The 144,179-nt window shown below is 39.5% G+C and overlaps 1 pseudogene; it reads right to left on the bottom strand.

Annotated features, from left to right (window-relative positions):
- Positions 1 to 69,968: 69,968 nt before the first annotated feature.
- Positions 69,969 to 70,918, bottom strand: LOC113900850 (annotated as a pseudogene).
- Positions 70,919 to 144,179: the final 73,261 nt, after the last annotated feature.

The raw sequence follows: 144,179 nt of genomic DNA, 5'->3' as shown, positions 1-144,179 counted from the left end.
GATGATGCATTTCTGGCTCTTGTCCTGCAACGTCAATTCAGGCTGGCTGTGTTCCTTAACTAGTGGTCACTGTTCCTTTCCAGATGGCCAAGTTGGACACGATTGAGTGACTTTCACTTCACTTAACTTCACTTAACAATGTACGGTGTCTCTTTCTGGATTTTGGTAATTGCACATTCTTTCCAGGTCGGGGTTGGAAAGAATGCAGCCTTTACCTGTCCTGGGTTACTGTACTCTTCCCAGGGTTACTGTGGTTTCTCTCACCCATACCTTCAAAATAGCCCCTTCGGGGGGAAAAAAAAAACTCTCCTGAAACTATCCCATTTTGAGAGTATCATCTGCTTCCTGTTGGGATTCTGATTGATAAACATGCCCTTCCACTTCTTCCCTTACTGATGGACTACACCAAGTATTTAAAGTTCTAATTCAAACTGATCCTTTCTTTCTAGACCACTTCCTACCACTGCAACTCAACATCACACACAGAATCATTCACCCAACATTCTGATAACCCACAACATCTATGCTCTCCTCCGTTTGGTTCTTAGGTTCTACAGGGGTTATTTGTTGCATGTTTGGGTTATCCCTCCCTATCCACCCCAGACTGTGAGTTCTTCAGGGTAGGATTGTTTCTTACTCAACCTGTTCCTTTTGTGAGTGCACTAAAGCCAACCATGGGAAGCTGGCAAGGGCCAGTGTAATATTTATAGAATGTGTCATCTTCTTCCTAGAATTGCTGCTGGTGACATTCATTTTCTATAAGGCCCCATGTGTGGGTTTTTCTAACTTGGTTGAGACTCTTGACGTGTTGATATCTACATAATCAGGGATCCAAAGGAGGTGAGTTGGTTTCCTGGGACTTGAGCAAAAACTTCTGCCCCAATTTGCATTGTGATTAGTGAACCTAATCAGATCATGCCATGCCAGCCCCTGTGCATTAAGAATCTACGGGGTGTTAGGAATTCATTCATCCTGGTAGGATGCCATGACCTTCAGATCAGAGTTTTAGACAGTTTACAAAGAGCTTTGGAGAAAATGTGAGCTGAGGAAAAACAGAGATTCCTCTTATTTTGAAGCTTACATTCAGTATGTGCTGTTCCCTCACAGGCTTGGGCAATACTACCAGTATTCTGGCCTGGAGAATTCCATGGACTGTATCCATGGGGTTGCAAAGAGTTAGACATGACTGAGCGACTTTCACTTCACTTCACAAGAAGTCACATAATCTCCCTGTCTTCTTCCTTCACTTCCTTTATCTTCCCTGGCTGCAGATGTCTGTAGTCCCCTAACGCCAAAGTTTTGTAGTAAATAGAAGTCTTCTTCCTCAGAATTTTCTCATGATAAGCAGAAATGTGGGAAACCAAGCATGACTCATATTAAGTTTCTGTGCATGCTCAGTCATGTCTGACTCTTTGTGACCCCATGGACTGTAGCCCACCAGGCTCCTCTGTCCATGGAATTTTTCAGGCAAGAGTACTGGAATGAGTTGCCATTTCCTCCTCCAGGGATGGAACCTGTATTACTATTAATTTTCTCAACAGTGATTTACCTTAGTTATGATTGGGAATCCAGGACTTGTGTGATTCTCCATAGTATTAAAGGCACCTGAGGAATCAGGGTGGCAGTTCCAGGTCCAGCACTTCTTGGTCACTGTCCCCTTCTGACTTCACACTTTTTTTGACCGACAAGTCCACTCAGTTGGAATCTTCCTGGTGACAGTACATGTCCCAAGGGACCCTGGTGCTGCTTGGGTCACTATCCACGAACTCAGAGTAATTGGTCCGATGACAGGGCTGTGAGCCTCCAGGGCAGAAGCATAAGGCTCTGCTGACTCTTCACCTACAGAAGTGCAGTGAATGTCTTCATTTATTTTCTCTCGGTGTTTCTTTGTAAATTCCACTCATCTTTCTTTGGAGTTTTTGATTAAAATGCTGTCAGCCAAGCAGTTTGATGTCTGAGTGAAGATGCTGTTTGTGAGGCATTTTTCTTCTCGGAGCAGTTGGAGTAGAAAATTCTTTTATGCTTGAGAACGTTTCTATTGTTGTTTTCACTGTGAATGTAAAGTGGGAGCTGACAGAATGTGTTAACCTTTCTGTTTTGTGCTATTTCATCTGCATCGCTCCTGGTCCCTGCACACAGCTTTGGATTCCTCAAGCTCAACGAAGCAGCTGCAGCCAAGAGCGCTCCAGGCACAGGGTAGCAGGGACCCCAGGTGAGGGATGCCCTGCTCTCATTGCCCAAGGATGCCTGCTCTGCACACGGTAACTCTAAGGCTTGAAACACGGCACAAAGCACTTTCAATGAGGCTACTTGGATGCGGGACAGACGACTCGTATCCCCCAGTCCCTTTTATTAGCACTTGTCTCCATAGCAGTCTCACTCTAAGATAAGTTAAATACTTGAATATTCTTAGTGGATTTGAAAGTCATTTGCTGTGCTGTGAGCTTACTATGTGTCTGGCACCATATTAAGCACCAAAGAATTCATAATTATGGTCCTCAAGAAGCTCAAGTCTGGTGGGGAGAGACACGCACATGCTGAGTAGCACAGGGTGTGACAGGAGCAAAGATGCAGAGTCTTCTGTGTCTGGGTTTAAACGATGCTCCAGTCTAAATTCTACCCACTGAGCAAAGGGCCACTGAGGCAGTGGTGGTTTAGTCACTGTGTTGTGTCCAACTCTTTTGTGACCCCACAGACTGTAGCCTGCCAGGCTCCTCTGTCCATGGGATTCTCCAGGCAAGAAAACTGGAGTGGGTTGCCATTTCCTCATCCAGGGGATCATCCTGACCCAAGGACTGAACCCCAGTCTCCTGTATTGCAGGTGGATTCCTTACCAACTGAGCTGCCAAACTTGGGAGAACAACATAGAGGTAGGCGGTGAAATGTGTTTTGTTTTCTTGCTCAGGGCATCAACTGATTAGCTTAGTAAAATGACATTCACCTTTTAATTCAATGATATTGTCCTCTGAGACTGACGAAATGAAGAGTCTCCTGAAGCTTCTTAAGTGCAGTGAGGTGTGAGGTCTGCTTGAAGACAAATATCTTAAACGGTGGCTGTCTGCATCTGAGTTTCAAGGAAGAGACAGTGGGGTGCCCAGACTTCTAGAGTGCAAGGACTGTGCGTTTGTATTCAAGGAACCCAGTGTGGTGCGTAGCACAGAGTAGAAACCAGTAGCTTAATGAATTACTTAATGGTTTAATGAGTTAGGAGTTGGGTGATCTGTGTTCTGTCTGGGTGCCTTTTGAGCTCCTGCTATATCCTCATTTTGGTTTTCTCGCCTATGAAATGTAGGTTCATGTTTGAAGGCTCTTGCTTTGATACTTTCTCAGTTAATAAAATTACAAAAATCCACCATCTCAGAAAGGAAAGGGCCCAGGGTGAGTGACTATGCCCAGGAGGGAAGAGAAAGTCTCTGAAGTATATATGACATCAGTTCATACAGCAAAATGAAATCAAATAAGGTCCAAAGCAAGTGCATTTCAAGTGGAGAGTCTGAGGTTGACCGAACAGTTCAGAGATTAAATATTCAAGGTTAAAGCTACATTTCCATTAAGAGAATCTATATCTCTGTTCCACTCAAAAGAACTTTTTTTTTTTTTTCCCAGTGCTTTTTGTCTACAGAGTTCTTTGGAACACTAAAACTTCAGGAAGAGAAAAGATGAAAGAAACTGAGGCCAGAAGTCTTGACATATTTATGAAATTAATTGTTTCAGTTGATTTAAAGAGGTCAAGGCTGCCTAGAGGGATGGGATGTGAGGTTGGAGGGAGACTCAGGAGAGAGGAGCTTTATGCATACTTATAGTTGGTACTTGGGCTTCCCTGATGGCTCAGTCGTAAAGAATCCACTTACAATACAGGAGACACACGTTTGATCCCTGGGTCAGGAAGATCCCCTGGAGAAGGAAAGGGCAACCCACTCCACTATTCTTGACTGGGAAATCCCATGGACAGAGGAACCTGATAGGTTATAGTCCATGGGATCTCAAGAGTCGGACATGACTTAGCAACTATACCACCACCATAGCTGATTCACACTGTTGTACAGCAGAAACTAAAACATTATAAAGCAAATATACTTCAATTAAAAATAAATTAAAAAAATACAATAAAATCCTAATTCATTTTTCATTTTAACCTAAAGCCCAGTTCATGTATCTGTATATCAATAATAAATATAATGAATATCAAAAAAAGGGGTCAAGGATGGAAATGTTATGTTGCATATCTATTTCATCTAATACTTGACAGAATAAATAATTCATGGCAATACATGAGTTACCTGGGAAAAGGTGGGACTTTTCCCACTCAGTCACTCAGTTCCTAGCCATGTTTCTGGTTCACTGTGAAGGACCACTTGGTTGAGATAACAGGCACTGGAATCTCTAAACGCAGGTGTTATTATTTTCTAATGTTCCTCCTTTAAATTCTCACCTAAAATTCAGCCCAGAATTTTCACTTGAATCTTTGTTGATATTTGAGGAGCTTTGGAAGAGAAAGAGAGCCATATCTCGGAGGCCGTCTTCTTTTGTCTAGATTCAGGCATGTAGGGACATACATTGGAGTTTTATTTCAAATTAGGTGATGGCCGTGCTGAGGAAAAGAGAGGTAGGATGCTGAACAAAGTAAAAAAAAAAAAAATCACTAATTAGGACTTTGCAAAGGTTGTACTGGATGGTTATAGATATAGGCAATGTGGTCATAAAGTTGTGTTTTTTAGGAAGAGAAAACATCATCTTTGGATAGAAAGGGCTGGTAGGTAAGTCAGGGAACGGTTTTGGGAGGAATTTGAGTTCAGGACTGAATTTTAATCATGAAGGAATGTGAAGGTCGAGGCAGAGTCTAGCCTTTGCATGCATTGATTTGGAGCAGAGTAAAGAAGATGGTTGAAAGAGCTGAACAAATGAGCTATTTCTGTTGCACTTCAGAGCAAATACCATTGCACTTTCTTGACTCTGTATCTCTTCCCTGCTTGCCTCCAGTATTGATCCCAGAATCCAGGTCAGGCTGAAGTGGAAACCAGCTAGTTTCAGCTTCTAAGGATTTGATGTCAAGGATCCTAGTAGGTCATTGCAATACCAGTCTACTTAGGAAAGTGCTATTTCCAAATGCTTCTTGTTCTAGAGGTTTTCAGAAATTTGAGTGTTTGAAATTCTTTAGAAAGGCATGAGAGAAGTCAGTGGTAAGTATAAGTCCACTGAAAGTGCTGCTTCTGAAAGAGTTAGCTGTGTATGGGCTCAGTGGTGTCCAACTCTCTGCAACCCCCTGGACTGTAGCTCTCCATGCTTCTCTTCCATGGAATTTTCCAGGCAAGAATACTGAAGTGGGTTTGCATTTCCTACTCCAGGGAATCTTCCCAACCCAGGGATCAAACCCGAGTCTCTTGAGTCTCCTGCAGTGGCAAATAGGTTCTTTACCACTCTACCACCTGGGAAGCCTGGAAGAGTTAGCTACTTGGCATTAATGACAGCAGTGGATATGACACCTGTCATGTTCACTAGTATGAAACTGTCATCTGATCAGAATGTTCCCTTTCCCTCCAGTTCTCTTGAAGTATCACAACTTTCAGGCTGTGGTCCACTCTTTGCTGGAAGACTGGGGGGAAATGTGTGGAAATCTCTAGCTTATCTCTCAGGGTCTGCCACAGTTAAATCCATTCCAATTTCAAGCAAAATAATTCCTTATGGTGGGAGGAAGGTTTTAGTTCTCAGATCAGGTAGTCATTAGCTAAGCTATTGTCCATCTGCTAACTTCAAACTTACTGACTTCTTTTGGGAAATGAAAATAAAACCCAGAAATTTAAAAAAGAGACCTGAATAAGTTTCATGTGCTGCCAACCATAAAAGATACCATTTGAATTTATGAATAACGAATAAAAGGGCTTTCAATTGGACTCAATTTTCTTGGCTGCTACCAAACTTCCCTATGAAACAAATATCCATTAACTGATATGCTGGTCATCTCTCAGGACACATTAAATATGACTGGAATGCTAGATGAGGTCAGAAATCATTTGTAGTGTGAAATGAGTCTTAAAATTCATTACTTCTTTAGTTTCTTACCCTTATAAAAGTTTCCAAGCTTAGAGAAATACTGAAATTCTTCCCAAAGGAGAGCATGAACTGATTCAGATGAGCTAAATTAACAGAGAAACCTGAAAGCTCCCTAAAGTAATTGCCCACATGGGGATTTTACACAGAATAATAAAGGACACGTGGTGGACTAAAGAGTGAGCGACCAATCCTGGTTCTGGTGATGCTCTTTGTAGCTGTTATACCTTACACAAATCTTCAAATCTTCTTTCTCATTAGCAATACGATGAAACCTACTTATAAATTGTTTTGAAAATCTGTACCACAGTTTCTAGCATATATACTCAGATTTATAAATATGTGTCTTTATATGCGGAGTACATCATAAGAAACTCTGGGCTAGAAGAAGCACAAGCTGGAATCAAGATTGCCAGGAGAAATATCAATAACCTCAGATATGCAAATGACACCACCCTTTTGGCAGAAAATGAAGAGGAACTAAAAAGCCTCTTGAAAGTGAAAGAGGAGAGTGAAAAAGTTGGCTTAAAGCTCAACATTCAGAAAACTAAGATCATGGCATCTAGTCCCATCACTTCATGGGAAATAGATGGGAAACAGTGGAAACAGTGTCAGACTTTATTTTTGGGGGCTCCAAAATCACTGCAGATGGTGACTGCAGCCATGAAATTAAAAGACGCTTACTCCTTGGAAGGAAAGTTATGACCAACCTAGATAGCATATTGAAAAGCAGAGACATTACTTTGCCAACAATGGTCCGTCTAGTCAAGGCTATGGTTTTTCCTGTGGTCATGTATGGATGTGAGAGTTGGACTGTGAAGAAAGCTGAGCACTGAAGAATTGATGCTTTTGAACTGTGGTGTTGGAGAAGACTCTTGAGAGTCCCTTGGACTGAAAGGAGATCCAACCAGTCCACCCTAAAGGAGATCAGTCCTGGGTGTTCTTTGGAAGGAATGATGCTAAAGCTGAAGCTCCAGTACTTTGGCCACCTGATGCAAAGAGTTGACTCATTGGAAAAGACTCTGATGCTGGGAGGGATTGTGGGCAGGAGGAGAAGGGGACGACAGAGGATGAGATGGCTGGATGGCATCACTGACTCGATGGATGTGAGTTAGGGTGAACTCTGGGAGTTGGTGATGGGCAGGGAGGCCTGGTGTGCTGTGATTCATGGGGTCGCAAATAGTCGGACATAACTGAGCGACTGAAAGACTACTATACTTGAAAACTTGAACAACATTTAGAAACATGTTTTAAACTTGATTATGCTTAATTGTGCTCCTTTTATTTGAGAGAGGGACTATTCTAAAGAAAAGAATGCTCTTCATCTTGAACTTTTCTCTGGTGCTATCCTTCTCAGGAGTACAACCCACCTTACTGACAATACCTCATTATTCATCACACACAAAAAAGATGTCTCCTGTAACAGTCTTTCTCTCAGAAGTCTCCTAGAAGAAATGAGATTGGGACTATTTGTGAAGAATTGAAGAATTCAAAGAATTTTCAAGATCAGAATGAAATCAAGGTCTTTCAGTTTACAGACAAGAAGAAAAAACACTCACCAAAGTCTCTTGAGAATCAGAATCTACTGTTCACCTTTCTCTATGAGACACATATTTGATGAACCAAGATATCAGATGCATACATTTCAAGGACTCTCTTGAAACTGAACCTAGGCACATTTCAAATGTTGGTTTCTGATGTATGCATATTGTTAGAGTCTGAAAATGATGGGCAACCAGTGTTCTTGTTTGCTAAATGAAATGCTCTTAAATCAATGTAGTAAAAGTGTCACATAAATTTATATGGGAGAGAGTTAATATGGGAATTGCCATCATTTAGGCATGAGCAATATTTTTATCATTCCCATAATTCTCAAAGATAGAAAATTATATGATCTTCAAGATTGACTAACATTTGCAAATGACCTGTGATATAGTCCAACTTTCTTCTTAAGATTACCCCTAAAAGAGGTTATTCCACTTCAGCATGAACAAACACAATGATTGTATATCCATCTCATTACTTTGCAGCTTCTGGGTTAGAAACATCTTATATTGAGCTAAATTTGGTTCAATATAATTTCCATCCACTGGTCTCAAATTCCACCTTACCAAGATACAAATTTTTTCCCTCATGCAAATTAGGACCTCTCAAGAATTTGAAGTTAGCATTTTTTTCCTTTCTTTGTAAGTCTTTGGAGAAATCTGAAAAGAAATTACATGTTGCTTCCTCCAATGATTCAGGTATGTTTGCAGACGTCTAAAAGCCTGATTCATCTTGTGGATAGTTCTACCTTACTCTTTGTCCTGAATAGGGTAGGCTCTTAGAACTGGACAAATGGATATTTCTCGGTCAACAGAGATACTGATATGACTCATCCAAAAATATAAAAGTAGAATTGATCTTTCCTCCTGGTTATTCATTTTATAATGATGATATATATAATTTCAGCCTTCTGGTATCTCCCTATTACCTATTATTAGAATGACCGTGAAGTGTGCAACCCCAGTAACTGACTTCTGATTTTCTCTGACACCTGAAGTCCAGCAACATTGAGCTTTACCATACTTTCTTAGGTGATTGAAATAGAAAGTGCCAGCAGAGCAGCTGATGATCCCATTGATCAGCTTGGACTGATCAATTCAAAAGTAGCAGGGTTTGATTTTCCTGTTAGCTTTATAGTTTCTGAGCAAAAAAATAAAACTGTTGTTAATAAAGACACTGATTGGAGAAGCTGAGATCAGAAACTTAAGGTTTATGTGTTGTTCAACAGCACACCACCAGTCTCAGTGTGGCCTTGCTCACTTTTAAGGGTTGGAAATATGCTCTGTGGTAGCTGTGCAGAGGGGCTAATGGTTTTCACATTGCATTTCTTTGTTTGGTATAAATATTTACAGTACTCCTTCTGTAAGATTTCTACTGGGATAAACCTCTTGCTATTTAAGTGATGAGTAGTTTGGGATACTTTTTTTCACATTCAGATATTTTTGTAAAAAGAAAAAAGTTAACCCATGATCTGAAAGGAGCAGAAAAGCAGAATTCTAAATTCATTACATAACCTCCCCCTTTCATTTATTTTCTGGAAGCAAATTATCTCAGATTTTGTCACCAAAGTCTTTACTTTGCCTGCATTGTGTAAGGCATTTTCACGATGAATAGAACCTTAGTTCTTCTGCTAGGGTATGACACTCCAGTCTCTCCTGAATGTCCTGGGTGATCAATGAGGACTTTCCTTCCTGGCTGGTCAGAGATTGATTAGCTTCTCACCTTGGGCATCAATCATTCGGAAATCACTCAACTTATAGCTTCTCTGTCACACTTTCTTGACTGCATGCATTTGTAGTCCTTCATGCTCAGTCGCATCCAACTCTTTTCGATCCTCCGGACCACAGCCTGCCAGGTGCCTCTGTCCATGGGATTCTCCAGGCAAGAATAGTGAAGTGGATTACCATGCCCTCCTCCATGCTCTTTCTGACCCCGGGGATCAAACCTGCATCTCAGGTCTCCTGCTTTGGCAGGAGGTAGTTTACCACTAGCACCGCCTGGGAAGCCCCAGCTGTAGTCCTACATAAGCACAACTCAGTATTCTACGAAGACTCAAGGAGACTTCAATTAGATTTCTGGAATTATTTTTCATAACACACTCCTCTCTAAACTCTTTCCTGCACCTTCCAGCTGCTTCATCTTCCCTAGACCCTAATCTAACTTCTGTCTCCTCAGCTCAGAAAGATCGCCATGCTCTGCTTGGAGTCCCCTTCTCGGCACTGTGGTCCAGAATATGCTTTCAGATAGAAATCTGGGGTGATCAAAGGGTTCACTTTGCTATTTTCACTTTGTGGGTCACAGAAGGGTCTGTATTCAAAGTTATATGATGACTCTACTAGGGTCTGGAAAGACATTCCTGCCATACACAACTGAAAAACTGGAAAAAATATTTAAAAAATTGTTTACTGACATTGGAAAAGAGATAACAGAGGACTGTGGTCCCAGAGAAATGAGAAATGATACTGTTGCCACTAAATCATAATATTTTTCCAGAATTCTTTCTCTCATCATCTTTCGGTATACATTCATCAAATCTGTAAGGAGTGTGGGGAAAAAAAAAACAAACAACACCAAGATTTCTTAACTTTCTATCCTTTGCAAGTGTTTGCATGCTTGTTTTTTGGGTCAATATTTTATATTAAAAACTTTCAATAGATTAATGGTTAAATTCAAGTTTTGAAACCTGAAGATTGAATATTCATACTGTATTTAAAGTAAATAGTGTGCAAGAAATAGAGTTGGGAAAAGTCATCGAAGTCAAAATGAGGGATTCTCTGGGCTAGATATTAGATTTCACACTCTTTTCAGAGTGCCTTTGGTGAATGCACCCATTATTTTTCTTCTGTCTCTGAATCTGTCAGAGAATGTAAATAAGCACTTATTATTTTTTAATCCTGAAGGACAGCAGTTTTAAAAATAACATTGCCACTGGAAGTTTAAAATTGAATAATTGCTTATAAAAAAATTAACAAGTAAACACTTTTTTGAGGGTGCCATTTCCCTGCTTGTTTCAGGCTCCTGACATTTAACTTTTTCTGACTACATGTATGGTAAACATTAGAAATGGGAAGGACAATACATCATAAACTTCTGAGCATATTAAGGAAGTTAGGTCTCTGTGAACATACCAGCCCTTCTTCGTTACTTTATTTCACTGTAGATTTTGAAAGAAATCATGGTGTGAAATGACCATTTGAGTTTTTTCACTTCCCTTTATCTGCATGTGGTTAACATAATCAAGTTATGCATCGATTTTCATTTTTATGGATTTCTAGAAATTGTTTAAACTGAAAGAAAACAAGTTCATGTGGGATGTATAATTGGGTAATAGTTAAGGAAAGGTATTTCAGTCCTTTCCTTAACTGGGATTACAGTTAAAGGGGATTACAGTCCTATCCCCTCTCCAAACAAAGCATAATGCAGTGTTTTCTCTTCCTGGAATGCCCTCTACTCTGTCCATCAGGAAAATGTCACACATGTTTAAATCTCATTTTAAATTCTTCTTTATCAAATCTTCTCTTCCTTTATCAAGACAATATATCTGCCACATTTCCCATGCTTCCTATGAATTCAATACAACAGCAGTTTTACTGTATGTGGTTATATAATCCGTTGAATTATTGAGACTAAATATACAGTATTTATTTGCGCAGTCACAATAGTCTTCCCATGTTACAGAAATCATAGAGAATGTGATGCTTTGTTCATTTAAGATTTTCTTTGGTTTGAGTTGCAGTATCTTAAATGTTGAAGGGGGTCATTGAGAGAACGTAACAACCAGTTGGGGCTTATCTGGTGGCTCAGATGGTAAAGAATCTGCCTGCAGTGCAGGAGACCTGGTTCAATCTCTGGGTCAGGAAGATCCCCTGGAGAAGGGCATGGCTACTCACTCCAGTGTTCTTACCTGGAGAATCCCAGGGACAGAGGAACCTGGTGGGCTACAGTCCATGGGGTCGCAAAGAGTCAGACACTACTGAGTCACTAATACTTTCACTTTCAACCACCAATTGACCCAAGAGCCGGACCTTGGCAGTCAGAGGCTACTCACCCTCTCCCCTGTCCTTACAACGTGCTCTCTGTTCACTGTTCCCTCAGTGAGATACATTTTCAAAGATACTCAGGACTCCTAATTGAACTCTACAACTCTTTCTTCTTCATGATTATGCTCTTCCTGACCCCTTACTGTGGCCAGAGTCAAAATGTGGGCTGCCGTCCACTCCTACCTTTATCTGGATGAGAAGTAGGGAGAAACAGGGGTCTGCTTAGTTCATGCATGTAACAGAGCTAGAGCTCTTAGGATGGTCAAACAAGAAGAGATCTAAGAGATTTACTGCCCCCCTCAATTAAAGATGGAGAAACTGAGGCCAAGAAACGGAATCGATTTTCTAGAAATCAGCAGCTATACTTTTACCTTGGTGATTCTTTTTTTTTTAACCTTTCTGGATTGCAGTGAAGTCCAAGTATTTATGGATTTGTCTGTTCTGCCTTGCTGGTCTCATATGCAAAGAGCAATATTTGGCACAGAAGGAAAGTAAAGCCCAGTTCTGGCTGTCTGCTGCAGCTGGCACAGTTATAATGTTAATGGAAATTTAATGGTGGTTTTATGACTCCAGGTCTGCAGCAGGTTGGCTTCTCCTGCCTGTTGTTAATGAAATGTAGTACGCTGGTTCATCATGGATAGAATAGGTCAACAAATACTGTAGTACTTTGAAGGGAATGAAGCAGTACTTCATGGTCAAAGGCTTTGTATGAAATGTCATTGGTCTTATTAGTATCTATACCTTGGTTCTTGAAATTCTCAGCATTCCACAGCTTCATAATCAGAATTATACATTGAAGCATCATTTTTGTTCACCAGTAAGAAAATTAGCTTTTTTTTTTTTTTTTTTTTGGCTGCACTGGGTCTTCGTTGCTGTGTGTGCATTTCTCATTGCAGTGGCTTCTCTGGTGTGGGGGCTCAGTACTTGTGGTGCACAGGCTTAGCTGCGCCACAGTATGTGCGATCTTCCTGGACCAGGGATCAAAACAGTGTTCCCTGCATTGCCTATTTGTACATATCTTTTGTTTGTTTGGACCAGCCTGCATGCCCTGCAATGGAAGAACTGGAATCTTAGAGCCCCAACCGTCGTCACCCCTAGAGAAGCCCCCTAGATTCACTTCTACTAGCTCTTTTGACATTTGAATCAACCCTGTGACCTAATTTTTCTTTCAGTCCTCGTTTTACATATGAGGAAACTTAGAAACTGCCCAGATTTCTATTTCTAGAAGAGGTAGAGCTGGGATTTAAATCTAGATCTCTCTGGCCTTGGGGCTCCTCAGGTGGCTCAGCAGTAAAGAATCCACCTGCCATGCAGGAGATGCAGGAGACATGAGTTCAATCCCTGGGTTGGGAAGATTCCCTGGAGAAGGAAATGGCAATGCCCTCCAGTATCTTGGCTGGAAAGCTCCATGGACAGAGAAGCCTGCTAGGCTACAGTCCAAAGGATTACAGAGTGAAACTCGACTGATTGACTGAGCACACATGCCCTCTGGCATTAGAAAGAAAAAATGTATGGGTTTTGAACTAGCTTGATATTGTAATGACTTGGAATTGCCAGGAAAACAAGCATCGTGCCTGGATCACAGCCATGGGTTTCTGAGGCAGACAAACTCACAGGGAACTATGGAAAAAAGAAGTGAATGGGCACATTATTATCAGCTGGGGGGAGAGAATTCTGACAAACTCATTTGATCTCTGTGGAGCGCTCTTTTTTTGTGTATGCATTTTCTGACTTTTTTATTTCTTAAATTTTAATTGAAATATAGTTGATTTACAATATTGTGTTAGTTTCGAGTACAGTAAAGTGATTCAGCTATACATATATACAGTACTCGGGCCTCAGCCTACAGCAGACCATAAGGCCAGCTGCTCTGTTTCACTGCCTTGCTCACAGGGCATCTTGAACTTTCCCCCATTATAGTCCTTTGAAAGGAAAGAGCAGCAAAAGAGAATCAAAGCGCTGCAACCAATTCTGACTTTTAATGCACATGCGTGTGTGTTCAGTCACCAGTTGTGTCCAACTCCTTGTGACCTGAGGGACTGTAGCCCAAGGCTCCTATGTCCATGGAATTCTACAGGAAAGAATGTTGGAGTAGTTGCCATTTATTTCTCCTCTTTTATGCACACCAATCCACTATTATTACGAGTAGTTTCTACCTGGGTGGAAAAAGAAACACAGGAAGAAAATTAGGAAACAATGTGTTTTCCCTTCATTCATATCTGTCTTTGAAGAGCAACTGCCATATTCCCCCTTTCTACTTTAAATGCCCAAATCTGTTGGATTTGAACCCTTGCCTACCTTTCCTTTTTAAATGAGGCCTTTCCCTAATATGTCAGATTACCTGGACTCCTCATTTTCTCCTACTCATCTGTTGAATTTTTGTTAAAAAATTTCACAATACCAGAAATCTCAGTTGCTACCCCCAACCTCCTAGACTTGACTGTTTATCCCTTCATTCTTTTCAGGGCCACAGTTCTTTATTATTAATAAGTGATACAAAATACCCATCCATTCATCCATCTATCCAATTACTTAGTCCTAAAGTGAAAATGTAGACTAACTTCTAGATGTCTGATTTTGCCAGTGTAAGAGTGACACGATATATTGGTGAAATCAAATGAAGAATACTTTCTGGGGAAATTGATGGGTGTGGGATTAATCTCAATATCAGAATCAATACTGAAGTGGTCCCAGGGAGTTATTATATAATTTATGTAAGTGACTACCAGACTTCAACTCAGTCCAGACGCTATCATCAGACATATATCTATATTTATTTCATTATGCAAATGAAATTATTGGTGGTCAGGTTCTGTTGTAATTCAGCTCTGCTAACTAGACGTGTAAGATGAATATTTAAACAGGACATTAAGCAGGGTCATGATGTTCAGTGAGGGTTGATGAGAAAGCAGATGAATTCTGCATGGGAGTCAAGTTGACTGAATTTTCAGCTTGGACTTGCCACTAACTAACATTGTGAGCCTACAATAATTCCCTTCTTGAGCTCAGTCTTCCAATGGGAAGATGGAGAGGAGGGCACTCTTAAACACTGTAGATCTAGAATTTTGTGGTGTAGGGGTTATCTCTAGAAGTCTGATCTCAGTTCCTTTCCAAGATCTAATTTAGATAGCATTTCTTCATGAAGCCTGATCTCATTTCCCTGATACAGTAACTTCTTCTTTCAACTCCCAGTGCATTTTAATGAATGAAGTTTTAACACTCCATCAGTGCAGTTCAGTTCAGTCACTCAGTCGTGTCCGACTCTTTGCAACCCCATGAATCGCAGCACGCCAGGCCTCCCTGTCCATCACCAACTCCCGGGGTTCACACAAACTCATGTCCATCGAGTTGGTGATGTCATCCAGCCATCTCATTCTCTGTCGTCTCCTTCTCCTCCTGCCCCCAATCCCTCCCAGCATCAGAGTCTTTTCCAATGAGTCAACTCTTTGCATCACGTGGCCAAAGTATTGGAGTTTCAGCTTTAGCATCATTCCTTCCAAAGAACACCCAGGACTGATCTCCTTTAGAATGGACTGGTTGGATCTCCTTGCAGTCCAAGGGACTCTCAAGACTCTTCAACACCACAGTTCAAAAAGCATCAATTCTTTGGTGCTCAGCTTTCTTCACAGTCCAACTTTAACATCCATACATGACCATTAGAAAAACCATAGCCTTGACTAGATGGACCTTTGTTGGCAAAGTAATGTCTCTGCTTTTGAATATGCTATCTAGGTTGGTCATAACTTTCCTTCCAAGGAGTAAGTGTCTCTTAATTTCATGCTGCAATCACCATCTGCAGTGATTTTGGATCCCCCATAAATAAAGTCTGACACTGTTTCCACTGTTTCCCCATCTATTTCCCATGAAGTGATGGGACCAGATGCCATGATCTTTGTTTTCTGAATGTTGAGCTTTAAGCCAACTTTTTTACTCTCCTCTTTCACTTTCATCAAGAGGCTTTTCAGTTCCTCTTCACTTTTTTCCATAAGGGTGTTGTCATCTGCATATCTGAGGTTATTGATATTTCTCCTGGCATGCTTTGCATTATTATTTTGGGGGACCACTTTCTAGTCTTCTACTAAGTCTTCTGTAGAAATTTTTCATAGCAGTTTAGATCTAAATGTAAAACACAGAACTCTAAAACTCTTAGAAGATAACAAGGGAAAAAATCTAGATGACCTTGGCTATGGCAGTGACTTTATAGATTCAGCACTAAGGGCACAGTCCATGAAAGCAATAATTGATTAACCATATTTCATTAAAATAAAAACCTATGCTCTGCAACATATACTAATAAGAGAATAAGAAGAGAAGTTGCAGACTGGGAGCAAATAATTGCAAAAAAAGTATCTAATAAAGAACTGCTCTCCAAAATATAAGAACTCTTGAAACATAACAGTAATAAAATTAAGATCTCAATTAAAAAATGGCAGAAGACTTGCCAGATACATCTCATCAGAGATGTAAAAATGGCAAGGAAGCATATGAAAAGATGCTTCACATCATATGTTATTAGAGAAATGCAAATTAAAACAAAGAAATATCACTATATACCTTTTAGAGTGACCAAAATTTGCAACAACATCAAACACGAGATGCTGGCAAGGATGTACCGCAAGAGGAACTCTTTCATTGCTGGTGAGAAAGCGAAATGGTACAGCCACTTTGAAAAACACTTTGGCAGTTTCTTAACTTTTCTCTTTTGGCCTGTTGATGTGATTGATTTTCAAGTGTTGCACCAGTTTTGCCTACCTGAGACAAATCCCACGTGGTTGTGGTATATAATTCTTTTTTACATACTGTTGGCTTTGATTTGCTAATATTTTGTTGTGGATTTTGCATCTCACCATTTACCATATTGCATCAATTATCCTGTAATTCAAATTAACTCAAACATATTCCATTGTTGAGTTCAATGAAAATACCACAAAATAACATTTTTATATAGGAGTTCAGGATGCTGAAAACAAATTATTAATAGTATTCACTAATTATCCTAAGTATATTACTTAATTCAATTGTCACATGTAATATGGAAATCAGTGTTATTACTTCCATCCTTCAGATGAGAAAATGATTTATTCTTCATTTAATTACCAATGCATTTTGTGTGAATACAGCATAAATTGTGGAAAGGAATTAAATTCAGCTCCTAATCTCATTTAGTAAACAGCAGAGACAAAGTGGACCTGATTACAAAATCCATGTTCTTTCTATTATAATATTTGGAAGCCAGCTTACTTTAGGCTGATGAATGCCATTACCCTCGGAAGTAATAGTTAAGTGGGAGAAAGCTGGGAAGATTTAAAATTCTTCAAACAACAGACGTAAGGCTCTGGAGGCTTTGGGCCTTCTTTAAAGTCTCAGGGCTTCCTAGAAGGAGGCTGCCTAAGAGCAGTGCCTTGAAACCCAACCAACTCCCCATCTAGAAGCAAGAGCTTGCAATATGGCAATCACTGGGCCAGAGGACAATCATAAATAGAACCTCTCATGTGAACTCAAGGAAGCCTTTTTAATTTTAATTGGACTCTGGGGATGTGTCTTATTGTTTCAAAAATGAACCACGGACACTCAACCAGTCTCATCACGTATCTGTAGATGGCCTAGATCCCTGTCCATTAGGCTGGTTATCTGCCTCAGTCTCCTTTCTTAGTTATAAGTAGATACCAGCAGGCTTCCCTGGTACCTCAGCTGGTAAAGAATCCACCTACAATACAGGAGACCCCAATTCGATTCCTAGGTTGGGAGGATCCCCTGGAGAAGAGATAGGCTACTCACTCCAGTATTCTTGGGCTTCCTTGGTGGCTCAAATGGTAAAGAATCTGCTTGCAATGTGGGAGACCTGGGTTCGATCCCTGGGTTGGGAAGGTTGCTTGGAGAAGGGCATGGTAACCCACTCTAGTATTCTTGCCCAGGGAATCACCGTGGACAGAGGAGCCTGGAGGGCTGCAGTCCATAGGGTCACAAACAGTCGGACATGCCTGAGTGACTAAGCACAGCACAGCATAGCTCAGTCACACTGGACCCACAGTATCCAGCCAAGTTCTTGTCAGTCCTTTCTCCCTGGTCCGGTTCCCATTCAATATCCATTTGTTTCTACTCAGAGCCACGTTGCAAATGGAAAGACTCCCCCAGAATCGTGGGCAACTGTGGTCCAACTCTGAAGCATGGGCCCAATGTCCTTATTTCCTGCTGCTATTTTCAGCCAACTCGAGCTGAAGAATAATGGATCCTGTGATTACTTCTCTTCCCACACTCTCGATTCCTATCTGAACCTCCCAGCTGCCCTTTGCAGAACAGCATTTGTGGTAAACTATTCCTTAGTTTTAGTGCTCTGCACATTCCTGAAGCCTCATCTTGCATCAAACTCATGTCAGGATGTTATGAATGTCTATGCAGATTGTACTGTGGAGTCCAGTTCTGTGATACAGCCTCTTTTCTTCACAACTGCAAAAAACCAGCCATGGCTGAGATGTCCTGAACTAGAGGTCAGTCAGTCCCATGACAATTTCCTTATTAATACTTTGCAATATGACTGTTTCAGCTTGGGAAGGCTAAAGTTTCAGATAAGCTTAGATACGCTGCATTTAAATGATTGCATAAACAGTTTTGATGGATGATGACTACTTACAAGGCAGCTAGACCCATGCAACCTCAAAAGCATTTCAGCACCACTGCCAAATTTGTCCAGGCTGATCCGAAGACCAGACAGTCCTTTGCTGTGAGTAACTCATGCAGCTGTACAAACAGGCTTCAGATCTATTTGTTTCTTTAATCCAATTGGATTCTACTGGGACATGATTCATTCTGATACTTCTATGATTTATGATTGTAATGATAAGCCTTCTATAATCCTGAAGCTTAAAGGGCTTCGGCACCCTGGCCTGGGGAAGTCATCAGATTTAGTGGAAACAAAGTTGGTCTTAGCATTAGAAACCTTATCCTGAAATCACATGAAAGACAAAAAGTAAAGTTGCTCTGTTCCTCCTCTCTTCCCCCACCTCTGTCCATATTCTTTTTGGCAAATTGATGAACACATAACCAATTGAATTAAAACTAGTTTTAGTTCCAAAGCCATTAGGAAACAAGGTCCTGGGGGGGATTTTAAGTAATTTCATTTCAGTTGATTAAGATGTTTAGATATGATGCATCCCATTTAATGCTTGGAAACACTGTCGAAGTCAAAAGCACACTAAGTATGCAATCTCTTATGAGCTGGCAAATTGGTGGTGGTACCTCCTTAAAACTTCTGTTAATTCAGTAAAAATTCCCTGAAAGCTTTCCTGATTCCCTACTCATAAGGCAAAGGTCTAAGGTCTCCAGGCATCTGTGAGATGAATTCCCAACCATCAAAAATATGTTCACATTTGCTTATTTTTAGTTTGCTTAGCTTACTTAGATCTAGTCTTGTTTTGGAGCCTGTTCTTGTCCCCGTTTTGATATTTTAGTCTTATTTAATGATTTGGATTCCATACATTTCAAGAATGATCTAGACTGGTATGGAGAGTTCATCACCAGCTAATCCCATTTGACAGGAAGTAAAGAGGCCTCAAGAAAAGAGGCCTTAAGTTTTCTATGGAACAATAATATGATGTCACATCCAGAAATACATAATCAGGCACTTTACAAGTCATCACTGGCTACTTTTTTGTCCCATGCCTATACAGAGAATATCAGATCAGTGCTGCTGTCCTTAGAATGCTTACAGTCTTGTGAGATACAAAATAACGACAGGTAATATTTCTTTAAGGCTTTCCTGGTGGCTCATTAGTAAAGAATTCACCTTCCAATGCAGGAGATACAAGTTCAATCCTTGGATCAGAAAGATTCCTTGGAATAAGAAATGTCAACCCAGTATTCTTGCTTGGGAAATCCTATGGCCAGAGAAGCCTGGTGGGCTATCGTCCATGGGGTCACAGAAGAGTCGGATGTGACTTAGTGCCTAGATGAAACATTTCTTTAGTTCCTCACATGTGCTAGACATTTCACTAAGTGCTTCACATGGGCTATTTCATTTAATCCTATGAATTGTCCTATGAATAGGCACTGTGATTACTCCTATTTTAAAGATTAGAAAACTAAGGCAATTAAAGGCATTAAGTAACTTGTCCAAGATAATACATCTAGGTTATTTTGGAATTGGGATTTGAACCAAGTTACTGTAACTGTAGGGCTCTGGCATGTAACCATCACCCAACCCTGCTTTACGGAAGGATGATGTGCAATTTTACATGAGGATTGTACAATATTCTTTAGGATAACAAAGGAGACATTATTTGCCTTTGATTAGCTAGGGGAGCTGATGGAAAGAATTCGCTCATGTACCAACTATGTCAAAGCCCCGTTCCATGGATGCTAGTCATTATGGAAATGAGGCAAGGAGGAATGTCCAGATTCAGAGCCACTCTGGGTGGCAATGCGAATCGGGGAGGCTCTGTTCAGAGCCACAGCTTCTCATTCCTAAAATATTTCCTCTTTATTGGTGATATTCTTTAAGGTAATGGTTTTGTCACTAGAGTGCAGTGTAATGGACAGAGAATTTGCTGTCAGAAAGATACAAAGTTCAAATGTCTACTGCATAAGTTACTAGTTTTACTGCATGTGTGCTAAGTCGCTTCAGTTGTGTCTGACTCTTTGCGACCCTATGGACCGTAGCCTGCCAAGCTCCTCTGTGAATGGGATTCTCCAGGCAAGAATACTGGAGTGGGTTGCCATGCCCTCCTCCACTTTCCCTGGAGGAGGGCATGGCAACTAGCTTTATTACCTTGAGCATATTTCTCCAAGTCTTTGAATTTTGTCATGTGCAAAATGAAGACATTAATACTTTCCTCAGAAGCCTATTATGAGCATAAAAGACTAAAGGGAGAAATGACCAAGAAATGACCCGCCAGCTTCATTGCCTGCAATGTGCTGTGCCAACTCAGGGGCAGTTTCTCCCTTTCAGAGTCGGCTCTCAGGGAAAGTTTTCATATCTTTGTTGTGTACTTCAGTGGAATCACATTCCGAACTAGATTTTCTTTCTCAAAAGGGCAGCTGAACACCAGGACTGACCTTTCACTGGCTTCTTCCTGTCAAGAGATATCAAATGTCAGAGATTTTACTGATGATGTTTTCTTGGGGGAATATTTTAATGGTGTGAAATTCAGCTGCCGAGCAGGCAGTTTTTCTGTTAATTATTCAAGTCTTGGGGGGCGGGGGTCTTCTCATCTGTGAAATAGTCCTAAACTCTAAGGGTTAAAGGGAAGGAACAGCTGAATCCTGAGAGATGTTGGGAGGAAAGCAAAACCCAACAGCGCAGCCTAATCTCTGATCTGTAATGAAAATGTGAGGGTCTGTGGTTACCTCAACTCTGATGTGAAGTTTCCATCTCTCCAGACAGCAATACAAGGCAGGGTGTTGCTCTGCAAAAATGGGCTGAAGTCACACAATTTCCAAATAGCCTCCTTCCTGTCAGCAAGTGAACAATCTTGGTTGTAATCAGTACGTTGAATTAAGGAATCAGTATGCAGGGACCCCATACCATGCCACTCATAGATCTTTGCCAAGCATATGGAAAGTATTTTGAGCATCATTCTAGTTACTTGAACAGGTGTACCTAGTGCTAACTTCTACTTCCCCAAACATCCAAACACTTTGGGGATACTGAATCCCCAAAATCTTCAGATGTAATTCATCCAGCTAACATATTTCCTTTCAATTTATTTTTTCATGTACCATTTTCTCCACTGTCTCCTCTTCCTCATATTTGCCCCTCTTTCCCTTTTTTCTTTTTGTTTTGAGAAAGGGTTACTGTGGATGAAAGCCATTTTCACTTCTCTATTTAGATTTCAGATCTTTGATGGCATTAAGTAAGCTATATCTAATTCATAAAATTTCAAACTGGCTTAGTTTTCCTATGTGCTAAATAAAAGTTTTTTTTCTCTTAAAAACATAAGTTGCTAAGGCTTACTCTTCAACAGTGTTTTCCATTATGTCAGATGTTGCTGAACAAAGAAAACAAAGCTTATAAATAAATTCTGCTTTATTGTTTACATAAATCAATAAGTTGGTTTGACATAAATCCTCTGAAAGTCAATTAGAAAGGTAAATGTTTCTCCTATGAGTTAAAGAAATCAGTGGTGATATGACTCAGTTCTTCGTACAGAAAAACAATTGAATGAGGCTTCTTTCAGACATCAGTTATGGAGAAATGTGCTGGGGTCTCATGTTACTTTTTAAAGAATACATAGATAAGACAATAATAAAATAGACAAATTAAAGACAAATCATAGAAAATGAATAAAAGGTAAAACAAATAATTTACAAACCCAAATGCATACTTTCTCTCAGAAAAGATGTTCAGATTCACTAGTAGTTACAGAAATACAAATTAATATAGTGTTGTATCACTTTTACCTATAAGTCTGGGAATATTAAAATGAACTATATCACCTGATATGGGCTGAGATGTGAATAAATATCATATATTGCTGAAAGAAATACTAAGTGTTACAGACTTATTTGAAGGCAATATGAACATTCATTAAAAAGTTAAAAATCCATATACCCTTCTACTTAGCAATCCCAGCTCCAATCTCAATTCTGGGATTCTAGTCTTTAGAAATAAATATATAAGGTATACATATGTTCAAGGATGTTTATTTTTGACACAATGAAATATAATATGGTCATTAAGAATAATGAAGTAGAGCTTTATCAGATGACTTACAATTTCCAGAAGGTAACTGCTGAGTAAGAAAAGAGGCATATTGGAAACTGTGACTAATTTGATTGCATTTTTATAAAATATTTTTAAAAGTTCTGTTTATGTACCAGTCATTCTCAGATTGTATTAGTATTGAGAAAAACATGGAAGGATATAACCTAAGGATAAAATTAGTGATGGATATGAAAATAAGTCTCAAGATCTGACACTTCTATCCACCTAGATTTCAGTCACATTATGCATGGTCTTGTGGAGTCCTGGCTGGTTGGTGGGTTGATCTATTTATGTCTCTATGTCTCTATCTCTCTGTCTATTTATTTACTTCTCTATTTTCCCAGCTTTTTAATGTGTTGACAATGAGAGGCTTTTCTAGGCTCTTCAATTTTTCACATGTTCAGAAATAGTAGTCTCTCTGGGCTCTTTTTAAATAATAATGTTTGTAGTTGCAGAAGTCTGATAGTTAGGCTCATGTTTAGGTTCAGTGATTCAACATAGCCAGAGTCTAAATCTCTCTTAACACCTGACAACTAAGACTAGGGATGGGAAACCAAGGCCTGATCTGCCATGTTGACAACAATGTATTTTTCCATAAAGATATTTGAAAAGGCAGCCAAATCTGTGGGGTCAGGCACATTTGGGTTTCCCAGTTTTTCTAAGAGTGGGAGTCTTCTCATGATATTTCAGTTCCTTGAGCTTGTGATGATCTATAAAGTGGGTATAATCATACCTACCTATTGTTCCTGTGATAATTATTTGCAGCTGAAAATATAAAGTACTTCTCACTGTGTCAGTACAAAGTAGCCCCTCAGAATGGTAACTTAGAAGTATGGGTCTGTCCATCGTCATGTCTCCAAGGTGATCTATTCTGTATATTCATGACAGATAAAGTTGTACAGTGAGGTGAGTGTCCATACTTTCCTGCTGAAGAGGGGATACTTTGGATTTACATTTAAAAAAATTGTTTGTTAAAATTTTTTATTGGAGTATAGTTGATTTACTAGACTGTTGTGTTACTTTCTGCTGTACAGGAAAGTGAATCAGTTAAACTGACCACTCTTTTTTAGGTTCTTTTCCATAGGTTTACAATAGCCAGGACGTGGAAGCAACCCAAATGCCCATCAATAGAGGAATAAATAGAGAAGATATGTTACATATGTGTAATGGAATATTACTCAGCCATAAAAAGGATGGAATAATGTCATTTCCATCAACATGGATCCACATTTTGAGATTAATGTAGAAGAACCCTTCAGCAATACTCAGCTCTTTGTGAAAGTTTGGGTAGGAATTTGTGCAATGTTTGTTGCAACCAGTCTAGACCCTCTGACTTTCATTGCCCCCATATTGATGGACACCTATCTACAGGCCTCATCACTGGGTTCTGATCCTCAAACTAGTATGACCATTGGCAATAGCCTTTCCATGTGGTTTAACATGAAAAATCAATGGTTCTTTGTCTCTCTTTTGAAATGGCTATGAAAATAAGTTATATTTACTTGCTACATTTCTGAGAAAGATCTTCTTAAAACCTGAGCTGCAATGAGGAGGATAAATAACTTTGTGGTATAATAACTTCTTTCATATCAAAGAATCTGAAGGCATTTTCCAAAGGTATTTCAATGTGGTTTATCTACATCAAAGTGACTAAAGAAGTAAGGTGCTGTAACAGTAGGCCAATGCAGCAAATCTCCATTCTTTATGCTATAGCTTTCAGAGGAAAAAAGATCTGGATTAAGCATAAACAAATGAATTGGAAAATGCTTTCCTCAGGAAATTGCTTTTCATCTTTCACTTTAAATAAAACTTATTTTTCACCAATCAAAGGAATTTTTCAAGTGGAAAGATTGTATTTATGAAATGCAGGGTAAGGTAATAACCTCTTCTTGTGCTGCTTAGAAAGTGATTAAAAACACTCAAAATATAATTATAGTTTCATATTATAGGTTACAATATTATATGTATGCTGATCTGCAAGTAATTTCCTTTTCTTTGCCATTATGTTGGATTAGTAGAGTCCCCCCTCAACCCAACCCAGACTTTTTAAAAATGATAATTACTGAGAAACTAGTATATGCCAAATCTTGGAGACTGGAATGGAGAAGACCTTGTCCTTTCTCTGAAGGAGGTTCTCTGAAGGGCAAGGAGCCTAATGAATAATTCAAAGCTGGAAGAGACTAAACTTAGAGAAGGAAAATGGTCACGATTTCACAGGGTGGTGGTATTTAAGCTAACCTTAAGGAGCAACAAAGGCAAAAGCAAGCGGAACTTCATTTTAAGAAGGATTGTCAGGCACCAAAGCAAAGGTGACTATGAGACCTTCATGAGTTTAGGAATTTAGACCAAATTTAGTTCAACTTGCTTAGAATTAGGGGACATATAGCTCAAAAACAACCCTAAATGACAAGCTTAGCATTTAGGAGCCAGCAGGAAAGTGACATGATCAGATTAGTATTTTAGAAAGACTCTTACAGCAGTGTGACAGACTGCTTGGAGGATAAGGGCTTTCAATAAGATTTAAGAATTGCAAAGTACTGTACAGACATTGGTTGTAAATATTACTGTCAATGTTTTGTGTGCTGACAGAGATCAGAGATGAGAAACTTCTTAAATTCTTCTCTCTGGCAGGGGTTGGGGCTTACTAGTAAGCCCCACAGAACTGGAATGGAGACCACACAGGGCTGTTACCCAGAGAAAGATGATCAGGTTTTGTCCAAAGGCTTTCCTGAATGGACTTTGTATACCGTGCCATAGATGGAAGGTGAAAAACAAAGGCTAAACCAGGAGCCAAGACTTAGGACCAACTCATGTCCGTGAGTAAATCACAGAGATTCGTGCAAGAAATAGCACCCAAATTGGCAGAAAATAGAGGAGATAGGCAAATCCCAGAGGGGAGAGTCAGATGGCAGGACTGTTATTAGGATTAGTTTTTATCCCCATATATATCTCCTAAGCACTTCTTTACATGGGCAAGGTCACAAAAGGTAGGCCTGGGTAGAGACGATGAGGGCTTGAGTCACCAGCAGCATCACAGAAGATGAGGCGGAGAGAAGAAATTCCACAGGTATTAAGGAGACTTAAAAGCTGATTAGATACAAGTGAGGAGTTAGGATACCCCCCCCCCCCTTTTTTTAAAGCCTGAACAACCTAGACAATGCTGAAGTTGAAGCTCCAATACTTTGGTCACCTGACCTGAAGAGCTGACTCATTGAAAAATACCCTGATGCTGGGAAATATTGTGGGTAGGAGGAGAAAGGGGTGACAGAGGATGAGATGGTTGGATGGTATCATCAACTCAATGAACATGAGTTTGAGCAAATTCAGGGAGATAGTGAAGGACAGGGAAGCCTGGCATGCTGCAGTCCATGGGGTTGCAAAGAGATGGACACGAAGGATACGACTGAGCGACAGAACAACAATAAAACTGGACAAACAGGAAGAGAACCAGAACTAGGAACTGAGTAATGTATTCACCTTTGATGATGCTGAATATCTGGAAGAAACTGTCTGGGAAGGAATTGGACATATGTGGTTGAATTTCAGAGGCAAGTTAATGCTAAGTATAGGAAGGAGAAAAGAATGCCTTGTACCTTGTGACCACAGTCTGTAGTATCTTCCTCCATGTCAATCATACACTAAGTTCCCCAGCTGTGCTATGGGTTGTGCTCCAATAGATCCCTTCTTAGGGCTCAAGACAAAGGGAACCCGGAATGGAGGGAATACAAGAGGAAGAGCATGAGTAATCTCCTGCAGATGTGCACACAATTCCACATCAAAGAAGCAGTTTTGGTAGAAAATGACAAGGACAATTCAGCTGCAGCAGGTCTCTAGCAGTACTTAACAAAAGGGAGAAATCATCCTTATAATCTCTTGCGTTTGGAGAAGCTTCTGTCCCAGTCTGTGGTTCTTTGCATAGATGCTATACTTCAATCCAAAGTATTGAAACTCTAATACTTTGGCCACCTGATGTGAAGAACTGATTCACTGGAAAATACCCTGATGTTGGGAAAGATTGAAGGTGGGAGGAAAAGGGGATGACAGGGGATGAGATGGTTGGATGGTGTCATCCACTTGATGGACATGAGTTTGAGTAAGCTCTGGGAGTTGGTAATGGACAGAGAGGCCTGGCTTCCGGTAGTCCATGGATTGCAAAGTGTTGGACACAGCTGAGAGACAGAACTGACTGGCTGACTGACCAGTATTGACTCCACCCAGCCTTATGAAGGAAAGGGACAGTGCTCCCTAGGAGTACATAGATCCCCTCTGGATAATCTCATTCAGACCAAAAACATACTGAAATACAACAAAGCATCAAGCCACTTGTTTAACTATAGTTTTCCGAAGAATTGAGGCAAACTGGAAACGAAGACTTCAGTGTCTTCCTACAGGGGAAAGGCCATCAGAACAACGAGATAAAAATGTACACCCCTCCAAAAAAAATGTACACCCTTTTTATCTCACAGGGCGGTGGTGAGGATCAGTTTTCAAAATACATGTGAAAAGTTCTTGAATGTGGGAATAAGCCAAAGAAAATAATTCGCATTATTCACTGTGATCACATAGATAAAATATGGCAAGAATTTGTTTGCTAAATCAATATTTCTTTGCTTCCCACAGCTACACACTTATATTTAAAGAAGCAATATAACCAAGAACACAGAACAATAAGAAAAAATTTATTTTTTAAATAGGCAAAATTTACCTTAGGACTCAGCCCCTATGTCTAGCAATTTATCAAAAATAGCTGTTGTCATCAAGGGTAGAGGAGAAAGTATTACCAGATGGACTTCGTTCTCAAATTTTAAGATTTTAAGCTGAGTTGAGATGGATGAAGATGAGTGCATATGTGTGTGTGTGTGTTGTGCATTTGTTCAGTTCAGTTCAGTTCAGTCGTGTCCGACTCTTTGCGACCCCATGAATTGCAGCACGCCAGGCCTCCCTGTCCATCACCAACTCCCTGAGATCACTCAAACTCATGTCCATCGAGTCGGTGATGCCATCCAGCCATCTCATCCTCTGTCGTCCCTTCTCTTCTTCCTGCCTCCAATCCCTCCCAGCATCAGGGTCTTTTCCAATGAGTCAACTCTTCGCATGAGGTGGCCAAAGTACTGGAGTTTCAGCTTTAGCATCAGTCCTTCCAATGAACACCCAGGACTGATCTCCTTTAGGATGGACTGGTTCCCCATTTGTAGGGGGGTCAAAAAGAAGTTGCTTACGAGGGAGTTGGATGACTTCCCATTTGAATCAGAAAGAAGAAATGGGTATGGTTGAATAGATTTAGGGTAGGAATGCAAGCTGCCAGGTCTCAACCTCTGAAAGACCCAAACATTTATAAATTCAAGTTCCAGAGGATTAGATCTGAACTCCTGATCTAAGGTGGACAAACTGCCTTTCCTAGTTTTAGTGCTGTTTTTGAGATAGTACTGAGTTTGCACAAGAGCTAGAAAAAAAAGGTCTGTATTATTTTCCTGGGTTCTGTTTGTCCTGGATAGACCAGATGCTCTGTAATGATTTCAGAAAACAAACTTATCCATCACATTCCAAATGGTACAAATACTGTAACACTTCTGTTTGGATGTGTTGAGAGTGAGGGCATTGGGGTTGGGGAAATAAAGACAAGTTCAATAGAGCTAGATTATTGTTAATAATATGCTTTTATCCTTCTAGAGTAAAAATTAAGCAATGGAAAATTGAAACTATTATTTCAGCAGCAAAAAGATGGTTTCCTAGATGTTGGTTAAACACTTCAAAATACATATGTCAAACCTTGATGCATTCTGTTCTAGTCTACTTCCAGCCTATCTTTCAGGACCCTAGTAAATTTTGGGACTTCCAAAGCTTCCACGATTTTTTCAGTTTGTAGGCTGGAAATAATTTTTTCTCACTGAATTGCTATCACATCCCTTCCTTGTAATGTATCTGTGCTTTATTTTCCCTACCAGACTGTGAGCTCCCTGATGACAAGTACCATGTCCAACTTATCTTTGTATTATCAAATTCTGTTTTCCGTATAGTAGGAACTTTGTAAATATTTACTGAGTGAAGATAAGAAGGGCCATCTGGGTGAAATCTATGACCATGAATAACTTTAAGATTAGAGTTTGGATGTGTGTGCTTAGTCTCTCAGTCGCGTCCGACTCTTTGCGACCCCATGGACTATAGCCTGCCAGGCTCCTCTGTCCATAGGGATTTTTCAGGCAAGAATACTGGAGTGGGTTGCCATGCCCTACTCCAGGGGATCTTCCTAACCCAGGGATCAAACCCAGGTCTCCTGCATTGCAGGCAGATTCTTTACCATGTGAGTCACCAGGGAAGCCCTGGAAGTCACCAGGGAAGCCCTGGAAGCTACCAGGGAAGAGGTTAGGTAGGTGCCTGAAAGAACCATTTGTGCTATGGATTAAAGTTGTATTGTCCAGGGTGGTAGCCATATATTGCTACTTATTTTTAAACTAAGATTACATAATATTTAAAAACTAGTTTGCAGGGATTTTAGTTGGTTCAGTGGTAAAGAATCTACCAGCCAGTGTAGGAGATACAGGAGACACAGGTTCGATCCCTACATACGGAAGACCCCTAGGAAGAGGAAATGGCAACCTACTCCAGTATCTTTTCCTGGAGAATCCCATGGACACTGGAGCCCCGTGGGCTACAGTCCATGGGGTCACAGAGTCAGACATGACTGAGCACACACACACACTCTCTGCAGTGTCACTAGCACATTTGAAGTGCTCAGTGGCCATATGAGCTGCTAGCATATGGACAATTCAATCTCATAGACTTCTGTTTGACAATAATGGTCTACTGCATGGTAATTTCAGGTTTCCAAATCTCAGTTCCTGAACTAACAGCTCTTGCTTTAAAAAAAAATTTTTTTTTAAAATGGAGTGTAATTGCTTTACAATGTAATGTTAGTTTCTGCTATACAGCAACATGAATCAGTTATTTGTATACACATATCCCCTTCCTCTTGAGTCTCCCTCCCACCCCCACCATCCTACCCCTATAGGTCAACACAGAGCACTGAGCTGAGCTCCCTGTGCTATTTAGCACATTTGCACTAGCTAGCTATTTTACACATAGTCATGTATGTATGTACGTGTGTATATATGTGGACTTCCCTGGTGGCTCAGATGGTAAAGCATCTTCGTACAGTGCAGGAGACCCAGGTTCAATCCCTGGGTCGAGAAGATCCCCTGGAGAGGGGAATGGCAATCCACTCCAGTATTCTTGCCTGGAAAATCCCATGGATGGAGGAGCCTGGTGGGCTGCCGTCTATGGGGTCGCACAGAGTCGGACATGACTGAAGCAACTTAGCAGCAGAGTCTGTCATACAGAGTGAAGTAAGTCGGAAAGAGAAAAACAAATACCTTATATTCACACATATATAGAACCCTTGCTTTTATCTGTCTCAGTCCCCACATGTGTTTTTCCTGACCAGCCCCGTCTGTGATGCTGGTAGGTCATTTGCTCTGATCAGATATCTAAACTGCCACTCCTAGATAATCTAGGAAAAAAAAACATCTCCCACTCATTGTTTTTATTTACTTATTTTATCAGAATTTTTAGTTAGTTTATTTTTTGTTCATTTATAAGAACCTTTATTGAAGTGTAATCTACATACCATTGAATTTATCCATTTTTAATGTAGAATTTAATGGTTTTTAGCTTTATGGGCTTCCCTGGTGGCTCATTTACAAAGTTGCACATTTATAAAGTTGCACAACTTTTACCACAGTCTAAGTTTAGAACATTCCATCACCCTTGAAAGAGCCATTGTGCCCTTATGAAGTCACTCCACATTCATAGGCCAGACCCAGACAACCACTACTCTATTGTCTGTATTTATACATTTCTTTGTCTGGTCATTTCATATAAATGGTTGTATGTAGTATCAATAACTTCAGCTATGCAAATGACACCACCTTTATGGCAGAAAGTGAAGAAGAACTAAAGAGCCTCTTGATGAAAGTCAAAGAGGAGAGTGAAAAAGTTGGCTTAAAGCTCAACATTCAGAAAACTAGGATCATGGCATCCGGTCCCATCACTTCATGGCAAATAGATGGGGAAACACTGGAAAAAGTGGGTGACTTTATTTTTCTGGGCTCCAAAATCACTGCAGATGGTGATTGCAGCCATGAAGTTAAAAGACGCTTACTCCTTGGAAGGAAAGTTATGACCAACCTAGACAGCATATTCAAAAGCAGAGACATTACTTTGTCAACAAAGGTCCGTCTAGTCAAGGCTATGGTTTTCCCAGTAGTCATGTATGGATGTGAGAGTTGGACTGGGAAGAAGGCTGAGTGCAGAAGAACTGATGCTTTTGAACTGTGGTGTTGGAGAAGACTCTTGACAGTCCCTTGGACTGCAAGGAAATCCAACCAGTCCATCCTAAAGGAGATCAGTCCTGAGTGTTCATTGGAAAGACTGATGCTGAAGCTGAAACTCCAATACTTTGGCCATCTGATGCAAAGAGCTGACTCGTTTGAAAACACCCTGATGCTGGGAAAGATTGAGAGCAGGAGGAGAAGGGGATGACAGAGGATGAGATGGTTGGATGGCATCACCAACTCAACGGACATGAGTTTAGGTAAACTCTGGGAGTTGGTGACAGACAGGGAGGCCCAGCGTGCTGCAGTCCTTGGGGTTGCAAAGAGTCGGACATGACTGAACGACTGAACTGAACTGAGCTGAATATGTAGTCTCTTGTGTTTGGCTTCTTTAAATTAGCATAAATTTTATGAGATTCATCCATGTTTGTATCATGAATCAGTACTTCATTTCTCTTTGTTACTAAATAATATTTTGCTGTATTTGTCTTTCCATTTATTTCTTGATACATTTGGGTTGTTTTCACTTTTGGCCTTTATGAATAATGCTACAATGATTATTTGAATAACATTTGAATAGCTTGTCTGGACATATATTTTTAATTCTCTTGAGCATATATTTAACAGTGGAACTTTTGAGTCACATGGTAAACCTATTATTACTATTTTAGGAAACATACTTTGCCCTTCAAAGATAGTGCGTGATTTTACATTTCCACCAACAATATATGTCTTAATTTCTCCACATTCTTCCATTTTATTACCAATACTTATTATTGTCTCTCTTTTTATTACAGTTGCCTAGTAAAATGATATCTTATTACTTTAATTTGCATTTCTCTAATAACTAGTGATGGTGAGAATCTCTTGTGTGTTATCTGGCCATTTATATATTTTCTATTAGGTATATGTTTCTATTAGGCCTTTTTCTAATAGGTAATATGTCTATTCAAATATTTTGCCTTTTTAAAACTTAGGTCATTTATATTTGTATTTATTGATTTTTATTGAAGTATAGTTCATTGACAATTTTGTGCCAATCTCTGCTGTACAGCTGAGTGACTCAGTTTTACACATATATACATTCTTTGGTCATTTGTTTTTTTAGTATCAAACTGTGAGAGTTATTTATATGTAAGTCCATTATCAGGTATATCAAATGGAAATATTTTCTCCCAGCCTCTGGTTTGTATTTTCAATTTCTTGATGGTACGCTTTGAATTTCAGATACTTTAAATCTTGATGTACTTCAATTTATATCAAATTTGGTTTTGCTCTTGAAATAGAAAATTATGTGGGTAGAACATCAAAATAAAAAAATTGAACTCTTCCCCCATTTTAAATGCATTTCAGTTATTCAAATTAAATGGTTCAATAAAAGTCAAACTCTTTGGCTTTGTTGTAAATAGCAGTTTCATTAATAGTTAAGAAACAACTTGAGTATGGCATATCTACAGGATAAGTTCACTCACCCCCACACAGTACCTCGCAGGCGTCCCTGTCTCTGCACACCATCACTTTCTTTAAAAATCTCAAGTCAGGCAATGCCACTACAGGTCCCTGTTATCCTCAGATTTACTGTTTTCTCTGGTCGTTCACTCCATGTTTGATCAGGAAGGAATTTGTCTCATCTTTCTTGTTTCTATCTATTTTAAATTTGTTACAAAATGGCCTCAACTTCTCTGAGTTATATCACCTGTAGTTACTCTATACCAATATCTTCTCAGACTTTACATTAGGTGAAATGGTTTTAGTTTAAAAGACCACTGTGGTAAAAAAAAAAAAAAAAAAAAATTATTAATACATTATCATCTAGCTATAATACATATTTTATTAAAACTGTCTTTCATTCAATTCAGCTAATTGTTATGCAGTTATTATCCTCATCTCACAGATAAAGAACTTAAAGCATGTAAATATTAAGTAACTTTTCAGCTCTTCAATCATGGGCAAGAGGGTGTGCTGACCAAAATCTACGCTCTTTGGTGCTGCTGCTGCTGCTGCTGCTAAGTCGCTTCAGTTGTGTCCGACTCTGTGCGACCCCATAGACGGCAGCCCACCAGGCTCCCCCATCTCTGGGATTCTCCAGGCAAGAATACTGGGGTGGGTTGCCATTTCCTTCTCCAATGCATGCATGCATGCTAAGTTGCTTCAGTCGTGTCCGACTCTGGGCGACCCTATGGGTAGCAGCCCACCAGGCTCCTCTGTCCACAGGATTCCCCAGGTAAGAACACTGGAGTGGGGTGCCATTTCCTTCTCCACTCTTCGGTGCTAGTTGTTCTTATATCTATTTGGAGACTCTGAAGGAAAAAAATGCTTATATCGTAATAGACTTATTTGAATATATTGTTAGTTAATATATCAGTTTTTCCTCTGAATTTGGGAATTCAAATCATGATTCCAAGGGTACTGTGATCTTATCTGAAAACTATGGGAAGTATTTTCCATAGCAATTAAAAAATGATATACAAAGGTGCTTTGTGATTATCATCATTTAGTAATTGCATAATTTTATAAAGTAATTAAGTGGCATAATCTTGAAATACTAGTCTCATTGTGGAATTCTTTATCATTTGTGATCTTGTTGTAATGAGAGTGAAATAAAAAAAGGTGCTGACACTGTTAATAGACTTATTTTTAGAATCCCTAATAGATGGAAACTGATGGATTCATCAATCTGTTTGAGTGTCCTTGGCATTTATGGTTCTCACTGATAGATGGTATTTATAACTGTCTTAACAAGCAATTTCAGCCAAATCGGCTTTCGCATCACAAGTAAAGGGAGTCACTCATGTTGAAAATGATGTAAGAAGTGGAGCATAATTTAAAATATATAACTTGATGTTTCTTGCATTGCTTCCCATTTCATTTTTAGTATTAAAACTCTGGTACAGATATTGATCTATGGATAAGGAATATCTGCCCAATAAATACCATCTACAGGACAAGGTAAGGATTTATCTGTTTAATCCAAAGAGGGCCCTTAAAACGGTTTCTTTTTACGGAGTGTGATAGTCCATTGTGTCTTCCTTTACTACCTCTTTCAGTGGCTATCAACAGTAGTGAGTTATGAATAAGTACTTTCTCAATTCATATAATGGTCTAGAAATTTAACACTAATTAATGGACCCGCCCAGGTAAACTTGCCTCTTTCCTTTAACAAAGTAGCAAAAATAATGTGGACAAAATCCTCAGGCTAAACTTACAGAAAATGTCCAAGTCCTTGTGGCTCTGATGTTGATAAATCAGCTCTGGTTGGAACACAGTGCCCTCTTTTCAATATTTTGATTTTGTCCTTTTGAAAGCTGTCTCTAAACACATTTATATCAGTGTTTTCATTTTAAATCACTGCTATCAAAAAACTTCCACAAATCTCAATAGGGTTGACCATCCAAGTTTTGAAAACTGAACAATCAAATTAAAATAAGTAAAAAAAAAACTTTCTTGGCTTTGGAGACAGCTTCTCTTAGAAGGTCTTGCTGTGTATTTACTCTAAGTCCCCAGGCTGATTACACTCTTCAATGTATAAAGGGTGGTATGTCATATTTGTTCAGCTAGCTAACGGCTCAGATGGTAAAGCGTCTGCCTACAATGCGGGAGACCCGGGTTCGATCCCTGGGTCGGGAAGATCCTCTGGGGAAGGAAATGGCAACCCACTCCAGTACTCTTGGCTGGAAAATGCTATGGATGGAGGAGGGTGGTAGGCTACATTCCATGGGGTCGCAAAGAGTCGGACATGATTGAGAGATTTCACTTCACTTTACTTCAACATCAACAGGTAGCTAATTTAATGGGATAATTTTTTATTTTTTATTTTTGCTCTAATGATCATGTAACTCTACATTTAGGATATATTATGACAAGTACAATGTCTTCCTAAAATACAATCTTGATTATAATTCTCCCCATTTCCACATTCACTAAATCATTAGTGACATTCCCCAAATATTCTCGGTTCCCCCTCATTCCAGGTAGAGTTGCTCTTCTTGGTCCTTCGTGATTGGATGGGGCCTTGTAGCTGTTTCTGGCCAGTGAGATGAGAGCAGGAGTAAACGTGTGCCCTTTCTGGGCTGAATCTTTACTTGCCAGGGCAAGAACTTTAAGAGCTCTCTGTGTCCCTGAGCATGATCTGCAGTGTTAGAGATAGTGACTACTCAGATCAACACCTTGGATATCTGCAATGAGCAACAAGTTCCCTGTCAAACCATGGAGGACATGTAGCATAAGCAGGAAATAAACCTGTATTGCTATAAGATACTAAAATTGGGGGCTTCTTATTATAGCAGCATAATCAAGCCTATTCTGATTGGTACATTTCTCTACTCTCCACCACTCATTGAAAAACATTCATTCGGTACAGAATGAAGAATGCACTCTGGCATGCAAGACTCTCTTAAATATGGGTCATTCTTTTCTTAGGAAATTTCATACACCTTGATTTCCAGTAGAACTGGACTCTGTGACCTGACTTTTGGTCTCTAAGTCTTTTGTGAGAGCCTAATTGATTCTCTATTGTATGTGAACTTTCTCCTTTTGAATTCCCATAAGTATATCTCATCGTCTGTGGCACCTCTTTATTCTATTTTTGAAATTTTATTTATCTAGAAACTTACTCTCTTTACAGATAATTAATAAATTAGTTTAATGTCAACCCTTGTGACTTAATCATATCTATATTTTTTATAGAAATTAGCTCTATTTCTAGAATATAGGAGGCAGTCAATGAGTATTCATTACATTGGATTATTTTCTTCTTAAAGGTATAGCAATAAGAATAGTAGGTTTTCATTCTTTTTTTAAATTTTGTCTTTCCTCAAGCAAAAGTGATTCATAACAAGGTTATTATAAACTGATAGAAATAAGAGACATCTATGAATTGATTCTTCATGCAGGTTTTTTTTTTCTGATTCATCTTAATTTGTCCATCTGTCTATCCTTCTTATTATTTCATTCACTCATCTGCTGTTTTATGGAAGTAATATATATACAGGAATAAATAGATATATTAGGACTTGTAGACAATGGTTTCCTGCTACATTCCTGAATGTACTTCTCAGAAATAATTATACAAAGTATTTCTATTCTGAATTATCCTGAAGCTTGTCATATTTTAAAATAATATGTGTATATAGTCATTAATTGATATATTAACTTTAGATATTAGCTATTAACTTTCTGAAGATTTTATTCATTTCAGTAATCTGAGACCCCCCATTCCTTTATATTTATAACAATATTTTTAGTTTTTCTATTGGTTGATATTGTATTTTAATACTTTAAAAATTCTTATTCTTGTTTCATCATTTGTTGATTGATGGTATCTCTTGACTGTTTACTTGGTGAAGTGAAGATATTGTTTCTTCACCTTTACTTTAAATATTTTAACTTTTAGAATATTATCTGTAACCTTAATTAAGCCTTCTGTGCTTTGTCCAGAGGGTCATTTTTAAAGTTTAAAATCAATAAAGTGCATTTATTTTATTGACTAAGTATAAGTGTTCACTGCAGAGTCTGAGTACCATGGCTTAATTTCATTCTTATACAACAGTCTGTTATCTTCCCTCTGTTGTTTTCAATGGCTTTTAAAATAAAAGTCTAGTACTGCCTGCCTTTATGACAATGTTATGCTTTCCCATAATCTCAATAGTACTCTCTAATCGAGGAACTCCTCTCTCGGCAGGAGGTTTTCTTCTGATGTTATTCTACTCTATGCTGTTGTTGTTGTTCAGTTGCTGAGTTGTGTCCGACTCTGCGAGCCTATGGACTGTAGCCTGCTGGGCTCCTTTGGCCATGTACTGATTCCTTTTTCAGTTCAGTTCAGTTCAGTTCAGTCACTCAGTTGTGTCCGATTCCTTTTTAGATCTGTCTTCTCTCTTACTACTCCAGAACCTCATTCCTGAATCTTATTCTTTCTCTTTCTTGGTTTAGCTTCTCATTTTTCTGGATTGTGTATTTAAGTAACTACCTAATAAAGAATTTATAAGATGAAAATTTTTGGAATCTTTTCACGTCTAAAGATGCCTTTTTTCCCCTGAGAGTACTATTGATTCATACATTGGGATTTAATTCTGAGTCGAATGTCATTTTCCTTTAAGGGCATGAACGAAATCACTGTTGCTGGAGATAAATTAGAGTCAACATGATGATTCTTTTTCTTCTACAAGCTATTTGCTTTCTTTCTGTGCACCCTGTTCCACACTGAGCATAGCACACGCAAAGTTTCAGAATCTTTTCTTTATTCTTAATATTATGAAATTCTACAGGCATATATGAGTGTGAATTTTGTCTTTAAAATTTTGCTGAGTACTTGATGGGCCTCTTTAATTTGTTTCCTTCATTTCTGAAAATTCTAGTCTACTAATATTTATAAATTTCCTCTCATCCATTTTCTCTGTTCTTTATTTCTTGAATATATGTGCTCTTCATTCAGACTTTGTTGTCTTTGACTTTTATTTTTCCCTAATAAGTTGGTTCCTTTGTTCTTCATTTGAGATTTTTTGGCTTTTTATATACATGCTTCTGTGGAATATTTTTTGCTTAGTAAAGATTGTATTTTTTAAATTAAAAAATGTTATTTTTCTTTCATTGATTTTTTTATTACAGCAATTTATCATTACTTTCTTATTTTATAGATACAGTGGCTTATGAAATTCATGTGCAATGATGCTCTACTGTGAAACCCAGATCCCTCTCCAATCTGGAAGCACGTGTTCATTCCCCTTCTTTCTACATTAAAAGTGTTGTTGCTGAATGGGGGTGGAGATAGGGTAGAGTTTGGTGCATAAAGAGCTGGCCTCTTGTTTAAATTCTGTGAATATCTGAAGGATCTTAAATGCTTAAGCACCCCATGGGATTGCCTAAGGTGTCTCTTACAACTGAACCACAGGTCAACTTCTTCTGCCCAATCCTGTCTTCCACCCTCCCTTATTCCCTTTATTTGGGAGCATGACAAATCTCTCTGTCTCTCAGAGTCTGTTTCTCATGGAGCCAGGCATAAGACATTATGTGAGGATACTAATTTGAAGTTGTTTTTTTTTAAAAAATTCTTGAACTTCCCTGGTGGTCCAGTGGTTGGGACTCCTCACCATCAGTGCAGGGGGTATGGGTTCAGTTCCAGGTCAGAAAACTAGGATCCTACATGCATGTGGTGGAAACAAAAGGTAAAATAAAATAATTTAAAAAATTATTTTGTTTTCTGAATTCTGATTCCCTCAGAGTTATTTATCTATTATTCATGTGTATGTCTGTGGGTATGTATGTGTATTCGTGCGGTTTATTTAAAATCTAGAGCATTATTACACATAACATTATTTATTTATTATTTTGACAAAAAAAAAACAGTTAAAAAATTTTTTTTTTGCTTTGAATTAAACATCTGACTTTTTAATTCTCTGCTTAAGGGGTTTGGAAAGGAGTCACCAACTCCTTAGAACTTCAATTTACCACTTTTCTCAGCCCCTTTTCCTTCCCTGCTCTCTGTTTCCATGCCCAGTGTTCTCTCTGCAGGACACTCGGTCTTTGCTGACAAAGTCTGTGCAGGTCTCCAGGCAATGGCTTGTGTGGCTCCATTTTGTCAGCAGGCATGCTTATGATGCCTTCTGTGTTCTAGAAATGTGCTAAAATACCTCCTTTGTCAGCGTTCCCTCCATTCTTTCAGTTGTGGTGCTGAGTCATGCCTTCTTGCTGTTTTATATCTGTTAAGTGTAGCCCTGAGAGGAACAGCACGCTCTGTGCTCTCTTGAACCCAGTGTCTTTAGACTTCTGTGACTTTTGGTAATAGTTTTGCTCCTGGTTGTCCTTCAGGGAGCTGAATTTCAACTTAGTTTGTGGTGCTGTTCATTCTCTTCTCTCCATTACCCAAAGTTTCCCCTCAAAATTAAACATACATCATTAATGGAGACCTATTTCTCTGATTTCTTTTCACTCTTAGAATCATCCATGATAAATATGACCAGCCTCTGATTATAGAAGAGAAAAAGGAGATTCAGAGATTGATGAGTTTTCCCATAATTTATCAGCCCATCAATAGTTGGAGGAAAAATTTGACCTTAAATCCCAATTTTGCCTCAAAAAAAGTCAACTTCGTTTTCTTTTTTTGCCCCAAATATCAACCTTGAGTGGCTGTTTTTCTTCTTTTTGTTCTTTTTCTTGTTTCTGAGTTTCAGCTATTACAATTCAACATTGGTTTCTTTGTAGGTGGTGATCTAGGACTCCAATGTCTTGTTCAATTTCCCTTCTGCCTCCCACACTGATAACTGATCTAAATTTTTCCTTTGAGTTTTAGCAAATGGAGGAAACCATAAGAGGGTTGTTTTACTTTACTCTCACTTTCAAAAATCCTTATGAACTATTAAAACCAAATTTTACTTTATTTTCACCTTACAAATTTCAAAACATGTAAAACATATGAAGATATACAAGAAGAGAGAGTATCAAAAAAGTTGTGTAGTTAAGTCACCCTAACCCCAAAGGGAAAGAAGTAACAATATGCATGGGAGCTTAGCACTCAGCCAGAGTGAGTCCCTATTGTACTGACACTCAATACAGGCTTTCATTTCAGTGTCTTAAATAAGCAATTACTGAAAGAAGTCATACATTCATTAGTGATATTCCTTTCTTCCTTCATTCAAGCATTATGCAAACATTTATTGAATGACAACCAAGTGCTTAATATTGTTCTGGGCATAGGGGATGCGGCAGTCAACCTGAAGGACAAGGTAATATCTTTAAAGTGCTAACAGTCTAGGGGTGGAAGACAGATTATAAATAAGTGGACAAATAAATAAATAATGTAATTTTAGGCAGTGATAAGAGAAACGAAGAAAATATAGTAGAATAGTGTTAGTTGCTCAGTTGTGTCCAACTCTTTGCGACATCACAGACTAGAACCTGCAAGGCTCTACCCATGGAATTCTCCAGGCAAGAATACTGGAGAGGGTAGCCATTCCTTTCTCCAGGGGATCTTCCCAACCCAGGGATCAAACCCAAACGTACATTGCAGACAGATTCTTTACTGTCTGAGCCACAGGGAAAGTGAAATTGAAGTCACTCAGTCGTGTCCGACTCTTTGCTACCCCATGGACTGTAGCTTACCAGGCTCCTCCGTCCATGGAATTTTCCAGGCAAGAGTACTGGAGTGGGTTGCCATTTCCTTCTCCAGGGGATCTTCATGGCCCAGGGATCGAACCAGGGTCTCTCGCATTGCAGGCAGACGCTTTACCATCTGAGCCACCAGGGAAGGGAATGTTAATTACTGGAGGAGGAGAATATTAATTGATTACCTAATTAGTCAAGGCTTCTCATGACCCCTTAGTGATCTACCTTAAGATCTTATATTCAAGGTATGGGAAGCTTTTGCAATATTCTCTTCTTGAATGTGGGCTGTTTTAGTAACTTGTTTTGCATCAAGAAACATTGATGAAGGTGATGATATATCACTGCCACCATTCAGTTCAGTTCAGTTCAGTTCTATCTCTCAGTCGTGTCTGAGTCTTTGCGATCCCATGAATCACAGCACGCCAGGCCTCCCTGTCCATCACCAACTCCTGGAGTTCACTCAGACTCACATCCATCGAGTCAGTGATGCCATCCAGCCATCTCATCCTCTGTTGTCCCCTTCTCCTCCTGCCCCCAATCCTTCCCAGCATCAGGGTCTTTTCCAATGAGTCAACTCTTTGCATCAGGTGGCCAAAGTATTAGAGTTTCAGCTTCAGCATTAGTCCTTCCAATGAACACCCAGGACTGATCTCCTTTAGGGTGGACTGGTTGGATCTCCTTGCAGTTCAAGGGGCTCTCAAGAGTCTTCCCAATACCATAGTTCAGAAGCATCAATTCTTCAACTCTCAGCTTTCTTCACAGTCCAACTCTCACATCCATACGTGACCACTGGAAAAACCATTAGGTTAAAAAATTTTGTCCTCTGTCTTGCTAGCAGCTCCTCTCTGTTGCTTTGACAAGGAAGTTGCCATGTTAGCTGGGTCTTTATGACAAGGAACAAAAAAAGGCAGCTTCTGAACCAGACAGAATGGAGGGGTTTAGTCTGACAACCTTCACAGAATGAATTCTGCCAACAACCCAAATGACACTGGAAGTAGATCCTTACCTGGAACTTTCTGATGAGAACCCAGCTCTGACCAGCAAACTGACTGCAGAAAACCCCTGAAGTACTAGTCTCAGCTAAGCATGCCCAGATTCCCGACTCACAGAAACTGTGAGATAATAACTGTGTTGTTTTAACTGCCAAGCCTGTGGTAATATTTTAATATAGCAGTGACATTATTGTTATTTATGTGCTTAAAACTTATGCTGTGCATACAGCAGTCTCTTTTAAGTTGATTACAAGAGTGCATGCCTTATTTGCCATTCATTTGTACTGGAATATAATTGAGTTTGCTGCCTCTCTGTGATAATCGTTGATTTTTTACCTTCTGGATCATTTGGATGCTCTTTTAAAAAATCCAGTTATATAATCTATTTGTACAAAATTATGCTGGTTGCTAAGAGCAGTAGCTCTGTCAGTTTCCACATTTGTTAGCTTCTCAGAGTTACAGGGTCATTCATGGCCTATTACGATTTATAATGTTTAAATGTGCTAAGGTGCAATACTTTGTCATATACCATTTTTCTTTAAGGCACTTAGAACTTCAGTTTCTTGCTCTGTAGAAAATTCCATGCTTACAGAAATTGCAAAAGTGCTCATGTATCAAAAATCATATAGGGTTTATTCTATTAGAGCCCCACGGGAGCTCACGTGAGGGGCTGTGTGTGCAGCCTGTGGCTGACAGCTAGTGGTTGGATTATAGATATTGCCATCTAAACATCTTTGGTACTGTTTCCTACAATGAGTTCAACATAACATGTTTATCTGATAGCTTCCAGGTTGAGCTCTTAGGAGAAAATCTTCAGAGGAAACTGCTGGGTCTGCATCTGTTCTATCACTTACACAGAGATCTCCCTGCAAAGCTGGCTTGCCTAAGAATGGGAAAAGTCTTCCAGGAAGATGAACAAGAGCAATAAAAACTATATATACCATGGGAGGGAAGAGAAGGGGAGAGACGGGCCAGGCAAAGGGTTAGTTAGGCCAAATGCTCTCCCTTTTATTGCCAGCTCAAGGCTTCTCTGGAGAAGGCAATGGCACTCCACTCTAGTACTCTTGCCTGGAAAATCCCATGGACGGAGGAGCCTTGTAGGCTGCAGTCCATGGGTTGTGAAGAGTCAGACACAACTGAGTGACTTCACTTTCACTTTCATGCATTGGAGAAGGAAATGACAACTCACTCCAGTGTTCTTGCCTGGAGAATCCCAGGGATGGGGGAGCCTGGTGGGCTGCCGTCTATGGGGTCGCACAGAGTTGGACACGACTACAGTGACTTAGCAGCAGCAGCAAGTCTTCTCTCCTTGGGGACCATCAGAAAGTAGAAATAGAGGTGATGCTCCCTCTTCCTGCACTCATATCTGTGGGGGATTCCTATTAAAGAACTTGCATCTCTTTTCCTGATAGGACTACACTTTCCTCTCTTATGGATTGTCTAAAGTTAAAGTCACAACTCCGATTATTCCCACTTGAATGATTTTTTTTTTTCTCTCTAGTCCTCTAGTTGCAGTGAGCAGGGGCTACTCTTCATTTTGGTGCCCGGGCTTCTCATTGCAGTGCCTTCTCTTGTTGCAGAGCACGGGCTCTAGGCATGCAGGCTTCAGTAGTTGCACCATGCAGGCTTCAGTAGCTGTGACACACAGGCTCAGTAGTTGTGGCTCATGGGCTCTAGAGTGCGGGTTCATTGGTTGTGGTGCATTGGTTGTGGGCTTAGCTGCTCTATGGCATGTGGGATCTTCCTTAAGCAGGGATCGGACCCACATCCCCTGCATTGGCAGGCTGATTCTTATCCACTCTGCCACCAGAGACATCCAGAAAGTTTGTTTTTTGAAATAAGAATGTATACTCATTAGCACAGGATTATCATGTATACATTACTTATTCCAAGGAAGGATTTTAGCTGCTATCTTGTGTCTCCATTTTGGTCACAGCTGTGTTGCCCACCTGGGTAAAGCATCTGACCCCAGAGTAGCTATAGAAGGGCAAACTATGTTGGCATTCTCTTAATGGAATGACATATGACCCATAGTGTCCTGGTCCCCAGGTCTCCACCCAGTATGTGCCAAGCTTACATTTTCTTTTTTTTGTTAATAAAAATCTAGTAATCGATACATAGTCTTTGTTATCATCCCTCCTCTAGTCACTGACAAGCAAAGATAGTTTCAAACAAGTTGTTTCCCAGTCTTAAGGCAGCATGGAAACATCAGCATTGGCTGATGTCACAGACAGGACGGAACACAGGAAATAGTCTCTTACCAGTGCAAAGGGCACGGGGTTTTTGTCATCTTTGATATTCAGAAAACGGCAGGTTTATGTGTGTGTGGTGTGTCCGTGTGTGCATGTGTGTGATGAGCTGCTGAAATAGTCCTATGGGCTGCCCCTCCTAGAGTGTAAAAGACCACCTTATGGTGACATGCGAACTTCTTGAGGGTTTAATTTTAAGTAGAGACAGCTTCAGAAGGTAGATCGTTTCTCTTCCCTTAGATTCTCCTATGTGAAGTGCACAAGCTTAATTATCTTTGTTGATAGAACAAAGATAGACATATCACAATGTCCCAGTAATAATATGTTCACCTCTATAATTCTGAAAATATATGCTTTCCCCAAATCTTAAAAGTCTCATTTTTTTAAACAGTAGGCATTATATAAGTGGAACTAGGGATGATTCAGAAGTTAAAATATCCATGTGTGTGGTATGTGTGTGTGTTTGAGAGAGAAAGAGAGAGAGGTTGACTCGACTCCATCTGTGATCAGCAGTGTGCCCTTTAGCTGGTTACAATTGCTTCAAACTTCAATTTTGATACTATACGAAGTTTCCTTATTTGCTCCATCTGTAAAATTAAAATAATAACAGCTTCTTAAAGGGATTCATAAGAATTAAAAGAGATGCTCCAAGTGAAATAGACCCATTAGAAAGAACAGTGTCTGACACTCAGTAAATACTAGCTATTAGTATAGTCTTGCAGTATTTTGATACTTAAAATTGTCTTAAGTCATCTTAAAGGTGATGTGTCAGTGAGTCATACGCTGCAAGTGGTTATATGATGCAAGTATGGTCGTAATTATGTGTATTTATTGTTTTTGATGCTAAATAATTTAATGTTTTTCTGGTTAATTATTTTGGGGAGAAGAAGTTAGATCCCTTACTCATATCATGTACAAATGTATATTCATAATGGGTTAAATATTAAAATATAAAAAATAAAAACATGAAAGAACTGGAAGGAAATATGAATATGTGTATGGTATTGAACACTGAGAGCACCTTCAGAAACATGACCAAGCAGAAACTAGACAAATAAAAATCATTCAATTACACTATAGGGAAACTGAAAACAAACACAAAAGCACCCTATGAGAGAGGATACCATAATAAAGTGCAAGACTACAATTGACCCTTTTTTATAACTGTTTTTTTTAATTAGTTCTTTTTAATTACTTTGGGCTGCACTGGGGGTCTTCTTCGCTACATGTGGTCTTGCAGGGCTCAGGGACTACTCTTTAACTGTGGTGAATGGTGGATTTCTCACTGTGATGGCTTCTCTTATTGCGAAGCATGGGCTCCAGAGCACTAGCTCAGTTGTGACTCACGGGTTTAGTTGCTCTGCAGCATGTGGGATCTTTCTGAACCAGAGAGCGAACCTGTGTCACCTGCATTGCAAGATGGATTCTGAACCACCGAACCACAGGGAAGTCCTACAATTGATCCTTAAACAACAGGGATTTAAACTATGTGGGTCCATTTATATGTGGGTTTTGTCTAATAAATATAGTACCTGTATTTTCATTTTATAGATCTTTAAATTAACTAAGCATCAGTTCAGTTCAGTTCAGTCACTCAGTTGTGTCCGACTCTTTGTGACCCCATGGACTGCAGTATGCCAGGCTTCCCTGTCCATCACCAACTCCCAGAACTTACTCCAACTCATGTCCATTGAGCCAGTGATGCCATCCAACTATCTCATCCTCTGTCGTCCCCTTCTCCTCCCACCTTCGATCTTTCCCAACACTAGGGTCTTTTCCAATGAGTTGGTTCTTTGCATCAGGTGGCCAAAGTATTGGAGTTTCAGTTTCAGCATTAGTCCTTCCAATGAATATTCAGGACTGATTTCCTTTAGGATTGACTGGCTGGGTCTCCTTGCAGTCCAAGGGATTCTCAAGAGTCTCCTCCAATACCACAGTTCAAAAGCATCAATTCTTCAGCACTCAGCTTTCTTTATGGTCCAACTCTCACATCTATATGTGACTACTAGAAAACCATAGCTTTGACTAAGTATAAGGAAAACTTTGTGTTTAGATTAGAGATCACAATGTGAGAATCAAAGGAACTAGAGTTTAAGTATTGATTCTTTTCAAACTGTTAGCTTTGTCCCCTTGGCTAAGTCATTTATCAATTCCTTTGTTTTTGAGGCAGAGATTAGCAGTACCTGCATTGTTGACTGAGTGGGGGCTTGGTGACCCTAACCCTTCCATCATGCAAGGGTCAACTCTAGTTTCAAACAGGGAAATTTTTCTAAAAATATGGATGAAGGGATAATGCACATAGTGTGCAAAATCTGTTTACAAGTCAATTAAGGAAAAATGAGTGCTCAAATAGAAAATGAGCAAAGGCTATAACCTCCATTTAATACTGTTGATGTGCTCAGTCGTGGGTGACTCTTTGAGACCCTATGGACTGTAGCCCGCCAGGTTCCTCTGTCCATGGAATTTTCCAGGCAAGAATACTGGAGTGGGTTGCCATTTCTTTCTCCATCATTTAATATTAGTAGAAACACAAAACTCAGTAATCAGAGTTTTAACTGAGTACAGGAAAACAGGCATTATGCATACTGGTAGTATCATGGTACATGATTATATCTTTCTAGAGGACAATTCGACAGTATACATTAGAATTAAAAATTTCCATTCTCTTTGATTCAACAAATCCATTTTTAGGAAATTTTTCTTAACAAATTAGTTGTTGTTAAGACCTCAGTCGTGTCTGACTCTTTCTGACCCCATGGACTGCAGCACACCAGGCTTCCCTGTCCTTCACTATCTCCTGGAATTGGCTCAAACTCATGTCCATTGGATCAGTGATGCCATCCAGCCATCTCACTCTCTGCCACTCTCTTCTCCTCCTGCCCTCAACCTTTCCCAGCATCAGGGTCTTTTCTAATGTGTTGGCTTGTAGCATCAGGTTGGCTCTTTGCATCAGTATTGGAGCTTCAGCTTCAGTATTAGTCCTTCCAATGAATATTCAGGGTTGATTTTCTTTAGGATTGACTGGTTTGATCTCCTAGAATTATTTGTACAAATTAGCAAAGATACAGTGTAGTCATAATGGTTGTTGTAGCACTGGATTTTAGTGACAGAAAATTACAGTCATTCTATACACTTAATATCTTCATTCTAGTATTGGTTACCTAGGTCAGCCTTATTCAATGTGTGAGTTGATAAAGGGTATAAAGAGATCCTTGAAAAGGCTATTTCCTTTTTGGTTCTGGTTGCAATAACACACCCTCTGTTCCCCTGGTCCTTATGGGGATATATGAACCTAAGTCTTTATTTGGGGTGTTGGGATTCTCTCAGCCCCAATCTGACCCTCTGAGCAATGGTTCTCAGGGCTGGCTTCTTATTGAAATCATGTGGCTAGGTATACTGATGCTAGGTTCCATCACTCGGTATTCTTACTTAATTGGTTTGAGCTCAGGCACTGATTTTTTCTAACGTTCCTAGCTAGTGGAATGATTCATCTTACTACATAGCTTAGGCCAAGCCTTGAGGCTGCTGCTGCTAAGTCACTTCAGTCGTGTCCAACTCTGTGTGACCCCATAGACATCAGCCCACGAGGCTCCCCCATCCCTGGGATTCTCCAGGCAAGAACACTGGAGTGGGTTGCCATTTCCTTCTCCAATGCAGGAAAGTGAAAAGTGAGAGTGAAGTCATTCAGTCGTGTCCAACTCTTAGCAACCCCGTGGACTGCAGCCCACGAGGCTCCTTCATCCATGGGATTTTCCAGGCAAGAGTACTGGAGGGTTGCCATTAAAAGGTACCTATTGAATGACAAGTATTATTATTCCTCCCACCCTTATTTCCATGTACACAACAACCCTGGTCTTCTTCACCCTGCCCAAATCCTTTCTCCTCCTAAGGGGATGACACTGCCAAACCAGGTACAATTAGAGAGGTGCTAATTTCCTGTAGTCAGAGCTACAGTGATCTTGATCGTGTCTGGAAGGCTAGGCAGCATTATTTTGTGCTAAATCTCTGATTTAGATTCATTTAATTTCATAGGCAGCAAAGCAGAAATAAAAATAGCTTCACTCCTGAATTGTGAGAGTGAGAAACTACAGAACACATCTTTTGTTTACCATAAATCTCTAAAGTGCTGATATGAAACCTGACCCTTCCTGGCTTCCTGGAAACAGCCTGACTTTATCATTCAGAAACTGGAAACTCTAGGACAAAAGGTCTATTGGCCCTAAGAACTCATCTAGAAGGTCTTAGCATACTATCTAAAAATACCTAAAATTAGTAATTTCAAAAGAACCTGGATGACAATTTGGGTATGAAAAACATGTAAGAGGTTTCAGCAGTCCTTTCCTACTTTCCAGCATTTCACACATGCTTCCTGAATGGCATTGCTAGGACAGTTTACATCACTGTGGTATTGTGGTTGATAATGCAGACTCTGAGAACAGATTGCATATTTGAATTACAATCCACCATTTTCCATCACTCTGAGCCTCAGTTTTCTCTTATTTAAATTGAGGTGGGCTATAATCATACCATATTTCATGGAATGTGTTGAGGACTAAATAAAAAGCCCTTTGAATAGTGACAACCACACAGTTAACTCTCTGTGAAGGTTAACTCTTGAAAGAGCAAAAACTTGTCTTTAGCTCAGGCTACTAATGGGGCTAGGAAAATGAACTCAGAAAAAGCTAGTTAACAGAAATCTCTTTCTCCCCAGGTCCTACAGTAGCTATAAAATCCCACAGGACCCCCTCCTTGAGTAATTATGGCTTTCTTATCTATGATTTCACAGGCCAACTTTGCTACTCCCATATATTACTGGGGATATTCAATTAGGTAATAACCTTGGACTCAGTGACCAAATTCTTAGTTAATCTCTGCTTTTCTTAATATAGCCTAGAAAAAGCAATTGAGCCAGAAATGATCTCTTCTTCCTTTCAATTTTCCTCCAAGTCCTTCATCAGAACCCAAACATTGTAAAAGATATTTCCCTTTTTCTATTTTAAAGTAGCTTGCTAAGCTGCCCTCCTTCACTGCATTGAATCAATAAATCTGGTCCAGCAGAGCCAGATTTGTGCCTACTGGTCTTTGTTTGATAAGATTTTGGCTCTGTTGTTATTATAGAGGAAATAGTAATAGTGATAGTTAGGGACCCAGAGGTGCCATTGCATATATTGCAGAGACATTTTATTGGCTTATTGTTTACTTAAGTCTAACATCGATTTTGTGTGTGTGGCAGGTAGGATCTGAGATGGAGAATTATAAATTTTTATTAATGGACATGGCTTACCTGCTACTTTGCAAAATGTATACACTGACTGCTTATTTAACTTATATGCAGAGTACATCATGAGAAACACTGGGCTGGAAGAAGCACAAGCTGGAATCAAGATTGCCAGGAGAAATATCAATAACCTCAGATATGCAGATGACACCACCCTTATGGTAGAAAGTGAAGAGGAACTAAAAAGCCTCTTGATGAAAGTGAAAGAGGAGAGTAAAAAAGTTGGCTTAAAGCTCAACATTCAGGGAAATGGATGGGGAAATAGTGGAAACAGTGTCAGACTTTCTTGGGGGGCTCCAAAGTCACTGCAGATGGTGATTGCAGCCATGAAATTAAAAGATGCTTACTCCTTGGAAGAAGTTATGACCATCCTAGATAGCATATTGAAAAGCAGAGACATTACTTTGCCAACAAAGGTCCGTCTAGTCAAGGCTATGGTTTTTCCAGTGGTCATGTACGGATGTGAGAGTTGGACTGTGAAGAAAGCTGAGCACCAAAGAATTGATGCTTTTGAACCGTGGTGTTGGAGAAGACTCTTGAGAGTCCCTTGGACTTCAAGGAGATCCAACCAGTCCATTCTGAAGGAGATCAGCCCTGGGATTTCTTTGGAAGGAATGCTGCTAAAGCTGAAACTCCAGTACTTTGGCCACCTCATGCGAAGAGTTGACTCATTGGAAAAGACTCTGATGCTGGGAGGGATTGGGGGCAGGAGGAGAAGGGGACGACAGAGGATGAGATGGCTGGATGGCATCACCGACTCGATGGACGTGAGTCTGAGTGAACTCCGGGAGATGGTGATGGACAGGGAGGCCTGGCGTGCTGTGATTTATGGGGTTGCAAAGAGTCAGATATGACTGAGTGACTGAACTGAACTGAACTGATACACTGAGAAAGAAGAAATCAGCCATTTGTGGCTTGGTAATAGGTGAGGAAATTCATTGGAGAAAACAAACCCTCTGCAGGGAGGATGAAAATCACTGAACAGGTACATTTTCTTTTTTCTTTTTAAGGGAAGAGGAGTAGAGATGAAAACTGGCTTCAGGGCAAGAAAAAGGTAGAGTTTCTGCCCTGGGCTCAGAGTTGGGGAATAGAGATGGTGTCAGAGCCATGAGGTCTGCCATGAGCATCTCATGGGATCTTGGGGAGAGGGTCCCACATCACAGAAAGCCTCCATGACTGTGAGAAAATCTCAACCATCAAGATGTAGGTCAAGGTGACCTTGAACGGAGCTATTGACAACTTTTCCCAAAAGTAATATTGACAGTCTGCCTAGAAAAATCAATGTTCCTATCTTGATGTGGAACATCACATTCATATGTCAATAGAGAGAAAAAAGAAGAGTGGGAATGAAGAAGTGGTATATAATTTCCTATTTGTAATTCCTACTACTTTTGGAAGAAACACTAGGTTACACTCTATAGATATAAATGTCCTAGCATTTTGGAAGAGAGAAAGCAATAGGGTAAGGGTTTAGGAAGAGACAGACCCTAAAATGATGCTTGAAAGATGGGTAGATTGGGGAGGGCATTCTAAGCCGGAGGAGAGTATAAAGAAGGATGTCATGAGATTGGCATGTAACAGCACTGTTTCTCTAATCAGTGGTGGTTGTTGTTGTTCAGTAGCTAAATCGTGTCTGACTTTTTACCACCCCATGGACTATAGCGCATACCAGGCTTCCCTGTCCTTCACTATCTCCCTGAGTTTGCTCAAACTCATGTTCATTGAGTTAGTGATGCCATCCAATCAGTGATTAACTTTCTTTGAAAAAGTTGGGAAAAAAGCTTAAGTGAGAAACATGTATAATAATGAAACAAATCGCCAGTCCAGGTTCGAAGCATGATACAGGATGCTTGGGGCTGGTGCACTGGCCGGGTTTTTTTTTTTTTTTTTTTAATCCACATCTGTCTTTGAATCTCTGCTTTGAATCTAAAGCAGAGTTCCATTGGAATATTCTGTGATGGAAATATTTTATATCTCTGCTGTCCAATGTGTTAACTCTCAATCTATGGTTACTGAACACTTGAAGTATGGCTAGAGTGCTAAGGAACTGAATGATGACTTTAATTTTGAATAATTCAAATCTAAGTTTCTACAAGTACATATGGTTACCATATTGGACAGCACAAAAAAGGTTAATTGACTTCTAAATTCTTTAGAATTTTGTATTTGCATACTAACAGTGTTTCTCTCATTGAAAGCAGAGTCCAGAAATAGGTCATCTTTATAAATCACGTTTAGCTTCCCAGGTGGCGCCAGTGGTAATGAACCCACCTGCCAATGCAGAGGACATAAGAGACGTGAGTTCAGTACCTGGGTCAGGAAAATCTCCTGCACACGGGCATGAAACATACTCCAGTATTCCTGCCTGAAGAATTCCACGGACAGAGGAGCCTGGTGGGCTACAGTCCATAGGGTCACAAAGAGTTGGACATGACTGAAGCGAATTAGCATGCACCCATAAATCTTTCTTACCCTTTTCACCAGGATTTAAGGACAGTCAGTTCAGTTCAGTCTCTCAGTCATGTCTGAATCTTTGCAACCCCATGGACTGCAGCAGCATGCCAGGCTTCCCTGTCCATCACCAACTTCCAGAGCGTGCTAAAACTCATGTCCATCAAGTCAGTGATACCATCCAACCATCTCATCCTCTGTCATCCCCTTCTCCTCCTGCCCTCAATGTTTCCCAGCTTTAGGATCTTTTCCAGTGAGTTGGTTCTTTGCATCAGATCGCCAAGGTATTGGAGCTTCAGCTTCAGCATCAGTCCTTCCAATGAATATTCAGGAATGATTTCCTTTTGGATAGACTGGTTTGATCTCCTTGCAGTCCAAGGAACTCTCAAGAGTCTTCTCCAATATCACAGTTCAAAAGCATCAATTCTTCAGTGCTCAGCTTTCTTTACAGTCCAACTCTCATTGGAAAAACCATAGCTTTGACTATATGGCCCTTTGTTGGTAAAGTAATGTCTCTACTTTTTAAAAAAAATATTTAATATGCTGTCTAGGTTGGTCATAGTTTTTCTTCCAAGAGCAAGCATCTTTTAATTTCATGGTTGCAGTCACCATCTGCAGTGCTTTGGAGACTCCCAAAATAAAGTCTCACTGTTTCCACTGTTTCCCCATCTATTTGCTGTGAAGTGATTGGACTGGATGCCATGATCTTCGTTTTCTGAATGTTGACTTTTAAGCCAAACTCACTTACTCAAACTCAATAACCTCTTTCACTTTCATCAAGAGGCTCCTTTGTTCTTCTTTGCTTTGTGCAGTAAGGGTGGTGTCATCTGCATATCTGAGGCTATTGATATTTCTCCTGGCAATCTTGATACCAGGTTGTGCTTCATCCAGCCTGGCATTTTGCATGATGCATTTTGCATATAAGTTAACTAAGCAGGGTAACAATATACAGCCTTGACGTACTCCTTTCCCAATTTGTAACCAGTCTGTTGTTCCATGTCCAGTTCTAACTGTTGCTTCTTGACCTGCATACAGATTTCTGATGGCAGAAATGGAGGCAGGTCAGGTGGTCTGGTATTCCCATCTCTTGAAGAATTTTCCACAGTTTGTTGCTATCCACACTGTCAAAGGCTTTAGCACAGTCAATAAAGCAAAAGTATAATTTTTCTGGAACTCTCTTGCTTTTTTGATGATCCAGTGGATATTGGCAATTTGATTTCTGGCCCCTCTGCCTTTTCTAAATCCAGCTTTCATATCTGGAAGTTCACAGTTCACATACTGTTGAAGCCTGGCTTGGAGAATTTTGAGGATTACTTTGCTAGTGTGTGAGATGAGTGCAATTGTGTGTGTGAGATGAGTGCAAGTTTGACATTCTTTGGCATTGCCTTTCTTTGGAATTTGAATGAAAATGGACATTTTCCAGTCCTGTGGCCACTGCTGAATTTTCCAAATTTGCTGGCATATAGAGTGCAGCACTTTCACAGCATCATCTTGTAGGATTTGAAATAGCTGAACTGGAATTCCATCACCTCCACTAGCTTTGTTTGTAGTGATGCTTCCTAAGGCCCACTTGACTTCACATTCCAGGATGTCTGGCTCTAGGTGAGTGATCACACCAGCGTGGTTATCTGGGTCATGAAGATCTTTTTTGTACAGTTCTTCTGTGTATTCTTGACACCTCTTCTTAATATCTTCTGCTTCTGTTAGGTCCATACTATTTCTATCCTTTATTGTGTCCATCTTTTCATGAAATGTTCCCTTGGTATCTCTAATTTTCTTGAAGAGATCTCTAGTCTTTCCCATTCTGTTGTTTTCCTCTGTTTCTTTGCATTGATCACCAAGGAAGGCTTTCTTATCTCTCCTTGCTCTTCTTTGGAACTCTGCATTCAAATGGGTATATTTTCCCTTTTCTCCTTTGTCTTTAGTTCTTCTTCTTTTCTCAGCTATTTTAAGGACTCCTCAGACAACCATTTTGCCTTTTTGCATTTCGTTTCCTTGGGGATGGTCTTGATCCCTGTCTCCTGAACAATGCCACAAACCTCCCTCCATATTTCTTCAGGCACTGTGTCTATCAGATCTAATCCCTGGAATCTATTTGTCACTTCCACTGTATAGTCATAAGGGATTTGATTTAGGTCATCCCTGAATGGTCTAGTGGTTTTCTCTACTTTCTTCAATTTAAGTCTGAATTTTGCAATAAGGAGTTTATGATCTGAGCCACAGTTAGCTGCTGGTCTTGTTTTTGCTGACTGTATAGAGGTTCTCCATCTTTGGCTGCAAAGAATATAATCAATCTGATTTTGGTATTGACCATCTGGGGATATCCATGTGTAGAGTCTTCTCTTGTGTTATGGGGAGAAGGTGTTTGCTATGACCAGTGTGTTCTCTTGGCTAAAAACTCTGTTAGCCTTTGCCCTGCTTCATTTTGTACTCCAAGGGCAAATTTGCCTGTTACTCCAGGTATCTCTTGAACTTTTGCATTCCAGTATCCTATAATGAAGGGGACATTGTTTTGGGTGTTAGTTCTAGAAGGTCTTGTAGATATTCATAGAACTGTTCAACTTCAGTTTCTTCAGCATTACTGGTAGGGACATAGACTTGGATTACTGTGATACTGAATGGTTTGCCTTGGAAACAAACAGAGTTCATTCTGTCATTTTTGAGATTGCACCCAAGTACTGTGATTCAGACTCTGTTAACTATGAGGGCTGCTCCATTTCTTCTAAGGGATTCTTGCCCACAATAGTAGATATAATGATCATCTCAGTTATATTCGCTCATTGCAGTCCATTATAGCTCACTGATTCCTAAAATGTCGATGTTCACTCTTGTCATCTCCTGTTTGACCACTTCCAATTTACCTTGATTCATGGAACTAACATTCTAAGTTTCTATGCAATATTGTTCTTTACTGCATTGGACTTTACCTGTATCACCAGTCACATCCACAACTGGGTGTTGTTTTTGCTTTGACTCTGTCTCTTCATTCTTTCTGGAGTTATTTCTCCACTGATCTCCAGTAGCATATTGGGTACCTACTGACCTGGGGAGTTCATCTTTCAGTGTCCTATCTTTTTGCCTTTTCATACTGTTCATGGGGTTCTCAAGGCAAGAATACTGAAGTGGTTTGCCATTCTCTTCTCCAGTGGACCACATTTTGTATTAAAGATAATACAAGCAGCCAAATTTGGTCTGAGTGTTTCTAAGTTCTACCTTTGCTACACAGAAGGTAATTCTTGGGAAAAACAGATGAGCAAGCAAAAAACCAAAACCAGTGAACCAACCAGAACACACTCAGAAACAGTGACTGAGTTGCTCAGTTGCTAACAGTTGATACTGGTATTCACTCAGGCATTTGTTTCTGGTTTTGAGTCTCAAGATCTAAATCCATTTTAGCAACTGAATAATTTGTTGCATGTTAGCTTTTCAGACCATTCAATAATTTAGTAATTGAAATGGTTATTGATAGGAGGATTCAAGATATGTTTTTGAAGAATCTTAATCCTCTCATAAGCTTGACTAAGTTCTTACATTCTGTTTTGTTTTAAACTGGAACGCATTTGGTATTTTCACATTTATTGAGTTGCCTAGTTTTGGGGGTATAAACTGAATCAGGTATTGTGACTGGGCCCAGCTTGGCTTGGTAGTACAAGAGTCTTTATGATTTGATATAATAAACAATCAATTGACCTGGCTTGGAAACCCATCTTCCTCTGCCTATCCTTCTCTGAGCTATGGGCTGCTATTTAGCAACCTTGTTCCTTTCTCTGTAAATATTAGACTGAATTTTAATTTCAACCCAAAACACCAGCCCAAAGCATGAGCAGAAGTGTCCACCTTTTAGCTTTTCCAAAAGGACTAGGTTTTCAGGCTAAGTTGTAATGAATAGATTGATCTAAGAGATAACTCTTATTCATACCTGGGGAATGACTCATTTCTGATTGTATTTTTTCCTAAAAAGCTCTAGTTTAGTACCTGTAAAATGTATGCTATGCCAAAATGAGCCATTATTGATTATGATCTATATTCCCTGGAAATAAAACAAGGTAGAGTTTTAGCTGGCCAAATAAGGTACTTAGCTGAAGATACTCTTAATTGGTAACTATAGAAAACCAGGGGGCTTCCCCCATGGTTCAGACAGTAAAGAAATTGCCTGCAATGAAGGAGAGGCAGGTTTGATCCCTGAGTTGGGAAGATGCCATGGAGAAGGGAATGGCCACCCACTCCAGTATTCTTCCCTGGAGAATTGCATGGACAGAAGAGCCTAGTGGGCTACAGTCCATGGGGTCGCAAAGAGTTGGACACGACTGAGAGACTAACACTATAGAAAACCAGAGGGTTTTTCAATTGCTAGGAATATTATTAAAAGCTAGGAATTATCTTTGCTGTTAGCAAAAGCAGATTTTTATTTTAAAAATTCTATTTTGTGTTCTTAAAAAAGGAGACCATCTACAACAAAGGCTTTTGTTTGTTTTATCTTTAAAGTTGTTCAGTTTCTTATGTGAAAAGTATATTAGAGATGATCTGTCCTTAGGAAATCTTTAATTTATTTGGGAATGGAAGTTTATAATGATGTTTCCTAGGTTTGCTTTCACATTCAGTTCAGTGGCTTTTCATAAAATTTTACTTTAGTATGTGTATTTTTTCCCTTGAGCTAGATTTCCCAGAGCTGTATATCTATTTTTTGTTGCTGTTATTTTCCAAAGATCAAGTTCTTTTTTTAAAAATAAACTTTATTTTAAAAATTTATTACTTTTGCTTTATTTTAATTTTTAAAAGCTCTATTTCCCTTATGACTTCCCTTATTTATTTAACTTGTTGATGATGGTGGTAGGAATTATGGCTTTTTAAAATTTAACATGCAGCCTCTTTTAACCTTCTTTTCTTTCCGCCTTCTATTCCTTCCTCCCATCCTCCTTTCTTTTTCTCTCACTCTTTCTAACAATATGTTTACCCATGAGTATAGCTTGTTCTAGCCTATAAATTTAGAATAATAATATTCTTCTCTTTTTTTGTTATTTGCTATTTTATATATATATATAGAATGTCCCCTTTGACCTAATGATAATTTATAGTAATTTATAGAAATATTTTATTTCTCAGCATTTGGATTTTTAGTTAAAAATTTGCTTGATGACACTGTTAGAATGCGGTCTCTACAATGTCTGTGCTGGAGTATTAAGGTCTCTTCCTAGTTAGTATTCAATCAATTTTTATAAATATTCCATGGACACTTGAAAAGGTTGTGTATTTTTGCAAAATACAGCATTCAATAGGTACCTATTGATTACATCTTATTATGTGCTTCAAATTATCGATTACCATGACACTCACTGTGAGTTATGGAAAAATTCTTCCTCAGTGTGCTTGAGTTAACTTTTTCTTAAAATTCTGGAAAGCTTCTTTATATATTTCAGAGATATGGTATTTATCACAGAGACTTTTATGATTCATATCTTTGTTGTAAATGGAGCGGGTAGTTAGTACTAATTTACTCTCTCTGCTCTATTGCTTTATATCATAAAGTCTATTGAAACCTGTTTACCAGTACTTGTTCTCCTTATACTCACTTTTGCGTATCTATACTTGATTTTTAACTTTCATGAATTTTAAGTGTGGCTCATAAACAATGTGATTTTTAATTAAATGTGACATATTTGATTTTTAAATAGAGTTTAAACTACTTAAATTAGTGTAATTATTGACCTGTTTGGTCTTATTTCAATCATCTTACCCTTGCTTTATGATTTTGAAGTTTTCATCCTAGTTATTATTTTTCTTGATAATTTGATCATTTTTTTGTTTCTAGTTATTCCAACAATTCGAATGGTAGAATAATATTTCAAACTCAAAAAAATTCCAAAAAATCTGGAAAATAAGTAAGTTTGTAACCAGGAAAATGGATGCTACTTCTACTTTTCACTCTAATTCTCTTTTCTTTGATTACAGGATTTTATAATTTTGGATCCAGATTATTGTTCATGAAATAAAAATGCATATGATAGAAGTATATTATACGATAAGCACACACCCAGGCAGTCCCCTCTTTGCATGTTAGTGTGGGACTGTAAAAATGTCTATATAAGCTGAAACTAAGCAAAATGATCTTAATAATCAATGAGAAAAATTATGATTCTTTCATGATCTTTAAAAATTTTGCCAAACATGAAAAACTCTTATAGTTGGTTATAAGTGTATAGGGAAGTGAAAAAAATGTAAGGCTAATATTTACTGGTTGATAATTTAAAAAAGCATCAGCTTTATTGAGACATAGTTCACACACTATAGAATTCACTCTTTTAAAATTTATAATTCAGTACTTTTTAGTCTCTTCAGAGAGTTGTGCAGTCATCAGCACTATTTAATTGCGGGACATTTCATCATTGCAAAAAAAACTCCAACCCTACTAGCAGCTACACCTTCTTCCTTCCTTCTCTCAATGAATGGCGACCACTGATGTACTGTCTGTGTAGACTTGCATACTTTGAACATTTCTTATAAATGGAATCATACAATACATCATCTTTTGTGACTGGTTTCTTTCAGATAGCATAATGTTTCCAAGGGTCATCCATGTTGTAGTATGCATCAGTACTTAATTCCTTTTTAATGTCATTGTATAGAGGTACTGCATCCTGTTATCCATTTATCAGTCGATGGGCATTTGGGTTGGTTCTGAGTCAGTGAGTGAGTTAATCACTCAATTGTGTCTGACTCTTTGCAACCTCGTGGACAGAGGAGCCCACCCAGAGATCGAACCCGAGTCTCTTATGTCTCCTTCATTGGCAGGCGGATTCTTTACCATCTGAGCTATCAGGAAAGACCCTAGGTTGGCTCTACTTTTTTGGTTATTATGAGCAATGCTGCAGTAATTAGTGTACAAGTATTTCTTAGACCTAAGTTTTCAATTCTCTGGGATATATTTATATAGGATTGAAACTGCTGGGTCATACTATAACTCTGTGTTTAACATTTTGAGGTAATTTTTTCCAAATTGTTTCACATGGCAGTACAATCCTACCTATAATGAAAGAGGGTCCTGATTTCTCCACAACCTCTCAAATACTTGTTAAGGACAGCAGTTATGTACTTCCTGGTTTTCTGCCTGCTGGATTTTTTTTTTTTGACAGAAGAATGTTGAAGTCTCCAACTATTATTTTCATCCTCTTAATTAGAGTAGATTCATCTGTTTCCCTTTGCACTTCTAAAGTTTTCGCCTTATATACTTTGATGCTCTGTTGTCTGGTACATATAGAGATGCAGATATAGGGAATAGACATGTAGACAAAGAGAGATATGTACTGGGTAAAAGGAATCACTGTAAATTGGCATTTAGATATGCTATTAAAGTATGGGGGAGGGGAAGTGTTCTATATTCCTATGATTGTTGTTGTTTAGTTGCTAAATCATGTCTGACTCTTTGTGACCCCATGAACAGTAGCCCACCAAGCTCTGTCCAGCGATTTCCTATGCAAGAAATACTGGAGATAATTGTCATTTCCTTCTCCAGGAGATCTTCCAGTCCCAGGGATTGAACCTGTGTCTCCTAATTGGCAGGTGGATTCTTTACCACTGAGCCACCAGGAAAGCCCCACTCCTATGATTAGGCTTCAGTTTTTAGTGAGGCTGCACCTCTGGATTTTGGACTTTATATGCATTTCTTGATTCTCCCTCTCATTCCTTTTTGAGTGGGACAAGATGTCGAGAGTGGGCTGGAATGGGATAGTTCTCTTCTCCAAGTGAAGGTCAGAGCCAGCTAGAGTTAACTCTTTCCCTTTCCTAAGGCAATTAAACTCTGATAAAACTCCAGCTGATTCGGCTCTGGTTAACTGGTTTCTCCTAATTAATCTCTGGCTTCCCAGTGGCTCAGTGGTAAAGAATCCGCCTGCCAGTGCAGGAGACGCAGGGTCGATCCCTGGGTCAGGAAGATCACCTGGAGAAGGAAATGGCAATCCACTCCAATATTCTTGCCTGGGGGAGCCTGGTGGACTCTAGTCCATGGGGTCACAAAAGAGTCGGACACGACTTAGAGACTAAACATCAACAATTAAGGGCAGACTTTACTAGGATGAACAGAATGCCAGTGGTATATTTCAAATGGTTCCTTTTCCTCTCCTCCTGTGGAAAGCTTGAGGGGATTTTTCTCTGACAGTCACTTTGAAAACCTAATAGAGCTCTTGAATATATATATATACTCACAAAGGTTTTGGGGCTCCCCATTATTGGAGCTGTATATATATAAAACTCCCCATTATTGGAGAGATATATGTATAAATACATAGCTCCCCAGTGGCTGACTTTATTTTGGGGGGCTCCAAAATCACTGCAGATGGTGATTGCAGCCATGAAATTAAAAGATCTTTACTCCTTGGAAGGAAAGTTATGACCAATCTAGACAGCATACTAAAAAGCAGAGACATTACTTTGTCAACAAAGGTCTGTCTAGTCAAGGCTATGGTTTTTCCAGTAGTCATGTATGGATGTGAGAGTTGGACTGGGAAGAAGGCTGAGTGCTGAAGAATTGATGCTTTTGAACTATGGTGTTGGAGAAGACTCTTGAGAGTCCCTTGGACTGCAAGGAGATCCAACCAGTCCATCCTAAAGGAGATCAGTCCTGGGTGTTTATTGGAAGGACTGATGTTGAAGCTGAAACTCTAATACTTTGGCCACCTGATGTGAAGAGCTGACTCATTTGAAAAGACCCTGATGCTAGGAAAGATTGAGGGCAGGAGGAGAAGGGGATGACAGAGGATGAGATGGTTGGATGGCATCACTGACTCAATGGACATGAGTTTGCGTAGACTGCGGGAACTGGTGATGGACAGGGAGGCCTGGCATGCTGCAGTTCATGGGATCACAAGGAGTCAGACATGACTGAACTGAACTGAACCCCATTATTGTGAGTTATATATGTATAACTCACAAAGGTGTTGGGGCACCCCATTATTGGATCCCTCTGGAGTTTTTAATCTCTCAGACTTGTCTACAATGAGTTGCCATAATTCATTGATTATAGTTCAGGTTTCCCTCTCCTGTCCAAGGTTTCGTGGAGATTTCTTCTCATGGATTTCTCAGCCAGTACGTTGTGATTCTCTGTATTTGCTTGTCCATCTCTCTAATCTTGTGAGCACCCGTTTGCTCTATGACATCACTTCTTTTAGAGGTTTAGGAGAATTGCTGATTTTTGTTTGTAAAGCTTTTTGCTTGTTCTTAGGATGGAGTGGAAACTTTCAAGCTTCTCACATGCTGGACCAGAAACTGTAAGTCTGCATAATATTTTTGAAATAGCACAACACAAATCAAACATTCAACATTTCACAAAAAATTAAGACCATCCTTCTCCAGGTCAATTTTGTTCAGATGAAGGGTTACTAATAGAAATATATATTTTAGATTGCATTTCCTTCATTCTGATATTGTGAATTACTGTGACTTGCATTATTGTCATCAACAAGTGGTTTACTTTCCTCTCTTGCCTGCTTACAGTCTATTTTATAAGCTATAGGATAGAAATTGAATCTCCAGTTTAGATGGGCAGTTCATGTATTTTTTGCAAAGAACTCTGCTGCTGCTGCTGCTGCTGCTAAGTCACTTCAGTCGTGTCCAACTCTGTGTGACCCCATAGACGGCAGCCCACCAGGCTCCCCCATCCCTGGGTACTCTTAACCATTTATACTTCAAAGAATAGTCTTATGTGGAGGATCCTAAATTAACATTGCTTAGACAATTGTCAACAGCTCCTGGAGACAAATAATATTGTCAGGACTATTTATAATCTAGGGGCTTCCTAGCTGGCTCAGTGGTAAAGATTCAGCCTGGCAATGCAGGATACCCAGGAGATGTGAGTTTGCTCCCTGGGTCAGGAAGATCCCCTGGAGGAGGAAATGGCAGTATTCTAGCCTGAAAAATCTCATGGGCAGAGGAACCTGGTGGGCTACAGTCCATGGGTTCACAAAGAGTTTGACACAACTGAGCAACTGAGCACACTTATAATCTAGAAGCAGATGATTTTATGAAAGCAGAATAAAGTTTAATCAAAACAAGTATTACTTATGCAGAACCAAATTAACTGGTAGTTCAACAGGTAAAGATCCACCTGCAATGCAGGAAACCTCGGTTCCATTCCTGGATTGGGAAGTTTTGCTAGAGAAGGATTAGGCTACCCACTCCAGTATTCTTGGGCTTTTCTGGTGGCTCAGATGGTAAGGCATCTGTCTGCAATGTGGGAGACCTGGGTTTGATCCCTGGGTTGGGAGGATCCCCTGGAGGTGGACATGGCAACTCACTGCAGTATTCTTGCCAATATTCAACCCTCTCCACTGCCAGTATTCAAGCCCGACAGAGGACCCTGGCAGGTTACAGTTCATGGGGTTACAAAGAGTCAGACACGACTGAATAACTAAGCACAGCACACAGCAAATTGATGAACTGATGAAGATGAATTGTGGTTGTTTGTCCTGGAATATTATTGGTAGGTATTATTCTGAATGTTCTATATTTTTTATGGGAATCTGAGGAATTCCTTTATATTTCTTTTTGATTTATCTTTAGTCATCAAATTACTAGTCTATACTTTTGTAACAGAAATAAAAATACCCTTTAAATGATGTGTTCTTCCTGACCAGAGAGAATTTATCAGCAATACTTTTATCGGTTTCTTTACTTTCAGTGGCAAAGTGATTATGGCCAAATAGTCAATGGGAACCTTATTTTGCAATCAGGACTATAACTGGATAATTCTGTTTGACTATAAATCTAATTCAATTAAGTATGACAAACCTACCATCAGTAATAACTTGAAGCTTAAACCGAATGCCTACAGGATCCTTCTAGGAATCTATGGTCAGCCATTTTGTGATCAACAATAACCTTTAGAGAATATTTGCTACAACTAAGTTTACGAGAAATTATTCTTGATTTGGGAATAAATCTAAAGGATGATTGCACAGCCTTTTAAAATGCTGAGCATTGTTTAACAGACCCATTCAAAGATTTTTGATTCCTTGGGGGTACATTTTTAAATTAAATTTCAAGGCAATGGCACCCCACTCCAGTACTCTTGACTGGAAAATCCCATGGACGGAGGAGCCTGGAAGGCTGCAGTCCATGGGGTCGCTGAGGGTCGGACACGACTGAGCGACTTCACTTTCACTTTTCACTTTCATGCATTGGAGAAGAAAATGGCAACCCACTCCAGTGTTCTTGCCTGGAGAATCCCAGGGAAGGGGGGAGCCTGGCGGGCTGCCATCTATGGGGTCACACAGAGTCGGACACGACTGAAGTGACTTAGTAGTAGTAGTAGTATATGATTAATTAAGGCCACACTTTTATTAAGCTACACATTGCTTTGGAGAGTTCTAGCCTGTAGAGATGCAAACATTTCTGTCCACTAGGAAGATAAATGGACATGAGTTTGAGTAAACTCCAGGAGTTGGTAATGGACAGGGAGGACTGGCGTGCTGCAGTCCATGAGGTCGCAAAGAGTCGGACACGACTGAGCGACTGAACTGAACTGAGGAAGATAAGTGCAAACATTGAGGTTTCATTGCTTGGTAAAACATTAATCAGTTATTTTTCTTAATACAGCAATTACTGTTCAACATTTTTTTCAGACATTGATATATATATATATTTCATATATGTATGTATATATGAGATATATATATTCAGTTTCTTGAATTCTCCCATGAACCAGCTTTATTGTTTTGCTACATCCCTTAATATTTATTTTATACTTTTATGAAAATTATAGGTTTAACTTTTAAAACATACATATTTGACACTATTATCTCTATTTAGCTAATTACCATGAGACATCTAAGGATCTTTTACTACCTTATTTTTCTGTCTAAATTGAAGACTCTGTTTAATAGCATGTTTTCTTTGTAAGATAAAGGAACATTTTCTTCTATTATGTTTTTGTTTTCCTTTTATGTCTTTTCAGTTTCCAATATGTCTGTTACTCATAATTTTGATCTCAGTATTCTGTGCTCTCTATTTATCATCTCTTCTCCCATTATGGTCATCTTTGCTTTTTGATCTGAATTCTTTGAAACCACTTATATTTTTGTTTCTACAAAAATTTCAATTTTAGACAACATGGATTTTACTTTGTACAAGTTTCAATCCAAATTTCAATTCCACATTTTTTAAACCACATTTTCTGTTTCTTTCTCAATCTCAACTTTTAGCCCTTTCAACTCCTTATGGTTTCTTAACCATGTTTCATAGAAGCCATGTTTCTTTCTATTTTACTGAGATGAAGAATATAACATATGTTATGTTTATTACAGAAAACCTTTTTCCCTGAAATTGACCTTTCCTCTCAGGTTTTGAGACATTTCACACCTTTTCTTATGTCACAAAATGTTTTTAAATTCTCTAGACTGGCAATGTTTCTTTGTTTTCCTGTCTATCAATGAGAGATTATCTCTTAAGACCCAATGTTTGCCAGTTTAAAAGAGGCATAGATTTCCTTTGACCTCTCTGTGTACTTGGATGCTTATAGCTGCTGGAATACCCCTAAGTTCTCTTCTTTAATTAATGTGTTAAGCCCCTAGCCAAATTTTAGTTTCTGACCATTAGTCATCTTGTGTGGCTCTGATAGACTGCCTACATGGCTTAATTTTTTTACTCTGGAAAATAATGTTTATCTCCAGGGCAGTACTTTCCAAATCGGACTGCTCATCAGAATCCCTTGAAAAATTTTAAAAATATGTGGCTTCTCAAATCCCATGTCATCTTTCCTGGAATTTAATTTCCAGAGATAGGACTTGGAACTCATATTTCTTAAAGGCTTTGCATGTCATTGTAAAGCAGCTGGTGTGTAGTCCACTACTTAAGAGTAGCTAAATATGTCTGAGACAATTTATAGCTCTGTTTTAACCTACAATTCCTGGTCCATGACTTGGTCCATGGTCCATTCTACTGTCTATGACCACACCAAATACTTTTTCTTCTACCACAAACTTTGCTGCACAGCAGAGTGGCAATCTCTAAGTGAACATAAGTGTTAATAGATTAAAGAGAGAAAGAGTAAGCTCTGTTTTTTAAAAAAGGATCTGTGGTCTAGGGGATACGCTATCTGACTTTCATTTTTATGTAAGCTAGGTCAATAAGGGAGATTTGAACTACTGCCATGTCTATTTCCTACCTGGCCAAACTGGGCTGTTTCAGAACATGGGTTTCCCTCAGTCAATTGTCTTTTGACTCCATTTCATAGACCTTCTTCCTAGACGCTAGGGTCTGTCTCTTTCCCCTAGATTGTGAACTTCCTAACAGCTTTAACTGTTTCTCTCTGATCCTTTATCACCATCATCATGCCTGATACCTAGCAGACATTCACGAATATATGTTAATACCTAAATAAATGAATTTGGTGACTGGTTGTAACTTTGTCTACAATGGGTACTTTAATAGGAAATTGAGAAAAGCATTCTGGATCTTTCTTTCAGACTGTAAAATGTTGAGATCTACATTACTTTTCACAATTTGGATGTTTTAAATGAAGTAGTCACCTTCTTACACAGTAACAGATATCAAATAATATTAATTATCAGTCCAATTATTATTTGGATGGACAGGGAAGCCTGGCATGCTGCAGTCCATGGGGTCGCAAAAAGCCAGACACAACTGAGCGACTGTACTGAACTGAATTATTATTTTCGCTTCCATGTGCAATTTTCCCGCTAAATCTAACTGTACATTCTTTTGGCTAGAAAATGGATTTTCATCAATCTTTTTAAGGATTACTGATAATTATGCTTGGACCTAAGGAGAAAATGCAGTGTGATATTTAGCAAATACTGTGGTCACTGTGGTCTACTTTTTACTGTTGGTTTTGCCATTTGAAATACAGCTTTTCTCAGCTGCAAAATTGGCATTATAGCTATCTTCCAAACGTGTTGTCATTGTATGTTAATCGTCTTCCTCTTACTTCATAATCTGAAATTCCTGAAGCTGGTTATAACTTTTCTATTAGTGACCTGTGTCTCATCCTTTTCAGAGGACAATTCGGCATGACTAGTAAAGATCTTAATCATTCCACATCAATAAGATACAGAGAACGCTTCATCTTTCCTGGAATTATTTTTATTCATCATGTTGCAATTTAAACTGTGACTCTCAGACTTGCCAGATGGATTTCTCCAACAGCACATGTTTAAATCAAAACTACAACATGTTACACGGAGAAGCTAAGAGATTAGTCAAGGTCACTCAGTTAGTTGATAGTAGAGGCGCAACTAGAATCACCTTTTTCTGACTACACTGAATGTTTGTCTTGTATCTTAAGATTTACACTTATTTAAAACTTCCAAGGCCAAAAATAGCCTCAGAAAGATGGTATGAGTTACTAAATGGCTAATTATTGCTTTAACAGATTTGGCCAGGATCAAAATAAATATCCCTGAATTCACCTTGGTGTGGTTTAGTCGCTAAGCCATTTGACCTGCTAGGCTCCTCTGTCCATGGAATTCTCCAGGCATGAATACTGGAATGGGTTGCTATTTCCTTCTCCAGGGTATCTTCCTGACCCAGGAATTGAACCCATTTTTCCTGCATTGTAGGCAGATTCTTTACTGACTGAGCTACCAGGGAAGCATAAAAGACACACATTTGTCAATAACAGATGATGGAGAATTCAGACCTGCTGAAACTTTTTTTAGGATGCACTTCTGAACATGATGTAACTGGTACAACCTTGGGATGAAAGTATGAGGAGTAAAAATACATTCTTGCCTTTTCAACCTGACTCTAGACACTGATTTTCTCTTTAGTTTTCAGAAAACCATAAACAGTCTCATAGAAATCCTGATGTTGGGGACGGGGGAATAAGAGAGAACTATATGATTTCTGTATTTTAACATTTTTGCTTTGACTCATTTTTGACTGAGACAACTCCTTTTCCTCTTGTCAAACAATACAAAACTCTAAAAATACACTTCCCCTGATACACACGGTGGTTCCCTTATAGGGAACATTGGAGGTCCTGTTTCTGGGCCATGTCTCAGCTTACTGCCAAACTGCCCATCAGGAAACCTGCCTCAACATCATAAGATAAGAATTATGGGGATTTTTGGAGAAAAGAGATCTATTTTTGTTTTGCTTTTCTTGTAAAAATATAAATGCTCTGATAAGCATTTCCCCCAGTGTATCAAAAGGCACTTCTATCCATCGATTTTTCAGAATGTCCTCACTGTCAGTTTTTCATGGTCCATAGAGAGAGCAAGTGACTGGCTCAGTGTATCACAGTGAGTTAGAGGCAGAGTTAGCATTGAATCTCGAGTCTCCTTGACAATTATTTTCAGGTTCAGATTTCCCACAGTGTACTTTATTACTTCCGTATACAACCTTTAAGTTCAAAAGCCTTTCTACAACATCTGCTGCTGCTAAGTTGCTTCAGTCGTGTCCGACTCTGTGTGACCCCATAGACGGCAGCCCACCAGACTCCCCCTTCCCTGGGATTCTCCAGGCAAGAACACTGGAGTGGGTTGCCATTTCATTCTCCAATGCAGGAAAGTGAAAAGTGCAAGTTAAGTCGCCCAGTCGTGTCCAACTCTTTGCAACCCCATGGACTGCAGCCTACCAGGCTCCTCCGTCCATGGGATTTTCCAGTCAAGAGTACTGGAGTGGGGTGCCATTGCCTTCTACACACTAGGTAAGCACTTTTAGTCCTTAAGAGTTTGGGAAGTTAGTTTTTTCTTCTTGAAATGTATACAGAAATGGCATGAAAAATTCTTACATTTCTCTTGGAATAAGCTACATTTGTGTATTTTAAATTTTCTTTGGAAAGCCACAAAATTCTCTAAATTTATAAAGTGATCACAGTAATATTGGTTTTCTTTGCCTCCTTGGGTAATAACAATAGTTTTCTTAATTAAAAACTATAAAAAACACACTTGTATATTGTCAGATATCTCCAGATGCTGTCATTCCCCCAAGATCATCTGCCATGTGGCTTTCTCATGTTGTCCTTTTGCAGACAAGCTGACCACTGGTATGAGGTATCTCAAAGTCTGATGCTTACTGATCTTAGCATGCCAATGTACATTCTTATATAGGTAACACCTTATCTGAGAGAAGAAAAGGATGAGAATCTTAGAAGTTGTATTGCCAGTCTCTTAAATACTCATTACTCTTGGGTAATTGAGGGAGAAACACTGTCAGATCTCATGTGCTTGGATATCGTGTCAAGCAACTACCTGAAGTTTTGTTTCTCAGTAGAGTGCTAAAATGTCATCTATGAGCAGCCTGGGCATCCAGTCTTTATCTATTAAGGTGATGTTGCCGTTCAGTTGCTCAGTCATGTCAGACTCTTTGTGAACCCTTAAACTGTAACACTCCAGGCTTCCCTGTCTTTCACTATCTCTCTGAGTTTGCTCAGACTCATGTCCACTGAATCAGTGATGCCATCCAACCACATCATTCCCTGTTGTCCTCTTCTCCTTCTGCCTTCAGTCTTTCCCAGCATCAGGGTGTTTTCCCAAAGGTAATAGATACTACCAATTGACATAGTAGAGTGCAAATTTTCCAATTTGTAGTTTGAGGCTTTATCTGATATATTAATTATAAACACCAACAGGCATAATCAAAATGATTTTAGGCAGTTACTTCAAGGAAGGGTTTAGAGCATAGATTGGACTAGACCTGTGTTTGTTTGTTTTTTTTTAAGCCACTTTTATCATCACCACAATAAGGGCCTCCCCACCTTTTTAAGGATGATTTCATATTTGCTGCTTTTAGTTTTTAATCCACTCTGCCAATCTCTGGGCTTTTTAATTATTATTATTTATTATTATATTGTTATTTATACCATTCATATAGAAATTCCCTGGTAGCTCAGTAGGTAAAGAATCCACCTACAATGCAGGAGATCCCGGTTCGATTCCTGGGTCAGGAAGATCTGCTAGAGAAGGGATAGGCTACCACTCCAGTATTCTTGGTCTTCCCTGGTGGCTCAGCTGGTAAAGAATCTGCCTGCAATGCAGGAGACCTGGGTTTGATTCCTGGGTTGGGAAGATCCCCTGGAGAAGGGAAAGACTATCCACTCCAGTATTCTGGCCTGGAGAATTCTATGGACTATATGTCCACAGGGTCACAAAGAGTCGGGCATGACTGAGCGACTTTCACTTCACTTCATAACATTTGAATTAATACATCGAGGCTGAAGTGTGCCATTTTAATTTTCTTTTTGTTTCCTGTATTTATTATTCTTCCATTTTTGCTTGTTTAGTTTTTGTTTGCTTTGTTTTGTTGCCTTGTTTTCCTGTGAGTTACTTGAACATTTTTTTAGGACTCCATTTTGATTTGTTTGTGGTGCTTTTGAGTACATTGCTTTGTACAGTTTACTTAATGGTTGATCTTTGTATTGCAATATACATATGTGTTGTACTACAGTCTGTTAGAATCAGTATTATATCTAAGAAACCTCACTTTCATTTAGATCCTTCCTGAGTTTCAGATGGTATTGTGGACTGAATATTTCTGATGCCCCAACGCCAAGTTTATATGTGAACCCCTAATCCCGTGTGGCTGTCTTTCAAGGCAGAATCTAAAAGGAAGTAATTAAGGTTGGTGGTCTTTCAAGATAGAGTCTATCAGGAAGTAATTAAGGTTAAATGAGGTCAAAAGTGTAGATCTCAGATCCAATAGGATGAAGAGGTATGAGAGATCTTTCCCTCTCTCCTCTCCCATCCCTTTAGCAGTCAAACACTAAGGAAAAGTTATGTGAGGACATAAGAAGGTGGAGGTCTACAAGCTAGGAAGACTTCCTTTATTTATCACTTCCTTTCTGTTTGAAGCATTTCCTTTAGTCATTTTTTAAGGGTATTTATGTTAAATGACAAATTCTCGTGGTTTTCTTTTATATGACAACATTTTTATTCTCCCTTCTCTCCTGAAGAATAGGTTTCTAAGACATGGAATTTGCAGTTAACAGTCCTTTTCTCTCAGTACTTGAAATATACTGTGCCACTGCTCCCTGTCCTGCATTGCTTCAGATGTAAATCAAATTGGTATTTCTCTATTAAGAAAGCCTTGGTTCCATCTGTTGATTTTAAGATATTGTCTTTGTTTTCAGTGTTTAGAATTGAATTCTGATGTGTCTTGACATGGATTTCTTTAAGTTTACCCTACTTGAAATTCTCCTAGTTTTTTAAATCTGTAGTTGCTCAGTTGTGTCCGACTCTTTGCAATCCCATGGACTGTAGCCCATCAGTCTCCTCTGTCCATAGAACTCTCCAGGCAAGAAGCTGAAGTGGGTTGCCATTCCCTTCTCCAAGGGTTCTTCCCAACCCAGGGATTGAACCTAGGTCTCCTTCATTGCAAGCAGATTTGAGAAGTTATCAACCATTATTTCTTCAAATATAGGACTCTGATGATATGATAGATTGTTTGTTATTGACTAGTTTATTTAGATCTGAGTTAAAATTCTATTTAAGCCATTTAGGAGCTAAATTATCTGGGTAAAATATTTCAGATTGATTGATTGATTTCTATAAAATGAAACATGAGGCCAGTCTATAGTTGACCACTGTTGCTTTAATCAGCAAACACGGCCCTCCTTCCCCACCCCCAATGAGACCTTATACACACAGGCATACATTATTTTCTTTGGAGAACTTCTTTTTCCTCACTGTATTAGGTGACGTTGCCAATTATAATACCATTGCAACCTTTACCACACTCCACAAGGATTGAATTTTGTCCATCCTAAGAAATAAGCTGCATGAGGCATCAGCATTATCATGTTTACCCATGCCTGGAACAATGCCTCATCCATGAGACTAATTATTATTCCTTGCATGTATAAATAATAATGACTCAAATCCCAGTGATATTTCTTTCCCAGTGCAGTAAGGTGACAGAACCCTTGAAGATTTGTAGTCAGTGCTGGTGAGCAACTGGCTCTGTAATGAGGAGTAGGAATTTATTGCATTAGCGATCTAATTGTTCTGCTTCTTTATTGCTTATTCTACATTTCTCCCTCTCCACTTGGCTACATCTATCTTACTCTGCATGTCTTTATCTAGACTATCTTGGTATTTTTTCCCTTAAGTCCCTAAACTTCTTTATTTCTCCATTCTCTCTCTTACGATCTCTTGCCCCCTGATATATTTTTTTAAATGTTTCTCTTTTGATTCTTATTTCTGTATTTTATTTTTCTTACTTTCTCCATTTTATTTATTTTTTTACCCAGCTTCACTGGTACCTCCATTCACTTTATTTTTCTCATATAAAGCTATGTGGTGGGCACAGCTGGAGCCTGGGTCCTCTGCACGGAAACTCAGGTGTGAGTCTTTACAAGATGGTCAGTGAATTCCTGGTACAGAGACTTGGTGAACACTGTCTCTTTCCACAGATTGGGGTGAGATATCTTTAGGTCTTGGAAAGGGGATTAAAGGTATCCTTGGCAGTGCAGCCCCTGGCACAGGTGTGTAGTTGCTGTTTAGTTGTTAAGTCATGTCTGACTCTCTGCGACCTCATGAACTGTGGCCCACCAAGCTCCTCTGTCCGTGGAATTCTCCAGGCAGAAATACTGGAGTGGGTTGCCATTTTCTTCTCCAGGGGAACTTCCTCACCCAGGGATCGAACCCAAGTCTTCTGTTTGGCAGGTTGATTCTTTACCACTGTACCACCTGGGAAGACCAGCAGAGGTGTAGCTTAATACCAGTCATCAGCAGCAGCTTTTTGGGCACAGATGACACCAGTGCTCCTGGCAGCAGGTATGAGGTGCACCAGTGCAGAACCACAGCAGCCAGTCACCTTGCAAGAAACAGTATCAGGCTTACTGATCTTGTTAATTACGCCAGTAGCCTCATTGCATGATGATGGACAGCTTGGTAAGAATGATGGCCCCATGGATAGCAGAGGCTGCCTCCCTGGAGCATTTGACACCCACACGTGGTTGTGACCCCATTGGTGACAAACGCCGAGACCCTGTTCTGCTGGCCAGCACAGGTCTGCTTTTATAAAGGGATAATCTTCAAAACCTTGTCTCTGAGAGATGCATCCAGGAAAAAGTCAATGATCACAGATTCCTTGATGGGCAGAAAGAAGACATAAACCTCCTCCAGGGACTTATCTTCATGTCCTTACCAGGCTGCCCAGCTTGGTGACTGGGAGCCACTCCTTGTCCTCTGCTCTGGCCCCAGATGTTGCCAAAGCCTCCGTGGAAGCCACAGTGGCCATCCATCCCAGGGGCACCCCTCAGCCTGTGGGGCCTTCAGGCACTCTTGCAGCATCAGTATCATCCACTATTTGGTGCTTTTGTGGAGAAGAAGCTTACCTTCCCTATTTTAATTTTTTTGCTTCTTATCTGTCTTGCCAAATCTTTCTCTCTATTCTATATCAGATCACAATAGGACTCTAACCCATATGTGTTTAATATCTTCCTGTTTCTAACTGAAAGAAGTCATTTAACATATTAAAATTAATATATGTAATTTAAAATATTATGTACAAACTAATAAAGTGTTATATATATCTAAGTTAAATACTAGAATTAAATATATTTATATAGGGAAGACAACGAGACTTTTTAATTCATCTCCAGCTCTTGATTAATTTTGCTTTTCTTATGGATTAAAGGCTGCTCATAGGAAAGAAATTGTGATCCCTCTCGTAAAAATGCATCTATGACGTCTTTTATTTAACCAGTGTTAAACTCCCAAACAGCAACTGTGATAAGCAGGTCTGATGAGAGCCGTGTTGATTAATTTCCATAAGCAAGAGCATCTGGTTTTAGGAAACTGAACAGGAAACTCTCAGCGTTAGCTCAGCATCTAGGGTATTCATTGGCTGGTGAACAGTGACTGTGCATATTAGCAGTCAGAACTATCCAAAAGGCAGAGCACACCATGGGCAGTGATCTGGCTGTGTTGTCAAACCTATTCTTTGGCTAGAGAATGATTCTTTATTCACGCCACTCTCCAGACCTCAATTCTGCCCTTGTCTGTTCTGCTGTGCTACAGAACCACCCCCAGTAGAAAAGACAAAGGGAAGTAAGAGTGCCTGTGTTTCTGTCTATGGGGTGGCCGACAACATGACTTTGCTCAGACTTTCCAGGCATCAGCTCTGTAGCTCCAGCTGATCCCTTTGGCCATGTGTCCTCCCCAAACCTCTCTGCTCTTCTGCCAACCTAACCCAAGTAGTGCTTAGTGCTCTGTTTTCCATCACAGCCTTAGCAGAAGAATGTTTTTTCTTATGGTGAATCAACACAATGATCTCTCCCAGTGGAGGATTTTCAACCTTGAACCTTGGCTCTCATTTGGGAATGAACATTGGAAATGAATCTGTTCCCTGGGGTCCTGAGATGCTCAGAGCTCTTAATTTCTGCTCACATCTCCACCCCCATGTCCTTGATAATATGTGCTCAGGGCCCACAAACATTTCATTGGAGAGCTTAGTGAAGTATTTTTCTCCTCCTTAGATTACCCTATAAATATTGAAGTTGGACAAGATCTTTCAAAGTACTTAAGTGACATTTTGTTGATGTACACATGGGGTGAATAAATTTGCATCTATTAGATAATTATTTATCAAGCTAATTGGCCCCAAACCATCAACTTCTTTTCTTTTTTTAGATAAAACCTACTGTTTGCAGAGAGAAGGTTTTTTTTTTTTCAAACTTGAGTTCTCCTGGGACTGCTTGCAAAACTGGATTCACAGACTGCAAAAGTGCTTTGTGTGCTTTTGCAGTGAGGAAGGCAAAACTGAGATCTCTAGCATTAAATAATAATTTTATGCTGCAAAACTTGTGTGTGAAGTACTGACATTCTATTCCCACGATTACTCAATTAATGAAGCCAATTAGTGCACATTGTGCTTTGTAGTCGCATCAGCAGGAACTAAATGAGCCTTTTGGGATGTTTGTGGATTTAGTTGATTTCAGGAAAAAGAGTTGACTGATCAGAGCATCTGTTGGTGGGAAACAGTTTGCACCCAAATAGGAATGAACCATAAGATTGAACAGATGCTGTTCTGTCTTCTTAGTGCCTGGATCATGGTGCGATGTTATCAGTTAGTTTCCTACCAGCAAAGCCTTAAATATAGTCAATGGAAACTGTCAGAGGCCTGCCACAGCATTCTACATCAGCAGGGCAGTGTTTATTCTCTACAAGGCTTACAGTCATTGGCTTCTCAGCTATCTCACTAATCAGTTAAAAAACAAACTACAAAATAACCAGTAATTAAAAAAACTGACTTGGAAATTAGTTTAGAGAATAACTTGAAACCCCTTTACATACATCTTGTAGTTATTTCAGTTAATTGTGGTATTGAGATGTGATGATTAGTTTTATGTATCAATCTGACTGAGCTAAGGGTGTTTACCCAGGTGGCTGGTAAACATTTTTTTCTGGATGTGTCTTTGAGGCTATTTCTGGAAGAGATTAGCAGTTGAATCAATAGACTGAGTAAAGCAGATGACTTTCACCAATACAGGTGGGCATTGTCTACTTTACTGAGGACCTGAAAAGAACAAAAAAGTGAAGGAAGAACACATTTGTTCTCTTTGCTTGGAACATCCATCTTCTGCCCTCACCCATCAGCACTTCTGAATCCTAGGCCTTTGAATTTGGCCAGAATTATACCATGAACTTTCCTGAGTCTCCAGCTTGTCATCCACTCTCTGTGGATGACAGACCATAGGACTTCTTAGCCTTCATAAATTTGTCAGTCAATTTCTATAATTTATCTTCTATCTATTTCCTATTTCTCTGGAGGACTCTGATTTATATTATACGTGGAAAAACAAAGAAAAAGGGTGGTGAACAGGAACTCTTATTTCCAGAGGATAGACCTCACAGTTGCAGTCTTTCTGGAAGAAATCTGTTCTGTGTCTCTCTCCACATTATAATGCAGGAGATCTGCAACACTTATCAGGCAAAAGTGGGTTTCAATCAGGTATGTCCCCACGTAGGCTGTGTGACCTTGGGTAGGTTACCATGAGAATAAAGCATAATATATTTTGATTTTTATTTATATAAAGTGAATATATATATATATACACACACACTTGTTTCACAGGGTTAGATAAAAATAGCATATGTTGTAATATCATTTTTGTTGTAATGCACATTTTCTATGTTCTAAGGTATCAGATTATGTAGACAATCAATTTATTGATTTGCAAGGAGATGAGGGAAACAAAAAAGGGCTTTAATTGAATAAGTTGGTTGTAAAGATGTTTTCTGATGCTGAAAATGTGAAAAGGAAAACTGTATGTTCTTGGTTTGAGATAATATCATAGTATATGCAAAAGAAATATTTACTTTCCTTTTGCTTTCACATTAAAAAGGCAGATACCAGAGAGCAACTCATCAAGCATTCAAGGAGACTGAAATTCCTTGATATCTGTTTATAAGATTTTTTTTTTCTAATCTGAACATTTAAAATCCAATGTACAATAATAATCAAAGAATCTTAGTTTGAGATGTGAGAGTATCTCAAGTGGCTTTTATTTCTTGTGTTAGGCTCTCAAATAAAAGTTAGTTTCTGTTTTATAATTCACACTTAATTAGTCCTTTTTTTGTGGAGTCAAGAAAGAAGGTATTGCAAAGATTCTATTATTTAACTACTGAAAGAACATTTCTAGCACAATAAATAAATCACAAACCCAAGACATTTTACTATGCATAATTATCATGAAGCCTATTTTTATTTTCACCCAAATGAGGCATGAAGTTTTGTATGTGCTTGTGTTGCTTTTAATTTTAGCAGAAGATGGGGCAGTAGAGAGAGCTTTGAGGGAAAAGTGTTGCTGTCTTGTAAAATTATTTTTACGTAGTTGTGGTTATTTATTTCATGTGTACTCATTGCTTGAAGCCAAAGCAATTGCCAGATAAGAGCTGGAAGAGACAGGATTTGGAAATATAGAAGACAGAAATATTGGACTTTTGAAGATAGAGAGGGGGAAATTATATATATATATATATATATATATATAATATACTATTTATAAGTGAATAGTATATGTTATGTGTATATATACACTTACACACCTACTGAAAGAAAAAAGAGATACAGATGATTCATTGTTGTTCAGTTCCTAAGTCATGTCTGACTCTGCCACCCCATGAATTGCAGCACATCAGGTTTCCCTGTCTTTCAATATTTCCCAGAGTTTGCTCAAACTCATGTGCCTCGAGTCAGTGATCCCATCCAACCATTTCATCCTCTGCTGTCCTCTTCTCTTGCCGTCAATCTTTCCCAGCATCAGGGTCTTTTCCAATGAGTTGGCTCTTTGCATCAGGTGGCCAAAATATTGGAGCTTCAGCTCCAGTGTCAGTCCTTCCAGTGAATATTCAGGGTTGATTTCCTTTAGGAATGACTGGTTTGATCTCCTTGCAGTCCAAGAGACTCTCAAGAGTCTTCTCCAGCACAATTGAAAGCATCAATTCTTTGGCGCTCAGCCTTCTTTATGGTCCAACTCTCACATCTGTACGTGACTACTGGAAAAACCATAGCTTTGACTATATGGACCATTGTTGGCAAAGTGATGTCTCTGCTTTTTAATACACTGTCAACTGATAGACAACACAAAAATATTCTCTCTGGGAAATCTAAAAATTTGACCCTTAAGGAGGTTGCTCTTATGCACTTCTCCCCCTCCACTTCCAGTGTTTCTATGCATCATAGCTCAGGAATCTTTGACATTCTGCTTGAATCTGAGCAACATGGAACCACCTGCCTCATGCATATGCATCCATAATAGGGCTGGTGGTGCTTTTGTGCCCCTCTTTTGTAATCAAAATTTTATGTCTTCAGTTCCAGAGTTCATGGCAATTTAAAGTATATCTTCTTTCAAAATCACTCAAGAAGCCTCTGCCACAACTTTTTAAAGCAAAATTTTAATTCTCTTTATCATCAATGTGTATGTATGTTCAGTCGCTGAGTCATGTCAGACTCTGTGAGCCCATGAACTGTAGCCCATCAGGCTCCTCTGTCCATGAAATTTTCCAGACAAGAATACTGGAGTGGGTTGCCATTTTCTCCTCCAGGGGATCTTTCTGTCCCAGGGATTGAAACTGCATCTCCCAAATCTCCTGCATTGGCAGGTGGATTCTCCACCACTGAGTCACGTGGGAAGCCCTTTCTTATCAACAAATAAGTGTAAATGCTAAAACCTGCCATTTTATTGAACAGTTGCTATGTTCTAGGCAGTCACCTTATTTAACTATCTAATTTAGCTCCTATTCCAGTCTTATGAGACATAGATATTGCTATAACAATATCACTTGAGCCCATGAGATTAATTGAATCATGTCACAGCCAAGGTGGTCAGTCAATGAACATTACTTTTGCTTGGTGAAGACTGAGGGAGCTGATAGAGAGAAAGATCCTTAAGGGTGGTTTAATTCACTGTTCATATTATAGAGCAGGGAAAATGAGTCCCAGAGTCAGAAAGTGATGTGACCAAGGTCTCACTGGGGTGTGTATCAGAGCTGGGAACCAAATACAGGACTTCTGACTTTCATCGTCGTCTTTTCTGTGGAACCAGGCTGCTTCGTGGAACAGAATGGCAGCAGGCTGACTGAGGTGTGGCTGGGTGTAGGTCCCCAAACTGCTAATTAGGTGTCAATGTTACTGAAGTTCCCTGGAATCTGGATCAAGAATCGGAGAATGGATTTGGGAAGCCACTCATCTCCTTTCTGGATTAGAACGTCTTGTCACTCAGGCCCCTTCACTCCCTTTGGCCCTTTTGTCAGATGTTCAACGATGATACTTAGAGTAAGGCATGATTAGATCAACTACAGGATAAGAAATAGGATAGTTGCAAAAGCCCATTAAAGAAAGGACCTAGAAAGTGGAAGCATTTTAGGAGACTAGGGACACATTTTCCTCTTCTTTGCTTGCTGTCCCTCTAAAATGACTATCATAGAGAGCAGTTACACTTTCTGAGAAAGCTTTGCTAAAGTAAGATCGTTTTTTCCCCATAGATAAATAATTTTGTCAAGCAGCTTTTTTGTTTTGCAGGAGGGTAACTGATCTCCTTAGGGGGAAAATGTTGCTTTAATATACCGTTTGGAAGATGGAAGTCCTTGGATCTATTTAACAATTACTATAAACATGTTTACAAAAGACAGGTGTTCAGAAGGATCACTTATTAATTTTTACCACATTCCATTGAGTGCAGAGATTTACATACAGTTATATTGTATTTCCTATTTCAATATCCTAACATTCTCTTTGATTCTCTTAAAATGTGTAGTCTGTGTCGGGATAAATGATCTAAGGACTTCTAATTGAACAACAAACAATGCCAAATATCTACCTTCATGGAGCTCCAAATACTTTGTCTTAAAGGGTCTTGATTCTTCTGTTGCTGGACTCAAAAATTGAGGCTTTTCTCAGGAGGACTTGCTCATAAAACTCTAGAGAGGATGTTGGTGGGGCGGCAGCCATCTTTGACTATTCCCATAGGGATGGTCAGCCTCAAAGCTATAGCATGAAGCTCTTAAATTATAAAATTATTTATGACACTAGTTAAAACAGTAAAGCAGGCTTTATTTGAGACTATTGCAACAGAAATAGGGACTATTGTGATGGGGTTGTGCAGTCTGGGAGAGATTAGGCTCAACTCTGAAGAGAGCAAGGAAAAATGGAAATTTACAACCAAGGAGTAAGATGGGAACCCATGGATAGAAAACTACAACAAGAAACATCATGGGTAAGGGTATAAATCTGGCTCAATTAACTTAATAGGATTCCCGATGAAGGTAGGACAGGGTTATCAGATACTGAGTGGGGATTCTGGTTAAATCAATTTGACAGGATTCTTGCTAATATTGAGTAATACAAAGAAGGGCATGGAAATTAAAAAGTTGAAGTCTAGTTGGGAAAATGATTCAGGGAAGTCTGATTTAAATGTGGGCAAAAAGAAACTCTGTTAGGGCCATGCCAAGAATATTGCAATTGGAAACTCTGAGTTAAAGGGGGTGTTTCAGATAATCAGGCAGTGATCTTGGAAGCTGAGATGTCAATCCTCCCTCTGTGGGCTGGTCTTGTCCCAACATGTCAGTTTTTTTAACGAAGCTCTTCCATTTATTTGAAGGGATGTCATATAGCAGAAAGGATATGCCAGTCCTAGGATATTCCAAAGAGCAAGAACATATGGAAGTGGCAAGGTAAGAACTTGTATACATGTAAATAATAGGTTATCAATGATAGTGTGGGGAAGAAGCATGTTGGTGCTCATGGGGTGTGCCGAGTCGCTCATGGTTGGGGTTTCCCAGCAAACACCAGCAGACACAGTTTCCAGCAGACTGTGTTTCCCAGCAGACACACAAACATGCCAGGTTCAAGTTGAAGCTCTCTGTCAAGTTCACTGACTAACTGGCTGCATATAATCCCTTCCTCCTGTTCAGAAACCCCATGAAGGCGGGTATGCCCTAGGGAGTTCTAGAAGTGAGTGACATGAAAGTCATTCAGTCATATCCAACTCTTTGCGACCCCATGGACTATACAGTCAACGGAATTCTCTGGGCCAGAATACTGGAGTGGGCAGCCTTTCTCTTCTCCAGGGGATCTTCCCAACCCAGGAATTGAACCGAGGTTTCCTGCATTTCAGGAAGATTCTTTACCAACTGAGCTATCAGGGAGTTCTAGAAAGGCAAGACCAAAAGCAGATATGGTCTATAATATTCCTGTAGTTTATGAAGTATAACATATTGGGTCTCAGGTTTTTCCTCACTGGTTCCCCTAAAGAAAGTTGAATCTTTTCTACTAGGGTGATGAGTTTAACTTTGGGAATCATCACATGGTGCTGCTGATGGCCAGAAATCCCTTATCTTGGTTCGTCTTGGATCTGGGGGAAGAAAATATGTTATTTATGTGTTTTCATAATTGAAAGAGAGAGAAAGAGAGGGAGAAAGAGGAGGGAGAGACCCTTTCAATGTGTACACTGACCCTTCCTGTCTTGATCCTTTACCTTGTTAGACTGTGTTCCTAGGGCCCTTCCTCACTGTGGCCTCTCCCCATCTGGCCCCTTTCCTCTCAATTCACAGTTCTTGCCCAACTTGATTCCCTTTTAACCAACTGACCTTACGGGTGTATTTAATTTTGCAGCTGGACACATACTGAATAACTCTTCTCAGTACTTACTGACTGTATATTCAACATTTTCTCCTTTTATAGATTATGTTATTTACATTCTCAAATCCTTTGTATGACTTATAAGGAATCACAAGTGTCATGGGAGAGAAGAAATAGCTCAGGTGCCATACCTTTCTGGATTTTTTTTTTTTTTTCACTTGGAACCAGTAGATTTGCGAGAACAAATATGAGTTTAACAAATAAATAGAAATACGCAATTGCTTGTAAAACAGGCAGCAGATGGGCTTTGCAAAGCATTCATTTGACTTGCAGTCCTATGGAACACGTGGTGCTTTCATGGGTACTGATTCTAATCAGGGAGTTAGGATCTTACCACTGTGAAGATGTACATCATTCTTAGTAGGACATCATTCCTGTCACAGCCTTGCCAATGATGGAAAGACAGTAATCACCAGTTATAGAAAAGCAAGCACTTATACAAGAGTCCATTACCATAAAGGGAACTAGAGGAAATAGGCTGGAGAGATGCAGGCAGATTTTTCAGTTCAGCTCCTGGAGTTCATATTTCTTCCAGTTAACTGTAAATAATCTCGCCACTGAGGATCTCATTTAGTCATGCTTTTTTTTTCTTTTAGGAAAGATATATTATTATAATTAACATACCCTCATAGAAACCTAGATGAGTACACTTAAAATGGGTCACTTATTCTGACTTTCTTGATTTAATGCCATTTCGCCTTAAAAAAAATGAATGTGCACAGTAATTTGCTGCTTCCTCTCACCATCTGTTACCATAAGCTCATACACAAAATATAGCTATAAATCATAGTCACTAAAACTTTACTCTTCTTGTCACATTAGATGTTTTCATTAGGGTGTGTGTATATGTTTGTGTTTATAAATTCACATTATCTTTACTTTCTGTGTGTTTTTCCTCTAGATAAGGAATAAGGAATAATAATATTTGCAGACTTTAATTACAAGGGCAAACCTTAGAGCACAATGCCTTTGAACTTCTAAGATAGCTAAGAATTTCTAACCATAACCAGCCCTTTTTAAGCAACTTCTCTGTGGATAAAAGTGGGTTCATTTACCTGACTTTGCTATCCTCTTTTTGGAACCGATGCTTTTGAACTGTACTGTTGGAGAAGACTCTTGAGAGTCCCTTGGACAGCAGGGAGATCCAACCAGTCCATCCTAAAGGAAATCAGTCCTGAATATTCATTGGAAGGACTGATGCTGAAGCTGAAACTCCAATATTTTGGCCACCTGATGCGAAGGACTGACTCATTTGAAAAGACCCTGATGCCGGGAATGATTGAAAGCGAGAGGAGAAGGGGATGACAAAGGATGAGATGGTTGGATGGCATCACCAACTCAGTGGACATGAGTTTGGGTAAACTCCGGGAGTTGGGATGGACAGGGAAGCCTGGTGTGCTGCAGTCCATGGGGTCGCAAAGAGTCAGACACGACTGAGCAACTGAACTAAACTGAACTGAACTGAATCATTACAGGACAGTCTTTGAATACAGTCCAAGTTAGTGCATCTGCATCTGCTTAGGGACTAAACAGAGGAGCTCTCATCACCAGCTGATTTACTTCGTTAGCACATAAATGTCTTTGCTATCAGTCTCTCCATAATGCTTTTGACCATGTGTTTGTAATACACTGTTATTGTTTAGTCGCTCAGTCATGTCCGACTCTCTATGACCCCATGGAATATAGCCTGCCAGGCTCCTCTGTCCATGAGATTTTTCCAGGCAAGGATACTGAAGTGGGTTGCCATTTCCTTCTCCAGGGTATCTTCCCAATCCAGGGATCAAACCCACATCTCCTGCATTGGCAGGTGGATTCCTTACCACTGAGCCATTGCAATATGTGGTATAATACAAAGACAAACCAAATGAACAAGACAGAAAAAAAAGTTTCCACAACTATTCTCTCAAGGGGAAAAAAAAACAAAAAATGAGTTCATCTCTTTGACTACAGTATCACCTAGATGGAACATCAAAGAAATAAACTTTGTAAACTTATCATAATGCCCTGAACTGAAACCAGTAACTTAAAAATCAAAGTAGGATAGATAATTCATCCATGAATTCATCCATTCATCCACCAAAATGATTTGTATGGTGGTAGTCAATTACCTTTAGTCTCTCTTTTGAGTTTGTTATCAGCAAGAGTTCTGTGTGTTGGATTTGGAGAACTATATAATTCAGCATGGATAATAATTTTATTTTACTTGCTGAAGGGGAACGATAAGTCCCTCAATATGCCACAGAGCTATTTTCTCACTTTCTTTCTAAATTCTGCATGGTAAAATGAATTTTTTTGCTCACACCTGTAACATTCCACTGTCACCTTGGTTGTGTTGTGCTGTTAAAAATTTAAATCGCTCTTGTGAATAGCCAATTGTGACCTTTCTTTTTATAGAAGATGTTTGCTGTTCCCAATTTTGCTTGGGCTGTAGCAGCTTCCAATGCAAGTGAATGCATGTCTTCTAAAATGTCACTAATAAACGCCCTATCATTTGATGTTAGAGTAAGATATCACATAAGAAATCACATTTATGTTTCAACAAAAATCATCAAATAAAAACCGAAATCAAATGAACCAATGTATTTTATTACATTCCCACAGTAAAGTAAAATGTGTGTGTGTGGTGATTTATTGATGGGATTTAAACTGTGGCGTCTCGAGTCATTTTATTTTCACATTGAAAAGAGGCTATTACACTAATCTTTGTTTTCCACATACAGACAAGACTAAGAAAGGTGAATTTTGGGCCAAAAAATTAGACCTCATAGTGCAAATAAATAAGTCCTATACTGGAGTAAGGAAATCTAGGTTTTAACACCATCCTGGCCTTTTGATACCTGTATGACTTTGAGGAAATCACCCTCTTTGAGCCCTTATTACTTGTCCATAACTTAGAGATATCAATTCCTATTCTATTGCCTTGGTTTTTCATGTGAGGTAATATTCTTGAATCTGTGAACTGCTACTCAAATATGAGGTGAATTTATTTTAAATTTGAACTAGATTATTTACCAAAGGCTAAGCCAATAATGAAGCCACTGTTGGTGTCAAAATATCCCTTTGTCAATGGGCCCTACCTGTTATTTGTATTTTTATTAACCATTCCACTTTAAGACTAGCAACAGCAGATAAGAATTATTCAAGGCAGATATTTTGCTGACTCTGAGGTTGGCTGCTGGTAGCAAATAAAAATAAGGACTCTTAACCACTGTCTTTGAAATGTTGAGAATTTTTCCTGGGACTTCACACATACTTCATTTCTCACCAAATCTCTGCAGGAAATTTCCACTATGCAGTTAACAGATATACAGATAGTCAATGAAGGCTCAGAGATGATACCTTGCTCAGGCCGTAGAGTTGGTTCCAAGCAGAGTCAGAATTAATTTCAGGCTAGAACAGCAGTCTTGTTAATGTGTCAAGCTTCTGACAAAGTCCTTAACAACAGAATGTTGTTGTTAAAATACTAAACATTGCTTGATCCTACAGAGATCCACTAACAGGCCACCATCTTGAGGGTAAAGTAAGGTGTCTTTTTTTTTTTTTTTTTTTTAAGAGAATGGCTATTGGCAGCTGTTAAGAAATGAAGGTTTTCCTTCATGTTTTCTTAACTTTTATTTGAGCTTTGTTTCTTAAGAGCCAGTATCACCTACACTCTTCCCTCTTGGGCCCCTGTCTCCATTTACTTTTTAATTTTAGAGAAATTGATCCCATTACATATGTAAAGGAGAAGTTCATATTTCTATGGTAACCAATTATTTTGCATAAAGTTGTCTGAATAGACATTTCTTAGCAATTCATCCCCATAAGCAATGATAGAAGTGGACTGGACATAAAGGCAAACTTACTGTCAGCACAATGTGGGCATGCTTGCTAAGTCACTTCAGGCATGTCCGACTCTTTGCGACCTCATGGACTGTAGCCAGCCAGCACCTCTCTCCAAGGATTTTCCAGGCAAGAATACTGGAGTGGGTTGCCATTCCTGTCTCCAGGGGATCTTCCTGACCTAGGAATTGAACTCATGTGTCTTAAAAGTCTCCTGGTTTGGCAGGCAGGTTCTTTACCACTGGTGCCACCTGGGCAGCACATAGCATAATGTATACTGGGCATGATTTCTAACTAACATCATTAGAATTCTTATGCCACTTGAGCAACATCTAGGCAAATTACTTTTGTGTGCTTGTTTGTTTGTCTTACGTTGGGAGAAAGAGGCCCAAAGAGAGAAAGTGACCTGCCTATGGTCACATTACACAGGCTTTTAGGAACTTTCCAGAGGTACCAAGACTTTTAAACAAATTGTCTTTTGCATTGTCTCATGCTTTTATTTCCTTTGCTTTAACAGAATCTTCCAGCATAAAGCAACGCTCTACTTAGTGTATAGTGAATAATAAGTTGATTTCCATCCTTACCTACAAATGTTTATGAACTGGGGGCACTATACTAACACTTCTCTCAACACATACACACTGTCAACTTCTAGAGGACCACCAAACGCTCCTCCATGGACTTCTTGTGCTCATGATAAAGATCTCGTTTATTTAAGTTGATTTTGCTCCCTCGCACCTACCCACTGCAGTTTAAGGCTAATTGATACTGCCTTTGAAAGGTGTGCTTCTGTGGCACACATGAAGACGACCCGATAAGTCCATAGAAAATAGAATTTGAAATACCCAAAACATTTAAAAGTGTTCAGATGTATTCAACACTGTACTTTCTGCAAAGTATTATGTCTTCCATGTCAATCTTCTTTAAGTTTTTCTTCAGTTTTTTTGTTCTTCAGTCATTAAGTCAGTGTCTGACTCTTTGCAACCCCATGGACTGCACACTATAGGCAACTGTTCTTCACTATCTCCTGGAGTTTGCCCAAATACATGTCCATTGAGTCAATGATGCTATCTAACCATCCCAGCTTCTGCTTCCCGCTTCTCTTTTTGCCTTCAATCATTCCCAGAATCAGAGTCTTTTCCAGTGAGTTGGCTCTTACATCATGTGGCCAAAGTATTGGAACTTCAGCTTCAACATCAGTCTTTCCAATGAATACTTAGAGTTGATTTCCTTTAGAATTGACTGGTTTGATCTTCTTGGAGTCCAAGGGATTCGCAAGAGTCTTCTCTGGCACCACAGTTTGAAACCATCAATTCTTTGGTGCTCAGCTTTCTTTATGGTCCAACTCTCCCACCTGTACATGACTACTGGAAAAACCATACCTATGACTAGATGGACCTTTGCTGGCAAAATGATGTCTCTGCTTTGTTATATGCTATCTTGATTTATCATAGCTTTAAAAGTCATTGTGTATAGATTGAGAATGACATATAGAAACATAATTTCTGTGTATAATTTAATAAATTATCCACACATGGAATAAAAAATTAAGAATGCATGTAATATTGCTTTGGTTTCTTATCTGCCTTATCAGAATGACTGTCCTCTGATAGATACACAGTCTTTTAAAGCTGTTGTATTGAAAATAAGAATAGGTGTCTATGAGACACACATGGAAATTTTGCAATTAGATGTAATCAACTCATAAATCGGAGCAGAGTGTCATTCTGGGAAGAGAAAGAAGAAAAAAAAATTAGTATTAGGGTCCTGGTCTTTCTAAGATATAATTTATTGCTCAAATGTAACATTTTCCATTAAAATGGAATTATTATAATTTGCCCTTTGTTTCTATTATTGCTTTTCTTTTCTTGAGTGACTCATTATAATTCTTCATCAGCTCTATTTGTCTTTTCATGAATAAAATAGTAAGACATTTGAAATATGTTAATATATTACGATATTTTCTTTTCCATTCTATTTACTCTTTGAAATTTGGATATATATGCATATATGCAAATGCTTATGCATATATATGTATACCCATATACTTATTGGAGCTGATCTACCTATCTGTTAATATAGTTATCTTTCTATCCTTCAGTGTGCTAAAAGTAAAAAGCCTTCTTGGCCAATACAGAGAGATTCTGTGACAAATATGCAAGAAAGAAAAAAACATATTCAGCCCGGTTAATAACTAGAAACTCATTCAGCCCTGACATTGAATATCTGGAAAGGCACAGGGGAGACACATGGGAAAATTTGAAAACACTTTGAAACATCTAAAAGAAACAAAATCATGTTATATGAGCAAATGTAGTCAAACACAGGGAAGAGAAAAAATATGCAGGTCCTGGTTTTCTGCAATAGAATTTGTTGTTTAATTATGCATTTTTCCATTTTTAAAGTGAAATCATTATAATATTGTATTTGTTGTAGCAGTTTCTGTTAATGGCATGTTTTAGACTAAAGACTTTTATTGAGGAACTCGGATAGAAATATTTGATGATGATATTAGTGTCCAATCCTACACATGTTAGAATCAAAAGGCCCAGAGAGGACATGCATCCAGTCTCCCTCTTTACATGGGAATTCTGGCATTCCTGTCCTGTGGTATATGTGTGATGATGGATAGGCTTCCCCTTGTCTATTCTGACAATTCTTTCTCTGGAAATTTAGTTCATTCATTCAACTAACACTGAGTACCTACTATAATCCAGGAATGTTTACACACTGGAACACATTCGAAGGAAAAAGTAAGACACTGCCTCTGTCCTAGAGATGATTACAGTCTAGTGAAGGAGAGAGAAATATGAATAGCTTATTAGCATACCAAGCAATAAATGCATGGTGGGAACATCTTTAAAATTCTGAAGGAAATCAGAAGAGCAAGTGATAGACACTGGACTAAAGAGTTAACATGTGAAAATGGTTTTGATTCACTAAAAATTTCTATTAGATTCTCTATTCTCTCTGTCTCAGCCTCTCTGGCATGCATATAGTAAAATTATGTAGCCCTTTTACAATCTTCACAGTCACAATTTCATGTCTCATCTTTCTGCATCTGCCTTTCTCATGTTCTTATCAATAAACCTAGTAATGAATTTTACCAAAAAAACTGTTCAGATGACTGCTGGGGTCCAGCCCCGGTGGATCCAGGGAATTCGTAGCGGGGACGGCGTTGGCGAGGATCAGGAAACAATTGCTTAATTAAACGTTAATTAAGGATATAAAGAGTGGTGAAATAAGGATAGCTCAGTGAGGAAATTCAGTGGAGAAAAGAGGCTGAATAATTCAGCCAGAAGGTGAGAGAAAGAATGACTTGGGGAGACCAAGCTTCAGTGAACAAGGCCCGCACTTTATTTTCCAAAGTAGTTTTTATACCTTAAGTTATGCATAGAGGATAATGGGGGAAGGGGTAGAGTCACGCAGTAAGCCAGGCTTTCTTTCTGTAAACTTACCATATGCAGAAGTTTAGGTGATTTGCATCATCTTCTGGCCCGGAGGCCTGTTAACATGACCGTTTCTTCAGAAAACTTATTTTTCTCTAAAGGTGATTAGTCAGGTGCCACCCTCCAAAAGCATTAGATAAAGTTGCATTCCTACAGGGCAAAGGTGTGGTGGGCTATAACAAGAAAAAGAATTAACTCAAGGGTCCCAGGTTACAAACATTAAAGCTACTACTTACACCAATTATATTAATCAATACACTGCCAGGGACACAGCAGGTAAGGGATATGGAAACTTAGCAGCAAACATTGGCCCAACAAGTGAAAAACCCTTCACCAATACAATTTCTAATCAATCTTTTAACTGCTCAAAGGAATCTGTATTTAGACAGTTTAGAACATCTCATGCCTCTCACAGTTGGGAAGCTCTGAGCAATCACATGTGGCCGGAAAAACCTATTCAGGCAGGCTAGAGGACTTCCAAAGGAGTTTGTAGGTTGAAACACTATCACACCCAGGAACTTTATTAACTGGAGCTGTAAGTTAGCTCTTTTTTTCAGAGAGAGGTAGTGGGGGACAGCCCTCCGTAAAGTCAGAGGTGTAGGTGAGAGCACAAAGCAGAAAGTAGGCAGACTCTGGTTTTGAGGGTAGATGCTCAAAAATTTCCAGGGGGACTCCTGAGGCTCGATCCTGCCTTTGCGTATGCCAAGCCTCCTTCCTCATGACTTTTGCCAGGGGCAGAGCTCCTGCTCCAGGCAGATGACCCAAGGGATTACCCATGAATTGAGTAAGTATGCCTCCAAAGGACATAATAATGATTTCTGGATAAGATTATAGGGTTTAGCAAAAAGAAATATTTCCTAATAACCAGATATTCATCACTGGAATGGCCTGCTGTCTTGAGTATTAAGTTCTACATTCTTAGAATGTAAGTAATTGTATATTTCTATTGATGCAGAATCTTCTATTGACAAAGCTACAGAATTGTGAGTTGTGTTTATAAGAAAACCTTTAAAGAGATGCATTTAATGATCTTAATCTTTTGTTCTCTCTTTCTATACAATTTTATGATTCATGTTATTGATGACAATGTTGAAAATTCAGGACCAAGGACAGCAATTTGAATCCAGGATAAGAAGAATGTTGGTTTGATACTAAATAGTAACAATAACAGCAACAAAGACCATATTAGCAAAAATATTATATAATCTGCAAAGGTATTATATAATATATCCACTTGATCAATGAGTGGAAGTTTCAGAGTTGAAAAGGGGGAAAATTAATAGTTATTGTGTAAGCCACCATATCATCTCTTTTAATCCTCCTAATAAATATGTGTGGTAAATATTGTTATCCATGATTATCTATGATGTTTGCATGTATATGTATGTTTACATATGTTTATATATGTATGTTTATAAGCTGTCAAGATATGTTTATGAATGAGGAAGTTGAAGGATTAAAGCAGCTTTCTTAAGGTTACTTTATTAGTAAGAGATTCAGTCCCATTTATGATTTCAAATCTCCTTGCCTTTCCACCCAGAGAAGAGGAAATATGAAAAAAAGGGAAAGGTGATATCTGCATAGCTAAAAATAATCATGCAATTTGACCAAATTCACAGAGAAGGAAAGTGCACTTTTAATGGGGAATGGAGGAGAGACTTTACTGAGAAAAGCAGCTTATTACCAGCTATATGTGGGTATTTAAAATACTGAGTTTTATCACAAATATATTTGTATGTCTAGTAAGCTTTATTTTCTAAATAACTCTGATCCAGTTTAAGACACACTTCTTCAATATACTCTTCCCCAGATTTTTTTGCCTCTGAAAAATTCCACTCTTCCTTCAAGGTCTCTGACAAAGCTTTGTGGTTGGCAATTGAGGATTATTACTGATTTAAATATAAAAACTAAAAACAGAGATAGAACAAATAATTTCACAATTTGTATGGAAACACAAAAAATCTCGAATAGCCAAAGAAATCTTGAGAAAGAAGAATGGAACTGGAGGAATCAACCTGCTTGACTTCAGGCTCTACTACAAAGCCACAGTCATCAAGACAGTATAGTACTGGCACAAAGACAGAAATATAGATCGATGGAACAAAATAGAAAGCCCAGAGATAAATCCACGCACCTATGGACACCTTATCTTTGACAAAGGAGGCAAGAATATACAATGGAGAAAAGACAATCTCTTTAACAAGTGGTGCTGGGAAAACTGGTCACCCACTTGTAAAAGAATGAAACTAGAACACTTTCTAACACCATATACCAAAATAAACTCAAAATGGATTAAAGATCTAAACATAAGACCAGAAACTATACAACTCCTAGAGGAGAACATAGGCAAAACACTCTCTGACATACATCATGGCAGGATCCTCTATGACCCACCTCCCAGAATACTGGAAATAAAAGCAAAAATAAACAAATGGGACCTAATTAAAATTAAAAGCTTCTGCACAACAAAGGAAACTATAAGCAAGGTGGAAAGACAGCCTTCAGAATGGGAGAAAATAATAGCAAATGAAGCAACTGACAAAGGACTAGTCTCAAAAATATAGAAGCAACTCCTGCAGCTCAATTCCAGAAAAATAAATGACCCAATCGAAAAATGGGCCAAAGAACTAAGTAGACATTTCTCCACAGAAGACATACAGATGGCTAACAAACACATGAAAAGATGCTCAACATCACTCATTAACAGAGAAATGCAAATCAGAACCACAATGAGGTACCATTTCACGCCAGTCAGAATGGCTGCGATCCAAAAATCTACAAGCAAAAAATGCTGGAGAAGGCGTGGAGAAAAGGGAACCCTCTTACACTGTTGGTGGGAATGCAAACTAGTACAGCCACTATGAAGAACAGTGTGGAGTTTCCTTAAAAAACTGGAAAATAGAAGTGCCTTATGACCCAGCAATCCCACTGCTGGGCATACACACCAAGGAAACCAGAATTGAAAGAGACACGTGTATCCCAATGTTCATTGCAGCACTGTTTATAATAGCCAGGACATGGAAGCAAGCTAGATGTCCATCAGCAGATGAATGGAAAAGAAAGCTGTGGTACATATACACAATGGAGTATTACTCGGCCACTAAAAAGAATATATTTGAATCAGTTCTAATGAGGTGGATGAAACTGGAGCCTATTATACAGAGTGAAGTAAGCCAGAAAGAAAAACACCAATACAGTATACTAACACATATATATGGAATTTAGAAAGATGGTAATGATAACCCTGTATGCAAGACAGCAAAAGAGACACAGATGTATAGAACAGTCTTTTGGACTCTGTGGGAGAGGGAGAGGGAGAGGGTGGGATGATTTGGGAGAATGGCATTGAAACATGCATAATATCATATATGGAACAAATCGCCAGTCCAGGTTCCATGCATGATACTGGTTGCTTGGGGCTGGTGCACTGGGATGACCCAGAGGGATGGTACGGGGAGGGAGGAGGGAGGAGGGTTCAGGATGGGGAACATGTGTATACCTGTGGTGGATTCATGTTGATGTATGGCAAAATCAATACAATATTGTAAAGTAATTAACCTCCAATTAAATAAATTTATATTAAAATTTTTTAAAAATTAAAATTAAAATTTTATAAAATTCTAGGACAACTGATGAAGACAGCTTTTGGATTATCAAATTTTATAAGTTACAAATAGCTTACAGACAGTTGAGAAAAGAAAAGAAGCTAAAGGCAAAGGAGAAAAGGAAAGATATACCCATTTGAATGCAGAGTTCCAAAAGTAGCAGGGAGAGATAAGAAAATCTTCTTCAGTGATCAGTGCAAAGAATTAGAGGAAAACAATAGAATGGGAAAGGCTAGAGATCTCTTCAAGAAAATTAGAGATACCAAGGGAACATTTCATGCAAAGATGAGCACAATAAAGGACAGAAATAGTATGGACCTAACAGAAGCAGAAGATATCAAGAAGAGGTGGCAAGAATACAAAGAAGAGCTATACAACAAAGATCTACATGACCCAGGTAACCACAATGGTGTGATCACTCACCTAGAGCCAGACATCCTGGAATGTGAAGTCAAGTGGACCTTAGGAAACCTCACTACGAACAAAGCTAGTGGAGGTGGTGGAATTCCAGTTGAGCTATTTCAAATCCTGAAAGATGATGCTGTGAAAGTGCTGCACTCAATATGCCAGCAAATTTGGAAAACTCAGCAGTGGCCACAGGATTGGAAAAGGTCAGTTTTCATTTCAATCCCAAAGAAAGACAATGCCAAAGAATGGTAAGACTACCACACAACTGCACTCATCTCACACGCTAGTAAAGTAATGCTCAAAATTCTCCAAGCCAGGCTTCAACAGTATGTGAACCATGAAATTCCAGATGTTCAAGCTGGATTTATGAAAGGCAGAGGAGCCAGAGATCAAATTGCCAACATCCGTTGGATCATCGAAAAAGCAAGAGAGTTCCAGAAAAATATCGACTTCTGCTTTATTGACTATGATAAAGCCTTTTCCTGTGTGGATCACAACAAACTGTGGAAAATTCTTCAAGAGATGGGAATATCAGACCACCTGACCTGCCTCCTGAGAAATCTGTATGCAGGTCAAGAAGTAACAGTTAGAACTGGACATGGAACGACAGACGTTTCATATTGGGAAAGGAATGCATCAAGGCTATATACTGTCACCCTGCTTATTTAACTTATATGCAGAGTACATCATGAGAAACTCTGGGTTGGATGAAACACAAGCTGGAATCAAGATTGCTGGGAGAAATATCAATAACCTCAGATATGCAGATGACACCACCCTTATGGCAGAAAGTGAAGAGGAACTAAAAAGCCTCTAGATAAAAGTGAAAGAGGAGAGTGAAAAAGTTGGCTTAAAGCTCAACATTTAGAAAAGTAAGATCATGGCATCTGGTCCCATCACTTCATGGGAAATAGATGGTGAAACAATGGAAACAGTGTTGTTTTGGGCCTTATTGTTTTGGGCTCTGAAATCACTGCAGATGGTGACTGCAGTCATGAAATTAAAAGACACTTGCTACTTGGAAGAAAAGTTATGAATAACCTAGACAGCATATTAAAAAGCAGAGACATAACTTTGCCAACAAAGGTCTGTCTAGTCAAAGCTATGGCTTTTCCAGTACTCATGTATGGATGTGAGAGTTGGACTATAAAGAAAGCTGAGCACTGAAGAATTGATGCCTTTGAATTGTGGTGTTGGAGAAGACTCTTGAGAGTCCCTTGGACTGCAGGGAGATCCAACCAGTCAGTCCTAAAGGAAATCAGTCCTGAATATTCATTGGAAGGACTGATGCTGAAGCTGAAACTCCAATACTTTGGCCACATGATGCAAAGAACTGACTCGTTTGAAAAGATGCTGATTCTGGGAAAGGTTGAAGGTGGGAAGAGAAGGGGATGACAGAGGATGAGATGGTTGGATGGCATCACCGACTCGACGAACATAAGTTTGAGTAAGCTCTGGGAGTTGGTGATGGACAGGGAAGCCTGGCATGCTTCAGTCCATGGGATCGCAAAGCATTGGACACAACTGAGTGACTGAAATGAACCGACAAGTCACAACAGATCTCTTCAGTGTAAAAAGAAAATAGCCATCTTGAAAAGATAGACTGAACACTAACTCTGTGGAGCAGTGGAAAGGTCACTAGCCTAGCCATGAGGAGATACTGGTCCTTCTTGTGACTCATTTCTGACACTGAAACTTGTGGTTAAGCAGGTTACCTTTCTGAGTCCCAAAACAGAAATTTAATTAATTAGCTTCTATACAGTGCACTTAGCTACATGTCTTTCCAACTAAACTGTGATTGCAGGCATCTTTGTGCTTGTTTACATCCAGTAACAACCACCATTATACCTAGAAGGCACTAATTTTTTAAGTGTTATTTGATTTGAATGAATTGAGGTTAATTTTTCTTCATGTGTGGAGCACAAATAACAATCCTTTCTCTACACACTGCACACTTTGTTATGTGGTGAATCATTTCACGTGAAGCATTTTTTTAGGGGAAACCTCCCATAAAGCATCATGCAAATAGAGTTTTAGATTGTTTTATCTTCAGAGAAACAGATATGACTTACATGGCCTACATGTGACTTCAAGAAACAGAGGGAAAATAAATTCATCATAAGTTGAATAATAAAACCAGAATAACTATTACAGAAAGTGAATGCTGAGACCTCACATGAAACAGTTTCCTTGAAGCAATATTAAAGAATGAAGTTCTCATTTATTTCTCTATATTCATCTAAGGATTAGATCTAATAGATAGAGTACCTGATGAACTATGGAATGAGGTTCGTGACATTGTACAGGAGACAGGAAACAAGACTATCCCCATGGAAAAGAAATGCAAGAAAGCAAAATGGTTGTCTGGGGAGGCCTTACAAATAGCTGTGAAAAGAAGAGAAGCGAAAAGCAAAGGAGAAAAGGAAAGATATAAGCATCTGAATGCAGAGTTCCAAAGAATAGCAAGAAGAGATAAGAAAGCCTTCCTCAGTGATCAATGTAAAGAAATAGAGGAAAACAACAGAATGGGAAAGACTAGAGATCTCTTCAAGAAAATTAGAGATACCAAGGCAACATTTCATGCAAAGATGGGCTTGATAAAGGACAGAAATGGTATGGACCTAACAGAAGCAGAAGACATTAAGAAGAGGTGGCAAGAATACACAGAACTGTACAAAAAAGATCTTCACGACCCAGATAATCACGATGGTGTAATCACTCACCTAGAGCCAGACATCCTGGCATGTGAAGTCAAGTGGGCCTTAGAAAGCATCACTATGAACAAAGCTAGTGGAGGTTATGGAATTCCAGTTGAGCTCCTTCAAATCCTGAAAGATGATGCTGTGAAAGGGCTGCACTCAATATGACAGCAAATTTGGAAAACTCAGCAGTGGCCACAGGACTGGAAAAGGTCAGTTTTCATTCCAGTCCCAAAGAAAGGCAATGCCAAAGAATGATCAAACTACCCCACAATTGTACTCGTCTCACATGCTAGTAAAGTAATGCTCAAAATTCTCCAAGCCAGGCTTCAGCAGTATGTGAACCGTGAACTTCCTGATGTTCAAGCTGGTTTTAGAAAAGGCAGAGGAACCAGAGATCAAATTGCCAACATCTTCTGGATCATGGAAAAAGCAAGAGAGTTCCAGAAAAAATTCTATTTCTGCTTTATTGACTAAGCCAAAGCCTTTGACTGTGTGGGTCACAATAAACTGTGGAAAACTCTGAAAGAGATGGGAATACCAGACCACCTGACCGGCCTCTTGAGAAACCTCTATGCAGGTCAGGAAGCAACAGTTAGAACTGGACATGGAACAACAGACTGGTTCCAAATAGAAAAAGGAGTACGTCAAGGCTCTATATTGTCACCCTGCTTATTTAACTTCTATGCAGAGTACATCATGAGAAACACTGGGCTGGAAGAAGCACAAGCTGGAATCAAGATTGCTGGGAGAAATATCAATAACCTCAGATATGCAGATGACACCACCCTTATGGCAGAAAGTGAAGAGGAACTAAAGAGCCTCTCGATGAAAGTGAAAGTAGAGAGTGAAAAAGTTGGCTTATAGCTCAACATTCAGAAAACGAAGATCATGGCATCTGGTCCCATCACTTCATGGGAAATAGATAGGGAAACAATGGAAACAGTGTCAGACTTTATTTTTTTGGGCTCCAAAATCACTGCAGATGGTGACTACAGCCATGAAATTAAAGGACGCTTACTCCTTGGAAGGAAAGTTATGACCAACCTAGATAGCATATTCAAAAGCAGAGACATTACTTTGGCAACAAAGGTCTGTCTAGTCAAGGCTATGGTTTTTCTTGTGGTCATGTATGGATGTGAGAGTTGGACTGTGAAGAAGGCTGAGCGCTGAAGAATTGATGCTTTTGAACTGTTGTGTTGGAGAAGACTCTTGAGAGTCCCTTGGACTGCAAGGAGATCCAACCAGTCCATTCTAAAGGAGATCTGCTCTGGATGTTCTTTGGAAGGAATGATGCTAAAGCTGAAACTCCAGTACTTTGGCCACCTCATGCGAAGAGTTGACTCATCGGAAAAGACTCTGATGCTGGGAGGGATTGGGGGCAGGAGGAGAAGGGGATGACAGAGGATCAGATGGCTGGATGCCATCACCGACTGGATGGACGTGAGTTTGAGTGAACTCTGGGAGTTGGTGATGGACAGGGAGGCCTGGCATCTTGCGATTCATGGGGTCGCAAAGAGTTGGACACGACTGAGTGACTGAACTGAACTGATTCATCTTTGTGTGCATGCTAAGTTGCTTCAGTCATGTGCGACTCTTTGGGACCCCAGGACCTGTAACCTGCCAGGCTCCTATGTCCATGGGATTCTCCAAGCAAGAATATTGGAGTGGGTTGCTGTGTCCTCCTCCTGGAGATCTTCCCAACCCAGGGATCAAACCCGTGTCTTCTGCATCTCCTGCATTTCAGGCAGATTCTTTACCGCTGAGCCACTTGGGAAGCCCACATTCATCTGTAGGTAACTACAATTGATTTGTAAATATGGAGAATAGGTGACACTCTTTTATAATCAAGACTGTTATCTTTCAAAGTTGTGCAATGATGTAACACAGAGGCTCAATACTTTCATCCACATCATTCTTTAGCTTCACAAAAGCTTAGTGATTCAAGCAAGAACACATCTCACTTTTTTTTGAAGATTGAGACCCAACAGGATGAATTGACATGCCAGCATCAAAGTGCTTCTTGGTATCAGCCAAGATAAAAATTCAGGTGGTGTCATTCTTAGCTCCCATCATGATTCCTTCCAACCATAGCACCATGGACATAAGAGGATTCTGAAAGTTCTGGCTAAAGTCATAGACTCTCAAGATCACTCAGAGCCCATCTCTCATATCCATGCTTAACTTTACATCATTGACTTGAAGCTAAAGATGTTTAAGCATTTTCTCTGTCTCCTGAGACTCTGTTCAGTGTCTTGGTTTATTTCCATAAAAGCACTTAACATAGATAATCAGCCAATAAGGGAATATGCTCCTTCAGGCTCAAGGGCAACTGTTTAGCATGAAGTTAATTCATTGTCCAGCAAGGTCATCGGAGTATGGTTGTCACTCTGAAAACTTCCAAAGATCTTTATTCTCAGGGCCATCCTTTGCAGGGATGTTTGGTATTCTGCAGCTTTGAGAAATTTAGGCCTGTTTTCTATGGAATGGGTTAGGATACTTAAGAAAGCTATTTTGAAAATATTTTCTTGCTGAGGTCTCTAGCCTGCATAGTCTCCATTTTGACATCTTTTCTTCTTTCCATAAAGTCTTAAAATGATTGTGCTAGTGTTAGCAGTAAAATTCCTTCCCCATCCTTCTCCGGAAAATAGCAGATGGTAAATAAATAAATATTTTTAAATACTCTTATATTCTGTGACTCATTTTTCAGGCTAAGTATAGCTTTACCCAGATGTTCACAACTCTGATCTAGACTAAGGGGCAAGTGGCATTTATCAAGCCATTCTCTGTCTTCTAACCTCTAGTTCTTGCATATGACCATGGCGTGAATAGAAACTATTACATGAAATCATTGCAATACACAAAATAGTTTATTTGCATGCACTCATTATAGGTATGCTTCATCAGTGGCTCAGCAGTAAAGAATCCACCTACAGTGTAGAAGACGGGGGTTCAATCACTGGGTGGGGAAGATTCCCTGGAGAAGGAAATGGCTACCCACTCCAGTATTCTTGCCTGGGATAATCCCATGGACAGAGAAGCCTGGTGGGCTACAGCCCACAGGGTCACAAAGGGTCAGATACAACTTAATGACTAAGTAACAGTAATAGTTGCAAGTATTGGTTAATGTGTGATCTAGACACAGTAAATGGTATCTTGCATATCACTGGTTTACCAGTATTTTTTAAAATAGCTATTTTTAATAGACCTATTCAGAAATACAAACTCTCAGAATGTATGAAACAAAGGCCGTCTGCTTTGTAGCAGTTAAGATTTCTTCCTTTTTGTGAGAATCAATGTGATACATTTATTGAGTTATGGTTATGGTTTTTCTTACTCCTTCTTTCTCTATAGTGTCATATGCACAAAAGGGATTCTGATGCTTCATAATGTTTTTTAATAAATAAATATGTAATGTCAAATATATGTAAATGGATATTCTAGGTTCCTCATAAGCAGGGATCAATAGTATAGAATATATTTAATTTTATAAATAATTCAATATGCAGATGTAATTATACCCAATGTTTATAATGTGTTATGTGATTCAGTTACTGCCATTTTACTTTAATTACAAAATCTTAAAGAATTATGTGTTAGAAGCTGAGTGCTCATTGGTATTCTATGTTCCAGGAATGGCACAAGTAGAATAAGATTCTGTGCTTACTTTAGAGGTACTTATCATTTATATAGTTAGTCACTCAGTCATGTTCAACTCTTTCAACCCTGTAGACTGTAGCCCACCAGGTTCCTCTGCCCACAGAATTCTCCAAGCAAGAATCCTGGAGTGGGTAGCCATTCCCTTTGCCATTAGACAAAAAATAAATCAATGCCCTTTGGCATTTCAAGCCTCCTGCCAGGCAGAGCACAATGCAAGTGGACTTTCAGTTTCCAAGTCTCCAAGGTCTTACTCCCAGCACAGGAAAGCCTCTTTAACATCAGCCAACATAGAGGGAGAAGACTCTTGAGAGTCCCTTGGACTACAAGGAGATCCAACCAGTCCATCCTAAAGGAAATCAGTCCTGAATATTCATTGGAAGGACTCATGTTGAAACTGAAACACCAATACTTTGGCCACCTGATGCGAAGAGCTGACTCATTGGAAAAGACCCTGATGCTGGGAAAGATTGAAGGTGCAAGGAGAAAGGGCTGACAGAGGATGAGATGGTTGGATGGCATCACCAACTCAATGGGCATGAGTTTGGGTAAACTCTGGGAATTGGTGATGGACAGGGAGGCCTGGTGTGCTGCAGTCCATGGGGTCGCATAGAGTCTGACACGACTGAGCAACTGAACTGAACATAGAAGGAAGGTTGAGGGAGGGCAGCCTCATGTGTGAGGTGGGTCAGCTAACAGGGGAAACCAAAACTCTCTCCTGGTCTTCTTGGACATCAGACTTCCTTGAGCCTCCTGGAAGGCCATGGTGATTGATATTAAACTGATACAAAACAAGGTCTATGTTCCTGATGACATGCCCATAAAATATGTAACTAATAATGTGATATAATGAGTAGCATTCACATCATATGGTTCCTTCCTAAAAATCTTCACGTGAGTGTTTTCTTTGTTAAGCCCAAGAGTGCTTTCTGTATCTCCACAGTCTTGTCTTCTATTCATTTGAAGCCCCAAGCAGCCCCTCTCCTTTCTTTCCATTGGCTGCTTAGAAAGAAAGTGAAGTCACTCAGTCATGTCCAACTCTGCAACCCCATGGACTGTAGCCTACCAGGTTCCTCTGTCCATGGGATTTTCCAGGCAAGAATACTGGAGTGCATTGTCATTTCCTTCTCCAAGGAAGGCTGCTAAACCGATGCTATTCCCGACTGGAGGGTTTTTATCTATTTGCTGTGAGCAAAAAGAGTGAAACATAAGCCTCTGCCTCAGCCCTTTCTTGCTATCAAACCTGATAAATCTGTAGGAGCTTTGCTCAAAGGTTTTACTCTTATGGGACAACATGTGGTAAAGAATTATAAACACAGATAAGAGTGTTACCAAGTCCTCACCAAGGTCTTTACCAAATTCTGTTGGTCTCTGTCTTGGACCTGACTTCTGAGAAGACAATATTTTCTTTGATTCTCAGTGTGAGATTCACTCCTCTCCTCCCAGACGCCTGTGCCTCTTCCATCCTACCTCTGAGAAGCCTATGTGAACTCCTTATGCCTCCTTGACCCTTTATCCCAACATGAAATTGAAGTGTAGGTAGAAAGATGTCTATAAACTTTATTTTATGTATGGGCAGGATCAGAAGAGAGGGATTTGGTTACTGGAGGATATAGGGGAATTCATCTGAACAAATGATATTGAAAGATTACTACACATCAGAAACTGATTTGGTGATAGCTGGGTGAATAGCACAAGGTCTTAGCTCTCTAGGAATTTTAGCATTGTGGGGTATTGTTGTTCAGTAGCTAAGTCATGTCCAACTCTCTGTGGTCCCACGAACTGCAGCACACCAGGTTTCCCTGTCCTTCACTATCTCAGAATTTGCTCAAACTCCTGTCCATTGAATCAGTGATGATGCTGTGGGGTATACGTGGGGGAAAAAATATGTGCTGAACTAAAATTGAGTTATCTAGACTGGATAATAGAAGTCTAGAAGTTGGGATGAGGGATGGGGATTGTGGTAGCTGTCTTTAGATAATGGCAGAGCAGTCTTGAACAAAAGGGTTTTTCTCAGGGGGCACAAAAGGTGTGAACTGGGGCCAGTGATTAAAAAGAGCTGAAAAATTTTGTTTCATGTCATAAAGAACTTTCTGATATTCAGAGTTGATGACTTTGGAATTGGCTGAATGTGATGTGGTGAAGGGATAGTTGGAAAAGGGATAGTCATTCACTGGGACAATGTGAAGCTCACATGGGTGTCAGTGGAGCCCCAGGGCATTCCTGGCTGTGTGTTCTACAGCTTTTTGGCTTGTGTTGTCAGATACACAGGGCATACATGGTAAACTATTGAATCTCACAGCTAATTTCACGCCTATTATTTATATTCCACTTTATTTACCTTAAAGCCTTTCTTTTGAAAACAGCACTTTCATTAAGCAATGTAAAAACGTTTCTGGAATGAGCTTTCTTCTTAAATTTATTTGTCCTGTCTCTGGTGAACAACCTTGTTTCTTCTGGCATTTCAATATTCAGCTTTGTTTTGACTCAGTATATTTTATAATGTTTGAATTGTTATTTCTTTCCTACTTTTAAATTACCCCAAATCCCAAGACTTTGCTAGATATAAGACTGAAAAATATTTTTATTGAAAAGCTATATTCTCTATACTTCAATGACTTTGTAAAGCAAATTTCATCAGAAGTGGAATTCTTGAATTTTTAGTAAATATGAATGCTCACTTTTCCTTACCACTGCTTAGAATTTGACTGATTACACTTTGGAACTGCATAATTGTGTAATTAATCTTGAGGATGTCAGAATGCGTATTTTTAAAAGTAATTTTCTTAGGGAAATAATACATTTCTTATTATTATTATTTTTTTTTGCTGTCATTGGTATTCATGGTCTCTTAGTTTATAGGTATAAAGCCTGCCAGAGATAGCCAATATCAGTGCCATATATTATTAAAATGAATTAATTTTTCAGCCACATCTTCCATTCAATTTCTCATTAAACGAGGCATTATAAATTCTCATGTCAAGGAATACAAATAGCATGATTATACAATACTTGCATTATACAGAGTCCTCGTGGCTAACACAGTTATCTACCATAAACACTGATTCATTCTTTATGGAAAAGAACTTTAAGATACAGTTGGCAAAACTGACCAAGAACCAGGTGTAATTCAAACCTCTGATACTCTCGTTGCTTTTACAAGCAAAAAGTTTGCAATCACTGAATACAAGAAGGAACCTAGAGAGATATATATATTTACTTAACCTATAGTTTCTGAAAAATATGTACAGTTTATTCAAAGACCACCATCCTTTGAATTATGCAAATGTGAACAAAAAATGGATGAATTAATGAATCAGAATAAGTAAGGGGAGAATGGTATATACCAGCACTGACATGAGTAAACTACAAGAAAAAGATGTGTGCAGACCTGGGTGTGTCATGCTACTCATGCATTCACACCACATAGACAGCAGTCTACTGTCTACACGTAAGGAAGTGTTCTGCATGAAGGCATTCAGTTTCACAATGATGAAAAATGCCAGGCATTGGTCTAAGTAAAGTTGAGTAAGACAAGATCTTGCTTTTAAGGAGCTCAGAATCTAATGTAATAGGCATACAACTGAGCATAATAGTTTAAATACAACATTCTTGTAAGTGCCAGCAAAATGCTTTATCTAGCTAAGGAAGACATCACCTCACTCTGCAGGTATGACAGGTTAGTACGAGAGGATTCCAGAGGAAGGGAAATCTGAGCTTTGGCTTGACACAGAGAGAGGGCCATGTCTGTAGGAGGGCAAGGCACTCAGTCAGGACTGAGAGACCAGCAGACTCTGAGGCATTAGGTTGGAATGAGTCCGGCACTTACAAGGATTAGTAGTAAGCTCCATGAGTCTGGAGCAAAGGGTTGGTGGGAGTCATGTTCCTACCCTGGCCCCCATTCTATAAGCAGTGGAATATGGCTGGGGCTTATATGTGGAGAAAAGCTTAATAAAACTGTGTTTTGGAAGGCCTCCTTGAAGGCAAAGTGGTGGACAGATTGGAGGATAAAAGGACTAGAGGAAAGATTTTTTTTTCTTTGTATATTGCCAGGAAAATGGAAATGAGGGGGCTTATTTGAAAGAGGTATACAAAGTAAAATTCAATAGAATATTGCAACAAATAGATTTGAGCCATGAAAGAGAGGTAGAAAACTAATTTTGGATTTTCGATAGATTATTTGGTCATTAATAAAACCCAGAAAAGTAGAAGGAACAAGACTGATGAGGGGTGGTGTTTTACATGATACATTTAGTTTGGGACATACTGCAGTTGAATTTCTTATGCCATTCAGTCAGAGATACTGGACTGAAATTACAGAGAGTTCCCATATATCCCCCATCCCCACACATGTACAGCCTCCGCAGTATCAACATTCCCCACTAGAATGGTACATGCGTTATGATTGAAGAGCCTCCATTGACACATTAATTTCATGTGTCAATGGAGGCTCCTTCTTTTAATTTCATGGCTACATAACATGTTGGTCCCTATCAAATATTAGCAATTATGAATAAAGCTGCTGTAAACATCTGGCACTCTTTCTGCCCCCTTTTGATGTCTGTGTCAGAAGCTTTCTCTATCTCTTTTATACTTTAATAAAACTTGATTACACAAAAGCTCTGAGCAATCAAGCCTTGTCACTGGCCCTGGATTGAGTTCTTCTCTAGAGGCCAAGAATCCCGGTGTCTTTTGTGGTTCAGAAGCAACCTTTCATCTTGGGGGCTCATCTGAGGTTCTTCAGGACAAGGTAAGGATGCTTGGAGCTCTAGTTCTTTGTTCTAGTGAACATGTTTTCTGCTGTACTTTACTAAATCTACAGTGTGCTTGTGTGAATGAATGACACATCCTGTGTGAAGCAAGTGAGAAGCCTTACTCTGAGGTTCCATGGTGACCTCATACAGCCTATGGCAGAAACCCTGTCAGGGGTTTATACCAACCTGCCAATGGACTTCCCTGGTGGCTCAGATGGTAAGGCATCTGCCTATAATGTGGGAGACCCGGGTTCAATCCCTGGGTAGGGAAGATCTCTTGGAGAAGGAAATGGAAACCCACTCTAGTATTCTTGCCTGGAAAATCCCATGGATGGAGGATCCTGGTAGGCTATAGTCCATGGAGTCGCAAAGAGTTGGACACAACTCAGCGACTTCACTTCACTTTTTAAATGACTGTGTGGATCACAATAAACTGGAAAATTCTGAAAGAGATGGGAATACCAGACCACCTGACCTGCCTCTGGTCAGGAAGGCAACAGTTAAAACTGGACATGGAACAACAGACTGGTTCCAAATAGGAAAAGGAGTACGTCAAGGCTCTATATTGTCACCCTGCTTATTTAACTTCTATGCAGAGTACATCATGAGAAACACTGGGCTGGAAGAAGCACAAGCTGCAATCAAGATTGCCAGGAGAAATATCAAATACCTCAGATATGCAGATGACACCACCCTTATGGCAGAAAGTGAAGAGGAACTAAAGAGCCTCTTGATGAAAGTGAAAGTAGAGAGTGAAAAAGTTGGCTTAAAGCTCAACATTCAGAAAATGAAGATCATGGCATCTCATCCCATCACTTTATGGCAAATAGATGGGGAAACAGTGGAAACAGTGTCAGACTTTATTTTTTTGGGCTCCAAAATCACTGCAGATGGTGATTGCAGCCATGAAACTAAAAGACGCTTACTCCTTGGAAGGAAAGTTATGACCAACCTAGATAGCATATTCAAAAGCAGAGACATTACTTTGGCAACAAAGGTCTGTCTAGTCAAGGCTGTGGTTTTTCCTGTGGTCATGTATGGATGTGAGAGTTGGACTGTGAAGAAAGCTGAGCGCTGAAGAATTGATGCTTTTGAACTGTTGTGTTGGAGAAGACTCTTGAGAGTCCCTTGGACTGCAAGGAGATCCAACCAGTCCATTCTAAAGGAGATCAGTCCTGGGTGTTCATTGGAAGGACTGATGCTAAAGCTGAAACTCCAGTACTTTGGCCACCTCATGTGAAGAGTTGACTCATTGGAAAAGACTCTGATACTGGGAGGGATTGGGGGCAGGAGGAGAAGGGGACGACAGAGGATGAGATGGCTGGATGGCATCACTGACTCAATGGACATGAGTCTGAATGAACTCCGGGGGTTGGTGATGGACAGGGAGGCCTGGTGTGCTGTGATTCATGGGGTCGCAAAGAGTTGGACATGACTGAGTGACTGAACTGAACTGAATACAGATTTTTATGTGAACATAAGCTTTCAACTCAGTTGGATACATATAACAGACATGATGTCTGGATTATGTGGTAGGAGTGTGTTTTTGGAAATCTTGTAATTTACAAAATGGCCAGATCATCTTCTAAAGTGGTTATAATATTTAATATTCTCAACAGCAATGAATGAAGGTTCCTTTTGCTCCACATCTTTATCAACATTTGGTGCTGTCAGAGTTTTGAATTTTGGCCATTCTAGTATGTATGTGGTGGTACCTCATTGTTTTAACTCACATTTCTTTAATGATGTTTGATGTTGAGCGTCTTCTCATATGCTTATTTGCCACGTGTATATCTTCTTTGGTGAAGTTTCTGATCAGATCTTTTGCCCATTGTTTTAATTGGATAGTTCATTTTCTCATTGTTGAGTTTTATGAGTTCTTTTACTATTTGAGATACTAGCCCTTTATCAGATATGTCTTTTAAATATTTCCTTCTAGTCTGTGCATTATCCTCTTATATTCTTTAACAAGGCATTTTCCTATATTTGATAAAATGAGTAAAATGTTAATTACCTATCCCAGGATTGTTAAACTTTCAATTTTGAAAGAATTTTAGATTTAGAGAAAAGTTAGTGCAGAGAGATCTTATATACCCTTTAGCTAGCTTCACTTAATGTTATCATCATGTATAAGCAAGATACATTCATAAAAAGTAAGAAATTAATATTGGCACAGTGATGTTAGCTAAACTATATACTTCATCAGACGCCTTTTCCTCTTCCAGGATCCAAGGATTCCATGTTGGATCACCACGTCTCCACAGTCTCCACCAATACAATAGTTGCTTAGCCTTGTTTTCATGATCTTGGCACTTTTGGAGCATACTGGTCAGGTATTTGAAAGAAATGTCTTTCAATTGGATTTGTTTGATATTTACTCCTGATTTTATTGGGGTTGTGATTTTAGGGAAGAATACCACAGTGGTGAGGTCCCCTTCTCATCATATAATACCAGGAAGTACATATTATCATAGCTTATTGCTGGTGATGGTAACTGATTTTTTGGTCAAGATGGTACATGTCAGGTTTCACAGTAACTGCAACTACTGTGAATGTAAATCTGTTAATTTTCCCTTCTTACACTCTATTCATTAGCTGCAAGTTGCTAAGTCCTGCCCCCAGAATGGGAGAAAAATTAAGCTCCACTCACCATGATAAGGTTAGTCTAGTTGTTAATATTAATAATAATAACAATGATATTATATATTATTATTGTTATTACAATTGCTACTTCTTTTTAATGAAGATCTAGCAGAAATTATTGGTCACTAAGAGTGAGACACAAGAGACAAGGGTTTGATCCCTGGGTTGGGAATATCCTCTGGAGTAGGAAGTGACAACCCACTTCAGTATTCTTGCCTGGAAAATTCCACAGACAGAGAAGCCTGGCAGACTTCAGTCTGTGGGGCTGCAGAGTCAGAGTGAGCACACACGTATGCATTGGTCACTAAGAAAGCACCATAAAGAAGAAACATCTTAAAGAATTCAGGTGCTCAGAAACAACTTTCCTTTGGATATTTGTCAGTATTTAGCAGACAACATCGATTAGGGGATACTCTGCAAATGATTTTATATTCAGTTCTGTGAATTAAATCCAAAGCTAGACGTCTTTTTAAAATCCCCAATCAGAAGTCAAAATGTCCGTTGAAGGGCTCTCCTAGATTATACACCTGGAGCCGCACCTTAGATGGGAGATGCCACAACCCAGTAGTAGATGAAGGCAAACAAATAAAACTACCATCTGGTGAGAATCGCTTACCTTAGGTGGATTCTTATTTGAATGTTTACTCACTTCCACAAGGTTGCTATATGTTCATAAAGTAAATATTTTATGATCCATGGCATATGTTCAGACCAAGAATCAGAGTAATAAAAACTTAATTTCAAACTGGATATAAATAAAACTGTACACAATTTCTAAAAAGAATAACCATCCGTATGGCTTTTTAGTATTACACATGATTTGTAATGTTAAATATCTGAAATGTTCTCTGTGGGTTCTGGCTTTTTTTATCTCCTTCCCTTCCTTCCTTAACAATATTTGACATATTGTGATGAATTCCACTACTGGAGCTGCCAAACTTTCCAAACAAACCTGAACATGCTGTGTTTGGAGGTAAGGGACAAATTTCACCCATGACTCCACTGCTCACAAGGATCAATGGAAGACGCAGCAGGGAACGGTGTTGTGGGAAAGCCTGTGGGGCTGGGACAGCATTCAGATACTTTTTGTACATCCTGCTGGACTCATAAAGCCACATCCTCTAGGACTAAGAGTAAGGGATGATTTTGTCAGAAAGTCACTGCCCAGAGAAGAAGTTGGCTAATCCATTGAGCCTTCCCTCCCAAAGCATCTATGGTGGCAGTGCCTCAGATGAAAACAGACAATCCAATTTGAGTTGAAAAGCCACAATGCAAGGAAAATCCATCTCAGCTTATTCTTCCTATTCATGACCACCTGCAAGTAGAATAGCCAGATCCTCTTACTTCATTTTGCTGATTATACCTTTTGCTAATAGTAATAAATGATTCCCTCCAAACACAAAAGTTGAATTCTAAGTATGGCATCCACCACTCTGATCAACAGTTTAAAACATAAATACGTCTCTAGAAAGAGATGTATTTCTTTACTGAAATGAATTTGTTTACTGAGATACACTTTTTACTATCAAAGCCATTGCATAGAAATCACTGTGGAATCGTACCAAAAATACAGGATTTGAAATTCAATAACCTTGGCTGAGTGGTGGCTTCTCAACTTGCAAACTGCGTGAAGATTAAAAGTGACGTGAAACAAGAGGTGATGTTTGTCCTGGACTTAGAAGAGTAAGCTGAATTCAGTCAGGGAAGAGGTGCTGTTGGTCCTTGATTTGGAAGAATAAGCTGAGTTCAGTTGGAGAAGGAACAGAACGTGCAGAGATAAAGCATGAGAGTGCTGGCAAGTGCTGTCGAAGGAAATGGTAGGAAGTAAATAAAAAGTTAGGTTATTACCAGGTTTGAAAGAATGCTAGGTACCCTGTTAGCTACAGGACCTGAGAGGTCATTTGGGGCTTCTGAGTAAAGTAATGTCTGATGACATTTATATTTTAGGAGGGTGATCTTGGGGGAAATATGAGAATAGGTCAGAGAAGGCAAGACTCAAGGCAAGGGGAACCTGTTTGAAGCCTGTTTCAGTAGTCCCAAGAGAGAGCAAACACAGACGGAATGACAAAGGAAAACAGATGGGATGTTTGTGAGGTTGAATCAACAGATCTTCCCATTACTTCCTGGATATAGTAGAATGACAGCAGGTTGCAGTTATGGGAAATGGGAGACAGTAAAGGGGAAGCTTGGTTAGAGCTGATGATGGAGAGGATGTGAGGGAGAAGAAGAAAAACGAAGGTTTTACAACCTCCTGGTCCTTCACTGGAACAGCAGGAGTGTGAGTCTGAGTGGAATGTGAGTAGAAAATAGGGAAAAGTTGCAAGTTTGGAGAGAAAGATGAAAAAATAAAAATGAGTTGCAAATAAACTATACATTTTGCCATTGATAAGAAGGCTGTGAGGGGTTCCTGATCTTCTCTCTTCCATTTGTGGGAAGGAGAAGTTGATCTAAATTATCTCTCAGACCTTTCTGGCTTCAATATTCAAATCACAGATTTCCCAGAGAGGTTCTCTGAGCTCACATTGCTCTCTGAGCACCTGGGGGCTACTAGAACTTTCTGCCCCGGTTAGATGATTTCAACTTCAGTTATAAGCGCTCACTGTTTGTTGAAGCCAAAGATTTTCATGCATTGGGGAAAAAAAAGTGCTACATGAGGGAAAAACAACCTCCCACTTTGGAAAATGTAATGAGAAAAAATGAACATTTCCAGCTAACAGCTTTTTATGGGCTATGAATAAATAAACACAGGGTGAAATGAGAGAGAAAAAACATGTGCTTCACTGGAGAAATATTTGTTTATTGAGCCAATCAGTGCTAGCTCAGTTTATCCTTCAGAAGGGCAAAGATGGGCGTGTTCACCTCTAAACTCAAGTCTGACACAGACCTGCTGTGGATCAGATTACATCTCTGGTTCTTTCATTCCTTTCTGCATTCACATATCAACATTTATTGAATGTTGGACTCACTGCTAGGTCCTAGGACACAGATATGCCCAGCTTATAACTTTAAAAAATTCCCAGTTTAGGGGATGAATTAGGCTTACATGCAATTAACTAAAATGTCATTTTGTAGGCCTGACACTGGAGAACCAGTATTTACTTCATTTCGTCAGCTCTTGCTTCCCGGTGTTATCATATATATGAGTAAGCACTTCTGTTTACAGGGATCTTCCTGGGCTAGAGAATAATACAAAATGTCTGAAACATTTTGTACACCCACAATGTGTTTGCCTTTGCAATTCTGCAACCAACCCTTTTACAAGTGAGTGACTGAGGCACAGACAGGGGAGATGACTTTCCTCAGACCACAATTCTAGTAGGAAAACCTTGGTATGACCTTGATGCCTGACTCTGAAGGCCAAGTACTTTTCTTCTTTGCTGCGTGGCTTGAAATGTGCTCTGGGAATTCTGCTATATCTAGCCCAGGGAGCAAGGTGTGGCTTCAAGTCTCCAACATGATTGATGAACTACACAGACATGTGTCTATTCCTTGGCTTCAGTTTTGCCCTTTCTTTTCCATATTGGTAAACTAGTCATCTGTTTATCTCCACCTCAGCTCCATCTTGGTGGCTGAGAGGAGCTACCCCATGCCCAAGGTCAGGGGCGGTGGCCAAGAGGAGCTACCCCACATCCGAGGTAAGGAGCAGCGGCTGCGCTTTGCTAGAGCAAACATGAAGAGAGACCCTGCGTCCAAGGTAAGAGAAACCCAGGTAAGATGGTAGGCACTGAGAGAGGGGATCAGGGGGCAGACAGACTGAAATTACAGTCATGGACAACTAGCTAATCTGATCACATGGACCACAGCCTTGTCTAACTCAATGAAACTAAGTCATGCCGTATGGGGCCACCCAGGATGGACAGGTCATGGTAGAGAGGTCTGACAGAATGTGGTCCACTGGAGAAAGGAATGGCAAACCACTTCAGTATTCTTTCCTTGAGAACCCCATGAACAGTATGAAAAGGCAAAAAGATAAGACACTGAAAGATGAACTCCCCAGGTTGGTAGTTGCCTAATATACTGCTGGAAATCAGTGGAGAAATAACTCCAGAAAGAATGAGGGGATGGAGCCAAAGCAAAAACAACACCCAGTTGTGGATGGGACTGGTGATAGAAGCAAGATTTGATGCTGTAAAGAGCAATATTGCATAGGAACCTGGAATGTCAGGTCCATGAATCAAGGTAAATTGGAAGTGGTCAAACAGGAGATGACAAGAGTGAACATCGACATTTTAGGAATCAGTGAACTAAGATGGACTGGAATGGGTGAATTTAACTCAGATGACCATTATATCTACTATTGTGGGCAGGAATCCCTTAGAAGAAATGGAGTAGCCATCATCATCAACAAAAGAGTCCGAAATGCAGTACTTGAATGCAATCTCAAAAACGACAGAATTATCTCTGTTCATTTCCAAGGCAAACCATTCAATATTACAATAATTCAAGTCTATGCCCTGACCAGTAATGCCGAAGAAGCTGAAGCTGAACAGTTCTATGAAGACCTATAAGACCTTATAGAACTAACACACAAAAAAGATGTCCTTTTCATTATAGGGGATTGAATGCAAAAGTAGGAAGTCAAGAAACACCTGGAGTAACAGGCATATTTGGCCTTGGAGTACAGAATGAAGCAGGGCAAAGGCTAATAGAGTTTTGCCAAGAAAATGCGCTGGTCATAGCAAACACCCTCTTTCAACAACACAAAAGAAGACTACACATGGACATTACCAGATGATCAACACTGAAATCAGATTGATTATATTCTTTGAGGCCAAAGATGGAGAAGATCTACACAGTCAGCAAAAACAAGACCGGGAGCTGACTGTGGCTCAGATCATGAACTTCTTATTGCCAAATTCAGACTGAAATTGAACAAAGTGGAGAAAACCACTAGACCATTCAGGTATGTGGTAAATCAAATCCCTTATGACTATACAGTGGAAGGGAGAAATAGAGTTAAGGGAGTAGATCTGATAGACAGAGTGCCCGATGAACTACAGATAGAGGTTCCTGACATTGTACAAGAGACAGGAATCAAGACCATCCCCATGGAAAAGAAATGCAAAAAAGCACAATGGCTGTCTGAGGAAGCCTTACAAATAGCTGTGAAAAGATGGGAAGCAAAAAGCAAAGGAGAAAAGGAAAGATATACCCATTTGAATGCAGAGTTCCAAATAATAGCGAGAAATAAGAAAGCCTTCCTCAGCGATCAATGAAATAGAGGAAAACAATAGAATGGGAAAGACTAGAGATCTCTTCAAGAAAATCAGAGATACCAAGGGAATATTTCACGCAAAGATGGGCTAAATGAAGGACAGAAATGATAGGTACCTAATAGTAGCAGAAGATATTAAGAAGAGGTGGCAAGAATACACAGGAGAACTATACAAAAAAGATCTTCAGGACCCAGTAATCACGATGGTGTGACCACTCACCTAGAGCCAGACATCCTGGAATGTGAAGTCAAGTGGGCCTTAGGAAGCATCACTATGAACAAAGCTAGTGGAGGTTATGGAATTCCAGCTGAGCTATTTCAAATCTTGAAAGATGATGCTGTGAAAGTGCTGCACTCAGTATGCCAGCAAATTTGGAAAACTCAGCAGTGGCCAGAGGACTGGAAAACGTCAGTTTTCATCCCAATCCCAAAGAAAGGCAATGCCAAAGAATGATCAAACTACCCCACAATTGTACTCGTCTCACATGCTAGTAAAGTAATGCTCAAAATTCACCAAGCCAGGATTCAGCAATACATGAACCATGAACTTCCAGATGTTCAAGCTGGTTTTAGAAAAGGCAGAGGAACCAGAGATAAAATTGTCAACATCTGCTGGATCATGGAAAAAGCAAGAGAGTTCCAGGAAAACATCTATTTCTGCTTTATTGACTAAGCCAAAGTCTTTCACTGTGTGGATCACAATAAACTGTGGAAAATTCTGAAAGAGATGGGAATACGAGGCCACCTGACCTGCCTGTTGAGAAACCTGTATGCAGATCAGGAAGCAACAATTAGAACTGGACATGGAAGAACAGACTGGTTCCAAATAGGAAAAGGGGTGTGGCAAGGCTGTATATTGTCACCCTGCTTATTTGACTTATATGCAGAGTACATCATGAGAAATGATGGGCTGGAGGAAGCACAAGCTGGAGTCAAGATTGCTGGGAGAAATATCAATAACCTCAGATATGTAGATGACACCACCCTTATGGCAGAAAGTGAAGAGGAACTAAAAAGCCTTTTGATGAAAGTGAAAGAGGAGAGTGAAAAAGTTGGCTTAAAGCTCAACATTCAGAAAAATAAGATCATGGCATCTCGTCCCATCACTTCATGGCAAATAGATGGGGAAACAGTGGAAATGATGGCAGATTTAATTTTTGGGGCTTCAAAATCACTGCAGATGGTGATTGCAGCCATGAAATTAAAAGACACTTACTCCTGGGAGAAAAGTTATGACCAACCTAGACAGCATATTAAAAAGCAGAGATATTACTTTGTCAACAAGGGTCCATCTAGTGAAGGCTATGGTTTTTCCAGTGGTCATGTATAGATGTGAGAGTTGGAGTATAAAGAAAGCTCAGCGCTAAAGAATTGATGGTTTTGAACTGTGGCATTGGAGAAGTCTCTTGAGAGTCCCTTGGACTCCAAGGAGATCCAACCAGTCCATCCTAAAAGAGATCAGTCCTGGGTGTTCATTGGAAGGACTGATGTTGAAACTGAAGCTCCAATACTTTGGCCACCTGATGTGAAGAGCTGACTCATTGGAAAGACCCTGATGCTGGGAAAGATTGAGGGCAGGAGGAGAAGGGGACGACAGAGGATGAGATGATTGTATGGCATCATCAACTCAATGGACATGGGTTTGGGTGGACTCTGGGAGTTGGAGATGGACAGGGAGGCCTGGCCTGCTACGGTTCATAGGGTTGTCAAGAGTCAGACAGGACTGAGGGACTGAACTGAACTGAAACTAGTCATCTGTAGTCACAATAGTGTCATGCCCTGCAGTGTGGTCCTACCTGGGTAGTATGTGTGTTAGGACTGTTTCGCTGTGCGACCTGGCTCCTTGAAGACTTTCCCTGGACCAGAAACCTAAGACACTTCAACTGCAAGGGATCATCAAACCTAGGAAGATACTTAAGAGAAGCTTCCCTGCTTCTGCTGACCGTTCCTATCAATCTGGTCACCTTGTGATGGAGCAGGAGACAAGTTCCTTGTGCCCTGACTTGAGATGCTTCATTAGCCCAGGCTCTTAAAGGATCACTGGGAACCAGGAGAGCCTTGATGTAGAGCACTTTGGAAGTGACACTGTGAACCCAATATACTTTTGTTTCAAAATCCCAGCTCCTGGGTCTGGGTCTTTTCCCACCACTGCCAGCATCCCGCTGCATCACCTACTGCTTCCCATGGGTCAGTGGCTTTGTGTTCTTTTTTCCCTCTTGTCTCAAAACTCCTCATAGAAGCCTCTTCAGAGCATCTTGCAGTGGGATTCAGTGGAAAGAACAGAAAGGGCTTTGGAGGTGAGTGAACTGCACTTGCAGTGGGACTTAAGCAGGGAGCCGAATCTCTCCGAGCCTCATTCCCTTGCCTGTTAAAATGGGGTCATGCCCTCTATCTTGAGGAATAGGGTGTTACTTAATAAGATTAATTTGGTGAGTTGCTTGGCATAGTCTTGTGATATTACTAATTGGTCTATGGATGGCAATTCTTCCAGCAAATATTGCTTTGTACTGTGACTTCTTAAGAAATTCAATTGCTTCTCACGTTATATATTCAGCTCTACTTTTCATCTTTGTAAGGAATGTTTTAGTCTCAGTAAGGACAATTTTCATGATCATACAGTTGCTTTAAATCAGGTGTCCCTTCCTCTTGCTCCTGAAATACCTAGATACTCAAGGAAGTGCTTGGCTTTTCCCAGACCTAATACCCCTTGGTGAAATAAATGGGGCTCATCTCCTGCGTAGCCTAAGAATAATACTGGACTATAAGCTATTTCTACTTCTATTCTTCACCTCTACTTCCTCTCAGTAGAAGATTATTGCTTTTTTCCTGGTTCTTTTTCTTTTTTTAAAAATGTAAGTACAGTTGATTTATGATATTAGTTTCAGGGGTACAGCATAGTGATTCAATGTTTTTTTATAGACCATATTTTATTTAAAGCTATTACAAATTAATGCTATTTTCCCCTCTACTGTACAATATATCCTTATGGTTTATATATTTTGTACTAATAGTTTGTATCCCTTAATCCTGTACCCTTGTCTTGCCTCTCCCTCCTTCCCTTTCTCCACTCATAACAACTAGTTTGTTCTCTGTACCCGTGAGTCTCTTTTCTGTTTTGTTATATACATTTGCTTGTTTCTGTTTTAGATTTGACATATAAGTGGGGATGTGGAAGGAAAGAACACTTGTAACCATCAGTGGGAATGTAAATCAGTATAGCAGATTTCCTTATGATGGAAACCAGTAAGGAAGACCCACAAAAAGCTAAAAAAGAACTACTGTATGATCTAGCATTTGCACTCCTGGGTATATATATATATATATATATATATATATATATATATATAAGGAAAATTAAAGCAGTAATTCAAAAATATGCATGTATCTCAATTTTCAGAGCAGCATTATTTAGAATAGCCAAGATATGAAAGCCACCTGAACATCCATCAACAAATGAGTAAAGATTATGTGGATAAAGAAGATGTGGATAAACACACATACACACACACACTGGAATGTTACTCAGTCATAAAAAATGGAATTCTACTATTCGAAACAATGTGGATGGCTCTATAGAGTATTATACTTAGTGAAAGAAGTCAGATAGAAAGACAAACACTCTTCTGATGGGAAGCCCTCTAGTGAGTATAGGTGGAACATGGGCAAACCTAGAAAAATTCCTTTTAAAAATTTCATCTCAACCATGTGATATAAAGATGGTGTGGTTTCTGGAGTAATGGGTGATTTGAAGGGAACCAGTAAAGAATCTGCCTGCAATGCAGGAGACCTGGGTTCCATCCCTGGGTTAGGAAGATCCCCTGGAGAAGGGAACGGCTACCCACTCCAGTGTCCTTGCCTGGAGAACTCCATGGACAGGGAGCCTGGCGGGATACAGTCCATGGGATCGCAAAAGAGTCAGACATGATTGAGCCACTAACGTTTTCACTTTTTCATGCAAAAAACCTTATCTTCATTCATACAGTAAGCACTTCTTGGGAATATTTTAGCACCAGGCACTAAGCTAGGAACTGGGATAGAGAAGCAAGTCAGATATGGTCCTGCCCCTGAGAAGCTCATAGTCTTTTTCAGGAGGCAGATGAGTAGGACATTTCCAATACACAGTAGTAAGTGTTAGGATAAAGTCTTTCATAGCATGTCAATGAACGTTCAGAAGATGACATTCTAGTTCATTCTCCCCTGGCCCCAAAGAAGCAAGACCTCTTTGGGAGTTGGGTAGGCTGTCACGGGGACATTCCAGGAAGAAAAATAACACTGAAAAACTCATGGAAGCAAGGTGTGTGTCTGGGGCTCGAGATTTATGTTGCTGAGAGCCTAGAGCTGATGCTTGAGACAAGCAAGTCTAGGTTTCACATAATCACATTAGTCATGATGAGGAGTTTGAGTTTTCTTCTTAATATGATAGGATGTTATTGAAAGGTTTTAATTCATTTATTTATTCCTTCCTTCATTCCTTCACTTCAGCAATACTTTTTGAGCACCTACTGTATAGAACAGACATTGAGCAGAAGTTAATAGCAGGGACTCTGAATTCAAACTGCTTGAATTCAAAGTCTATTTCTGTTATTTGCATATGCTCTGGCAGTTTCTCATTGCCAACTTTCCTCATTAATAAATTGGGAATAATAACTGCATCCACTTGACAGGATTATTGCACAGGTTAATTTAAGGTAGTAAATATAAAATATTTAGAGCACTTCCAGACTTGTAGTAAACATTCACTGTTAGCTATCATTGTGTGTCTGATAAATTCCAGTGCAAGCACAGGGATAGACACCATTCCTGCCCTCCAGCCAACAGTCCATGGAAAAGGGAGACACTGCTGGGAGAACAGACATGACTGATACCAAGATTCACATGCCATGATTGGAGACCCATGAAAAAGAAACACTCAGGAGAGGCTTCTAGTTTAGACGGGGTGACCAGAAGAGGCTGTTGAAAAGAAGTACATCACTTATATGCAGAATCTAAAAAGAAATAATATAAATAAACTTATTTACAAAACAGAAACAGACTCAGAGACTTAGAGAATGAATTTATGGTTACCAGGGGGAAAAGGAGCAGGAGAGGGATAGTTAGAGAGTTTGGGATTGACAGATACAGACTGCCGTTTTTAAAACGGATAACTAACAAGGTCCTACTATGTAGCACAGGGACTTCTGCTCAATGTTATGCAACAGCCTAATGGGGAAGAATTTGAAAAAGAATAAATACATGTATATGTATAACTGAATCACTTTGTACCTGAAACTATCAGAGTATAGTTATCAGAGTTCATCAAGTATACTCCAGTATAAAGTAAAAAGTTACAAAAAGAAAAGAAGTATTAAATATATTTCAGTTGGACCCAAGAATGAGTAGAAATTAACTAGACAAAAGAGGTAGAAAAAAGTCTCAGGGAAAGTCATGGTCAGATGTTTTTTGGAATGCTGTTTCTGGCAGCATGAGCTGGATCAGAAGAGTCCACAGTCAAGGAGGACCACGCAGACGCTCTCTGTAGGGGACTGCCTACAAGGCACGGAGCAGTCAGGCAGTGGTCATTATGTCCTTTCACAAATGAAAGAGACAGACTCCAATGACATCGCATGGTGCCCAGTCAGAGACTGAGCCAGGCTAGACTCTCCCTCTCCTCATTACATTCTCACTGGTTCTCAAGTGTCCCATGTGTCTTATATGAGAATCAAACAGACTTCATCAGGTGGGCACTGATAACTATGTACATGAAGACCCCGATGCTTGACTTATTCTCCTTCACGTGATCCCTATATGTGATCATGTTTTACTGTTTCATGTAAACCCTCAGGCAGATACGTATATGTGTGTATAATTTCCAAAGTCTTACAGTGCAAAGAGCAGAATAAAACTTATTGTTGGCTAAAGGACTATAGCATTTTTGAAATAGTGACTTATTCTTGCCCTTAATGCCTTTGAAGTTTTCAAGTTTTCTGCTTGGCCTTCCATAAAGCCACATTTGACATTATGATCTTGATAGTTGGATGAAGGCTGAGGCTAACATAATTGTTCAATGAAAAATAAGAAGATCAGTGAGCTACATTGCAAACCTGCCCCCAGGATTAGCAAGCTAATGTAAATCAAAGCTGCAATGTCTGCATGTTTATAAGGGTCTCTATAGAAATAGTCTAGACTCTTAGTCTTAAGACTCCTAGTTTCTGTCCTTTCCATCATAATATGCTTTTGCCTGCAGTCCATGGGGTCACACAGAGTCGGACACGACTGAAGCAACAGTTGTAGTAGTAGTATGCTTCTGCCTTAATCTACAAACTATCACACAAGGCCATCTGCACCACTGGCCCAATGAAGGGTAGAAACACCACTTTTGTGTCTCTCCCATTGTCAAGCACAATTGATATTCAGAACTTTCTTGGTTAATTTGTTTAAAAACATAGAAACTGCCTTTTTGGCAACAAAGATGAAGAAAACATATTTGTTTTGACTCATCAGGAAATGTTAATTTTCTCACATTTATAATGTTTCCCTTAAAGGTATGAGCTTGTCAAGAGTAAAGTGATTAAATTTGAATTTGCATTCTAATGTCTGGAAGTATTTCATGGATTCTCCCAGAAACCATAAAATAATTTAATTTTTTCTCAATTCTGGCTAGTTTGGTTAGAATTTATAAATTAGTAATGCTCCTAAGAAACCAATAACCTCTCAAAGGAAATAGATGTTAGGCTCTAAAATGTCATCATTAAAAAGTAATAATTTTTCTCCTGACATCTGAACTATAGCCAGTGAGATCAGTGAGCTACTTGCCCCATCAGTTTCACAGGGTGAACACAAGTTGTGGAAGAAGAGGTCAATAAAGTCCCCTCAAAACAGCCCAAACCACTGTGTTTTGTGTTACAGCTCTTACGTAAACCAATCTGCCAGCAGACAGGTCGAGCAGCAAAGTGGTCAGTAATAGCTAACCACATGCCCAGCTTGTTCTGGTCTTTAAAGTTATCAGCTATTAAGTGGAGAGAGAGAAAGAGTTGGCTAAGCGTACAGACTTGCCAGTTAAACACCCTGGGATCAAAGTTCAGTCACTCACCAGTCAGAAAAATACAGATAAGTGAGTTTTCCCTCAGCCTCAGTTTACTTATCTTTGAAATGATGATGATAATAGCTGTTCTATGAATTAACTGAGATAATGCATTTAAATACTTAGTTTCTGGAACATAGGATGCTCTCAACAAATGCTAGCTATTACATAAATATAATCTTAAATTGTGTGGGTGTGAGAGCCTTGTAGCTTAGGTCTCCCATTTCATAGATAAGGAAATCGAGGCATAGAAAAGGGAAGTGATTTATTTCATGTAACAGAATAAATTGAGGCTCTGTGGAAAGTCTGCCAACTGATTCCCATGATACACTTGTTTTTACTTTGTGAGATTTCCTTCCGCTTATCCAGAACAAGAATACAGAGTAAAGAAAAAACAAGTTAATACAAGAGTCTTTGATCTGTAGATTTTATGAAAGTTTTAAAAAAAATGAATTTGTTTTTTAAAAAAATCACCATCTGTTATTCCAGATAGGTGAATTAAAAAATTAAATGGATTGTCAAGCTTCTTGATTTGGAACTCGCCAAAAATGTATTTTAATTAATTTTGTTATATTTAAGACCCTGGAGTAAGCTTTTTGTGCTGCTTCTGTTGAACCATCTGCCAACTTGAAAATGATCATGTTCTGTTCGGGGACCTTTGTTCCTGCAGTTGGCATCCACTTCTGTGGGGTGAGATGTAACTGTGCTATACCTGGGCAGGGGGCAATAGGGCTGCCTGGTGATTGATTCCTAGTACTTCCTTTGTTGGCAGTCTGTCTGTGCCAACAGCTCTCTCTTGGGTCTGAACCGCATCTATACTGAGGACTGGCCTCCTCCTAGAGCAGAATGCAGCATGTGGCAGCTCTGGCTTAGGGTAATAAAATTCAGGCTTCTGAAGTGTGTATGCCTCTCTGCATACAAACTCCCTGTTGTTTACATGGTTTAAGCTTTTGAAAACTCCTCTAGTTTCTGTTTTGTCGAGATGCTAATCTTTCAAATGGATTTCTGTGTTTATCTCAGAAATCTTTCCAATCTGGTGGAGGTGGAGGAACCACAGGGTAGAGGGGAAAAAGCACTGGAAGTGAAGAGATAAGCCTTAATTTCCATCTTTGATTAATGAGATACTTTAATAAACATTTATCGGACACCTAAGATGCTCCAGTCAACTTTTGTACATAGAGATACATAGCTGAACGTGAAGTAGTCCTTGACCTCATGAAATTCACAACAACAGGCATATAAGTAGTGATAAAGACAAAAGCAGTGATAGATCCCAAGGTCCCATGGGAGCCTGGGGTGGAACGCCTACCTCACAGTGGATGGGAAGCAAGTGGATAGTGAGTACGAGTTTCCTTGACAAACCAAGGATGAGGAGGCACAGTCTAAAAGAGAAAGAGAAAAATAGAATGATAACAGAAAAGTCAGAAAAGCTGTTCAATATTTCTGAAGCCCAGAGTATATGCTGTGTGGTGATGGTAGTTTAGTCACTAAGTCATATCTAACTCTTGTGATCCCATGGACTCCAGTCCAGCAAGCTCCTCTGTCCATGGGATTTCCTAGGCAGGAATATTTGAGTGAGTTGGTATTTCCTTCTGCAGAGGATCTTCCTTACTCAGGGATTGAACGTGGGTCTCCTGCACTGCAGGCGGAGTCTTTACCAACTGAGCTGTTCTTTACCTTCCAGGTATAATTGATACACCAGGGAAGACCATGTGCCATGTGGGGAAGGAAGAAGTCAAAGCATGAACACCTTGTTTCCTGGGTTGTGGAGTTTGAGTTTTGTCTAGAAGGTAATGCAGATCCTCCAGTTAATGGTGAACAGAGAAATACCACGATCAGGTTTACATTTTTGAGTTTCCTGGTATCAGAGTGGGGAATTGATTATAGAGTATTGTGGTAGGAAGAATATTGTGGATATAATTATTATAGTTTTGGGGCCTGAACGTAAGCAGAACAATGGAGATAAAAGAAAGTATAATCATTCAAAGGTACTTAGCTGGTAGAATCATTGGGACTTGATTATCTATTTCGTAAAGAGAGTGAGTGAGAGAAAAAAAGACAGGGAAGCCTTCAGGGACCTGCTAAGCAGCAAGGTGGATGATGGTCCTAGTTTCTAAATGGGAAATACAGAAAAAGAGAAGGGGGAGGGGAAGACGCAGAGGAAATGAAGGGAGAGAAGGAGGCAGGAGTTTGGGGGAAAAGAATGAGTTCACTTTTAGACATGCTGAATTTTGAGAGATGATATGTGAGATGGTATCTGGTAGGCATTTAGGGTATGAGAGACCTGGGGGTGGAGACCACTATTGGAGAGTCATTGACATGCAAGTGATGAGTAAGCAGGAAGTCACGCATTGAAAAAGACTGAAGAGGGAGTGGAGAAAGATGCTGACAAGCCTGGGCGGTTGACAGTCGAGTGTCAAGGATGATGAGTGCCCTGGAAACTGTTTGACACAAGGAGATTTTAGAATAAGTGGAGTGGGGTTGTTCCATTTTAGAAAATAAGAATCAGGACGATTATAAAAATATCTAAATAATTATAAAAACATCTGAATGCTTTCACAGAATAGAGGCTTTCTTCATGGAGGATCTGAAATGAGGCTTCTGAGAAAAAAATTGCAAAATTTGGTCCTATATATGGAAACACATTTTAACAGCTTTGTTGAGGTATAATTGATACACAAAGAGCTACACATATTATGTAAATTTGGTGAGTTTGAGTGCATGCAACTACTTGTGATATTTACACAAAATTAAGGTAGGAGATATAATATCTCCCAAAGTTCCCTTGTTTCCTTTGCTTTTGTTCTTACTCTAACAATACTGAATATTTCTTTTATCTATTCTATTAGCAAATTTATCCTTTCAACAAATTTTGAAATATACAGTACTATGCATTTAACTATCAGCACTACATCACACACCAGGTCTCTAGAACTGATTCATCTAGCACAACTGGAGCCTTATACCTAGTAACCAATAACTTCCATTTCCTCTATCCCCTGGCCCCTGGCAGTCACCATTGTCTGATTTTTTTTTGCGGGGGGGGGGGGGGTGGTGTTGATGGGGAGAGAGGGGGATGGTGAAATAGAAAAAATAGTTTTATTATTTTGCTAGGCAAAGGGAGACAGCCTGGATTTCTGCCTCAGTAAACTATGTGCCCCACCCTGGAGGATTTAATGAGAGGTTTTATAACAATAGTTCAAATGTGGAGTCTTTGACAAGACCAGGGTGTGAGCCAGGCTTACACTTCCTGAATCTCACCTCAGGTACCACCTGAGTTTCTGCCTTTGTGAGTTTGCTATTATAGATACCTCGAACAAGTGGAGTCATGCAGGACTAGTCTTCTGTGACTGGCTTTTTTCATCCTCTAGGATGAATTCAAAGTAGTCCAACAAAACTATCTCATGAGATACTGAACTCTCTACTAATAGAATTATCTACACGAGGAAGGATGACGATCCAGCACAGAGGAGGTAGAACAGTAAATCTTTCCTTTCCCTCTTCGAAACTACTTCAGGATATTCAGTAAAATGTACAAATTCCCAAAGCACTGCTCTATAGCTACTGGACCATGGACCTTCAAGGATGAGCTTTTGCAATCATTTTTCCTGGTGATGTTTATATTGCCTGATTAGCACCAGTTCATGGAACAGTGCTATAAATCACTATTTGAAGACATTCTTGCACTTTGGGTGTGTATTTGTGACTCTCTGTGTGTACACAATGTGAGTGAGTCATGAAATAAAACAAATCCAAATTTTCTTCTAACTTTTCCAAAGAAAAACAATATTTTATCCTGAACTTCAAACATGCTTCCTTTGTATTCTCACACAGTAGAAAGTGGGAGTATTAGTCCCTCTGTGGTGTCCAACGCTTAGCAACCCCATGGGCTGTGACGCATCAGCCTCTTCTGTCCATGGAATTCTCAGGCAAGATTTCTGGTGTGGGTGCACATTTTTCTGAGGTGAAGTAATGTCATACTCTGACTACATCAAAGTGGGGATACCATGCTACTAAGACCTATTTGTAAGATGGACACTCACATGTCTCTGGAGATGTTGTCACTCTGCCTTTTGGGATTTATAGATAATTAAACATCAATCTCCATGTTAGCTGCCCCTGCCCAGGGAGACCATGGGACTCAAATGCCCCCTCTGAAGTCTTTACCTATCTCCATGTGACTTCTCTAGGCAAGATCCTCTTATATCACAGCATCTTCTCCAGAAAGATCATTTCATGTTGAAGTGACTTCACTTTCACTTTTCACTTTCATGCATGGGAGAAGGAAATGGCAACCCACTCCAGTGTTCTTGCCTGGAGAATCCCAGGGACAGCGGAGCTTGGTGGGCTGCCATCTATGGGGTCGCACAGGGTCGGACACGACTGAAGCAACTTAGCAGCAGCAGCAGCAGCAGCAGCAGTAAAGTCATGTTTACTTTAGCACAAGGCTCATATCTTATTTGTATCTTCTCTTGTCATCTAAAGCACAGCCTCCTGAAGGAAGTAAAGCCTCTCATCCATCTTTTGCAGTAGTCACAAATTCTGACACGAAAACAAATTCAGAGCAGCTGATAGGAATTACTTATTGGCTGAGTCTCAAGACTATTATACCAAGCAAATAATATATTGAACCAGGTTTCTTTCTCTTCCAAAATTGATAGAACATACTATTAGTCCTTAATCTTGCAAACTTAAGGAAGTTTGCCTGTATTTCCAGTGGGAGATTGGACCTGACAAAATAAATTGGAAATTGCATAGAAAAATGAATCATATATTTTTTATTGAGTACACATTGTCATGTTAGACATCTTTAACACTTAACATGCATCTCTTCTAGCTTTAGAAATCAAACATGGTTTATGGATTCAATTTAAAACATTTCATTGAAAGGGAATCTATTTTTAATTTTCATTTTAATCATTTAAATATTTAAAGCTGTTGCCTTTGTTCTCTAAACTTCTTTTTATCATCTTGAGTATGTCTACATAGGGAGTTTGAGACAATTAGTATTTTTATGAACAGGCTATTCGAAAACAAGTACATTTTAAACCTGGAAAGTAGATTTTCTAACTTCTTGTTTTGCTTTTGAATTCCATCAAGGGTGTAAGGGAGTCCTGTGTTAATATATGCATGAGGGATCCTGGTTATCACTATTATAGATAATGATTCAAAAGTGACTTGATATTTAGGATTCTGTAATATCATCAGGGCTTCTATGTATGATGCTTGCTTTTGCTCAACCTATCTCCACTGTCTGGCACTCACCACTCTAACAAGTGACTAAATTAATGTGCAAGAATTAACTATGCATCTGTAGGGCCCTGGAGGTCTAGCAGTGGAATCTATCAAGAAGCTTCACTTCTACCCTGTTGAGTCTAAGTTGGCTTGGCATGGACTTTGTCCAGACTTGGTTTTCAAATTCATCTCTTTCAGTTATTAATTTTGTGATTTGAGCAATTTACTTTTTGTGATTCAATTTCCTCATCTAAAATAATGTTTATTTTGCAGGATCGATGTGCAGAGCAGAGATAATATGTTTCTGGCTTGTAGAAAGTCCTAGGTAAATGGTCACTCTTGAAAATGTCAATTTCCTGTGAGAATGAGAACACTGAAGTAAAAAGCTGCTTTACTTTCCTTTATTGCTTTACTGTCCTGTGGACAGCCAGAGGAACCTCAATTTATCCTTTATCTATCTCCTTTTCTTGTTTTCAAGTATAAATGCTTATCTGGTACCTAAGGGAACAACTCCCTAATCACCTGAGTGCCTAAAACCCAGATACACTGGGATTCTGAAAGCAAAGGATGCTGACTTACCTGCGATCAGTAAGATAGTCACACTCTGTTCTACCAATTTGCTTCCAACAAAGAGGATCCTGTGCAAACATGCATCCTGGGCTGTGGATGTTGCTATGGCTTCTTTCTGGTCCCCAGATAGAATAGATACAGCCTGTACCATTTCTACAGCCTGATCAGCCTTCTGTTTGGGGGTGAGGTGGAGGTGAGACATAGAAGCAGATGGTGATCTCAAGGGTGCCATGAAATGTTCTCCATTGTCACATTGAAACTACTCTATATTCTCTTCCATTACTTTCAAAAGGGAAATAGTGCCTTTCCTTTCATGACTGTTGTCATTCAGTCACTCAGTCATGTCCGACTCCTTGTGACCCCATGGAGTGCAGCATGCCAGGATATCCTGTCCTTCACTATCTCCTGGAGTTTGCTCAAACTTATGTCCGTTGAGCCGATGATGCCATCCAAACATCTCACCCTCTGCTGTCCCCTGCTTCTCCTGCCCTCAATCTTTCCCAGCATCAGAGTCTTTTTCCATGTGTTAACTCTTCTTATCAGGTGGCCAAAGTATTGGAGCTTCAGCTTCATCATCCCTTTAACCTTCCATAGTTCAGATCAGTTCAGTTCAGTTCAGTCACTCAGTTGTGTCCAACTCTTTGAGACCCCAGGGAACACAACAGGCCAGGCATCCCTGAAAATCACCAACTCCTGGAGTTTACTCAAACTTATCTCCATTGACTCAGTGATGCCATCCAACCATCTCATCCTCTGTCATCCCCTTCTCCTCCTGCCCTCAATCTTTCCCAGCATCAGGGTCTTTTCAAATGAGTCAGCTCTTTGCATCAGGTGGCCAAATTATTGGCCTTTCAGTTTCAACATCAGTCCTTCCAATGAACACTCAGGATTGATCTCCTTTAGGATGGATTGGTTGGATCTCCTTGCAGTCCAAGGGACTCTCAAGAGACTTCTCCAACACCACAGTTCAAAAGCATCAATTCTTTGGCGCTCAGCTTTCTTTATAGTCCAACTCTCACATCCACACATGACTACTGGAAAAACCATAGCCTTGACTAGATGGACCTTTGTTGACAAAGTAATGTCTCTGCTTTTTAATATGCTGTCTAGGTTGCTCATAACTTCCCTTCCAAGGGGTAAGCATCTTTTAGTTACATGGCTGCAGTCAGCACCTTCAGTGATTTTAGAGCCCCCCAAAATAAAGTCAGCCACTGTTTCCCCATCTATTTGCCATGAAGTGATGGGACCGGATGCCATGATCTTACTTTTCTGAATGTTGAGCCTTAAGTCAACTTTTTCACTCTCCTCCTTCACTTTCATCAAGAAGCGCTTTAGTTCTTCTTCACTTTCTGCCATAAAAGTGTTGTCATCTGTGTATCTGAGGTTATTGATATTTCTACTGGCAATCTTGATTCCAGCTTGTGCTTCTTCCAGTCCAGCATTTCTCATGATGTACTCTGCATATAAGTTAAATAAGCAGGGTGACAATATACAGCCTTGATGTACTACTTTTCCTATTTGGAACCAGTCTGTAATTCCATATCCAGTTCTAACTGTTGCTTCCTGATCTGTGTACAGGTTTCTCAAGAGGTAGGTCAGGTGATCTGGTATTCCCATCTCTTTCAGAATTTTCCACAGTTTGTTTTGATTCACACAGTCAAAGGCTTTGGCATAATCAATAAAGCAGAAATAGGTGTTTTTCTGGAACTCTCTTGCTTTTTCAATGATCCAACAGATGTTGGCAATTTGATCTCTGGTTTCTCTGCCTTTTCTAAAACCAGCTTGAACATCAGGAAGTTCATGGTTCACGTATTGCTGAAGCCTGGCTTGGAGAATTTTGAGCATTACTTTACTAGCGTGTGAGATGAGTACAATTGTGTGGTAGTTTGAGCATTATTTGGCATTGCCTTTCTTTGGGATTGGAATGAAAACTGACCTTTTCCAGTCCTGTGGTCACTGCTGAGCTTTCCAAATTTGCCAACATATAGAGTGCAGCACTTTCACAGCATCATCTTGTAGGATTTGAAAGAGCTCAACTGGAATTCCATCACCTCCACTAGCTTTGTTTGTAGTGATGCTTCCTAAGGCCCACTTAACTTCACATTCCAGGATGTCTGTCTCTAATGAGTGATTACACCATCCAGATGATCTGGGTCATGAAGATCTTTTTTGTACAGTTCTTCTGTGTATTCTTGCCACCTCTTCTTAATATCTTCTGCTTCTGTTAGGTCCATACCATTTTGGTCCTTTATTGAGCCCATCTTTGCATGAAATGTTCCCCTGGTACCTCTAGTTTTCTTGAAGAGATTTCTAGTCTTTCCCATTCTATTGTTTTCCTCTATTTCTTTGCACTGATCACTGAGGAAAGCTTTCTTATCTCTCCCTGCTACTTTTGGAACTCTGCATTCAGATGCGTATCTCTTTCTTTTTCTCCTTTCCTTTTTGCTTTTCTTCTTTTCACAGCTATTTGTAAGGCCTCCTCAGACAGCCATTTTGCTTTTTTGCATTTCTTTTCCATGGGGATGGTCTTGATCCCTGTCTCCTGTACAATGTCACGAATCTCTGTCCATAGTTCATCAAGCACTCTGTCTATCAGATCTAGTCCCTTAATTCTATTTCTCACTTCCACGAGCAATATTGTATAGGAACCTGGAATGTTAGGTCCATGAATTAAGGTAAATTGGAAGTGGTCAAACCTTTCATGGTTAGAGGGATGCAAATGTTTCCAGCCAGTAGAGAATTTAGCCCCATCACATCTTGTTCTTGTTATGCCCTTTGTTCTTCTAGGGACCTAAATTGTTACTTAGAAGGCATTTGTTTCACCACGTTTGGCCACATTCCTTCTGGTGCAGATCATCTTATATAATTTCTTATTTTGTAATTTTACTCCATTCTCCAAATGAACATTTATTAAACACCCAGTACACCTGTCATTGCACTAAGTACATTACATATTTGATGTTATTTATTCCCCACCACAATCCTCTTGGAGCTACTTTTTTATACATGAAAAAATGTTCACTATAAGGTTCACTGTGAGGTTTTGAGAAACATAGCCAACACTATATAAGGAGAGAAAGAAAAGGCTGTGGTTTAAAGCCAAGCGTGTGAGACTTCAAAGCCCATGTTCTTTACCTGACATAGTGATGCTATTTGCTTTGAGGAAAATATGAGATTCTCTGCATGTTTGCTCCTCTGATCTAACGATATAATGATTTGCACTTTTAAAAACTGGCTAAGTGACCAAAATATCTCAAAATATAATCTTTACTTGTATGCTTTTTAAGAAAAAACATTGGAGTAACTGATTTTACCGTATATCCAGGTCATATTTTTTAAATTTATCAATATCTATGAAAAGGTTGGAAACATAGCATTAAGAAAGAGATCTCAGAAGCATAATGCAGGGCCAAGAGTTAAGACTTGAGAGTAGATATGCATCCAATCCAATCTTTAGCCGTTTGACCATAATCAGGGTGCTTGATCCATCTAAGTCTCAAGTTCTTCATATACAAAATGGGGACAGTGGCAAATATCTCACATGGTTATTAAAAGAATTAGTCAAGGTATGAAGTGTAATGTCATAGAAGCTGACACATTGAGACATGCATGAAATGACAAATCTTATTAAGGCCATTTGCATCCTGTTACTGATACAGTAGCTTAAACATGTGTGACCTTTATAGATAAGTAATATTCAAATTACTTTTAGGAGAAGCTCTATACAGTCAGCAAAAACAAAACCAGGAGCTGACTGTGACTCAGATCATGAACTCCTTATTGCCAAATTCAGACTGAAATTGAAGAAAGTGGGGAAAACCGCTAGACCATTAAGGTATGACCTAAATCAAATCCCTTATAACTATACAGTGGAAGTGAGAAATAGATTTAAGGGACTAGATCTGATAGAGAGATTGCCTGATGAACTATGGACAGAGGTTCATGACATTGTACAGGAGACAGGAATCAAGACAATCCCCAAGGAAAAGAAATGCAAAAAAGCAAAATGGCTGTCTGAGGAGGCCTTACCAATAGCTGTGAAAAGAAGAGAAGCAAAAAGCAAAGGAGAAAAGGAAAGATATACCCATTTGAATGCAGAGTTCCAAAGAATAGCTGCTGCTGCTGCTGCTAAGTCTCTTCAGTTGTATCCAACTCTATGTGACCCCATAGATGGCAGCCCACCAGGCTCCCCCATCCCTGGGATTCTCCAGGCAAGAACACTGGAATGGGTTGCCATTTCCTTCTCCAATGCATGAAAGTGAAAAGTGAAAGTGAAGTCGCTCAGTCATGTTCGACTCTTAGCGACCCCATGGACTGCAGCCTACCGGTTTTTCCACCCATGGGATTTTCCAGGCAAGAGTACTGGAATGGGTTCAAGGAGAGATAAATTGCCAACAAATTGCCAACATCCGCTGGATCATCGAAAAAGCAAGAGAGTTTCAGAAAAACATCTATTTCTGCTTTATTGGCTATGCCAAAGCCTTTGACTATGTGGATCACAATAAATTGTGGAAAATTCTGAAGGAGATGGGAATACCAGACCACCTGACCTGCCTCTTGAGAAACCTGTATGCAGGTTAGGAAACAACAGTTAGAACTGGACATGGAACAACAGACTTGTTCCAAATAGGAAAAGAAGTATGTCAAGGCTATATTGTCACCCTGCTTATTTAACTTATATGCAGAGTACATCATGAGAAATGCTGAGCTGGAGGAAGCACAAGCTGGAATTAAGATTACCGGTAGAAATATCAATAACCCCAGGTATGCAGATGACACCACCCTTATGGCAGAAAGTGAAGAAGAACTAAAGAGCCTCTTGGTGAAAGTGAAAGAGGAGAGTGAAAAAGTTGGCTTAAAGCTCAACATTCAGAAAACGAAGATCATGGCATCTGGTCCCATCACTTCATGGCAAATAGATGGGGAAACAGTGGAAACAGTGGCAGATTTAATTTTGGGGGGCTCCAAAATCACTGCAAATGGTGATTGCAACATGAAATTAAAAGACACTTACTCCTTGGAAGAAAGATTATGACCAACCTAGACAGCATATTAAAAAGCAGAGACATTACTTTGTCAGCAAAGGTCTGTCTAGTCAAGGCTATGGTTTTGCCAGTGGTCATGTATGGATTTGAGCGTTGGACTATAAAGAAAGCTGAGTGCTGAAGAATTGATGCTTTTGAACTGTGGTGTTGGAGAAGACTCTTGAGAGTCCCTTGGACTGCAAGGAGATCCAACCAGTCCATCCTAGAGCAGATTAGTCCTGGGTGTTCACTGGAAGGACTGATGTTGAAGCTGCACCTCCAATACTTTGGCCACCTGATGCAAAGAGCTGACTCATTTGAAAAGATCCTGATGTTGGGAAAGATTGAGGGCAGGAGGAAAAGGGGACGACAGAGGATGAGATGGTTGGATGGCATCACCGACTCAATGGACATGGGTTTGTGTGGACTCCGGGAGTTGGTGATGGACAGGGAGGCTTGGCATGCTGTGGTTCATGGGGTCACAAAGAGTCGGGCACTACTGAGCGACTGAACTGAATATTCAAATAGTGTCCAAAATTTCCCATTTCCCACAGCACTGTGTTTTTTCTGCCACTATATTCTCAGTCCTTAGCACAATACCCAGCCTATGGGGAGTACTGAGCAAATATCAGTTACATTTAGTTGAGGATAAAGCAGTAATTTAAGTGATCTAGGTTTATAACCCAGGATTTTATGAAGCTGACATCAATTTTAAATGTATAAAAGAAAAATTAGGGACTAGAAAATTTGTAAGGTTCTTACAATTCGTAAAAGCTATTCTCCTTCCTTTGATTAATTTATTTAATAGCAAGGGAAATATGATGACTTTTCAAGAGTGAATTTGAGGTCATCAACTACATTAATATAAAAATCTACCATCTGATGGATGGATAGTGGAATACGGATAATATATGTTGCTGAAAGCAATGATCCAAAATGCTGAAGAGGGGTGTTCAGATTCATTAACCCTCTCTAATGATGTGGAGAGAATGAGTTCCTTGGTCACACCGCTGAACGCAGTACAGACTGTGCTTGCCAGACAGACAGTTCTAAACTGGGGTTTTGGTGAGTCAAGAATTAATCTATCATATTTTCATAATTATTGTCCTCCAATTATGCTTTGTGCTCCAAGATTTTATCTTTAATTGTGCTCCATAATGTCCCTATCTGTTGTTATTGTTGTTTAGTAGCTAAGTTGCATCTGACTGTTTTGAGACACCATGGACTGTAGCCCGCTAGGCTCTTCTGTCCATGGGATTTCCCAGGCAAGAATACTGGAGTGAGTTGCCGTGTCCTTTTCCAGGGGATCTTCTTGACCCAGGGATTGAACCTGCATCTCCTGTATTGCAAGATTCTTTACCACTTAGCCACCAGAGAAGGCCCTGGCCCTATATGAACACATAAAATTTTCCTTATTTTATGATATGTTCTTTGAGATCAACAATTTTATATATTCCTCAGACTTTTAGTGGAGTCATAATGAAACTAAAAACACGTTAAAATGGGTATAATCTCTCCCAGATTGTAGAATTTTTCTGAGGTTTTGAAAGGCCTGAAATGTTTAACAGTGACCCCAGTGCCTGGCAGTTCAGTGAATAAATACTGTTGTTATTATTATTATTGCAATTATTAGTGTGCTAACCTGAGAAGGCAATGGCACCCCACTCCAGTACTCTTCCCTGGAAAATCCCATGGACGGAGGAGCCTGGTAGGCTGCAGTCCATGAGGTCGCTAAGAGTCAGACGCGACTGAGCGACTTCACTTTGACTTTTCACTTGCATGCATTGGAGAAGGAAATAGCACCCCACTCCAGTGTTCTTGCCTGTAGAATCCCAGGGATGGGGGAGCCTGGTGGGCTGCCGTCTATGGGGTCGTACAGAGTTGGACACGACTGAAGCGACTTAGCAGCAGCAGTGTGCTAACTAGATATTTAAAGTTTGACCCCTTCTTAAAGATCTTAATGGCAGAGCAGAAATTAAGCATAAAATGAGGGTAATCACTGAGCATTATCTGCAGTAATGATGTGCTCAGATTTGCTCTACTCCCAAGTACTTTAAGCCCCGGTGCTGTCTCAGCTTTAAATAAATTTAGAAATTAACAGCCCTCTGTTTGCTTCCTCCCAAAGGAAGTTTTTCCTTTCTGATTTGAATCGCTGAAATATTTGGGCCTTCCTACGTTATTTTTTGACAAGGAGGATGTTTTCTAGTGAATGAAGGTTCTATTAAAACAGAACGGTAATTGCCACTCCCTCATTGTACTCAAACCACACATGCATGCAAAATGAGACTGAAATGATTATCTTCTGAGCAGGAGATGGTCCCTGGAGTCTAAGTTTACTGGATTGTCTTACCTTCATATATTTGAAATGTAAGTATGTACCTAAAGAACTTTGCCTTGAAAAGCAACATATTTAGTATCAGCATTCTTGTAACTCACTTTCATTAAACTTTGTTATTGTCGTTTAGTCGCTCTGTTGTGTCCACCTATTTTGGGACACCATGGACTACAGCCTGTGAGGCTCTTCTGTCCATGGAATTTCCCAGGCAAGAATGCTCCAGTGGGTTGCCGTTTCCTACTCCAAGGGATCTTTCCAACTCAGGGATGGAACCTGCGTCTCCTGAATTGGCGGGCAGATTCTTTACCACTGAGCCATCAGGGAAGTCCTAATTAAAATTTACCTCAACTCTACTAGAGAATGTGGCAAGGGAATTTTGTGACCTTGTTTTATTTTAAAATCTACATAGTTAAGCCCTTTGAAGAAACTATTTAAATGAGATGAACCTCAATAGGAGAGAGATAAAAACAGACCTGCAAACAGATCATTTTGTTGGTAAAATATACACAGAAAAATTTTAAAAATATGGAAATTACAGAAAGAGAATGCTTTTTCTTCTATTACTTTTCCTCAGTTTATAATAACTTGGTGCTCAAGTTACACCAAGGATTTGGGAAAATTTATTTGCCATGTAGGTTCTATCCATCACAAAGTGTTTATTCCTTTCTTGCAGTAGTTTTTTGATACCATGGCAACAGAGTGTCATTCTCTAGCCCACAGTCTCACAGGAGGATGCATTGCTCTTTTAATACAGTGAAATTCTGTTTAGGGACTGGCCTCGTCTCAGGAAAACCAATCCATGTTTCACCCAGGCAGTCTCTGTTACAGCAGAATGCTCAGCAAACACTCTCCCACCTCTTTCACTAGTGTATGCCTGGAGAGTAAGGACATTTTCAACTAACTCTTCCCTGGAGTGAGTATCTGTAAATGAAAAGGAGAAAGAAGTAAAAGACACATTGAACTTAGAATAGGGATTGTGCTATATAGTCGATTCAGCCGAAGTTACCTGAGGCTCTGATATCTTTCTGAACTGGAGTCCTTTAGGGATCAGTCTGTCCCCGCCCTTCCGCAGTCACCCTGGGAGTGATTTCAGCTTGTTCTTCTAGCACAGCTTCACACTTAATGTGTGTCAAGTACAACTCCAGTGAAAAGCAGAGTTTGGGGGTGTATGGACTTTCAGGATGTTTGGTGTTTCTGATTTACTGATGGAATAATACCCTCCAAGCCCTGTTTATTGAAAAAAAATGATAGAATCTGGTATACATTTCTCAAATTACGATGTACCAAAACATTGTTATGGACATTCATTCTCATCACACAGGACCACTGAAGATAGTGTTTGGAAGGTTGCTGCAACTCACAAATTACTTGTTTGGCTCTTTCCTGTCTGCTTCTAAAGCGAAGCCCCACTGTTTACATCTATATACTTGGCCTAGAGCAGATTCTGCTATCAACACTATTCTCTGTGATAGGTATTCTAGCTAGGGGTTGGGGGCGGGGAAAGGTTTTTCCAGTCACCTTACAGGCAACATCTGTTTTAGTTTCACTGCAGTTCTGTTTTCCCATGTGCCATGTTCCATCTTGTAGTCCAGAGATGTAATCTGCTTGGTTGGAAAGAACAATGATCTCATCCGAACACCCTAAATTGTAAAAAATAAGTGTGAATTATGTAAAAATAAGACTGAGTTATCCAAAAACAGCCCTCATCAGAATCCACGGCAACTTCAGAGTCCTGATACCCTCCTCACCTCCTCACCACACAGCTTCTGTTCCTAACAGCATCTCTGCTTCTCTTTTTGAATCTATTTAGTTCTCTTCTCTTTACTCATTGGTGGCCTCCATTTACTCATATTTTTTGCTTCCTTATAACTTCTCCCTGAAAATGGCTTGCCTTTTTCTTTCCTCTTGGCATCCTTTCTGCTTCTGATTTCACTCCTAGTTACTCTTCAACAATTTCATTGTATACATTTCTGATAATGATCTCACTTATACTTTTTGCATCAAGGCCCAAGTTTCTTAGCTAGTGAATTATCATTCTTGAGTTAGGTGCCTGTCCTTTATTCAGTCAGTCATGGTTGGGTAGTATAAAAAGGTCTACAGTACTAGAACTATCCATGGTGATTCAGTTCCTCTCTGTCCGTTGTCAGGGATGTGGGTGACCAGTTCTCGTAGGAGGACCAAGACGCTGTCAGCAACATGAAGCACAGTGAGCCATTCGACACAGGCTTGACATCTGTATTGTTGTGAACCTGGCCTCTTAAGTATTTCTTCATCTGTAGGTAGGGTAGTGATAATAGTTCATGGCTCCTTTAAGGATTACAGATTTAAGTGACTTGTTATTGTTCAGTCGCTAAGTTGTGTCTGACTCTTTGCAACCCCATGGACTCGCCAGGCTCCCCTGCCCTTCATTATCTCCTGGAGTTTTTTCATACCCATATCCATTGAATTGGAGATGCCATCCAACTATCTCATCCTCTGTCACCACCTTCTCTTGTCCTCAATCTTTCCCAGCATCAGGGTCTTTGCTAATGAATCAGCCCTTCGCATCAGGCGGCCAAAGTATTGGAGCTTCAGCTTCAGCATTAGTCCTTTCAGTGAATATTCAGGGTTGATTTCCTTTAGGATTGACAGGTTTGATCTCCTTGCTGTCCAAGGGACTCTCGAGAGTCTTCTCCAGTATCACAATTCAAAAGCATTTGGCGCTCAACCCTTTTTATGGTCCAAGTCTCAAATCTGTACATGACTACTAGAAAAACCATAGCTTTGACTATGTGGACCTTTGTCGGCAAAGTGAATAGAACAATGTTTTACCTTTTTAATCAAGGAGTAGTTATGGTAGTAGTATAATTAGTAACAGCAGTTGTGTAAACTCAGTTGTAATGGCTGTAGGGATAACAGTAGTGCTTGGGCGGTAATAGTTATAGTATTAGAAATGAGAAATAGTAGGAAGAGTAGGAATAGGTGAAAAGCATTTGTTTAGTTGTAGAATTCGGTCCAGGAAGAGAAGCTGTGTCTTCTTTAGCCTTTGCTGAGTCCCTGCCTCAAAGACCTAGCCAGAGTTTCAGTTCTTGAGATCAGGTGCGTAATAAAAATAAAATTTAGCAAAACTAAGAGGGGGCAGATAATTAATTTATTTGCTTAAATAACTAAAGCATCAGGGCATGGTCCTGGGTATAAACCTCATATCCCGTTAAGCAGTCACTCCCTAGTCCTTTCTCCCCTTAGCTCCAGGTAACTATTAATCTGCCTTCTGTTTCTATGGATTTCATTATTCTGCATGTTTCATGTAAATGGATTCATACAATGTGTGACCTGTTGTGCCTGGCTTCTTTCACTTAGCATGATGTTTTCAAGTTTCGACCACGTTGTATCATGTGTCAGAGATTCATTCCTTTTTATGATTGAATTGTATGCATGTAATTTGCTCAGTAGTGTCTGACTCTTTGCAGTCCCATAGATTGCAGCCCACCAGGCTCTTCTGCTGATGGAATTTTCCAGACAAGAATACTGAACTGGGGTGTCGTTTCCTACTTCAGGGGATTTTTCCAATCCAGAGATCAAACTCACATCTCTTGAGTCTCCTGCGTTGGCAGGCAGATTCTTTACCACTAGTACCACTTGGGAAGCCCACGTAACATGTTTTGTTTGTTCATTCATTTTCATATTCTAATTTGAACTACAGCTGGAGTCTCCTGTCAAGACTGCAGCATTGCTCAACCATAAGAAGCAACATTCACTTTGTATTCTGTGCAAATAGCACTCCCGCCCCCTGAGTTACAGAACACAAGGAATCTGATTTTAAATAGAAGCTTTGTCATACCTTATCTAGAATGCATACTGATTATGCTGGCCATGCTCATCTTTGATCATATCATCCCTTATCCAAAGTCCTTTGAGGATCCCCTTTCACTTATATGCTAATTACATTGATAGTAGCAATAATGTATTAAATTCTAGGTATGTGCCAGGCACTTTTCCTATACTCTTTACATGAATTATCTCAAAGTAGGAACAGGACGAAAAAACTGTATTAATTCCATACCATTCTCTATTTGATTTTTTTTTTTTTTGTAATAAGCATGTATTATTTTTGTAATAGCAACTTTAAAACTGTATTTTCCTTTAAGAGAAAAGCTCTGCAAGTTCCTCTGGCATTTCTCTGCATCCTTAGACAATGTGTGGAAAGAAACTGAGAGATCTCTTTAATACCCTGCCAAAGTGTTTACAGATTTTATTAGAGACAGAAGCAATATAAATATTTACAAATAAAACTCTCATAGCTGTAATATAGAGAAAAAGACTATTTTTTGCATGACTCATATTGAATTATCTAAAGCATAAAATAAAAATGCAGGCTTTCTATACAACCTACAAAGTAATGAAAAAGCCTCGGGACTGCATCTTTATTGTATTTTTGAAAAAAGTGGTATTATAGAGGAAAATGAGCATGGTCTACAGTAGCAGTTTAATTTAGTTTTCTGAAAGTAGTGATAAAGTTCTTTTAAAAAGTTGGGAGATGTTTTAAGTTTAAACCTCATATAGAATTTTACTGATATATTGATATAGACATAAGCTTCATTCAAAATGAGAACAAAGCTTTTCCTATGTTTTTATGGTAATTCATTCTGGTTACAATTACTGAAGCAGAGTTTGTGAATATCCGTTTTCTTCCATTAAAAAGAATTGTTTTAAATTTGAGTCTGACTAATTAACTAAAACTTTGGATTCTGTTTTCAAGGAAAACTTGACTCAATGCTCTTGATGCTTTTTTGGGGCCATGCCACGTGGCTTGTGGGGATTCCCTAATAGCTCAGTTGGTAAAGAATCTGCCTGCAATGCGGGAGACCCCAGTTTGATTCCTGGGTTGGGAGGATCCCCTGAAGAAAGGAAAGGCTACCCACTCCAGTATTCTGGCCTGGAGAATTCCAGGGACTATACAGTCGATGGGATTGTAAAGAGTCAGGACTGAGTGACTTTCACTTTCACTTTTACTATGTGGCTTGTGGGATCTTAGTTCTCCAACCAAGGATGGAACCTTGGCAGTGAAGGTTCAGAGTCCTAACCATTGGACCATGAGGGACTCCTCAATATTCGACTGTTACATAGCGCCTTCCATGATCCTTGGTCTATCATATTGTTGAAGGGATTGGTTTTCTGAAATTTCATTGACACATATGATTCTTCCTTTTAAGGACCAAAAAGTTCATAGTCAATTATGACTATAGAAAATTATGCTCACTTCTTTGAATAATTCAATTTATTTTAGTAGTATGAATAAATGGACCACATGGCTTATCAGTTCAGTTCAGTTCAGCTGCTCAGTCATGTCCGACTCTTTGCAACCCCAAGAATTGCAGCACGCCAGGCCTTCCTGTCCATCACCAACTCCCAAAGTTCACTCAAACTCATGTCCATCAAGTCGGTGAGGCCATCCAGCCATTTCATCCTCTATCGTCCCCTTTTCCTCCTGCCCCCAATCCCTCCCAGCATCAGAGTCTATTCCAATGAGTCAACTCTTTGCATGAGGTGGCCAAAGTATTGGAGTTTCAGCTTTAGTATCATTCCTTCCAAAGAACACCCAGGACTGATCTCCCTTAGAATGGACTGGTTGGATCTCCTTGCAGTCCAAGGGACTCTCAAGAGTCTTCTCCAACACCACAGTTCAAAAGCATCAATTCTTCGGTGCTCAGCCTTCTTCACAGTCCAACCCTCACACCATACATGACTACTGGGAAAACCATAGCCTTGACTAGATGGACCTTTGTTGGCAAAGTAATGTCTCTGCTTTTGAATATGCTATCTAGGTTGGTCATAACTTTCCTTCCAAGGAGTAAGCATCTTTTAATTTCATGCTGCAGTCTCTATCTTCAGTGATTTTGGAGCCCCCCAAAATAAAGTCTGACACTGTTTCCACTGTTTCTCCATCTATTTCCCATGAAGTGATGGGACCAGATGCTATGATCTTCGTTTTCTGAATGTTGAGCTTTAGGCCAACTTTTTCACTCTCCTCTTTCACTTTCATCAAGAGACTCTTTAGTTCCTCTTCATTTTCTGCCATAGGGTGGTGTCATCTGCATATCTGAGGTTATTATTTCTCCTGACAGTCTTGATTCCAGCTTGTGCTTCCTCCAGCCCAACATTTCTCATTATGTTCTCTGCATAGAAGTTAAATAAGCAGGGTGACAATATACAGCCTTGACGTACTCCTTTTCGTATTTGGAACCAGTCTGTTGTTCCATGTCCAGTTCTAACTGTTGCTTCCTGACCTGCATATAGGTTTCTCAAGAGGCCAGTCAGGTGGTCTGGTATTCCCACCTCTTTCAGAGTTTTCCACAGTTTATTGTGATCCACACAGTCAAAGGCTTTGGCATAGTCAATAAAGCAAAAATAGATGTTTTTCTGGAATTCTCTTGCTTTTTCCATGATCCAATGGATGTTGGCAATTTGATCTCTGGTTCCTCTGCCTTTTCTAAAACCAGCTTGAACATCTGGAAGTTCACAGTTCACGTATTGCTCAAGCCTGGCTTGGAGAATTTTGAGCATTACTTTACTAGCATGTGAGATGAGTACAATTGTGCGGTAGTTTGAGCATTCTTTGGCATTGCCTTTCTTTGGGATTGGAATGAAAACTGACCTTTTCCAGTCCTGTGGCCACTGCTGAGTTTTCCAAATTTGCTGGCATATAGAGTGCAGCCCTTTCACAGCATCATCTTTCAGGATTTGAAAGAGCTCAACTGGAATTCCATAACCTCCACTAGCTTTGTTCATAGTGATGCTTTCTAAGGCCCACTTCACTTCACATTCCAGGATGTCTGGCTCTAGGTGAGTGATCACACCTTCGTGATTATCTTGGTCATGAAGATCTTTTTTGTACAGTTCTTCTGTGTATTCTTGCCACCTCTTCTTAATATCTTAATATCTTCTGCTTCTGTTAAGTACCATTTCTGTCCTTTATTTAGCCCATCTTTGCATGAAATGTTCCCTTGGTATCTCTAATTTTTTTGAAGAGATCTCTAGTCTTTCCCATTCTGTTGTTTTCCTCTATTTCTTTGCACTGATCACTGAGAAAGGCTTTCTTTTCTCTTCTTGCTATTCTTTGGAACTCTGCATTCAGATGCTTATATCTTTCCTTTTCTCCTTTGCTTTTCACTTCTCTTCTTTTCACAGCTATTTGTAAGGCCTCCTCAGACAGCCATTTTGCTTTTTTGCATTTCTTTTCTATGGGGATGATCTTGTTCCCTGTCTCCTGTACAATGTCATGAACCTCCATCCATAGTTCATCAGGCACTCTATCTATCAGATCTAGTCCCTTAACTCTATTTCTCACTTTCACTGTATAATCATAAGGGATTTGATTTAGGTCATACCTGAATGGTCTAGTGGTTTTCCCTACTTTCTTCAATTTAAGTCTGAATTTGGCAATAAGGAGTTCATGATCTGAGTCACAGTCAGCTCCTGGTCTTGTTTTTGCTGACTGTATAGAGGTTCTCCATCTTTGGCTGCAAAGAATATAATCAATCTGATTTTGGTGTTGACCATCTGGTGATGTTCATGTATGAGTCTTCTCTTGTGTTGTTGGAAGAGGGTATTTGCTATGACCAGTGTGTTCTCTTGGCAGAACTCTATTAGCCTTTGCCCTGCTTCATTCTGTACTCCAAGGCCAAATTTGCCTGTTACTCCAGGTGTTTCTTGATTTCCTACTTTTGCATTCCAGTCTCCTATAATGAAAAGGACATCCTTTTTGGGTGTTAGTTCTAAAAGGTCTTATAGGTCTTCATAGAACTGTTCAACTTCAGCTTCTTCAGCATTACTGGTTGGGGCATAGACTTGGATTACTGTGATATTGAACTAGTCAATCTAATCACATGGACCACAGCCTGGTCTAACTCAATGAAAATAAGCCATGCCCTGTGGGGCCACCCAAGACAGGCGGGTCATGGTGGAGAGGTCTGACTGAATGTGGTCCACTGGAGAAGGGAATGGCAAAACACTTCATTATTCTTTCCTTGAGAACCACATGAACAGTATGAAAAGGCAAAATGATAGGATACTGAAAGAGGAACTCCCCAGGTCGGTAGGTACCCAATATGCTACTGGAGATCAGTGGAGAAATAACTCCAGAAAGAATGAAGGGATGGAGCCAAAGCAAAAACAGTACCCAGTTGTGGATGTTCCTGGTGATAGAAGCAAGGTCTGATGCTGTAAAGAGCAATATTGCATAGGAACCTAGAATGTTAGGTCCATGAATCAAGGCAAATTGGAAGTGGTCAAACAGGAGATGGCAAGAGTGAACGTCAACATTCTAGGAATCAACGAATTAAAGTGACTGGAATGGGTGAATTTAACTCAGATGACCATTATATCTACTACTGCAGGCAGGAATCCCTTAGAAGAAATAGAGTAGCCATCATGGTCAACATGGCTTATAGTCTGCAATTATTTAGCTTCTTTCTTGAGATTCATCTAGGTTTCAGATATAAGGAAAGTGCTCCCCCCATGTAAACACTATCCCTGGGGTGCACAGCCTGGCAAGCAGAGCAAAGACTAGATTTCTGCCTTCACTGTCTTTGTCACCTTAGCACGTTAGTGCAGTGCACAACTTGCACAAGCTTAGCTGAGGCCATGGGTTACATAACAAGTGAAACCTTGGAAGTGAAAAGGATTGACTAAAAAAAGTAGTTAGAATGAGAAGGTGTCTGCTAAATAATGGCCAAGGAAATTCAACATTTACGTGGTTAGAAAAGGAAATGCAGAGAGACCAGTCAGGGAGGTTAGGGGAAAGAGTTATGGAACTCAAGAACCAGCAACATTCAAGGAAGAGTTCCAGACAGTCTCAAAAGCTGCAGAGCAAGCAAGTAAAACCTAATGAAAAAGTTCCCATTGAATTTATCAACATTACTCTAATAAAAACTAATGAATTAAATTAGCACTAAAGCCCTTTGGATCACCATTTATTATTTGTGGATTAAGAATCCTGTTAGCATTTTAAAAAGCTAGTCTCTGAGTCATTAACATGAATACCACTGTTCCTTATGGACACTGGTTGTGTTGAACTATACACAATCTAATAAAGATATGTTAACATAGGCCACACAAATTTTGGATTATTGAGACTGAAAAACAACTGCCATTTATCTGGCTTCCTCTGTGTACTAGGTACTCTACAAGTTACCTTATTTAAACCTCATGGCAACATTATGAGCTAAATATAATTATATCAATCTTACAGATGAGGAAATTGAGATTTGGAGTTGGGTTACGTGTTCAGGGATGCATAGTGATAAGTGAGTGAATTAAAATTTTGTCCCAAGTCTGATGATTCCACAGCCCAAGCCTTTTCCTTTGTCATTGTGCCTGCAGAATTGTAAGCTTCTAATTAAACACTCCTTACTTTCTGGTATTCAATCCTGACTGTCAAACAGCTACCAGCTAAATGCATGGTTTTTTGAGAAATTATATGGTCTCTTGCTGAGGTAACCTGGAATGACCCTGGTAGAGGAACACCAAATTGTCCATCAATCCAAACTCAATATAAACAAAACTGGGGCTTGTTTTACAATATAGACCCTGCCAGGCAGTCTAAATGGTGATTTTTATTTTTACAACTGCAGTGATTATTGCCCTTAAACCAAGGATATGTTGTTGGTCTATAAATCAAAGATCAGATGTTAAACTACTGATGTACCAAATCAGAAGACAAAAAGAACAAACATCACTTTAAAAAACTTTAAATTTTCCACTGCTACCAGGCTCTCCATGAACACTGACTTAATCTTTCCTCTATATTCTAAAGGCAAGGCCTACATTATTTATTACAAGTCCTAGGTATGGGAAGAGTATTTAAGTCTCCAGATCTTGAAAAAAGCTTCTAGTGTTGAACTGATGCTTGATTACACAAACTAATAAATTTTGTATTGTTTAAGATAATTTAAAATGGACATTTGACTAAATAATAATATGCTTTCATGATAAAAAGTCTCAACAAACTGTGCATAGAAGGAACAAATCTCAATTCAATAAAGGCCACATATGATAAGCCCACAGCTAACATCTACTCAATGGTGAAAGTTTGAAACTTTTTTTCAAGTATGAGGAATAAGGCAAAGATACTCAGTCTCACTGTTCCTATTCAACATAGTACTGAAAGCTTGAGCCAGATAAATCAAGCAAGAAAAATAAAAGACATTCAAATGAGAAAAGAAGCAGTAAAACTGTCTCTGTTTTCAGATGATACTTTCTTATATGTAGGAAATCCTAAGGATCCACTCAAAAGCTTTTAGAACTAATCAGTGTATTCAGTAAGGTTGCAGAGCACAAACTCAAAATGCTGAAAAAGAGTTAGAGTAGATATTGAATTAGCCAATCTGTAGTATCTATTACATTATAAAGAAATATTTCATCACAGTTTTCATTTTCTCCCTGGCTGTATTTTTCTGATGAAAGTACAGGGCTTCCCTGGTGGCTTGGCAGTAAAGAATTGACCTTCAATGCAGGAAACATGAGTTTGGTCCCTGGGTCAGGAAGGGAGGAGAGAAATGACATTTTCCTCCCTGGAGGAGGAAAATGCAACCCACTTCAGTATTCTTGCCTGGGAAATCCCATGGGCAGAGGAACCTGACGGACTACAGTCCATGGGGTTGCAAAGAGTCAGAGATGACCTAGCTCTAATACTGAACAACAACTTTCCATTTCTTTCATTCTTTTCTTGTTTTTTTGATTCTTCTGGGATCTATATAATGCTTATTCTGGTTCCTTTTTGATTATTTATCTTATCTTTTTCCTGGACCAGCTGTTTGGATGACGTGCTTGTGGTGAAAGAACAGAGAAGAACTAAAGGTTAGTAGGGATTTTCCTATCTTGCAGTGTTGCGTCTGTGAGTTCATTTAGCCTTGATTTCTTTCCACACACTAGAGACAGGCAACTATAATCATCAGCAGGATTGTTCAAAATGGAAGTTCTCCTTCTTCCCTGTGCTCCTTGTGGGATTTCTCATTCAGTGCCCCTGCCCCATGCTTCTTGAATGAACAGCCTCCAGGGAGGAGCCTGGCATTGGACATACACCCAGGGACCTGCTATGCACCTCAGCGTGCCCCCTCCCCGAGAAGGTCATTTCCATTGCTGTTTCTGAGACACCCAACCATGGGTTCCACATCTCTGCATTCTCCCACAACTCTATTCAATACTCCACTGCTTTGGACAACTCTGACCTGCTTTGTGGTTACAGCTGTCCTCTGGCTCCCTTAAAGATGTGGTCTACAGCATTCATTCCATTCTCCTTGTTGGTTTTGCATGATTTATGAGCGGTGAGGGAAAGGCTGTTTTCATACTAAGATGTTTTAAACCTACCCCCTTCTTGGAACTCTCTCCTCTGTATCCACCTCTGTTCCTGGTTACTTCTTCTTGGTCACCCTTGCTAGATTTTCCTTTTTTTTTTTTTTTTTTCAATCTATAACTGTTGGGATACTACAGGATTCAATCCTCAGAACTTCTCCTCCTGTGCTCACCTCCAGTCCTAAGACTTGATATTTGCTGATGACTCCCAAATTTGCATTTGTCTTCCTAACTTCTCCAACTGAGCTTCAAATTCATATGTCTATCTGCCTACTCATCACTGTCATTCAGGTACCTACCAGGCATCTCAAATTTATCATGCCCCAAATTAAACTCCTTTTTAAACTTCCCTCTCAGAACACCACCATCTTTACCCAGTTTTTTTTCTCATCACACTAAAAAAATAAATAAATTTCAAGCTACTGATCAATAAGGTCCTTCATGATCTGGCTCCTATCTCATTGATGCATCTCCTGGCACCCTCTACCCCACCCTTTCTGCTCCAGCAATGTTAGTGTCCTTGCTGATCCCTAAAGGACCACATACACTCCTGCTTCAAGTCCTTTATACCTGCTGCTTCATCATCTGGGAACACTCTTATTCCAACATTTGCCTGGCTATCTCATTTCAGTCAAGATCACATTTTCTTGTTTTTTTCTTATAGTGGACTTCCCTCTCCATCCTGTAAAAATCTGCCACTCTGATCAAACTCTATCCTCTTAACTTACTCTATATTTTTATAACTTGTACACTTGATACAATAATTTGCATGCATGTCTTCCTTATGTGCTACTTATGTGGACTCCAAGAGTGTGAGAACTTGGTCTTTCTTTCTCTCTGACATGCCCATCTCACCCAGTCCCTGGGACACAGTAGGCTTTCAGTACAAGTGCTTTGAATTAATCAAGCAATAGATAAATATGTAGCCCTCATGTTCTTTATCTGTGGAATTCGATGGCCAACTATTGTGCAGATTTTTGATTCTTTGTTTCTTTATATTAAAGAGTTGATCACCTGGACAAAAATCTGACTATGTGTCAGGCATTTTCAAGTGTTAAATGTTTGACTGGGAAGCAGGGCATTGGCAGTCATGTTTTTCTTGGCATCTGTGAATGGCAGAATCAGAATTAAGACCCAGTGACAGAGCAGAGCTCACATACTTAACTGCTGCACCATCTTGCTAACATCCTTGAAGTGTCAACATCTCTTATTTGGCCTGTTTCAGTAGTGTCACTGAACACCATGGATCCAGCCAGCCTTTTTCAAGTCATTCACATTCGCAGAGAAATAGCTTCCCTTGTGGCTCAGTTGGTAAAGAATCCGCCTGCAATGTAGGAGATCCAGGTTTGACCCCTGGGTTGGGAAGATCCCCTTGAGAAGGGAATGGCTATCCACTCCAGTATTCTTGCCTGAGAAATCCCATGGACAGGGGAACCTGGCAGGCTACAGTCCATGGGGTCACAAAAGAGTCAAACATGACTTAGTGATTAAACCATCATCACTAGGTGGATCTGATCATTTCAACTTCTTCCTTAAAGCCTTGTCTTAGAACCCATCCCATGAAGATGTTATACAATCCAACCTCATATAGAGTGCCTGACTTGTCTTCTCCTCTGTCCATCTTATTTCACATTTGTGGGATCCCAAATCTAACCAAACTTCATGCCTTTTCAGCACATACCATCCAAGCATACGCTTTTCTTCTTGTTCTTTGTCCTCAGAGACCATCCAATGTCTTTCTGACCGTTACTTTCCACTCCATCTCAATTCTCCCCACTCCTCCATTCTTTAACTAAATTCCTGTCTGCTTTGAAGACTCAGCTTGGCCCCACCTCTAACAAGACTTCACCAAGTATTCCTCTAGTTTCTCATACAGCTTGCGCCCAAAGAGAAAATGGGAGAAAGGGGAGGAAAAGGAGAGAACAAAACCCAAGAAATGATAAAGAAGGGTAAGAGAAGAAAGGAGGGGAGATCAGAAAGTAAAATGATAAGTTGAGGAATGAACTAGAATAAAGGAAAGAGAATAGAAATTATAGACACATCTGATATGGTCTCAGAGGCTGCTCCTGGATTTTACACAGTTTGAGAAATGACTGATCTCTGAGTGAAAAGCCTCCTCTATGCTGCCACGCTGCCTTATGATAGCACTTACAATGTCTTCCTAAACTGTAACCAACCTGGGGACAGTAACTTCTTCCCTGACAACTATGTATTAGCGGTGACTGGTACACTTTCAGCTCTATAAATGTGTCTTGACTGAGTAGATAAAAAAGTGCTCCCAAAGGGATCAGAGAAAAGATAGTATCAATTCTGTTTAGAGAGAGGCAGGGGATGGTTGTGAAAGGCTTCTTAGAGGACAAAACTTTTCAGCTGAAGCTCGAAGATTAGTAAGAATTAGAATTTGCTAAGTGTGCATTAGATACTTTAGAATGGAAGTGGGTTTATAATGAGAGCAAACACTAACGTTTTTGAGCACTACCACGATGCAGGTACTTGTTAAAGAAACTGTAGATAAATGTGCTTATTAAGTCCTTACAACATACAAGGGAGGTATGTTTCATGATGGTTGTCACTTTATAAATTAGGAAGCAAGAAAAGCGTTCCCTTCTATGCCCAAGATCACACAACTATAAAGTAGGGGAAGGAGGCTTCGAATCCTCATTGTGGCTCCAGGACTCACACTTTATTTCATGTCTCTCTCCTGCTCTTTCAGGGAGAAAAGCATTACATGCAGAGCAGTGACCCAAAGGGTATTTGTTGATGGATGTTGAGTTTACCATGGAAGAAATCAGATGAAAAACTCCAAACTCCTGTTTTGAGGCCAGTGTTATTTCTACTTCTCTATGCTGCCTCCAGCATAGGAAACAATATTTAAAAATCAATCAAAGGAAAGGCCCAGGCAAGTAATGATTATATGAGCAATGTGACTGATTTTATTTACTCTAGGTAGATTAAAATAGTCCCTAAGAAAAACAATCTATAAGGACAACAAAAGCCATTATATAAAGTTATATGCAGCCTTCAAAATAGTAAAATGGATGTCATAAATTATTCCTGCCTCTGTGAGGAGAGAAGTTCTTGTCAAAACAATGGAATCAAAACAAATAGTGTATATTAACACACACATATATATATGGAATCTAGAAAAATGGTACTGACGAACCTATTTTCAGGGCAGGAAAGAGAGACTCAGACACAGAAAACAGATTTATGGACACAGTGGGGGCAGGAGAGTGCGGGACAAATTGAGAGGGTAGCATTGAAATGTATAATTGCCATATATAAAATAGAAACTAATGGGAAGTTGCCGTATAACACAGGAGGCTCAATTTGGCGCTCTGTGACAACCCAGAAGAGTGGGATGGGGTGGGAGGTGGAAGGCAGGTTCAAGGTGGAGGGAACATATGTACACCTATAACTGATTCATGTTGATGTATGGTAGAAACCAACACAACATTGTAAAGCCATTGTCCTCCAATTAAAAATAAAGACATTTTTTAAAAATCAGTGGAAGCTCATGTCATCGTATCAGATTAAATTTACCTCGTT

Source organism: Bos indicus x Bos taurus, chromosome 11 (assembly GCF_003369695.1).
Source record: "Bos indicus x Bos taurus breed Angus x Brahman F1 hybrid chromosome 11, Bos_hybrid_MaternalHap_v2.0, whole genome shotgun sequence".
Lineage (NCBI taxonomy): Eukaryota > Metazoa > Chordata > Mammalia > Artiodactyla > Bovidae > Bos > Bos indicus x Bos taurus.
Note: the sequence above shows the minus strand (reverse complement) of the source record. Positions and strands in the feature narration are given on the sequence as shown.